This window comes from Pelophylax lessonae (genome assembly GCF_965119305.1).
Source record: "Pelophylax lessonae genome assembly, chromosome: 8".
NCBI classification, from domain to species: domain Eukaryota; kingdom Metazoa; phylum Chordata; class Amphibia; order Anura; family Ranidae; genus Pelophylax; species Pelophylax lessonae.
Window position 1 is genome coordinate 21,198,978 of NC_138775.1, and position 144,179 is coordinate 21,343,156.

General features: G+C 44.5%; 2 protein-coding genes across 2 annotated transcripts; one reads left to right on the forward strand and one right to left on the reverse strand.

Moving 5' to 3' along the window:
- Window positions 1-9,734: 9,734 nt before the first annotated feature.
- LOC309561912 (NUAK family SNF1-like kinase 1) lies at window positions 9,735-71,343 on the forward strand. Its single transcript, XM_082265977.1, has 7 exons — window positions 9,735-10,236; window positions 40,020-40,140; window positions 46,693-46,844; window positions 59,719-59,784; window positions 65,466-65,585; window positions 68,123-68,255; window positions 70,269-71,343. The coding sequence occupies exons 1-7, from the start codon at window positions 9,946-9,948 to the stop codon at window positions 71,231-71,233; spliced, it is 1,848 nt and encodes a 615-aa protein (XP_082122103.1). The 5' UTR covers window positions 9,735-9,945; the 3' UTR covers window positions 71,234-71,343.
- A 33,327-nt stretch (window positions 71,344-104,670) lies between these two features.
- Window positions 104,671-139,278, reverse strand: IHO1 (interactor of HORMAD1 1; the record flags this gene model as incomplete). The annotated part of the gene is made up of 7 exons (XM_082264868.1): window positions 104,671-105,876; window positions 110,825-110,928; window positions 114,136-114,223; window positions 114,306-114,354; window positions 119,993-120,159; window positions 134,662-134,830; window positions 139,223-139,278. The coding sequence occupies 7 exons, from the start codon at window positions 139,276-139,278 to the stop codon at window positions 104,671-104,673; spliced, it is 1,839 nt and encodes a 612-aa protein (XP_082120994.1).
- Between the last annotated feature and the right edge of the window lie 4,901 nt (window positions 139,279-144,179).

The window sequence follows — 144,179 nt, forward strand, 5'->3', positions numbered from 1 at the left end:
AACTTTCATGATATTTGGAATTCCCCATTTAAATCTCGATGAATTCCTTACATTCCGTAGTTGGAGATCCGACTCTTTCCCTGAAGACAGAATCAATCTTCTTGGAGCTACCGGAACATTGATGTTCATTTTGTAAATTCCCAAATAACCTCACAATGTACAGAGGTTTGGCATCGGGCTGCTTCTACCCATCAGCAGACAAATTATTCTTTACTGAAAAATGTTACCATAGACCAGGCATGTCCAACCCGCGGCCCAGAACTGCAGGCAATGCGGCCCAACCGGCCGCGGAACTCCAGACAGTCTCCCGCCCAGGGGCGAATCCAGGAGGGGGGCAATGGGGTAATTACTCCCCCCCTAGAAAATATTAGAGACTCTGCCTCTTGCTCTGGGATGGTGGGTCGCTGAATTGCACCCCCTCCCTGTGTGCCCCCCTTTGACAATTTGATGCAGTGTGCGGCGTATGGTCTGTGCACTCACAGGCTGACCCCCCATCCCTTCAATCTCTGCAGCAATGCTGGCAGAACTCATACGTCTATTTCCCAAAGACAACCTCTGGATATGACGCGGAGCACTCAACTTCTTTGGTCGTCCAAGGCGAGGCCTGTTCTGAGTGGAACCTGTCCTGTTAAACCGCTGTATGGTCTTGGCCACCGTGCTGCAGCTCAGTTTCAGGTTCTTGGCAATCTTCTTATAGCCTAGGCCAGCTTTATGTAGAGCAGCAATTCTTTTTTCAGATCCTCAGAGAGTTCTTTACCATGAGGTGCCATGTTGAACTTCCAGTGACCAGTATGAGAGAGTGAGAGCGATAACACCAAATTTAACACACCTGATCCCCATTCACACCTGAGACCTTGTAACACTAACGAGTCACATGACACCGGGGAGGGAAAATGGCTAATTGGGCCCAATTTGGACATTACTCACTTTTGCTGCCAGCGGTTTAGACATTAATGACTGTGTGTTGAGTTATTTTGAGGGGACAGCAAATTTACACTGTTATACAAGCTGTACACTCACTACTTTACATTGTAGCAAAGTGTCATTTCTTCAGTGTTGTCACAAAACAAGATTATTATTATTATTATATGAGATTTATATAGCGCCAACAGTTTACGCAGCGCTTTACAACTTGAGGGTAGACAGTATAAATACAATACACTTTAATACAGTAGGAATTAGTGATCGACCGATTATTGGCAAAGCCGATATATTGAGAGCCGATATGCACTTTCCCCGATATATCGGAATCGGCTCCTGAGGTGACCGATATTACCGATATTTCGGAAAGTGCTGTACCGGAGTGATGGCTGCAGCTAGAGGCATCACCCCGGTACCGGCGTCCATATCGGTCAGTCGGCTGTCTTGTAATGACAACCGATGTGGCTGAGAAGCTGCTCAGCTGTCATTACAAGGAGCGGGAGGGGACACCCCCCCTCACCCTCCCGCCGCCTTCCTCGGCTCGCCCGGGTCTCCCGTCCCACCGGGAGACCCAGACATGCTACCTGCACGGCTGCCGAAGAGAAGACCCGATCAAAGCCGCATTCGGCTCTGATCGGGTGTCCATGTAAAAAACCCAGAAGTGATGTCATGACATCACTACCAGGTACTCGGCACCAAATTCAAAAAAATGACAGCATTCAAAACAGCCAAACTTGGCGTTTTGAATGCTTTTAAGTGCAGAGGAGGGGTTTGGGGTCTTTAAGAGCCCCCAAGATCCCTCCACAACAGTACCTGTAAAAATAAATAAATAAACTTTTTTTTTTTTTAAATGTCCGAAAATATCAGCAGATATCGGGCAATTACCATATGCGATGACCAAAATATCGGTATTGGCAATAAAAAAACAATATCGATCGATCACTAGTAGGAATCAGAGGGCCTTGCTCATTAGAGCTTACAATCTAAGAGACATTAAAAGATATAATAAAACATTTACCGGCCAGCGGATTGAACAAAAAAAAAAAAAAAAAAAACTGAACCGATTCCCCCATCCGCACATTCAAGGAGGATGGGGACTTCCTCACCACTTTGTGATTGGTGGGGAAGTCTCTCCACCATCAGAATGCACAGATCAGCATTGTAGGCTATAGCCTGCAGTGCTGATCAAGTGGGGAAAATCTAACAGGCTGGATGTACCAAAATTGATCGGTAGATGGACTTCTGTACAACCACGGATGGAAATTCAGCTGGTCCCTGCTGAACCGGACAAATTTTGATCCATTTATGGCCGGCTTATAACTTTAACCACTTCAATACCGGGCACTTTCACCCCCTTCCTGCCCAGGCCAATTTTCAGCTTTCAGTGCTGTCACACTTTGAATGACAATTGCACGGTCATGCAGCATTGTACCCATATGAAATTTTTATCATTTTTTTTCACACAAATAGAGTTTTCTTTTGGTGATAATTAATCCCCGCTGGGTTTTTTATTTCTTAAAAAAAAAAAAAAAAAAAAGTTTTTCTTATTTTTTGTCAGTAAATTTTGAAAAGAAGTAATTTTTCTCCTTCGCTGATGTGCGCTGATGAGGCGGCACTGATGGGCACTGATAGGCTGCACTGATGGGCACTAATGAGGTGGCACTTATGGCCACTGATGAGGCGGCACTAATGGACATTGATAGGCTGCACTAATGGGCACTGATGAGGTGGCACTTATGGGCACTGATGAGGCGGCACTAATGGACACTGATAGGCTGCACTGATGGGCACTGATGAGGTAGCACTTATGGGCACTGATGAGGTGGCACTTATGGGCACTGATGAGGTGGAACTTATGGGCACTGATGAGGAACTTATGGGCACTGATGAGGTGGAGCTTATGGGCACTGATGAGGTGGAACTTATGGGCACTGATGAGGTGGAGCTTATGGGCACTGATGAGGTGGAACTTATGGGCACTGATGAGGTGGAACTTATAAGCACTGATGAGGTGGCACTTATGAGCACTAATGAGGTGGCACTGATTTGGAGGTACTAATATGCCACACTGATGGGCACTGATAGGCGGCACTGATGAACACTGATAGGCAACACTGATGAGCACTGATAGGCGGCACTGAAAGACGGCACTGGCAGGAACTGAGAGGTGGCACAGACGGGCACTGAAAGGGGGCACTGATGGGTACTGTCGGGCGGCGCTGATAGGCACTGATGGGTGGCACTGATGGGCACTGATGGGCGGCACTGATGGGCAGCACTAATGGGCACTGATGATCAGTGCCCTGATTACCTGTCGCAGATCGGCTCTCCTCGCCACATACTCTGACAGTGTGAGGCGAGGAGAGCCGATAAACGGCACGTCCTCATTTACATATGATTGGACACAGCCTATCACATGGGTAAAGAGCCAAGTCATTGGCCCTTTACCAAGATCGGGGTCGCGCCGCGTCCCAGCAACACAGTGCGGCCACCATTGGAGCACAGCGTGCCCCCCACGGACCCGCGAGAGGGGCCGTTCTGGGGTGCCGTCATATGTTGTCCCAGAACGAGAGCCGCACCGCTCCGCCGTCACTTGGTAAGTAGTTAATGAGATTTTAGTGATCGGATTTACATTTCCTAAAACTTTGAGGCGGCAGAGGACAGGTTTGCATACGTTGGTCTGACTCTGGAAGCCCGATCCATAGCGGGAACATCTGTCCTCTGTGGCTACAATGGGCACTTTCTTCTATGGTGAGAATGGGATTTGGAATTCCATTTAAAGCCCCGGGGCTACAGACAGTGTTTAGCACCCAGCTGTGTGACTCAATAGGCACCTCTCTCAGCCTCTCCCTGACTCACCTTTTATCTCTGCGGCCCACAGCTGTCCACATACAGCAGACACGCCGACAGCAACAAAGCTTCACACAAAGGAGAAGAGAAGGAATTTTGCGGTGAAGAAATTCTCCCAATAGGTCCCAGAATTATCCGCAACATTAGCGGGAATTAATTCTCTCCTCCGAGACCTCAATGGTTGTAATTGTTGAAGGCCTTGTTAACAATGGAATGGGGAATTTACACAACGGGGGTCGGAAGCATTTTTTTCCCCCAGAAGCGATGCGGTGACTTCATACTTTGTATACCTTCTTATTGGCTGTGTTTAGGCTGGAAGCACATTTCATTCATTCTGTATGTTATGAAACATTTTGTTCGTCTTGTACATAACATGGTGCATACCAACATTCCGTGTTTGAAGTGAAAACATTCCGTGCACATTTCTGGAGCGTTAGAGGTGAGGAAGGTGTGTGGTGGGCCATAGATGGACAGATTTTCCCCAAAACATCATTTTGTTTTTGCTCATGCCGAATAACAGGACTGTGTGTTCTGCATTGAAATCACTGCAATGTTGTCACCCTGTAGCTGTAAGCCGGCCATTCATGGTTTGAAATTCAGGCCAGTTCAGCAGGGACCGGACACATTTTGATCCATGTATAGGCAGGCTGATTGTCTATCGATCGACTTGTGTACAATCAGCCTGTCGTTTTTTTTTTTTCTGAACGTTTAGTGCCACTGGCTATAGCTATAGCAAACAATACTAATTGTAGCATTGCCCCCTTGGGAGCTGCTGAGATTGGATTCCCCTGGGTTACCCATAGCAACAGTCTGTAAAACTTATCACTTTATCACTTGGCTCAGACAATGAACAGTCCAGGGGATTTGGTTTTTGGGTTTTATTTTAGAACTTGCATGGGAGAAGGGATGAGTGGGATACTCCAACTTGAACTATTCACAATTTCTGAGGACAACTGATTGTAATGTGTGCGGCAAGGCCGCTGCTTCACTTTGCCTTTGAAGTGAAGTAGAAGATATGTTCCTGATTGTATTTCTCTTCAGGGTCCTGATTTGGCACCCCCTTTCTCACTTCCCGTACATGCTAGCCCCATGTCCATTCACTCTCCACTGGAGTGGTCCCCCTTCCTGGGCAGCCCTTTGGCAAGCTTCCCGGTAGTGCTCTGTAACGGGCCCTGGACACTGGAGGCCCTGGGACCACAGAATTGTGAGTACAGGGACTCGTATCAAGAGGCCTGACCTGAGGGGGGCCACCCCATGTGTAGGATAGTCAGTGGACAGGTGTCGGCAATGAAGAGAGAGAGGATACTAGAGAGAGTGTCCTGCAGATAATTGTCGGTTCACAAAACTCATCTTACCAAGAGGAAAGAGACTTAACCCAAGTTCACCCTTAGTGGCAGGGTGATTTAACAGCCTGGCTGTCAGTGGCGGCCCGTCCATTGGGGGCGCAGGGGTGCCGTCCCCCCATCCATGCGTCCGGCCCCCTAATCTACATGCAGGGCGCCGGACACATGGAATCCAATGGGGATTTTTTTTTTTGAAGCACGTGATTAGAGCCAGAGGCTCTAATAGGCTTAAAAAAAGTGTGGGCTCAGGGCGCAGAGCATTCCCCTCCGAGCCCACCCAGTTGTGTGACAATATCGAATGAATATTCGCTGTTGCCACACTGATACTCCTCCTGGCCAATCAGGAAGCAGGTCCTGAGACCTTTTTCCCGATAGGCCGAAAGGAGAAGCCATGCTATTGTCCAAGGAGGAGGGAGGAGACGCAGGGGAAGCCTGACCCACGGAGGAGACTGAGGGGGAAGCCGCCGCCCAGGGTGAGTGAGCCGGCGACCAGGGGGGGGGGGGCGGGGCTGGAACTGGTGTGGTCTGGGGGGGGGGCGGGGGTATGGTGTTGCCTGCTGCCCTATGGAGCACCGGCCCATGGAGCACCAGCCGCCACTGCTGGCTGTACCTGAAGAAAGGAGTCCTCATCCATTGTGAATAGTTAATTTGGAGTATCCCACTATTCCCTTCTCCTATCCCTAATTTATAATAAGCACAAAACAACCAAAATACCCCTGGACTGATTATTGGAGCGAGCCAAGGAAGGATTTGAAACTGTCATTTAGTGTACTGGTAACTCAGGGGGACCCGAAAATGTGAAATCTGACAGTCCTTACGGGGGGGGGGGGGGGGGGGGGGGTCAGTGTTACATTTATTATTGCTCCTATTGCTTTCAATGAGTCAGGACTATTCTGGGCTTTTCCGACAGGACACATTCATTTGTCACGAATCTGGTTAATCCTGAAATGTTGCGGCTAATTGATTGCGTATCCCCGATTCCTGGAAATATCCAAGACATCAGGATCCAGCTCATCCCGTCCTAATACATCTCCCAGATCGAGCTCCATATGTGGCCCAGCCTTGCCGGCCAGGACCGGTGCGATCCGCATATCGTACGGGATGAGTAAGGAGGACGTTGCATAAGGCGACGGAGTCAGAGATATATTTGAACCAGACTGTTTACAGCGAAATAGTTGTGCTCTTGATAACCGGCTGCAATCACACTATCCGGCTCATTACATTTACCATGAATGGAAACTGCTTGGGAATGTCTTCTAATCACAAATATGTCAACCTATTAATCAAGTGTATGGCGACCTCTCTGCGCTCGGTTGCAGCCGATGAAAGTTTGCGGTGTCAAGTTTTATTAGTTTTAATGACTGTGATTTGGTTGGAAAGACATGATATATTACACAGCACTATACTCATGGCCCGTGCTAGACTATTTTGCACCCTGGGAAGGACCAGTTACTTACACTACTCCCCCCCCCCCAAAAAAAAAATAAAATAAAGTAAAATGAATAAAAAAAAAAAAATAGTAGAGAAAATAAAAACAACAAAACATGAAACTGCTAAATAAACAGCAAACTGCTGAAATGGCCAAAAAACCGGCCCCTTCTCCATGCTCCATTCTGTTTGAGGGGGGACTGGGAGAGAGCACAGCGGGGCCGGGAGAGGGGATACGATGGGGATTAGAGAGAGGAAACAGCGGGGCTAGGAGGTCACAGTGGGGCAGCACCAGGGGGTCCGTGCTGGGGGGCATGTGTACTTGGGGGGGGGGGCTGTACTGAAAGGTTAGGCTAGAAAAAGGAAAATCTGTACTAAGGGGATCTGTAAAGAGGGGTTAGGCTGGAGGGAAATCTGTACTGAGGGCATCTTATCTATACTGGAGGATTAAGCTAGAAGGTAGGATCTGTACTTGGGGGGAGAACTAGGAGGGTCTCCACTGAAGGATTAGGCTGGAAGGGGGAACTGTACTGGGAAGGGGGGTGAGTTGTACTGAAAGGTTAGGCTGGAAGGGGGATCGGTACTGGGGGGTCTGTACTTCTGTACTGGGGGGGAGGGTCTGTACTGAAGGCTTAGCCTGAAAGAAGGGGGCAGGTCTGGACTAGGGGTCTGTACTGGGTGGCTAGGCTGGGAGAGGGGCTCTGTACTGGGAAAGGTCTGTACTGAGGGGTTAGGATGGGTGTGGAGGTCTGTACAGAGGTACTGTTTTGGGGAAGGGGTCATATTGGGAGGGGGGAGTCTGTGCTGAATGGTTAGGATGGGGGGGGGGTCTGTGCTGGGGGGCATGTGTACTTAGGGGGGGGGGGACTGTACTGAAAGGTTAGGCTAAAAAAAGGAAAATCTGTACTAAGGGGATCTGTACAGAGGGGTTAGGCTGGAGGGAGATCTGTACTGAGGGCATCTGATCTGTACGGGAGGATTAGGCTAGAAGGTAGGATCTGTACTTGGAGGGAGGACTAGGAGGGTCTCCACTGAAGGATTAGGCTGGAAGGGGGAACTGTACTGGGAAGGAGGGGAGGGGGGGGGGGGTTGTACTGAAAGGTTAGGCTGAAAGGGGGATTGGTACTGGGGGGTCTGTACTTCTGTATTGGGGGGCGAAGGTCTGTATTGAGGTGGTGGGCTAGGAGGGGAAATTCAGGTCCAGGTCCTTTGCAGAGCGGTTTCCTTTCTACATTGTGGGGTCACTTGCCTGGCACCATCACCATTCACAAATTGTCTTGTATTTCTTTAGCGAATACAAGGCATTCTCTGATTGAATGAGGTGGATATCATGACATCGCCATCGTGTGAATGGTGGTGGTGCTGAGGGAGTGACCCCTGTGGTCAGTGTGCAGCAGGGCAGTCACTCGGCACAGGACCTGGAAGATGTAGTGTCCATGACTACTACAGTGATTGTCACCTTCCACGCAGGGCCGGTGCTTCCACTAGGCAAACTAGGCAGCCGCCTAGGGCGCATTGCCACCTAGGGGCGCAGCCATGTCTCCGCACTCTCTCTCCATCATGAATGATCCTTGTGAGCTGAGGGGAGGGGCGGCCGTGGGGGAGGAAGAAGGGGCAGTGGAAGATGCCAGGTGTCTTGGCCAGTGCGGAACTACTAGGCTTTCCACCACTGTTGGGGGGCCCAAAGAGGCAGGAAGTGAGTCCACCAGCGTGCTGCCTGAATGATAATCCTCTTCGGCTGGAGCTGAGCGGCCTTAACCCCGGGCAGGAAGTGACTCTCTGCACTGAGCTGATGGGCAGCCGTTCATTTCCCTGGGTCGGTATTAAGAAGGGAGCTGAGGAGAGCTGAACCTGAGCCGGAGCTCGGCACTGGAGGGCGGAACCTTTACTGGAGCAGAAGCAACGAGGCACCGGAATGGTCTGAGGAGGTTGGTGATGAAGGACATGCGGAGCTCTCTGACTGCTGCTTTTCCTTCCACCAGGAGCCGGTTGGAGCTGTGGTGAGCACTGTGGTCCAGGAGAGGAGTGTCCTGGGAGAAGGAATCAGCAGGATCACTGTGAAGGAGGGCAGAGTGCGGGCCACTCTCTTCATACCGCCCAGTGAGTGTGCCCAGAACAAGGGATCGGGGTCCCTGGTTGTTACATGGAGCATCCCTGGTATGAAAGGGAATCGGGGTCATCAGGTGTGCCATGGGGAATCGGAGTCACCAGGTGTGACATGGGGGATAGGGGTCACCGGGTGTAACAGGGGTTCGGGGTCACCACACCAGGTGAGCCTTGAGGAATTGGGGTCCCTGGGTGTGCCATGGGGGAATGGGGTCCCCAGATGTGACACAGAGAAACATTAGGGTCCCCAGGTGTGATGTGGAGGAACATCAGGGTCTGACATAGAGGAACATTGGGGTCACTGGGTATGACAGCATGACATGGAGGAACACGGGGTCCCTGGGTGTGACATGGAGGAACATTGGGGTCAGTGGATATGACAGCAGTAGATGGAGGAATATTGGGGTACCAGGGTGTGACATGGAGGAATATGGGGGTCACTAGGTATAAGAGCATAACATGGAGGAAGCATCAGATCAGGGTCACTGGGTAAGTTTTTAACCATTTCCCTTTTTTTTTTCTTTTTTTTGGGGGGGGCGCAAGTAACTGGTCTTGCCTAGGGCGTAAAATATTCTAGCACCGGCCCTGCTCCACGGTCCATCATGTATGAGATATGCATGCTTACATTGGTCCAAGCTAGACTAAAATAACTATGCAATAAAGATCATACCTAAAGTTCAGCTTTAAATGAACAATAGTGAGTAAACACAAACCATGTATCATCACCAGCTGCATAACAACCCCCAGCGGCTCAGGTATGGGATGTGTCAGTCACTTTGCAGTCATTAGGCTGTAGCAAAAGCTTTGCCCACTTCCTATGTCTCCTCCTACTCCAACTAGAAGAATGCAAGACCATTCTGCAAACTCAGAACACACAGCAGCTTCACACAGCTGACACACAGCCTCTGCTGCAGGAACATCCAACTCCAACCAGACTATAGGAAAGAAGAAGCAATACAATCCCTAAAAAAAAAGAGAACCGAACAGCAGCTGCAAGAAGATCTGAAGTTGCTGACGAAGGACTCAAAGCATTCAGACTTCAAAACTTGGAAGAAAAGTTTTGGAAAGTTTTAAAGTAGAAGAAGAGGCAGAAGCTCACCAACTTTTGGACAATCTGATATCAGCCAACTTTGCAGGAAGCAGTGCGTTGTATTTTTCGCATATTTATTAATAATATTTTAAGTTATTGAGCTATTTATTTCCTTAATATGCCTTTTTAAAAAAAAAAAAAAAAACAGCCTTGACAAGCTTGGACAATCATTTGAGTAAAGGCTGTACTATCTTATAGACCGACGCCATGACAGGTGTAACGTGCATCAGGGAGGACCGCTCCTGTGACACAGTCATGTTGTCCAGCAAGGTGTCCAAGGGACATTTGGGTCAGAGAAGAGAGGAGGAGAGGTCCCCAACATGGGACAGGACTGACCCTTGCAGAACCCCAGATTACGGGGCGATCAGCAGTTCGGTTCCGGTGAAGAAACATCACCACAAGCACAGCATAAAACACCGGTATCAGCTTTTGGAGACTTTGGGCAGAGGCACCTACGGCAAAGTGAAGAAAGCCATGGACAAGAGTACAGGGATGCTGGTAAGTGTCGGTAATGAGTACTTCTAATGTATAATGTATTGTCACTGTCTTAAAAAATAATAGTTTCCAGTTTAAAAAGATGTCAAGGGATGCTGATGGTGAGCCAGCGAATTGGATGCTGAGAAACTCTGCGGGATGATGGCAGGGTACATCACCCAATCCGCTTACGGTGCTTTTCCACTGCATGGAACCGAACGGTACGGCTCTCAAAAACAGTACCAACTCGATTGTGGTTCCAAGAGGTACCATACCGGTACCATATCCCACAATCCTTTGCATGCAGTCACTACTAGCCACTGATTGGTCAGAGAATCATTGTTATCCCACCCACTTAACTTTAGTACTACTTTAGTGGAAAAGCAAACCATACCGTACCGTACCGAACCGTTCCAACACCGTACCATGCGGTACCAGCAGTGGAAAAGCAAACCGGGCCAAGCAGGGTCGAGTAGAACCGAGCCGGTACTAGCAGTGGAAAAGTGCCATTAAGGGCTCAATCACATCTATGAAAAAAAGTTCTGAAAAAAAGACTTCTGTCTTCTGTTACATTAGCCTTTCTCGAAGGAAAACCCCAGAGGAACCCTTAAAAACTCCTTTCAGGTCTCGGGGAACCTCTGCTAAAGCCAATTCATTCAGTGGGAAAAATGCTACTTACCTTGGGGGTCAGTGGGAACAAGACCCTTTGAACTGGTGGCCAGTGAGAAGAATGCCCGCCTTACAATAATGGTCAGCAGGGCTTTTTTTTCTCAGAGAATAGGTGCAGGAACTCCCACTTTCGGGGTTACCCCTTGTCTCTGCCCCCTACCTACCTCCGAGCACCGTTCCTAGGTTCCACCTTCTACCCACCTCGCAGTACTGTCCCTTTAGAATCAAGTATAATTTGTGGTACTAAGTAATTTGTATGGGATTTGTTAATGATAACAAGAAAAGAGGAAAAATAACAACAACAAAGGACCCCCCCCCAGAAACAGTAGATCCCACAAGCAACAACGGACCAGCCACAACAAAATACCCCCAGACAACAATAGACCCTCAGCAGCAACAACAGATCTCCCCACAGACTGCATCAATAAACCCTCCAGCAGCCATTTACAATAGACGGTTCCCTCAACAGTAGACACCCCCAAGCAACATAAGACCAACCCCAGCAACAATAGACCCCCTCTGTAAAAATAGATCCCTTCCAGAGACAATAGGTCCCCCAGGAGCAACAGTAGACCTCCCCGGCAACAATATACCCCCCGCAAAAATATATCACCTCCAGCAACAATAGATCACCCACCAGCCAGCATAAAAAGACACCCATAGCAAAGCCCAGCACCCCTTGCCATTACATACATTCAGTGCTGGAGGTGCCGGAACTGCGTTCCCCCACGTTCCCGCTGAAAAAAAGGCCTGGTGGTCAGAATGCCACCCTTACACAATGCTAAAAAAAAAAATCATTGGTGTCATGCAACTGGCTCTGCCAAATGGCATTGTCCCCAGAACTATGCAGGCACCACCAAATGGGAGGTCAATAAGCCACAGCACAAGGACCCCTCCTAGCAAAGTCTGGAGGAACCCTAGAGATCCTGGGAATTTTGGTTGAGAATGGCTATGTTATATTGTAACATTATCTAGAGAGCATCAGCGGGAACATAATAGTGAATAGTGCATGCTCCAATGATCTTGGTGACAGATTCCTGTTATACAGCTGGTTAGGCAGAGGCCATGCCAGGTTCAAATATTTGCAGAGACATATTTTTAAAACCTGAAACTTTCCCTACAATTTGGGGACCAACTTTGAAAGTACCGCACATGTTAGTTAGCGCGCTGTTATTTCAGTAATCCCAAAATAAATGCAGTTGTGCAACATAGTCTGTGCAGCTGCAGGGAGTCTTGTGACTCAGCTGTCAAGTCGTGGGCTGCTGATCTAGACACCCGCTCTGTGTCATCACTGCAGGAACAAAAGTGATCGGTGACTATATTGATCCTTGTCACTGAAGCCCGGGGACAAATGTCTCTCGCAGTCTTGCTTTTATTAAAACTCAGAGGTTTGGCCAGAATGGAGGATTTGTCATAACTTGTCACACATGCTTAAAATGCCTAATGTCTGCTACTATTTATTTATTTATTTCAGATACTTATATAGTGCCGTCAATTTACACAGTGCTTTACGTATAGAATACATTCACATCAGTCCCTGCTATAAACATGCATGTGCAAAAGTTGTAGATGAAAGGTAGTTTTTATTTATAAAGCAGCATCTGCAGGAGGGAACAGACTTTGTTAGAAGTATAATGCAATATTTCGAGTTTGATTGTATTCTGCAATGATTTTCTGGTTAATGTAGATAGATGTGGCTGATATAGAAAGCTACCCAAACAAAAAGCATGTTGTTTGCCACAGGGCAACTTTAGCAGGGTTGGCTCTTCCTATAGGGTTCATTGTTCCTACAAGCATCACATTGTCTATTTATATGGTTGCATTGGATGAAAGTAGATATTAGTCCATAGGTCACGACCTATTGACTTGAATTCACTGGTGATATATAGTCTTTGATGCCCCAATGGCTTGAAGCTCAAGCTCTATCCTGCTTGATGCTTTAAATAGGCTTGTTCTTTTGAAGGAAAGCTCCAACCGAGCTGAATCGCCTGCAGACTTCATGCATCTCCTGGGTGCTCTTAGGTCACCTTTCTCCAAGGTTACCCCAATATATAACTCCATAGGCCTTGACCTATTGACTTGAATTCAGTGGTAATGTATAGTCTTCAATTCCCTAATGGTATGAAGCTCAAGCTCCATTCTCATCCCTAGCGCTTGATGCTTATAAGTACAGTAGACTTGTTCTTTTGAAGGGAAGCTCCAATTTGAGCTGAATCGCCTGCAAGCTTCATGCATCTCCTGGGGGCTCTTTGGCCACGTTCCTTGAAGGGTACCCCAAAATTTTAGTCCATAGATCTAGACCATTTGACTTGAGTTCAGTAATGATGTATAGTCCTTAATGCTGCAATGACTTGAAGCACAAGCTCAATTTTCATCCCTGGTGTTTGATTATTATTATTATTATACAGGATTTATATAGTGCCAACAGTTTGCGCAACAAACATTAGGGCAGACGGTACAGTCACAATACAATTCAATTAGGGAGAAATCAGAGGGCCCTGCTCGTTATAGCTTACAATCTAGCTTGATGCTTTTAAATACAATCCCCCTAGTATGTATGATGCATGCATATTCTTAGCCCCAAAGTGCATATCTTTACATTTATCAACATTTAACCTCATTTGCCACATAGTTGCCCAATGAAACAGTGCATTGAGGTCAGCTTGTAAGTTGGAGACATCCTGTAAGGACGGTATTCCACTGCAAAGCTTGGTGTCATCTGCAAAGACTGAAATGGTACCTTTAATCCCAGACCCTATATCATTTATAAAGATATTAAAAAGTAAGGGTCCGAACACTGAACCTTGGGGTACACCACTGATAACCTTAGACCATTCAGAGTAAGAATCATTAACCATTACTCTCTGAATTCTATCTTTTAGCCAATTTTCTGTCCATTTACAAACGTATTAGTCGACGGGTCTTGACCTAATGACTTGAGTTCAGTGTTGACCCCGAAATTTTGGATTAATAACAGGACAGTCCAAGAAGCTGTGACTCACTCATGATGGTTCTGAGGAACAGGGTGGAGATACAAACAGTTACAAGGAAATGCAGTCATTTGTGTCTAAGAGATAAAAATCCATTGAACAATTTGACTCACTTACCTCGTGGGTTTAGTTGCGTTAAGGCAGCCCAATTTGGTTTAAATGGGTTTTCAACCCACAAAAAATGTACCTGTAATATAATAATCCACAAAGCATTCACATATTTGTTGTGGTGCACTATAGTACAGATATGCTTGGTTCCTGTTTATAGGTGCCCCCTCGTAGTGCCATTCAGATTACCAACGCACATATACCATGGGTTGTAATGTGCACTACTGTTAAGAAGCCAGCCCTTATTTTTAGAAACCAAGTGGAGGTGAAAGCAAGGTGCTTGATACCAATCTGTAGTTGATAGGTGCTGGATAGCCTAGGTTCGTCAGTTCTACACAAAATGCCCCCCCCCCCTCCCCTTCCAGGAGATAAGGGTCACTTGGCTTGAGAAGGTTAAGTATTTTTGAGAAAAGGAGAAGAAATGTAATTTATTGTAATTTATTGATTTGCACAGCATGTTTCGTTAGTCAAATAATCCTTCTTCATCAGGGCTTAGCAGTTGTCACAGGAGTCAATAGGCTCAAAGCTGGAGGCTTGGTAAATCAGTCAGAACTAGAAGGATAAATAGTGTTTGTGTGCCTGTGTTAAGACGCCGTGTAGCCTAATTTTTGAATAACCCTAATAAACAGCATTGGAAATTCTTCTCCTTGGTTTCCTTGGCAGACCATGTCTGTCCATTTAGATATAATGATGCTCCAACGTTTCCCATTATGCCCTGATGTATCAATGTCACCATTTAAAGAGACACCTATAACCGGTTTCTAAGACTCTAAACCCTGCACTAAAGGGGATCTGTCACTTTCCGCCTAACCCCCACCCATACTACCCAAAGGCATTCGAAAATGGTCCAATACTGCTTTATTTGATGGGACTGGAAACTGTGAGAATGCAGAAATGCTATGGGCGAAGTCAAGAATGAGCTGGGGCTCGTTGATTAGCAGAAACCTGCAGCCACCAATCAGCAATCTTTATTCATTAATATAAAAACACTGACATTTCAAAATCTGAAACTTAATTGGTTGCTTGGAGTCACTGATTGTTCTTTGCTACTGTGCAAGGGTCTGAATGTCCCAGCATGCTTTGCCAACCAGCGCTGGGGCCAGGGCGTTTTTTTTTTATAGAGAAAAGGTGCACTCCTTGTCTCCGCTGCCTACTAACCTCAGAGCACCATCCTTTGTCTCCCCCCTTTACCCACCCCCCAGTACCATTCCTTTTAGAGAATACAGAACCAAGTATCATTTTGTGGTGCTAGATAATTTGCATGGAGCTTGTTAATAACAAGAAAGGTAGTAAAATAGATACCCTCAGCAACAGTAGACCCCCCCCAGCAACAATAGTCCCCTCTGGCACCAATAGATCTTTCCCAGAAACAATAGACCACCCACCAGTAACCCTAGACCATATTCAGCAACAATAGACCTCCCAGCATCAATAGACCCTCCCAGCAACACTAGATCGTCCTCAGCAACAATAGCCCCCTCTTAGCACCAATAGATTCTCCTAAGCAACAATGGACCCTCAGCAACACTGGATCCTGCCCAGAAACAATATACCCCTTCAGAAACAATAGATCCCACAGCACCCCTTGCAAAATTCATTGTTGGAGGTGCCAGAACTGCGTTCCCACTGAAAGAAAGAAAGAAAAAAAAAACCCAGCTGGGGCATATAGTTCAGTGGCCCTTTTAAAACTCATAGAAAAGTTCTAAAGGCCCCCAAGCCTTAATGAGAATACAGAACAGGAACGATCTCTGCAGAATCCGATTCCCTGCAGACCTCTGTAGAAATTACAAGGTTCAATGATTACAAGCTGAAAAAATCTCCAGAAAAAAAAGGGGGAATGCGATGAGAATGAGAACAATCCAATGCACAGCCTGCTCGGGCCCTGCCAAATAAAATAAACTGTTTGGCTCAGATGTAAATAATAAGACGAGTGATATTCTTTCATTGCCATGCCTTAAAAATAGCTCCATTCCCCCGAGTCGCAGACCGCAGCAGCTGTTTCGTATGTAGAGAGGCTGACTGGAGAGAGAATTCTGTCAACAGAAAAGGTGGTGGACATGTTCAGCATACGCGATGTAGATAGGGATAGAAGAGGGCCTGGCATAGGCCATGGCTGTCACCCCAGCAACGTCAAAACGCTAGTTAGGCATGGCCCCAGAAGACAGGGCTTGCTTGATTTATCTCTCCACAATTGCTTATCCCAACATGCCAAACATAATGGCAGACTATTAATGGACCCTGCATGCCACTCCTGTTTATAATTCCAAACAAGGCACCTTCTCTTCCACCCAGACTGGGAGGTCTGGCAGCAGATTTAAAAGAACCTTCCAGTCAATAAGAAAAATGAGTTTTTGCTGAATTATGCAGTGCATGAAGGTTGACTTCCCATTCTACAAATGATCATTGCTGAGCTTTTAGACTGACCCTCGTTCTTTAATTTGAATCACCTAGAACAGGGGTGGGGAACCTTTTTTCTGCTAAGGGCCATTTGGGTATTTATAAAATCATTCGGGAGCCGTACAAAATTATCAACTTAAAAATGTGCCTGTTATATTTGGTTAAACATTTAATTAACTCACCCCTAATGTGATGGCTGCAACTGCTTCTCTTTGGTGAGGTGTGTGATGTTAGCTGGTATTGATGATGTTGCTACTCGCAACTGGTTTTCCAGGTTTGCGTCGGTTAGTCTGGAGAGCAGTCGACTCTTTGTGGTGGTAAGTTTTGAAAAGAACTGCTGGCGGGTACTGCTGGTGGGTACAGCTGGCTGGTACTGCTGGTGGGTACAGCTGGCTGGTACTGCTGGTGGGTACAGCTGGCTGGTACTTCTGTGAGTACTGCTGGCTCTGGCTGGTACTGCTGGCTCTGGCTGGTACTGCTGGCTCTGGCTGGTACAGCTGTGTGTGCTGCTGGCGGGAAATGCTGGCTAGCAGCGGCGCCTCACTGGAGGAAGAGGCGATGTTTCCTGTATTGGTCACAGGCGGAGTGCATTTGATATCACTCCACCTGTGACTCACTCAGACTGTCAGAACGGAGCCGAAACTATACAGGAAGCATCGGCTCCATTCTGACAGACCAAATGACTTTGAGGGCCGCATACGGCCCCCCCGGCCGTAGGTTCCCCACCCCTGACCTAGAACATGCACCCATATGGAAGAAAAATATATTTCCAATATATTTAGGGAAAAATTTTTAGAAATATATTGAATATGGCCAAAATTGTAGCATGGTATGCAGATGAGACTCATCTAGTGGAAATTTTTATTGGCCGTGCCAACTTCTTGATCAGGCAAGCTCCGTCATTGTGACCATCAGAAGGTCCACCCTGAGGAATGACATGCAGTCATAGCAAGTACATTTAGACGGTAAAATCGCTCAGGTGTGAATGTAGCCTAAGTCAGCAGTCTTCAAACTATGGCCCTCCAGTCGTTTGGGAACTACAATTCCCATCATGCCTAGTCATGTCTGTGAATGTCAGAGTTTTACAATGCCACATGGCATATATAGCTCCGCAACAGCTGGAGGGCCGTAGTTTGAGGATCTCCCTGCCTTAAGTGGTTCTTACACAGAATTTTGTTAAAAAATTGTTGTTTTCCAAACGTTTGTTTGATTATTTAAGAGTTAAAGGGGACGATGGGACAATTGGTTTTGACCAGAGAAAGTGTAAAAAGGACAAGGATTGAAAATCTTTGTTGACTCCAATGGAATAATAAGGCTTACCTGTAGGTACAAATAATATCTCCTAAACCGAAACGTATTTGGAGTGCATGCAGCCGCTCATGCGAGCGGCGCATGCTCTCTGAAGGTCCGGGGGGACCTTCAGTTTTGCTTGCCGGGAGCTTGCCGGAAAATCACTCCCGCGCGCATCGCGGCTCCGGCCAATCACAGCGCCGGAGCCGCCGAACCTGGAAGAGACGGCGAGGGATCATGGCAGCGCCCGCAGCGATGTCCGGGGGTCCGTGTCGGGGCTTCGTTCCAAGGTAAGTAATACATAATGAGCTAGTATGCGACGCATACTAGCTCATTATGCCTTTGTCTTGCAGGTTTTTTTTTTATTTATTTTTTTTGCAGTTTTGGGTTTACAACTGCTTTAGGTATATTATGTTTGTTATTAAAAAAAAAAAAAAAAAGCAAGACTTAACAATCACTTTAATAAAATTCTACAGCTGTAAAGCCAGCTTTAGCAAACTAAATGTCATCCAGGTAAAGTTTAGATCCAATAAATTTGATGGACTATCCATGGATTATTAACGTGGCATTAATTTGCCTGATGACCTATTGCTTTCTGATATTTTCCTGATCTTCCAAATGACACTCAGAACCAATTGCAGCTGTTGTGTTCTTTGGTTCCAGCACCAACTCTCTATAGGCCCACTACAGCCTGACCACACACACTGGAGAATGAAATTGAAGTTGTATAGCACAGAATCATTTGAGAAGAAGTTGTGGAAACTACTAGATCAGGGTTTCTCAACCAGGGTTCCTCCTGAGGTTGCTAGGGGTTCCTTTAGCAATGGGCAATTTCTGCCTCTCAGATAAGTTTACAATGACATCATTGTTTCTTTTATCTATCTGTAAGGGGGTAATTCTTCCCAATGATGACAAGAGTAAAGTGGGGTACAAACTAGTAGAAAATCTGCCGAAAATTCCCATCCGAGGTAAAATCGTACGATTTTCAGTTAGTGTGTACACAACTTTCAGCAGCTGATGCCGACATTTTCAACGAAAAAAAACGGAGGGACAAACACCAAAATTTTTATCGTCCGTCCCCAGATGACCAATTTTTCTTTAATGTGTATGCAGTACGTCCGCGAAAAATCGGATACGAAAGACCGCGCATGATCTGAAGTTGCTGACAAACCGGAAGTCTAGGAACAAATGTCCCAAAAAAAATAAAAAAATCGGACGACAAATTTCGTGAACATTTATGCACTGTCAACTAAAAACTTTTATGAACGCTGAGCTAGAGAGAGAAAAATCTGAGGATATTTCATCCAATTTCCGTCAAGTGTGTACAGGCCTTAAGGAGCATTCTTCCCACTGACTGTTACACTAAAGTGTCATGAGTTGTAGATTTTTTATTTTTAGCCGGGGTTCCAGAGTCACGGTGGCCTTTGTTGTCATATGCTGTGTTTTAAATTTCACAGCACTGCTTATATAGATGTATTTGAATGCAAAATGCAGAAAACGATTGTTTTACTTGCTTCGTCTGCAATGAAAATGAATCGAGTTTCGACCTTCTGCACCCAAAGAAATACAACGCAAAGCAGGTCAAATGCAGCCTCTAACCAGCCTTTCTCATCCTTTTGAGCATAGAGGAACCCTTGAAATAAGTTTCCAGTCTCAGGGAACCCCTGCTAAAAAAGACTATATTTACAACTTATGGTACATTAGTGTGATGGTCAGTGGGAAGAATGCTCCTTACATTGTGGTCACTGGGAAGAATTATCCCCTTACAGATAGCTAAAATGATCAATGGTGTCAGTAGGAACTTATCAGAGACAAAAATTGCACATTGCTTAAGAAAACCCTAGTAGCCTCTGGAGGAACCCTGTTTGAACACCCCCTGCTCTAAACTGTCCTCTCCCCGTTGCATTATTTAAATACTGTAAATGGGATTTGCTGACCTGTGTTTATGTGCACACATATTACAGCATAATAGTAAGTAGTAGTAGTAAACCACCAGAAAAATAAAAAACAATGGGCTCCCCTGCAGGTTTAAGTCATAATGTACTAGTATGCACCTCATACTAGTACATTATGATATACTTACCCATACACAGAGCCCTTCAGCACACCACTGCCAGGGCTCCCAGGAGTTGCCAACTTCACCTGGTCTTCCTTCCGGGTTTGTGGCTCCAGCTGTATGAATGGCCAGGGCCATAATCACCAAGCCACTGCAAGCAAAGCCAACAGAATACTGGGATGTATAAAAAAGGGGATTCACTCCAGAAATAAAGAGATTATTCTCCCGCTCTATAAGACTCTGGTCCGTCCACATCTGGAGTATGCTGTCCAGTTCTGGGCACCGGTCCTCAGGAAGGATGTGCTGGAACTGGAGACAGTCCAGAGAAGGGCAACAAAAATAATTAGGGGAATGGAGGACATCGGCTATGAGGAAAGACTACAAGCACTGAACCTATTCTCTCTGGAGAAGAGACGATTGAGGGGGGATATGATATCAATGTACAAATATTGTACTGGCAACCCTAGCATATGGAAAAACCTATTCAGAGAAAGGAAATACAATAAGACACGTGGCCACTCACTAAAACTAGAGGAAAGGCGGTTTAACCTTAAAATACGCAGGGGGTTCTTCACTGTCAGAGCAGTAAGGATGTGGAATTCTCTTCCGCAAACAGTGGTATCAGCAGGGAGCATCGATAGTTTCAAAAAAACTATTAGATGGGCACCTTAAAGACCACAACATACAGGGGGTATACAATGTACGGTTAACAGTAGACACACACACATCATAGGTTGAACTGGATGGACTGATGTCTTTTTTCAACCTCACTATGTAACTATCACTCCTGCGCATACGCACTGGAGTCTTCGGCTCCGAGTCATGCCGATCTCGGCCAGCGGGAAAACTTAAATGACGGCGGAGGGGCGGAGACGGGGGCAGAGGCAGAGGCGGGCCGTGGCACTCGTCCGACGATAACTCTGGGATTTCCGGAACTGCGAGCCGCGCATGCGCAGTTCCGACCGTGCTGCCGCCGCCGTAGATTTACTGGCACTTTTCTCCTGCTACGGGCATTTACGGGCAGGAGAAAAGTGCCCTGTTTTAAAGGGCTGTCCGTAAATCTACGGGCGGTTGGCAACACTGGCTCCGACACAGACCTCTGAAGGTCTGGCATAGTATGCTGTTTCTTCAGAGTGCATGCGCCAGTGACATCATCAGCTACATAATGTGTGAATATCTCCTAAACAGTGCAAGTTTAGGATATATTCACTGTACCTACAGGTAAGCCTTATAATAGGCTTACCTGTAGGTACAAGTTCAAAAGTGGAGTTTAATTCCACTTTAAAGCAAGCCATTGGAGGAAAGCAGCCAACTTCCAAGCTAACTCACCCTCCATTACCCAATACGAGTCTACTACTCTTTTCAAACCAGCATTAAAATCCCTGAAATAGGGGAATGTAGCCCCGCTAAGTATTGGCTTGTTGGGTCTGTTGGGTTTCTATGAAGAAAAACATACCCTTGGACTTCTAAAAGTTTGGTTTGGTGCTCTTGTTTTTCCATATACCATCCTGTATTCACCACAGTTTCCTCTTTTGTGTCAGTATTCTGCCTAACCAGGGTCACTGAACCCTACAATATGGACTTTCCTTAATATTGATAAAGGAAACCAACTCTGGATCCAGAACCTCCACGCCACACCTTATCAAATACTAGTTTTATCATCCCACTTTCTGCGTCATAGCACAATTACAGTGCTTTCTGGATGGCATCAGCACCTTGGTGATTGATGTCACTTGTTACCTGGAGCTGGGCTGTAAACAAACTGAACAAATGTGTCATGGAAAGACAGACAGGTGGAGAACCTTGCAAAGTTAGCGCATCTTAACTGAGGTAAGAGGCCAATGACCTTGCTGGAATTTCTTGGCTGCTAGTTTTTTTTTTCCTTGGCTAAAGGTCACAGGTATCTGCTAAAGAAAAGCAAGCTCTTAGGATATGCATGCTAATTATGCTCATTAATTAAGGACAAAAATGTTTTTCGTGTAATCCAAATTATTTTGCTAGTATTGGACCCCCATAGGTAATTCAGCAATACAGTGCATAGAACAATGATAGTGAACTCACTGTGGATAGTCACAACACCCAGTCATAAATCATCTCTTGAACTTCAGGCAAACAGCTAAACACACAGTTGAAGTTCATACACTATATAGTCAATTACCTGTGGAAACCTAAACTATCACATACGTATATGAGGTTGTTGGACATCCTATTCCCAAACCATGAGCAGTAATATCGAGCTTTCCACAAAAAAATTCCAAATAGAGCATAGTTGAGGTCAGATACTGAGGTTGAATGAGAAGTTTGGCTCACAATTGGTGTTCCAGTTCATCCCAATGATGTTCAGTATGGTTGAAGTCAGGGCTCTGTGCAGGACATTCAAGTTCCTCCACACCAGACTGGTCAAGCAATGTCTTTATGGAGTTGATTTTGTACACAGGGCACAGTCATGCTCCAACAGAAAAGGGTCTTTACCACACTGTTGCCACAAGGGTGGAAGAGCACAATTGTTTATTATATATTTGTTTACTGTAGTATTAACAGAGGTTTTCACTGGACACACTTGAACTACTTTTTTGGCTATATAGTGAATACTATACTGTGTTACCCATGGGCATCCGCAGGTAGGGGCAAGGGGGGCAAATGCCCCCCCCCCTGGAATCTCAACTTCCCCTTTCAAGTGGTTGTTAAGCCACTTTATACCATCCTGTATGGTCTGTTTAATAATCCTGTGTGCCTGTGTGTCTGTTATTAAAAAATAAGCCGTTCTTTACTAGTTTTCAGAGGGCCAAGACCCGCTCACGTGACCCATCCTCTCTCTCCTCTCCCCATCTGACAGCTGCCTGCAGCAGGCAGGGCCAAGGATTCCTCATTGATGTCAGTCGAGAGGGGAGGAGGAGGGGAGGGTGAGAGGAGGAGAGAGGCGGTGGGTCACGTGAGCGGCAAGTGGCGCTCTGTATTTTTATAAAACACAGACACAGGGGCACACAGGATTAATAAACAGACTGTAGGCAGGATATGACAGTTTAAATTAAACTATAGCAGCAGTAGGAGAGGGTGGCAGGCGCTGACACGGGAGCAGGCAGGCAGGGAGAGAGGGGGGAGAGAGGACAGTGGAGGACGGAGGCACGTAAACTGACCTCAGTGTTAGGGCTCAGCAACCATGATATACCGTGGTCAGGGGAGAACTTAGCCAGGCAGGATCAGCCAGGTATTTTAGGTGATAGAAGGGGCCAAATTACACAGCAAAGCACTGTGCTGTATAACATGCTTTAAGGGAACAAGATCCTTTTTTTTTTTTTTTTCTAGGTTAACAAATGCTTTAAAAATAAATGCTGCTGTTTGCTCTTTAAAAATAAATACCCAAATAAGTAGAATGAATAAGTCCCTCCCCTTCATGACATTGTTGAAAAGGGGCGGAGCATGGGTGACCTTAAAATTATGCCCTCCCCTGAAAAAAGTTCTGCGGACGCCCATGGTGTTACCTGCTAAAGAGTTTGTATTTCTATTCGTCAAGTCCTGAGATTAGCACAATCTCTGCTAGACAGCATAGCCAGCTAGGTGACCTGACTTTTCTCCACTGCAGTTACAGCTAGGTCACCTCCCTGCCCCACAGCCTGTGATTGGACAGTGAAATAGCAGCAACAGTAGCACATTGTACTTATTGCCTTATGCAGGCCATACACGGGTCGAATTCCGAACCAATTTTCTTTCAAAAATCTGAAATTTAGTGCATTTTGTGTCGAATGGTGCCACCACTGATTTCGAAATTCGACCATCCAACCAAGCCTTCATTTTCACCTCATGTTGCTACAGAAAATAATTTTCGTGGCCGGGAATCTTCTTTTCTTTCCAGATCACAGCTCATGCACATTTCTTTTTCGATTACGTTTCTTGCACAATTCCCCCCTCATTGATTACAAGTTTGTTTTTGTTTTTTTCTAATTTCCAACATGCCCGATCACTCAAATTCGATGGCAGCACAGAAATCCACTGTTGCTGTGGCCCATTAATAGTGCGAAATTCTAATGAAAATTCTTAGTTACGATTTTCAAAATAAAATTTTTTTGGAATTCGACCCATTTATCGCCAGCTTTTTTTACGTCTACTAGTGTATATGGACACATTTAGAATGACATGGTCACCCATATTCAGTACAATTTTACAGCCTTTGAACAGAGTAACAAGTCTCTTGCTAGTCATTACTGAATCCCAGGTTCACTGTAAGTACATCTCCTCCCGAGGAGTGTATTTAACATCTGACCATTTAAGCTGTCATTAGCGGCCGCACATTGCGTAGTTGAGTCTGCTAATGACATATGACAGGAACACTGCCATGCGGGAAGCTTAGCCTCTAGACTCAGGAACTGCTGGAACTCATAAAAATGTACCCAATGCACATCCTTTACTAGAGTGACATGCCCCTTTGAATAACAAAGGTCACATATATTCAATCAAGTCTTCTTCAATTAGCGTCAGAAACAGGAAACCCAACCGGACGTGGTGGGTCAGGATGACATCTTTAAATGTACCTTCTGTTCGATTTTGTACTGAATACATTTGGTTTTTACTTTGTCGTTGTGCGGGCAATTCATTTTTTTTTTACTCTCACATGCACTTGGAACTAAAGTCTTGATTCACTATGGTTGATTTCACACTGACAAATCTGCCATTGGTAACCCTTTGTAGAATCACTTTAATACAACTGCACTTAAAGCTGACCTATGGGAATTCGATAAAAGCTACCCTGGCAGTCCCCTTCCAACACCTTCAAGGGTAAACACTTGTTTAGTGTAGGGTTGCAGGGATAGGATATAATACTAACCCCAGTCCTGGCTCCGGCAGGCTCCCTCCACCCATGCGACTGATCCAATGTAGCATCCTATCTAAGGTGCTTCGTGCCCTGGTCTCAAGCTCACCCCCTCACGTACCTCATGGTTAATGACCCAGGTGACCATCATCACCGAAACAGATAGTGATGGAAATCAAAAAATGTTATGGCTGTCACTGGTGTAGTAACAGAAGGGAAATCTTCCAATGGGCTCACCAGTTCTAACACCAGTCAGAAAGAGTCCAGAGATGAGCAACAAAAATGGTTGAAAGACTTCAGGAAATGTATATGTACAGTCTGTAGAAAAGAAGAGAAAGCATGGAACATGACAAACATTACAAGGCTTTCGAGCATCCTGGAATCGAATGTAAAAATTCAGAAATTGACGTGATAAACAAATAACATTTTTTGGGCTTCCCATTTAAATTTGTTGAGCCACTGATGGTACTACCTCATGACCTGACAAATGATTCTTCGGCATTTCGGTATGAAAAAATTCTGACTAAATACTACCTGTGTGGCTAGCTTTAATGATTACATCACTGCCAATATGTTTCCACCATGAGAAATGATAATGCAACATGTTCCTAAGCTATAATGCAAGCGTCCCCAAACTTTTTAAACAAAGTGCCAGTTTACTGTCCTTCAAACTTTAGGGGGGGGGCGCACTGTGGCCATGGGAGAACAAAATGTCCTGGCGTCAGTGGGAGTAAACAATGCTCCATAATTGATATTAGGGGGGTAATAGTGCCCCATCGTTGGTATAAATGGGAGGAATAGTGCCCCATCATTGGTGTCAATGGGAAGATTAGTGCCTCGTCATTGGTGTCAATGGGAGGAATAGTGCCCCATCATTGGTGTCAATGGGAGGATTAGTGCCCCATCATTGGTGTCAATGGGAGGAATAGTGCCCCATCATTGGTGTCAATGGGAGGAATAGTGCCTCGTCATTGGTGTCAATGGGAGGAATAGTGCCCCATCATTGGTGTCAATGGGAGGATTAGTGCTCCATCATTGGTGTCAATGGGAGTAATAGTGCCCCATCATTGGTGTCAATGGGAGGAATAGTGCCCCATCATTGGTGTCAATGGGAAGATTAGTGCCTCGTCATTGGTGTCAAAGGGAGGAATAGTGCCCCATCATTGGTGTCAATGGGAGGATTAGTGCCCCATCATTGGTGTCAATGGGAGGAATAGTGCCCCATCATTGGTATCAATGGGAGGAATAGTGCCCCATCAATGGTGTCAATGGCAGGATTAATGCCCCATCATTGGTGTAAATGGCAGGACTAGTGCCCCATCATTGGTGTCAATGGGAGGATTAGGATTAGTGCATCATTGTTGCTTTCAGTGGCAGGAACTATGCCAGCAACAGTGGGGGGAATAGTGCCCCAAGGGCTGAATAAAAGCGAGCAAAAGGCCACATCCGGCCCCCGGGCCACAGTTTGGAGACCACTGCTATAATGTATGTTAATTACCATAACAACAATGTTTTAACACTGCCAGTGCCCAATTGGGTGACAACCATATCCCCATTTTTAGTACAGGTTTAACAAGGACAGATAGTGAAGGAAAATCTAACCACTGGGGTCCCAGGAAGAATTAGAAACCGAAATCCAAACCCTTCTCCACACTTTTCAAAACCAAAGAATAACATTTTGACTGGAATTGGGCTTTAATAATGCCCATATATGGGCCTATATTTTTCAGAACTGAATCATTTTAAACAGGAAACAAGAAAATGCAGGCTATAGATTCCCACAGCCCTCAACATAAAGCACTGAGATAAATTTAGAAGTCCTATTTCATGAAATAGTCAGCACCAAAATACTCAAATATGTGCAATGTGAAAGAAGATTAGGAGGCGGCATTGCTAAATTTATGGGACATGCCAAAAAAATGTGTCAGACTTTGTTCAGTGTGCTGCTGACTCTCCTCAGCGTGTCCGGGAGCCATGCCCACATGTGGCTGTCGGACTGCTGAGGCATCATTTGAAACCAGATTGCATCAAGGAAGACAGAAGTTGGGTAGTGGGGACATCAAGGCTGAGCTATAGGAAATAGAACACAGGAAGAGTTGTTGCTCAAGACAGGCAATCAGATTCCATGATTTATGGAGAATATACAAACAACATGATGTGCATATCTCAAACAAACCAAATTGCAATGGTACAGTACATCTGGAAAATATTCACAGTTCTTCACTTTTTCCACATTTTTTTATGTTACGGGCTTATTCAAAAATGTATTAAATTCATTCTTTTCCTCAAAATTCTACAAACAATACCCCATAATGACAACATGAAAGAAGTTTGTTTGAAATCTTTGAAAATTTAATAAAAATAAAAAACAAAACAAAAAAATCCCATGTACAGAAGTATCACAGCTTTTGCTTAGTACTTTGGTGAAGCTCCTTTGCACCAATTACAGCCTCAAGTATTTTTGAGTATGATGCTACAAGCTTGGCACACCTATTTTTCTAGTTTCTGCCATTCTTCTTTGCAGGACCTCTCAAGCTTCATTCAGGTTCGATGGGGAGCGTCGGTGAACAGCCATTTTCAGATCTCTCCAGAGATGTTCAATCGGGTTCAAATCTGGGCTCTGGCTGTGCCATGCAGGGATATTCACAGAGTTGTCCCATAGCCACTCCTTTGTTATCTTGGCTGTGTGCTTAGGGTCATTGTCCTGTTGGAAGATGAACCTTCGCCCCAGTCTGAGGTCTAGAGCGCTCTGGAGCAGATTTTCATCAAGAATGTCTTTGTACATTGCTACATTCATCTTTCCCTCGATCCTGACTAGTCTCCCAGTTCCTGCCACTGAAAAAACAGCCCCACAGCATGATGCTGCCACCACCATGCTTCACTGTAGGGATAGTATTGGCCAAGTGATGAACAGTGCCTGGTTTCCTTCAGATATGACGCTTGCCATTCAGGCCAAACAGTTCAATCTTTGTTTCATCAGACCAGAGAATTTTGTTTTTCATGGTCTGAGAGTCATTTAGGTGCCTTTTGGCAAACTTCAGGTGGGTTTTCATGTGCCTTTTACTGAGGAGTGGCTTCCATCTGGCCACTCTACCATACAGGCCTGATTGGTGGAGTGCTGCAGAGATGGTTGTTCTCCTGGAAGCTTCTCCTCTCACCACAGAGAAATGCTAGAGCTCTGTTAGAGCTGGTTCACACTATTACGACTTGCCAGGCGACTTGGTCAGCCTGGCAAGTCGCGCACCGCCGGGTCCATTGAGTAGTACAGGACCGGTTCTAATAGGAGCGACACAAGTCGCTCCGACTTAGAAAAAGGGTCCTGTACTACTTCAGGGCGACCTGGAGGCGACTTGCATAGACATTCATTATATGAAGTCCGTGCAAGTTGCGCCGAAGTCGCGGTGCACGCGACTTCACAGGTCGCCCCCGAAGTCGGAGCGACCTAATGTGAACAGGGGCTTAAAGTGACCACCGGGTTCTTGGTCACCTCCCTGACTAAGGCCCCTCTCCCCCGTTCGCTCAGTTTGGCCGGGCACCCCGCTCTAGGAAGAGTCCTGATGGTTTCAAACTTTTTCCATTTACAGATGATAGAGACCACTGTGTTCATTAGGACCTTCAATGCTGCAGAAATTTTTATGTACCCTTCCCCGGATCTGTGCCTCGATAAAATCCTGTCTCCGAGGTCTACAGGCAATATCTTGGACTTCATGGCTTAGTTTGTGCTCTGACATATACTGTTAACTGTAGGACCTTATATAGACAGGTGTGTGCCTTTCCAAATCGTGTCCAATCAACTGAATTTACCAGAAGCGGACTCCAATCAAGTTGTTGATGATCCGTGGAAATAGGATCCACCTGAGCTCAATTTTTAGTGTCATGGCAAAGACTGTGAATACTTATTTACATGTGATTTTTTTTTTTTGTTTTTTTATTTTTAATAATTTGCAAAAAACATACTTCCTTCATGTTGTCATTGTTGGGTACTGTTTTTAGAATGTTGAAGAAAATAATGAATTTAATCCATTTTGGATAAAGGCTGTAACATAACAAAATGTGGAAAAGTGAAGCACTGTGAATACTTTCCGGATGCACTGTACAGGGACCATTTTGAGGATTTGCTGGTCATTTTCAGAGTATTTACCCATCAGTCGTTACATACAACATAATGGAGAGGTTCCAGTTGCAACCAAAATTTACCCGCCATCACATTTAAAGCTTGACTGTACAAAAGTACCAAATCCCCTGATCGCTCTATTGCTTTTCTCTTCTCTCTAACACATCTGGTTGTGGGTGACCCTTCCCTGTCCTCACATACAATGCAGCGCTCAAAGGAGATACAAAGTTCCAAAACGATCCCCCAGTGAAGATAAAAAACAAAACTCGTGTTGTCAGTTGCCACGCCCCCTGATGATGTCAAGTGTGACGAAACATGTTGGGAGGAGCCTAACCACATGATGCTGGTATGCTGTTGGAGGTCGGACATTTTTTTGGATGAGAAACAGACATACGCTGTTTTCATTATATGCCTTCTATCTTTGGATGTAATGTGAGTACCCTGTGTGCAGAGTTTTTATTATATGTTTAATAAAGCCCTTTCAAGGATGTCTGCGCAATGATATTGTTATTTCATTTTTATCACGAGGAACTACTCTATGTGTTGTGTCCATTCCCCTGGACAAACACTTTTATATGATTGATATCTATGCTACCTGGTTGGATTTGCCTGTTGGTCCGTGACAGATGCCTACTTCTTTTGGTTTACCCTGATTGAACGCTGTTTTCTTTAGACCATCTGGTAAGAGGCTGCATGTTTATACCTTCCTGGTGGTGGATATACTGACAGCACGAGTTTTGTTTTTTATCTTCACTGGGGGATCGTTTTGGAACTTTGTATCTCCTTTGAGCGCGGCTAACTTATTTTGAATTCTTGATTATCCTTCACCAAAAGGACTTTGTGTCTGCTGCTCTTTTGCCCTTCATGGACTCTTCTTATATTTTCTTCTAAATATTTTTTAATATATTTATGTCCTAGCGCAATCTACTCTTGTTTATTATACATACAATGCAGGCCTATTGATCCTGCATTGTATGTGATGACGTCAGCATTTGACCACCGCAAGCTGGAATGCCTATAGTAGAAGCTTCAGGGGTCAAGTTGTGCAGAAGAGGGATGAAGGAATAAGGTAAGTGTCAAGCTGACCATACACGGAGCAAATTTCATCTGTTTCCTGATGAACCAGCTGAAATTCACTCAGTGGGTTGCCAATAAGGAGGAGGCTCCACCTAGGGTATGTTCCTGCCCTGCGCAAGAGCGTCTGAGACTGCTGGGGAGACCTCAAACTCAACCTATCTAAAACCGAGCTCATGATATTTCCTCCCCCATGTTCCATTTCCCCTGATTTCTCTGTCAAAATCAACAGCTCAACTATCAACCCGTCCCCCCCATGCCATGGTCCTAGGAGTAATCCTGGACTCTGAACTACACATCCAGTCACTGTCCAAAGCTTGCCGCCTCAACCTCCGCAACATCTCCAAGATACGCCCCTTCCTAACAAACGACCCCACAGAGCTTCTAAGCAACTCCTTTCTCATTGGCCTTCCTTTAAATAGGCTATCCCCCCTTCAGTCCATTATGAACGCTGCTGCTAGGCTCATCCACCTTACAAACCGCTCTGTGTCTACTACTCCTCTTTGCCAATCTCTCCATTGGCTGCCACTCAACCTACGAATTAAATTCAAGTTACTAACCATAACTTACAAAGCCATCCATAACTTGGCACCCAGCTACATCACTAACCTGGTCTCAAATGCCAACCAAATCCTTCTCTTCGTTCCTCCCAGGACCTCCTGCTCTCTCGCTTCCTTGTCACTTCTTCCCATGCTCGCCTCCAGGACTTCTCCCAAGCCTCTCCCATCCTCTGGAATGCTCTACCCTAATCTGTCCGACTATCTCCTTCTTTGTCCACTTTCAGACGATCCCTGAAAACACATCTCTTCTGAGAAACCTATCTGGCAACCACCTAACAACTGTACTTTTATTTTCTCCATCAGCCCATCCCCCACAGTTATTACCTCTTGTATCGCTTGAGCCTCCCTCTTAGATTGTAAGCTCTACCGAGCAGGGCCCTCTGATTCCTATTGTATTAAAGTGTATTGTATTTGTACTGTCTACCCTTAAGTTGTAAAGCGCTGCGTATCTGTTGGCACTATATAAATCCTGTATAATAATAATCTTTTAACCCCCAGCTTATCTCAACTAGACCTTTCCTTTAATTCATCCAATGCAGATTAGAAAGGTTTAGCTTGTAGAAAGCATTTTTTCTATCAGACACTTTGATAAATGTGGGAGGTCTTTTTTTTTTTTATCACAATTCTCATTATCTTTACATTACCACCTCCACATTTCCTTCTTATTCTAAGACCACAATGTGCTAGGAGGAATTTTAATGACTCCAGACATACCCAACATTCCAGAAGAATTCCCAGTGTACTAGACGGGAAGAATTTTATATATAAAGAAATATTGGAGCCTGAGATTCTCCCGGGGATTGAAAAGAAAACTTTCCTTACTTCCATGGGGGTGAATGAAATGTTCTTTGCAGCTGTGAAGTTCATAAGATTCATGGAATGATCTGTATCAGGAACACAAGGAAGGAAGTGTACTTCATATTACCACCGCCGATCATATAGGGTGGGCCGCAGGCTTACAGGCAAAGCTGACGGCTTTTTGTGACCTGAAACCAACCGAATAAGCAGATAAATTGGTGTTAAATCACACATCCTCTTTATAATGGGAAAGGGTTATCGTTGGCACAAGAGATTAGGAAATAAGAAACTGTTCCACCTAATGATAAAAAGGTCAGATCTGGTCCATCATGACTCACTCCTAGTCACCTCCTATGGGAAGAATGGCCAAAGAAGTTGTGTTTCTATTCTGACATTAACAAGGTTGGTTCTGCAAATCAGGTTCGTAAAATATAATACAATTAGTAGTTTAACTCCCTTAAAACCCCCCCCTTTTTTTCATGCTCCTATCGGTATCCCTGAGTCTCGCTCGGGGTAGATGTGCAGAGCCTGCAGCGGGGGTTCCTTACCTTCTCCTGGCGATCCAGCGATGATCTCCCATTGCTGTGATCGCCGCCGAGATCCCCGTCGCTCGTCCGTCGCTCTGATGACTTCCTGGTTCCGTTCCCTGCAGCAGCAATGGTGCATGGGAGCAGAACTGGGAGGGAAATTCAAATGTTGTACAAAACACACACACATAAAAAGGAGGTGATACAGTGTAATCTGAGAGGATTACACTGTATCACCTTAGTATCAGAAAAATATCAAATATTATAAATTGTAAATTATATTATTAATATATATTATATATATTATAATATTTATATTTTATAATATATTTATATTTTATAATATATATATATATATATTATATATTATATATATTATAAATTATAAATATCAAAAAATTGTACCGTTTTTGGTACATAATTCCTGACATAATCATACCGCCAGGGAGGTTAAAGGTTATATCCAGGCATTACCCCCAAACCTCCTTCTCCCCCTATAAATCACGTCTCTTCTAGTTGTTTCTTTTACTTTGTTCCTGTAAATTATTGGTGTCAATGGTTGCTTATCTGAAATTGTTTATTGCTCAAGGAACCCCTAGAAACCCTAGTCGAGAAACTCTGGTCTAGAGCACGTGGTGCAGTGAGATTTCTTCCCAAAAACAGGCGCCCAGGAGGCCTCCGAGTTGCTTGTCAACTGACCATTGTTGATCAGCTATAAATAAAAAAATCATGTGAATAAGGACTACATCGGTATTTTGTAGGCCAAATGTTTGGAGAACCATTAATAGTTTATAAAGTCAAATGAGTGGATGAGCTTTTAGGAGTTGGGGCAGAAACATTGTTTTCGCCCAGCAAATTAAATTCAAAATACTAACCACAACATAAAAAGCCGTTCACAACTCAGCTACATCACCAATCTTATCTCCAAAAATCACCCAAACCGTCCTCTCCGCTCCTCTCAAGACCTCCTACTCTCAAGCTCCCTTGTCTCCTCCTCTCATGCTAGTCTCCAGGATTTCTCCAGGGCCTCTCCCATCCTCTGGAACGCTACGGCTATCTCCTACTCTAGCTGCTTTCAGGTGATCCCTGAAAACTCATCTCTTCAGGGAAGCCTATCACACCGCCAACTAATCTGCCATCAGCTCATTCCCTACTCTTACCTCTTGTAACACTTGCCCCACCCCATTAGATTGTAAGCTCTTCTGAGCAGGGCCCTCTAAATCCTTTTGTATTTTATTGTATTGTATATGTACTGTCTCCCTCTAATATTGTAAAAAGCTGCGTAAATTGCTGGCGCTATAGAAATCCATAATAATAATAATAATAATATATGCATGTGGAGTGGAATAGAGAATGGTTGGGTTGGGCAGAATTCTGTAGTCCAGCAGGTAGGGCTGACAAACCCTGCTAAGTATTTTAGTCCAGCAAAAGGCTGTCAGTCCAAAAGTAAAGCTGGCCATAGATGGGTAGAATTTTGAATGAAATTCTTGGAAAAGAAGTTTCTAAAAAAAAATTCATTTTTTTAAAATCATTGTTGGGGTCAAATTGATTTTTTTTTTTTAAACCTCAGTGCCAAGAAAAATCCAAGGAGCAGGATGGGAAATTTTTAATGAACTAATACATTTCTATCAGTGTGTGAGGTTTTCATTCGGTAAAGTCCTTTCATTCCAAAATCAAATGTTCAAAGCAAACTAAATCTTTCAAATTTTCTGAGAATTTTCCCAAGACTTTTTCTAAAAATTTGCATTCGAAAATCTATTCATCCGTGGCCAGCTTAAAGCCCCGTACACACGAGTCGAAATTCGGCCGGGAATTTTCGTCCGACGACCGATCTGCCGATTTTCAGCTTGTTAGTATGATGCTTCCGACAACCGACTTCGACTTTTCGGCCGAAAAATCCTGGTGTGCAGGCTATATAATTTTTGTCGACCATCAAAACACGTCCGATTTTCGTCTCATTAGTACAGATTTAGATGGGGAAAAATCTTATGAGCAAGACTAGGCATGCTCAGAGATGAAAGAACACATAGAAAGCAATCCAACACATGACATCACTTCTGAAGTAGAATTCTGTAGTGCGGGGAAATTTGTGTGCAGTCTAGAGCACATTCCAACCAACGGACACCACTCTGGACAAAAGACGGACGACCGGTCGGCGGAAATTAGTTGCGTGTGTACGAGGCTTTAGTTCTTCTTAATGAAATAGCTCCCTTGGTGCTGTTGGGAAAGCAAAGTGTAGGACAATATGTTGTGAAATTGAGCGTAGGGAGGCTGCATGGTTTATGAAACACTAGGCGTTTTCTTTTTGTAATTTTGCAATAAGGAGATAAAATTGCTGAGCTTACAAACATGATTGCCATTGGACCATTTAATGGTTCTAAATTTCCAGTGAATCACTGGATGCACATATTTCTAGAGAAGAGCCAGCACAGACACCTCTGAGCTTCTTATCATGCTCCAGGTTTTATCGCAGACACATTAGTTGGAGGAGGATGTGGTTGAGTCTGCCGGAAGCAGCTGAGCTAAGTGCTGTTAGCAGCCTCCTAGGATAGATAAAAGCTTCCTGATATGCGGAGTACAAGCTGTATGTCCACATAAACATGTCTGAGTCCGAGTACGGTAAATGGCACAAAGAGCGCAGTGCAAGAGTTCACGTAGACCGAAGACAAACAGGATGGCCGTCTATGTTTACTAACTTAGATTTGCTGTCTGAGGAAACTAAAGCTAGCTAGACTCTGGTAAATTTTGTTCAAACATTATTTGTTTTCTAAAAGTTCCTTCAATTTTCTAATGGTTGATGGGGACAAATTGACAATCATTTTTTACCGAAGGTGAAGGATTGAAAACTTTTTTACCTTCTCTGGGAGATAGGCAGAGTTTCGTAGTCCAGAAGACAACACTGCTTGGGATTTTATTGCAACAAAGGCAGCCCAGGAAACAGGAAGTTAAGCCCCGTACACACGCACAGATTGTTGGCCGTAAATTGTCGGCCAACGTCCGATCTGCCGATTGTAGGCTTGTTAGTATGATGCTTCCGACAACCAACTGCGAATTTTCGGCTGAAAAAAAATCTGGTGTGCATGCTATAAAATTTTTGTTGGCCAACAAAGAACGGCTGATTGTTCGTCAGTCAGTACAGATTTCGGCAGACAAAAATCAGATGAGCAAGACTGGGCATGCTCAGAGAAGAAAAAACACACGGAAAGTAAACCAGAACATGATATCACTTCTGAAGTTGGTTTTTGTTGGCCAAGTCTAGAGCACATTTCAACCAACAAACAACACTGGACAAAAGTTGGCCGATCAGTTGGCCAACAATCTGTGTGTGTGTACGGGGCTTTAGGAGCACTCTGGATTTCTGGCAGGTCCATGGGTAGTTTCCTATACTTATATCATATTCTCTTAACCTTAGATATTGAAAACTATACATTCCTTTTAGGCTCCATTCACACCTGAGCGTATCGTTTTCAGACTTTTTTTGGGCTTTTTTCAGGTGTTTTTGGAGCTTTTTTCATGCATGTTTTCGGGACTTTTTCAGGCGTTTTTGAAGTTTTTTTCATGCATGTTTTCGGGACTTTTTCAGGCGTTTTTTTTGGGGGCTTTTTTTCAGGCGTTTTTTGCAGGTGTTTGGAAGCAGGCATTGACATCTAACAAAAAAATGCTTGTAATCTGCCAAAAAAAAAAGAAGCTCATGTACTTTTTTGAGCTTTAGGCTAAGTTCACATGTAGGCGCTTTGGGGCATTTTTGGGGAGTTTTTCTGCTCTAGGATCAGCTCAAAAAATGCCCAACAAGACAAATCGTATTCATTTCAATGGCCCCTGTTCACAACTGAGCGTTTTGAAGTTTTAATCAAAACGCCCAATGCTCAAAAAAGTACACGAGCTTCTTTTTGGGCAGATTACAGGCGTTTTTATTTTTTTCCATTGGTTACTAGTCAACCTAAAAACGCCTGTAAAACGCCTAGAAAACACCTGTAAATAGCAACACCAAGATGTGAACGTAGCCTTAGGCATTTTGCTTCAGGCGACAAAATGCTCAGATGTGAACAGGGGCCGTTAAAATGAATGGGAATTTGCGTGTTCTGTGTTTTGAGACTTCAGAGATGAGCGTTTTTCGAGCTGAAATACGCTCAGGTGTGAACAGGGCCTTAGAAACAATTATTTGTATATTATTTGACAAGACGCCACACTATTTTTATTTTAAGCAAGAAGACTTTCTAAAGCAGGGGTGTCAAACTCAATTTCCATCACGGGGCCGCATCAGTATTATGGTTGGCCTCAAAGGGCCAGTTGCATCTGTAAGACTAGCTTTCCAAAGCACCCTACTCCCCCCCTTACATCAGATGTCAAGAGCCCCCCCCACCCCGCTATCAGAGGTTTAAAGTCCCCCACCTTCTTTTACATCACAGTACACCCCCTTTACCTTGTGCTGCTGCCTGGAAGAAGCTGTGGATGTAGCTGGGAAGCAGAAAGTGCAGGGTCTAGAGGAGGACCAGAGGAGGGCTGGAGTTTGCTGAATGCCAAGACCAGGGGAGGCAGAGACGAGGGGGTGCTGCAGCAGCACAGAATCTGTATGAGGAAGTCTGTCCTCCTCTTTACTGCCAAATGCTGAGACAAGGTTTGGACAGAGACGAGAGGGTTGCCACAGCTGCAGGAGAGGTGCGAGGGCCACATGAAATTGCCTGGAGGGCCACATTCGGCCCGCGGGCCTTGTGTTTGACACATGTGTTCTAAAGGATTGGGGGTGGAGGGGTGGAGCGGGGGGAGGATCCCTGGCTTAAAAATGTTTAAACCAACTGTAATCTGTATATTTATACAGATCTTATTTAGTCTGGATTTCTGGCACCTACTTACGCACTTATTTTGCTATTATAAAATACAAACATAGAATGAGAAACATTGATGTGCACAGAACAATAGGACATACTGTATATACACACATTAAATATATATACAGTATATATATATATATATATATATATACACATGTATATATATACATAAATATGGCAGGGGAACATGTTTACTGTGTTGGGGAGTCTAATCGAAGAAGAAGGAAGTCAATAATCTTTCTTCTTCCCCCTCAGTTCTCCCCCGATTCTGTCTTCTCTCCCCGATTCACCACCTCCAGGCTGGTGAATCTGGGAATGTGAATTCTGGCACAGATCGCCAGTGAAGTGCGGAGTTTGCAGCTTCATAAACTGGCCATTTCTGTGTCAGTCAATGACAGATTCTCCGTGTGCAGAAATGATCAGCAGAAAACATGTTCTCCCCCGATCATCTCTGTTTCATAAACCGATTATGATCCGAGATGAGCTGCGATCAGCAGGATCGCTGCTCATCTCAGTTTCTTAAATGGACACCATAGACCCATTGCCTTGTCTATGCAGGGAACGGTGTTCAGCAAGAGACAGCCGTATGCCTATGGTGTAAATGGGCCCCAATGATGTAAAGTGCACTAGGAACCTCCATGCTAAGATTTTTTTCTGCTGTAATGGCAGTGATGACTTGTGGGACTGACTATTCAATGAGCCCATAAAGCAACTGGTGGTATGGTAGAAAGGTACACTAGAAAGTTACGAAGACAAGACTCAGCATGTTGAAAGCAACATATCTTCATCTCATCAGGGCTACAATATAACATACTGTATACTGTATACCATGTCCATGAAGTACACCTACGGGTGGATGCACACCTCATATAAAGTCCCAAACTTTTCTTTTTAGTCTTTGTCAGACATAGGGACGGAGGCACATCCATGTACGAGCCTCATATAAAGTCCCAAACCATTTATTTTATGCAAATAACATACTGTATAATGCTTACTATTGTAGCCCTGATGGACAGGGTACATATCCCCGGAAAGGAGATGGCTGTCAACTCTTGACAGATCTTTGTAACAAATATAAAATCAGATCTAGACTGGTCTGTATGACTTGGCACTCTTATCCTTTTTATTATAAAATACAAACAGAATGAGGTACATTGATGAGAACTGAAACAATAGGACATAGACCCATTGCCTTGTCTATGCAGGGAATGGTGTTCAGCAAGAAACAGCCATATGCCTATGGTGTAAATGGGCCCCAATGATGTAAAGTGCACTGAGAACCTCCATGCTAAGAATTTTTCTGCTGTAATGGCATTGATGACTTTTGGGACTGACTTTTCAACGAGCCCAAAAAAGCAACTTGTAGTATGGTAGAAAGGTACGAAGACGAGACTCAGCATGTTGAAAGCAAACGCCTTTGCCATATGTCAAAATACTTCTGTTTGTTGCTCAACTGTGTTTTGACAGTGCGTGTTGATCAGTCTTGCACTGTTTACAAGCACCATTTGGCTGGCACGTGATTACGTAATGATGATATAATTAGACCAGGGACAGAATGCTCTGTAAGCTATCCCTATTGATTCTGCAAGGCATCCTTTAGCCTGTCCTCACTGTCCTTTCAGTACATAGCCTATTCACATGACTGGAAAACAGTGTGACCTTGTTGTCTTTTTTATCAAAGCAGCCATATTTGTATCCAAAATGTCCACCCCCCTTTTCCTTTAAATGACAACACTAACTCAGCATTGGGATTAAATGGCCGGTTTGGCCTTTTATTAAACAAAACCATAAAAAACAGAAAAACATAAAACAGTCAAACCAATCCAGATCAAAGAATGGTTGCAGATCCTTGATGATACCATCTTCCACAACTTTGGAGTCTGTGGTACCATTAGGTTAGGTTCTGTCCCTAGCTGCCACCAAAACACCACCTCGAGGACTATCCTAACTGACCACAGACCCCTACCACCTTACACTACCCGGTCAGTCTAGACTGAACTAGACCAACCATAGGACTCCATATCTGAGATGGGTCCCACCATTTTATCGTTCGACACCATGTTTTGGACCCTCGTCAAGGACCCCAACCGCCAACGTCCAACCTCCTTAGCAGAACAACAGAAAATGGCATCACCAGGGTGGGCAGAAGGGACATTTCTTCTAGGATCTCCAGTCTGCAAGTGAAGCCCCTTTACTCTTCCCCTCCAACTACTCTCTCTCCTGCTCCTCCCCATCACCTTGTCTGCTCTGCCAATGAGTTAAGAGTCCTGACCTCTCATATCCCAACAACTAATTTAACCCCCCTACTGCCTAGTTTTCCTTCCACCCTGTCATGTATGCCCTATGCTTATCATTTCCTTCAAGCTCTGGGCATGTCTTTCTAACAACCAATGATGTCATAGGTTGATAGAGAAGACAAGGATGTTACTGCTTGCACCCCTCAATCGGCACTGGGGTTACATTAGCTGCATGAGGGAGAAGAGAAACACTAGAATACCAGTCAGCATTAGCAGGGCCTTTTTTCAGCGGGAACGCAGTTCCGGCACCTCCAGTCTGAATGTATGCTATGGCAAAGGGGTGCTGGGGTCAGTGGGGTGAGCTGAATGGCCTGTTGATGCTGGCTGCTGGGGGATCTATTGTTGCTGGGAAGAATATATTGTTGCTTGAGGGCATTTTGTTGTGGGGGGGCTATTGTTGCAGTGGAGGATTTATTGTTGTTTGGGGGAACTATTGTTGCTGGGGGGCTATTTTTGTTGGGGGGTCTATTGTTGCAGGGGAGGATTTATTGAGGGAGGAGGCGATTGTTGCAGGGGAGGATTTATTGTTGCTGGGGGGCTATTGTTGGGCGTTTGTTGTTGCTGATTGCTGGGGATCTATATGACTGTTTTTTCTATTGTTGCAGGGGAAGATTTATTGTTGCTAGGGGGATCTATTGCTAGGGAGGTCTATTGTTGCTGATTCCAGGGGATCTATTTTACTGTTTTTCTAGTTATTAACAAACTCTATACAAATTACCTAGAACCACAACATGATACTTGGTTCTGTATTCTCTAAAATGGGGGTACTGGTGGGTGGTAGAGGGTGGAACCAAAGGACAGCGCTCAGGGATGGGTAGGGGGTGGAGACAAGGGGTGACTCAGAAAAGGGGAGTACCTGCACCTATTCTTGAAGAAAAAAAGCCCTGAGCATCAGTGTGAAAAGGTGTATTTGCTTCATAAAAATAAATCACCTCCATTGTTGGATGTCCTGCCAGTGCCATTGCATAAAGTAAAACTGCAAGTATAATTTTTTACATATTAGAACAGGATGCTGTGAGATTGTGCAAGATTTTAAAGATTGCCTTGAAAAAAGGTTGAGGAACGCTGGTATAGACACAGTTTTCTGTGTCTGCAAGTCCCTCTAAAAACCATCAAATTCTGAACATTCCAAATTGGGCAAAACAAATACTTGATATCCTAGACGTGAGGAAACGAGAAAGGCCATCGGTACCATCTGGAAAATGCATTTTTTTTTGCCAAAAATGTAGACCTGGATTTTGCAAATGAGCGCAAAATGTCAAGTTAAATATCATATATCTTTCTTTAGGTGGCTGTGAAGTCCATCCAGAAAGACAAGATCACAGATGAACTGGACAGAGTGCACCTTCAGCGGGAGATAGAGATCACGGCGCTGCTGAAACATGAGCACATCATTCAGGTCTTTGAAGGTCAGTGCAAGCCTGGGGGCACATGTCATACATATCATATCATATACACAGGCTTCCCCGGGCACCTGGGAATTCTTCACTCAGTCGGATTAAGTGGCCCCCTTGCATGGAGACAAGTGTCTGCCATAACAGCGAATGACTGACACCAGGCTGGGCTGTCCATGTTTAAGCCAGTTAATGGTTATTAATTACTCTGCAACTGGAATCCCAACCACGACACACATCAAGGAGGTTTACAGCAAAAGCTTGGCTTTACTAGAACAATGTGCACAAAGCAAAGTCAAAGTAGAGAACTACTCATAAACTTGTCCCTTGGGGAAGGGGGGTGTGCCAGAAAAATATACATTTTGGCTGGTAATTTTATCTCTAATTGTGCGTCAGTTTAATATGAGGATTAGAAGAGGAATGCAAAAAAAGTCTACTTTAAATTCTAAAACCATTTTGCTGTATTGTACAGATTCAATGATCAAACATAGAATGATTCCAAATTTTGGGTGGTGGAGACCTGGACTCCAAGCTTGGTGGAGGCCCTGACAGTGGCATCACTAGGGTTGGATTCACATTTTGCTGTAAAATATGGAGTCACCCCCCCACCACCATTGGGCTTTCTCCTGTCTAGCCTGCCAACCCCCCCCCCCCATCAGGCTCTCTCCTGTCTAGCCTTACACCCCCCCCCCCTAGCTAGTTTCGGGTTGGCACGGTCAGATATCACTTCCTACTTGATGGTGTCATCCCTCTGGCAGGTGTCACCCAGGTGCAGTCCGCACCCCCATAGTGATGCCACTGGGTCCCCAATAAAACACCTGATAGTGTAGCAGTTGCCTACTGCCCAATGGAACCCAAAGGGAGAATCAGTTTGTACAATAAGGTTCTATCAAGAGTTAACTGCACAACTGTGCTCGTGTTGGACTAATCCTAGGTGTGCCACATCCCGAGTAAGAATTGCAAAGAAAAATTTCCCCTGGTTGTGGGACTTTTTAGGCACTAGTCTAAAGAAGTTGAATGTAAACAACAAAATATTTAATGAAAATACAATTTATTAGAAAAAAATTACATGGGTTAAAAGAATGGCAAGCTAATACAATACATAAAATCCGCAGGCAGAAAAGTGACCACTAGACCCCAGGGTATAGACCCAACGCGTTTCGAAGTCACAATTATAACTCCTTCTTCAGGGGTAACCTTGGATAGCGGTATATTCTGCTATGTTGATTGGAAATTGTAGGCCTGCCAACATCATATTAAAAACAGGTAATCAGAGTGCTCAAACCATTGACCAGGAAATGCGGATCAGAGGTGTCAGGAGGGATTCTTTGTTAATGATGATCCACAGAGAGAGATCTCAAAGATGTGTGCTATCCAGCCAGCGGCTGGTTGGGGACAGCTGAAACCCAAGAGTTGGAAACTCTTAAGGATGTTTCAGTAGCATCAAAATTCTATGTGGGAAAGGATCATCATCTTCCTGGTGAATGAGCAATGCCGAATTGCTCATTGACCAGGAAGATGATGATGGTTTCAGCTGTCCCCAACCAGCCGCTGGCTGGATAGCACACATCTTTGAGATCTCTCTCTGTGGATCATTAAAAATTAAAAAATCTAAATTTTTTAACATTTTAGGCCAATTTGTTTTCTGCTACATATTTGTGGTAAAAAAAAAAATCGCAATAGGCGTAATTTGATTGGTTTGCGCAAAAGTTATCGCGTCTACTAACTACGGGAAAGATTTATGTCTTTTTTATTGTTTTTTTTTACTAGTAATGGTGGCGATCTGCGATTTTTAGCGGGACTGCGACATTGCGGCGGACAGATCGGACCCCTGACTGACATTTTTGACACCTTTGTGGGGACCAGTGACATTACTACAGTAATCAGTGCTAAAAACATGCACTGTTACTGTACTAATGACACTGGCAGGGAAGGGGGTTAACACTATGGGTGATCAAGGGGTTAAATGTGTACCTAGGGGCGTGTTTCCAACTGTATGGGGGCTGGGCTTTTGGAATGACCATAGAGACCTGTGTTCCTATATAGAAGGATCACAGGCGCTCTGTGATCATTCCAGAGAGAAGAACGGTCAGCTGTGTTTACAACAGCCGACCGTTCTTCTCTCTCAGCGGGGAGCGATCGTGGGTGTCAGGCGGTGTAACGGATCAACCAGCACCCCAAATGGATACCTCCATTGACGGATGCTCCTAGTGCTTCCCGAGGGCTCCAAGCACTCCACCAGACACCATAACCACCTCAGACCCCACGAACCGCCGCAGTTTGGTTGGGGTCTCGCCGTCTCCTACCCACCCTGGACCTACGACAAGGCACCAGGTTCCCGTGGGTGAACCTCTCTTTCCCCAGAGAATGAAGCAGAAACAAGCTCTTACAAGAGCTTAGTGATTATCCAAGGGAGTATGAAGAGCATAGCAATCCCTTGTAGCAGATTCCCCCAATAAGAGACAGGACTCTAGATTGAGGGTCAAATAGAACCCAAACTGTTTATTCAAACACATGCACAAAGAGATATACACTGTGGGACAATCCCCCTTAGCATCCAATCCACAAACATATACATCCCATAATAAGTTTATCTAAAGGCAGACAGAACAGCAATAGAACAATGGAATGCAGGTACTTAACAATAACAAACCCCACCCAACTAGCAAGGGTCTAGGAGACACTCTTGCAATATTTTAACAATCTGAACAGTCAACCGTTTATCTTTATATATTTCCTGAGACATTGCTGACAAATATTACTGTCCCATCTGAAGCAATTCAAACCATTAGGCCCCACACTGGGGCGACGCTACTTTGCCGGGCGACCTCATAGGTTGCGGCGCGCTGCTCGTACCGCGACCTCGGAGCGGCTGGCACGGACTTCATAACATTGAAGTCTATGCAGGTTCGCTCCGGGTCGCCCCAAAGAAGCTCCGGACCCTTTTTCTAAGTCGGAGCGACTTGTGTCGCTCCTATTACAACGGGTCCGCGGCTTCTCTATGGAAGGCGACCTACGGCGACCTGTCAGGTGACCAGGTCGCCTGACAGGTCGCTCCAGTGTGAAAAGGGGCTAAAGTATCTGTTTTTCACTTCCAGTGACGGTGAATACCATCACAGGCGGTAATCGGAGTCGCCTGCCCCATGAATTGGAGTCCCCGCTGCCGAGTAGGGGCAGGAGCCTCCACCGCCGGCGCACGCTCGCCCCCTAGCTGCAGGCGTGCAACCGACGTAGGTCTACGTCGGTTCGCGCAGGAGGGCCAGCCTGCCGCAGTAAATCGGCGGCGGGCGGTCCAGAACTAGTTAAGTGATGATGCCATTGGTTGTTAGGATGCCAGCGTCTAGAAAGTCATAATGGTGCATAATGAAAACCTGTGACTGTGTGTAACTAAATAAATTAATTTACCTGCTGGCTTGTATACAATTTTTGATACATTTGTAGGCTTTTTGCCAAGGCACCCTTGAAGAAATCTCAAGCACCCTGGTTGAAAAAGGCTGGCATAGAGAAGCACAGAGACCCAAATGTAATAATCTTGTTGATTGGGGGGGGGGGGGGGGATGGAAGGAAAAGCAGAAGTGGATTAAACTTCATCTTTAAACCCATGTATACTAATAATATCTATTTTTAGAAATCGCTGAGCTTTTTTTTTAATATTTTGCCTATATAAGCCCTTTTTAGCGTAGTTTAAAAGAAAAATACTGCTTGTGAAATATTATTTACAGCCGCCCTTTGCCTGGATTTGGATGGCAGACGCGGGTCTCATAAACCCGGCTAGGAGGGCCATATAATGAATCCTCTGTAAACTCAGAGTTATAAATGTCAGAGTGAACTTTTAAAAGCCGCAGTCACAATGGTGTCACCTCCCCGGGAACGTGCGCCCGTCACACAGCGCTCTCCTTACAAGACCGAGTTTAAGACCGTGAACAAATTGGAGGCAGCTAAAACAGATTGCGGCGGGGCGGAGGTATAACATTTCATTTCACACTCCGTCACAGGCAAACCAGAATGTCTGGGTGGGGTGCGTCTCCGGATAATTCATTATTAAAGCTTACGCCATATTTTATTAAGAATGTTAAAGGCAAAAAGGTTACTCATTTGTCTTCTGTAATCCTAACGGAAAAAAAAAAAAAACAGTTTCTGCAGATTTTGGATATGCTGAACTACTTGCAGACCATTCGCCGCATATAGCACTGCGCTAGGCTGGCTTGGCTGCGTGAATCGCCGTACCTGTACAGTGGTTCGCAGAAGCGCTCCTGGGGGCGTGTGCGTGCCGCCGGAGGCGCGCTTGCACGCCCAAATACGCAGCGGGGAAGCCGATCCATGGGGCCGTTGTTCTCTCTGGAATGAACACAGAGCACCCATAGGCGTGCGCACAGGGTGTGCCAGGTGTGCTTGGGCACACCCTAATCATCCTATGTGGCGCAGATTCCCCCTGTTTAGACCCTAAAAATATTGTAAAAAAATAATGAAAAAAATAAAACTAAAAAATTATTTAAAAAAAATGAATAAAAAAAAAACGACAGTCACCATCCACTGCCCTACTGACACCAATCTCTGCCCGACTGACTGAAATGTAACCTCTTCCCGTCTGTGTTATAGTCAAAAGACGGCTACAGCTCCCTGCGGAGCGCGCCTAGCTCGTTCTGTGATCAGCGAGTCCATGAGACTTGGCTCATTACAGATTGGAGTAAGGGGCCAATCCCGGCCCCTTACCACATGATCAACTGTCAGCCAATGACAGCTGATCACGTGATGTAAGCAGCAGCTGGCGTCAGCATGAAGAGTAAAAACAGCCAATTGCCGCTGCTGTCAGAGGGATATCGGGCCCGAAGAGGAAAGGAGCATCTGTGTCCACCAGTGCCACCTACCAGTGCCACCTATCAGTGCCCACCAGTGCCACCTATCAGTGCCAATCAGTGTCCCATCATCGGTGCTGCTTATCATTGTCACCTACCAGTGCCTATCATTGCCCATCAGTGCCACCTATCAGTGCCCACAAGTGCCACCTATCAGTGCCACCTATCAGTGCCACCTATCAGTGCCAATCAGTGTCCCATCATCGGTGCTGCTTATTAGTGTCACCTACCAGTGCCTATCATTGCCCATCAGTGCCTCCTATCAGTGCCCACCAGTGCCACCTATCAGTGCCAATCAGTGTCCCATCATCGGTGCTGCTTATCAGTGTCACCTACCAGTGCTTATCATTGCCTATCAGTGCCACCTATCAGTGCCCACCAGTGCCACCTATCAGTGCCAATCAGTGTCCCATCATCGATGCTGCTTATCAGTGTCACCTATCAGTGCCTATCATTGCCAATCAGTGCCACCTATCAGTGCCCACCAGTGCCACCTATCATTGCCCATCAGTGCCCACCAGTGCCACCTATCAGTGCCAATCAGTGTCCCATCATCGGTGCTGCTTATCAGTGTCACCTACCAGTGCCTATCATTGCCCATCAGTGCCACCTATCAGTGCCCACAAGTGCCACCTATCAGTGCCAATCAGTGTCCCATCATCGGTGCTGCTTATCAGTGTCACCCACCAGTGCCTATCATTGCCCATCAGTGCCACCTATCAGTGCCCACAAGAGCCACCTATCAGTGCCAATCAGTGTCCCATCATCGGTGCTGCTTATCAGTGTCACCCACCAGTGCCTATCATTGCCCATCAGTGCCACCTATCAGTGCCCACAAGTGCCACCTATCAGTGCCAATCAGTGTCCCATCATCGGTGCTGCTTATCAGTGTCACCTACCAGTGCCTATCATTGCCCATCAGTGCCACCTATCAGTGCCTATTAGTGCCACCTATTAGTGTCCTTCAGTGCTCATGAGTACCATCTATCAGTGCCACCTACTAGTGTCTTAAGTGCCACCCATCGGTGCCACCCATCAGTGGCACCCATCAGTGCCGCCTTATCAGTGCCCATCAGTGCAACCTATCAGTGCCCATCAGTGCAGCCTATCATTGCCTATCAGGGCCCATCAGTGCCGGCTAATCAGCGCATATCAATGAAGGAGAAAAATGATCTGTTTGCAAACTTTTTATAACAAACTATAAAAACTGTTTTTTTTTTGTTTTTTTCAGAACTGTTGGTCTTTTTTTGTTTGTTCAGTAAAAAATAAAAACCCTTCAGTAGTGGTAAAATACCACCAAAAGAAATTTGTTTGGAAAAAAATGATAAAATGTCATTTGGGTACAGTGTTGCATGATCGCGCAATTGTCATTCAAAGTGCAACAGCGCTGAAAGCTGAGAATTGGCCTGGGCAGGAAGGGGGTTTAAGTGCCCGGTAGGCAAGCGGTTAAATAAAATCCAAAAAATAAAAAATTCAAACCCGCTTTTCACTGTCCTCTGAAAAGTAATTCTCCTAAATTGCTTTTCGGGGGGGGGGGGGGCAGTAAACATTGCCACAAGTGTGAATGGATTGTAGCGGAACAGCCTGCGTTCTCTTTCAATCTTCTGCATACACATAACTGTAGATCAACACTTACAATGAATCGATCGATTTTTCTCTTCCATTTATCTGATACGTTACGCTCTGCCTGTCTCTTTTCTTCGTTCCGCAGTATTTGAGAGCTCAGAGAAAATTATCATCGTCATGGAGTACGCCAGCAATGGAGAGCTCTACGACTTCATCAATAACAAGCACCAGATCCCCGAGAGCGAAGCGCGCCGATTCTTCCGCCAGATTGTGTCCGCGGTGCACTACTGCCATAAGGTAAATAGATTGCCGCAATGACTATTGTTACCGGATTGTAGATATTCTTCTATTGAAAGTGGTACTAAATGATGGGTGATTTTTTTTTACCTTAAAGTGATTGTAAGCCCTTCCGTATACTCAGTGAAGTGACTGACCTGAGGTAATACACAGAGATGAAACAAATCCTCCTACATAAGTTGTACCTGTTTATCTGCAGCCTTCTCTCCCCTACAGCCATTCAAAGTGCAGAGTTTATAAAGCTTGTCTGAGCTGTCAGAAAAAAAAGGAGCAGGGAGCTGAAGTTACATTCTGCAGAACTCAGTGAGGAGAGCTCTGAGAGTTGATTGGAGGGAAGGAACAACCCCCCCCCCCCTCACGCAGCATGAACAGAGCTGAGGTTGTCAATTACAGGCTGTGTGCTGGAGATCCCTCTCCTGTCACCTTTTTTTTTTTGTCTTGGAGTCAGGAAAACTTGTCAGAAGTATTTCATACTGATAGCAGAGGAAGGAGGCAGCAGAGAGAAATGGCACTCAGTGCTCTGGACTGAGACAAGCACACACTATACAGCGGAATGCTTTGTTCATATTTCATGTCTGAGATTTACAATCACTTTAACTACTTCCTGACCACCCGCCGCCTTTTTGCTGCGGCAGGGTGGCTCTCCTGCGCAAACCAACGTAGAGCTACGTCGGTCGCGCGTGGGAAGCTAGGGGGCGAGCGCCCCCACTTGACAGCGGGGAAGCCGATGCACAGGTCAGGCGGCTCCGATTGCCGCCGGCCACCCGCGATCGTTCCCCGCTGAGAGAGAAGAACGGTCAGCTGTTGTAAACACATCTCACCGTTCTTCTCCCTGAAATGATCACAGAGCTCCTGTGATCCTTCTATATAGGATCACATGCCTCTATGATCATTTCACAAGCCCCCCCCCCCACAGTCAGAAACACTCCCCTAGGCTCACATATAACCACTTGATCACCCATAGGGTTAACCCATTCCCTGCCAGTGTCATTATTACAGTAACAGTGCATAATTGTAGCACTGATTACTGTAGTAATGTCCCCCCAAAAGAGTCAAAAATGTCATTCAGGGGTCCGATCTGTCCGCCGCAATGTCGCAGTTTTGCAAAAAATCGCAGATCGCCGCCATTACTAGTAAAAAAAAAAAAAAAACAATAAATATGACATAAATCTTTCCCGTAGTTTGTAGATGCGATAACTTTTGCGCAAACCAATCAAAATACGCTTATTGCAATTTTTTTTAACAAAAATATGTAGCAGAAAACAAATTGCCCTAAAATGTTAAAAAAACTTTGATTTTTAATTTTTTTTTTTTTTTAGGGAATGTTATATAGCAGAATGTGAAAAATATTGTTTTTTTTTTTCAGAATTGTCGCTCTTTTTTGTTTATTGCGTAAAAAATAAAAATCGCACAGGTGATCAAATACCACCGAAAGAAAGCTCTATTGGTGGGAAAAAAAGGACATCGATTTTATTTGGGTACAGCTTCGCATGACCGTGCAATTGTCCGTTAAAGTAACGCAGTGCCAAATCGCAAAATAGGGCCTGGTCATTAAGGGGGCAAATCCTTCCGGTCTTAAAGTGGTTAATGTATCCTGTGCATTAGGCCCTGTTCACACCTGAGCGTTTTTGAGCTCGCCCCCAGCACCGCTCTCACGAATCGATCGATTCGCACAGCCGAGCCTGCCTGCCGCAGTATATATACGACGGGCGGCAAGTGGTTAAGTTCACACGTTGTGAGGCTGATATAATGCACATAAGGCACTAAGTGAGTCTAATTACCACCTTAATCAGCCACAGAACCTTGTGTAATCAATGTGTGTCCTTGTTTAAAGGGATGAGGTGGCAACCCTACTAGAGATGCAGGGATTTTAGTGTTCAGGTGGACTTCTACTTTGAGTCTGCTGCAAAGTATGGAGTTCTGGCCATTCAGCCCCATGTGCTACCCTCCAAGATCGCCAATTAATGAATAAGTAACAAAGTATCCTGTGGATAGTTTGCCAAGGCACACATTGCTAAAGATGACGGCACGCCGTCGGTAAACCTCTAACACGTGCCGAGTCTTTCCTAAATAATAAAAACCATTTCTCTGCTGACCTGTGGTCACCACATCAGCTGCTTTTATGAAATGACCACATCCTTCCATGGGGTCATCTGAGAACACATCCAACCAATGTATGCACTGTTATATTCTTATTCTATATGTTTGCATCTCTTACAGTGCCTTGTTTCTGTTAACATTTTTATATTTTTAACATATAAGCAGGGCTTTTTTTTTTCTCAGAGAATAAGTGCAGGTACCCCCTTTTCCAAGTTACCCCTTGTCTTCACCCCCTCTGAGCATCATCCCTTGTTTTCACCCCCTACCCACCTCTGAGCACCGTCCCTTGTTTCCACCCCCTACCCACCTCCAACCACCGTCCCTTGTTTCCACCCCCTACCCACCTCCGAGCACCGTCCCTTATCTCCACCACCTACCCACCTCCGAGCACCGTCCCTTGTCTCCACCCCCTACCCACCTCCGAGCACCATCCCTTATTTCCACCCCCAACCCACTTCTGAGCATCATCCCTTTTATCTACCCCCTACCCACCTCCGAGCACCGTCCCTTGTTTCCACCCCCTACCCACCTCTGAGCACCATCCCTTGTTTCCACCCTCTACCCACCTCCAAGCACCGTGCCTTGTTTCCACCCCGTACCCACCTCCAAGCACCGTCCCTTGTCTCCACCCCCTACCCACCTCCGAGCACCGTCCCTTGTCTCCACCCCCTACGCACCTCCGAGCACCATCCCTTATTTCCACCCCCTACCCACTTCTGAGCACAGTCCCTTGTTTCTACCCCCTACCCACCTCCAAGCACCATCACTTGCTTCCATTGTTTCCACCCCCTACCCACCTTCCAGCACCATCCCTTGTTTCCACCCCCTACCCACCTCTGAGCACAGTCCCTTATTTCCACCCCCGAGCACCATCCCTTGTTTCCACCCCCTACCCACCTCCGAGCACCGTCCCTTGTTTCCACCCCCTACCCACCTCCGAACACCGTCCCTTGTTTCCACCCATACCAACCTCCAAGCACCGTCCCTTGTTTCCATTGTTTCCACCCCCTACCCACCTTCGAGCACCATCCCTTGTTTCCACCCCCTACCCACCTCTGAGCACAATCCCTTATTTCCACCCCCGAGCACCATCCCTTTTTTCCACCCCCTAACCACCTCCGAGCACCGTCCCTTGTTTCCACCCCCTACCTACCTCCGAGCATTGTCCCTTTTTCCACCCCTACCCACCTCTGAGCACCATCCCTTGTTTCCACCCCCTACCCACCTCCGAGCACCGTCCCTTGGTTCTACCCCCTATCCATGAGCTGATGGATAAAATGGGAGTATGGTTGTTAGGTGTGGGTAGGATAGGCTTCTCTGAAGAGGAGGGTTTTCAGGCAATGTCTAAAAGCTAATAGAGTAGGAGATAATCGGACAGATTGGGGTAAGAATTTCCATAGGATTGGAGAGGCTCTGGAAAAGTTCTGGAGGAGAGTATGGGAGGAGGTGACGAGGTAGCTAGAGAGCAGGAGGTTTTGAGAAGAGCTAAGAGAGCGATTAGGTTGGTATTAGGAGACTAGGCTAGTGATGTAGCTAGGGTCTAAATTGTGGATGGCTTTGTAAGATGTTAGTATTTTGAGATGAATTTGTTGGGTGAGCGGAAGCCAGTGGACGAATTGGCAGAGAGAAGTAGCGATTGGTAAGGTGGATGAGTCTGGCAGCACCATTCATGATGGATTGAAGGGGGGATAGCCTGTGTAGAGGTAAGCCAATGAGAAGGGAATTGCAGGAGTCGAGGCGCGAGATGACCAGGGAGTGAACTAGGAGCTTTGTTGTGTCATTGGCTAGAAAGGGGCGTATTTCGGAGATGTTGCGGAGGTTGAAGCGGCAAGATTTGGACAGTGATTGGATATGGGGCTTGAAGGAGAGTTCAGAGTCCAGGTCTTCACCTAGGACCTTGGAATTCGGGGATGGGCTGATAGTTGTGCCATCAATTTTGACAGAGAAATCATGGGGAATGGAAATTAACATTTTCGGACATATATTTCAAGGGACTTTATGTTGGACTATTTTATGTACCTGGTGGTGTTTTTAACCTTCGTGCTCCTATCACCATTTGTCGCATTATGAAGATAAGGAGCAGGCAAACACATGGCGCGAATCCAAAATGCCTCCAGATCACTATTAAAGGCAATCACCCCAAATAGGAGGGAAACCTTTTGAACCTCAAGGAGTTTTTGAAATATTAAACAGGAAAATGCTGTGTGGCCATCTGATTATAAAAAGATTCCTAGCAGAGATCTGTAATATCCAGAGTGAGCGAGGAAGAGACGCGACTTGGCAGAGGAGGAAGTGTCAAGGCTTAAAATGTAATGTATTTATCCATTGATCAGTGTTTAATATACACAGAAATATCTGGTGTAATGGAACAGACATCCTTTTTAGGACCGCCGGTGGTTTGGAAAGTAAATATTGACCTGTGATTCAGTGGTATAGAATGTACGTATGCGCTGCTTAGGATATTTATACGATATGGCCAGGGTATGAAGTTTATTTCAGGACTCAGCAAGAAAGGAATTTGCAATTGGCTGTCTCCGCAGAGATTAACTCAGCGTCAACGGCGTCTACACCACACTGGTTCTCTTCAGCGATTAAGAAGCTATTTCTCTCAATGATGAGGCAATAGGCACTTGTGGAACGACCAAGAAGAGGTGGCCAGTGTTCAAGACATTGCTTCACTTGTGAATTTAAGTCTCCCAAACCTAAATTCTTAGCAGTCAAAGCAAGTGGAAAATGTCTACTGTGCAATAATACTTTCAAGCAGTTAGCGGTTAACTTACTTGATCAATGGGGCCTCAATTGTGGCACCTAATATCACCAAAAATGCAGCACATGATGTACAGTGTAATGCAGAGACTACGGGTTTGCCTTAGGAGATTATCAAAGACTGGAGACATGCTACAGGGATTGGCAAAGACTGTAGACATGTACCGGGATTGGCAAAGACTATAGACATGTATGGGGATTGTCAAAGGCTGTAGACATGTACGGGGATTGGCAAAGACTGTAGACATGTACGGGCATTGGCAAAGACTGTAGACATGTACGGGGATTGTTAAAGACTATAGACATGTACGGGGATTGGCAAAGACTGTAGACATGTACGGGGATTGTCAAAGACTGTAGACATGTATGGGGATTGTCAAAGACTGTAGACATGTACGGGGATTGTCAAAGACTGTAGACATGTACGGGGATTGTTAAAGACTGTAGACATGTACAGGGATTGGCAAAGACTGTAGACATGTACGGGGATTGGTAAAGACTGTAGACATGTACGGGGATTGGCAAAGACTGTAGACATGTACGGGGATTGTCAAAGACTGTAGACATGTACGGGGATTGTTAAAGACTGTAGACATGTACGGGGATTGTTAAAGACTGTAGACATGTACGGGGATTGGCAAAGACTGTAGACATGTACGGGGATTGGCAAAGACTGTAGACATCTACGGGGATTGTTAAAGACTATAGACATGTACGGGGATTGGCAAAGACTGTAGACATGTATGGGGATTGTCAAAGACTGTAGACATGTACGGGGATTGTCAAAGACTGCAGACATGTATGGGGATTGTCAAAGACTGTAGACATGTACGGGGATTGTCAAAGACTGTAGACATGTACGGGGATTGGCAAAGACTGTAGAAATGTACGGGGATTGGCAAAGACTGTAGACATGTACGGGGATTGGCAAAGACTGTAGACATGTATGGGGATTGTCAGGGTTTAGGGTGTTCGTTTTCTGAAAAGGAGAACTTACACTTTAAGCTTTAACCCAGTTTTTCTCAACTTGGATTCCTGCTGGGGGTGCTAGGGGTTCCTTGGGCAGTGAGCAATGGTGGATTAATATCCCAACCCAACTCCAGTAAAAAATATATTTCTTTTACTTCAGAATACCAGATACTTTTATAGCTGTCTGTGACCCCACATTTTTTTTTTTTTTTTTTTATAAAGCAAAAAAAAACTGTTGTCACAGGGATAGGACAGAACACACTGCAGTACTGACCTCATAATCTCCTTTACTGAGAAAAAGTATTTTGGTGCAGCCTGTGTCCCTAGTAGAGACATTTCCCACCACTCCACCTTTTGACAAGTGAGAGTAATTCTCCCTAATCGGGAGAAAGACAAAAACCTGGGAGAAGGTCAAACACTTCCTCAATCTGCCCAGAACAAAAAAGTTTTGTCTGCATTTGGGCTTCAAACCAAACATGTCTTCCAGCTCTACTATCAAGATGATCACTACCATCTGTCCTCGCCAAGTCTGTGAGGTCCAACCATTAACGCGCTATTTCATGATCCACTTATGATCATTTTAAAGAATAGTAAATGGAAACCAGCCCTAAAAGGAGTTCCAATTTCTTTGGAATTTACTAGAAGTGTGGAACTAGTAAACCTTAGAGAGATAAACGTTGGACTCAGTTGAAGTTAATGGCCCATGTCTAAGGTGGAAAGTTCAAAAGAACAATGGGAAGTCTATTACACGGAGCACGTAGGAATAAAGGAATCTCCTTAGGTTAGAATTTTTGTTGATGGAGCCAGTTTGCGGGATACGATGATTTATGAGATGGTTAAGAATAAAGACTTTATTAGCTGACAGCTCAAAAGATAATTGTGATATGACGGCAGAGGAAGACAATGAAATAAAGGGAAATTTCTTGATGACGACAACCATTCATAGCGTTGAATTTAGCACTGCAGGCAGAACATTTTGGATGTGCCCACAGATCAACTTTAAATTTGCAAGCGATTAGGTCAAAACAGTGAATCCCTCCCTTTACTCCTCTTTCCTCTGTTCGAGCCCCATAGGCTTATAAACCCAGTCTAGATATATATGGCCCATATAAGACTATGGGTATGCTCCAGTTTGGCCAGAATCTAAAAAAAAGGAGACAGCCACCGCTCTAGAACTAGGGCCGGCCATACACGCTTCAAATCTCGACCGGCCAAGATTCAAACCATGTACAGGCAGGCTGAATGTACCAAGTTGATCTATCAATCAATTTGGGTACAACCAGCAAGCTGGATTTACTTGCGGCTGCTATAGCTTCTTCCAACTCCCCCGCCCCTGCTGGGAGAACACAATGTCTCGGCAGGAGGGATTCCAGTGTCAGCACTGTCTATGGCCTGCCTTGGGAAAGTCAACAGCTGTTGGTGAAGGGGGGTTAGGTGTGTGTTGGTTGTTGGGGGGGGGGGGGTATATAAAAGTACAGCTGCACTTTAAGCAACATTACCCAGGATGAGAATTGAGACTTTTGTGGCAGCAAGACTGAAAAGCCATAGTCTACATAGTCTAGTGCAGTGGTGGCAAACCTTGGCACCCCAGATGTTTCGGAACTACGTTTTGCTTGATGCTCAACTACACTGCAGAGTGCATGAGCATCATGGGAAATGTAGTTCCAAAACATCTGAGGTGCCAAGGTTCACCATCACTGGTCTAGTGCAAGGATTCTCAACCTTCTTACCCCAGAAAAAACCCTAAAATAATTTTCTCAGGCAACCCTTAGTACAACCAATTCTTAATGTTTCAATGGCAACAATGTCTTTTAACCACTTTACCACCGGAGGATTTTGCTGTCTTCCGTCCAGGCCACTTTTTGCGATTCGGCGCTGTGCAACTTCAACTGACAATTGCGCGGTCGTGCGACGCCGTACCCAAACGAAATTTATGTCCTTTTTTTCCCACAAACAGAGCTTTCTTTTGGTGGTATTTGATCACCTGTGCGATTTTTACTTTTTGCGCTATAAACAAAAAAAGAGCGTTTATTTTGAAAAAATAACAATATTTTTAACATTTTTTTATATGAAATTCCCCCCAAAAAAGATGTAAAAATCAATTTTTTTAAAAGATTTTGGCCAATTTGTTTTCTGCTACCTATGTTTGGTAAAAAAAATCGCAATAAGCGTATTTTGATTGGTTTGCGCAAAAGTTATTGCGTTTACTAACAAAGGGAAAGATTTCTGTCATTTTTGGTGTTTTTTTTTTAACGCGTAATGGCGGCGATCTGCGATTTTTTTGCGAGACTGCGACATTGCGGCAGACAGATCGGACCCTTGACTGACATTTTTGACACTTTTGGGGGTACCAGTGACATTACTGCAGTAATCAGTGCTATATATATGCACTGTTACTGTAAAATTACACTGGCAGGGAAGGGGTTAATTTTATTGGAGAGGGAGGGGTTAATGTATGCCTGGTGCTTACTGACGTGTAGGGGGGGAGGTGACTGAGTGAGCCAGGGACAGATCGGATGTCCAGCTATGCTGAACAGTCCGATCTGTCACTCCCTGTCACTATGGAGATCCGCCCGCTTGTGTTTACACAGGCGGGCGGATCTCCACACTAGATCCCCGGCGATCGGGGGAAAGAGCAGCGGCGATCGCCGCTGCTCCTCCCCTGGCCCGACTCCCGCTGTGAATGAAAACAGCGGGAGCGAGCCTCCGGCGGCGCGCAAGCGCCGCCCAGAAGGGGGAGTGTCTGACGACGTAGTACTACGTCGTCAGACGATAACGAGCCACTCAGCCGCAGTAATATTACTGTGGGCGGTGGTAAAGCGGTTAAAATTGGCGGTCAGAAGGAAGAATACAACCCTTGAAGTGGTGGTCAAAATGCCACTCAAATAGGCCGCTCCTGGGCAAAGTGACATAGTACTACGTCGCTCACTCAGGAGACTCTAGGGGGCGAGCGCTCGCCGGCGGCGGCGCACATCCACCCCCCCCTTGTCAGCCGGGGAGTTTTTTTGTTTATAGTGCAAAAAATAAAAATCGCACAGGTGATCAAATACCACCCAAAGAAAGCTCTGTTTGTGGGAAAAAAAAGAACATCAATTTTATTTGGGTACATCGTTGCACGACCACACAATTGTCCGTTAAAATCACGCAGTGCCGAATCCCAAAATAGGGCCTGGTCATCGAGCAGCCAAATCCTCCGGGGCTAAAGTGGTTAATATACGTATTTTGTGTGTTGCCTCATCTAAAGTCCCATGACCTGTGTATTTTTTAGAAGAGCAGGGATTTCAAATCCCCGTACCACTAAGCCGTCTGCGTGGGCACTGACAGCTAATCACACATGGAGGTAAGTACAACCGATATAGGGTGGGGGGGGGGGGGGCAGTTGTAGAGTGTTAGTTCATCTTCTTATATATTCTGAAAAGGTACACTAGCAGCTTAACTCCAAGCAACTATAAAAGACCCCCATTTTAGCAGCTTTATATTCATTAACGCATCATCAAATTATTTTTTTTATGCAAGCAAAGTACTTAGTTTTGACAATTTATACTTGGTATCAGCCTATTGCAATCTCCTATATAGCAGAGCTCAGAAGGTAGAGAGGCAACGCAAGGAGCTAGTCCGCCTCTCTGCAGCACTCACATGCCTACAAGGAATATGACGATAAGAGGAGAGAGCAGAGTGATGGAAAGATCAGCTAATCAGTCTACTGCCTCTCCTTTCACTGTCCAATCACAGGCTGGGGGAGGGACAAGACCTGTGAGTGTTGTTTAGTTGCAGCAGAGAAAAAACAGGTCTCCTGCCTAGTGCTGTGTGGCAGAGCTGTGTGAATCTCAGGACTGGACTGACAGAAATACAAATCTTTTGGTAAAATAACTCCTTTAACTACTTACCGACCGCCCTATAACAGTTTTACTGCCACAAGGGTGGGCGCGCAAGATCACATACTGTATATGTACATGATCCTGCGCTTCTGGGTAGCGGGCGCGACTGCGCGCCGCTAGTGGCTTGCTCCTGCTGTGATTCTACACAGCGTGAGCTTATCAATGGGTCCCGCAGACCCGATGTCAGCTGGCACCTGCTGATCGTTCGGCCAGATAGAATGGCAGTCTGCCTATGTAAACAAGACAATTGCCATTCTGTCACTACAGAAGGCATGGATCCTGTGTTCCTGCAAAGCAGTGACATTGATCCTTGCCTTGCACTAGTAAAAGCATCTCTCTACACTACACTAAAACACTGGCTAGGCACACAATTTACCATTTGATCCCCCTGATGGTAAATTGGAGCTCCACCCAAAAGGGGAAGCTCCGCTTGTTTGTTCCTCCCCCCCCCCCGCTGACTTTTAATCCCCCCCCCCAGGCTGGAGTTCCACTTTAACCCCTTCCCAGCCAGTGTCATTAGTACAGTGACAGTGCACATTTTTAGCACCAATCACTGTATTGGTGTCACTGGTCCCCAAAAAGTGTCAGTTTTGTCTGCTGCAATGTCATAGTCCCGCAATAAGTCACTGTTTGCCGCCATCACTAGTAGAAAAATTTTTTTTTATAAAAATTCCATAAATATATCCCATAGTTTGTAGACACGATAACTTTTGTGCAAACCAATCAATATACGGTTAATGGGATTTTTTTTTACCAAAAATATGTAACATAGTACATATTGGCCCAAACTGATGACGAAATTCGATTTTGTCCATTTTTTATTGGATATGTTTTATAGCGGAAAGTAAAAAATAATGTTTTATTTTTCAATATTGTCGGTCGTTTTTTGTTTATAGCGCAAAAAATAAAAACGACAGAGGTGATCAAATACCACCAAAAGAAAGCTCTATTTTTGGGAGGAAGCATTTTTTATTTGGGTACAGCGTCGCACGACTGCGCAATTGTCAGTTAAAGTAAAGCAGTGCGCGAATTGCAAAAACTGGCCTGGTTATGAAGGGGGGGGGGGTAAATCCTCCGGAGGTCAAGTGGTTAGGAGCATTTCGACGTGCCTGGAGCTCCTCTTTTTCTAAATACGTCCCATAGTTTTCCTATTATGTCCTCTCCAGCTTGTGTGTTGTGTTTCTTGTTGAACAATAACAGACGGGGCCATTATCAGGTTTTTTTTTTCTTAATTTGTTCCATATTGATGTTTTACAGACCTCTTGCCTGCCAGCGATAGGCGTCGCTGTCTTGGGAAACATTATGTTAGTTTCCTGGGTAACCTCATGGCGTTGGGCCGCACGTTTATCTCCCATACCATATACTTCTGTAGTTGGGCTTCCTCTCCTTCCAGTCAATACTTTGTTATTTCTGGCGGAGGACACTGGAAATAATAAAAAGCAAGCCTCTAAGGCCGGCAATAAATCACACAGCGAGCGGCGCAGGTTTAGTCTATTAGTAACCGCAAGCGAAAGGAAGCGTTCTTTAGAAAGCGAATATTTAATGCCACAAAACGTGTTCAGCTCTGCGATGTGCCAGCAGCTCTGCGACGTGCCAGCATACAACAATAAGCAATATATGGATTACCTGTGCTACTTTCTGTTGGAGATGTCATATTAGGGTAAAAGACATTAACCACTTAAGGATTGGGCCTATTTCTGACACTTGTTGTTTACAAGCTAAAATCGTTTTTTTTTTTTTTTTTGCTAGAAAACTACTTAGAACCCCCAAACATTTTTTATATATGTATATATATATATATATATATATATATATATATATATATATATATATATATAGATATAGATATAGATATAGATATACTGTATTTTCTGGCATATAAGACTACTTTTGAACCTCAAAAAAAACGCCCAAAAATGGGGGGTCGTCTTATACGCCGAGTATAATATCTCCAAGGTAACCTAAGTATAAGTATTACCGGTAGATGAAAATTAGGGGGGTCATCTTATACGCCGGAAAAAATATATATCTATATATATATATATATATATACATATATTTTTTTAGCAGAGACCCTAGAGAATAAAATGGAGATCGTTGCAATATTTTTTATAACACCGTATTTGCGCATCAGTCTTCCAAACGCAATTTGTTTTGGAAGGAATTCACTTTTTTTAATTAAAAGATAAGAAAACAGTAAAGTTAGCCCAATTGTTTTCTATAATGTGAAAGATAATGTTACGCCGAGTAAATGGATACCCAACATGTCATGCTTTAAAATTGCGCAATTGGAAAATTGCGCACGCACTATTCTTCCCATTGACACCAACAACGTGGCACTATTCTTTCCATTGACACCAATGATGGGGCACTATTCCTCCCACTGACACCAATGATGGGGCACTATTCCTTTTATTGACATTAATGATGGGGCACTATTCTCCCCGCTGACACCAATGATGGGGCACTATTCCCCCCACTGACACCAATGATGGTAAACTTTACCAAGGATGGGGCACTATTCCTCCCACTGACACCAATGATCGGGCACTATTCCCCCCCCCTCTGACACAAATGATGGGGCACTATTCCTTCCACTGACACCAATGATGAGGCACTATTCCCCCCGCTGACACCAATGATGGGGCACTATTCCTCCCATCCGACACCAATGATGGGGCACTATTCCTTCCACTGATACCAATGATGGGGCACTATTCCTCCCACTGATACCAATGATGGGGCACTATTCCTCCCACTGATACCAATGATGGGGTACTATTCCCCCCGCTGACACCAATGATGGGGCACTATTCCTCCCACCGACACCAATGATGGGGCACTATTCCTCCCACTGATACCAATGATGGGGCACTATTCCTCCCACTGATACCAATGATGGGGCACTATTCCTCCCACTGATACCAATGATGGGGCACTATTCCTCCCACTGACACCAATGATGGGGCACTATTCCTCCCACTGACACCAATGATAGGGCACTATTCCCCCCACTGACACCAATGATGGGGCACTATTCCTTCCACTGACACCAATGATGGGGCACTATTCCTCTCACTGACACCAATGATGGGGCATTATTCCTCACACTATTGTTGTGATACAAATTAAACATTTTATTTTTCTGTTCTATTTTTCAGAATGGAATCGTTCACAGGGATATAAAGTTGGAAAATATCCTTCTTGATGAAAACCTGAATGTAAAAGTAAGTGGAAGAATGAAAGAAAACTGGTTCCTGTAGCAGCAAAAGTTGCCTTCTGTTTTCATATTGTCTGCCTGCTCTTGTTTTTGGTTGTAACATGACAAAATGTGGAAAATGTGAAGGGGTGTGAAAACTTTTTTCAAGGCACTGTATCTAAAGCCTAGTAGACACTAATAGAAAAACGAGTGAACAATTGCATTTTTCCGCATCCTCGTCCCATGTTGAAAACAAAAATGCCTAAAATGGAACGAAAATTCTTGGTCAACAAAGGGCAACTTCCCCCCGTACGTAGCGACAGTCTGCGTCTAGCCTATGGTCTTATTTTGTTTTCAATCATGCGTGGACTCGCAAATTCAATTTTGATAGGATGAATACTGTACTAATTAAATGAAAATTGGACGTATGATAACTAATGGGAAAAATTTCCAACAAGTCCCTTAGGAAATATTCTTCTGAACAGTCATTATCGGCTGCTTTAACCACTTAAGGGATTTATATAGCTTGTTTGTTAAGCCAACTGTCAGGTCTAAAGCCCTCCAAACACTTCCACAACCACCATAACATAACTTCCCCTCCACATGCACCCGAGCCATATACAGGCATACCCCGCTTTACGTACACTCACTTTACGTACACTCATGAGTAAGGACACAGCTTGGTCAAATTGACATGGCACTACTCCCATTTTTTAACATTGGCATCTATGGGGAAACTTGGTCTGCTTGACATGGCACTGCTGCCGGTTTTCAACATTGGCGTCTATAGGAAATCTTGGTCGGCTTGGTAAGGCACTGCTCCCTGTCTAACATTGGCATCTATGGGAGATCTTGGTCGGCTTGGTAAGGCACTGCTCCCTGTCTAACATTGGCGTCTATGGGAAATCTTTGTCAGCTTGGTAAGGCACTGCTCCCTGTCTAACATTGGCGTCTATGGGAAATCTTGGGCGGCTTGGTAAGGCACTGCTCCCTGTCTAACATTGGCGTCTATGGGAAATCTTTGTCAGCTTGGTAAGGCACTGCTCCCTGTCTAACATTGGCATCTATGGGAAATCTTGGTCAGTTTGGTAAGGCCCTGCTCCCTGTCTAACATTGGCGTCTATGGGAAATCTTGGTCGGCTTGGTAAGGCACTGCTCCCTGTCTAACATTAGTGTCTATGGGAAATCTTTGTCAGCTTGGTAAGGCACTGCTCCCTGTCTAACATTGGCGTCTATGGGAAATCTTGGTCAGTTTGGTAAGGCCCTGCTCCCTGTCTAACATTGGCGTCTATGGGAAATCTTGGGCGGCTTGGTAAGGCCCTGCTCCCTGTCTAACATTAGTGTCTATGGGAAATCTTTGTCAGCTTGGTAAGGCACTGCTCCCTGTCTAACATTGGCGTCTATGGGAAATCTTGGTCAGCTTGGCATGGCACTGCTCCTGAGCCATAAGTGACAGGGACACCAGACTTAAGGAACACCGAGAGAGGACACAGGACTACAACATATCCTATTTTGTGGTCGGCCAGCTTGCCTAGGTAATCTACCATGTCATAGTCCCAAGTCCCCTTAACATGCTTCCCAAATTTGGTGTCCTTTTCAGTTATGGTTTGGGAGCAGTGCCATGTCAAGCTGACCAAGATTTCCCATAGAGTTAATGTATTTATATGCATTGAGAAACCAGCGAACATCCATTTACTGATCTTTCTTTTGTGCTACTGACCCAAAAGCAACGTGTAAAACCTCAGTCACAGGTCTCCATGTCACTGTCCCAGCCAGTATAGCCAGGAAATAAGCTAATGGAACACAATCTTTGTTTCATTAGCTCCACTGGAGCACAAGAGAGAAAAAAAGTTTAGAAAAAAAAAAGGAAAAAAGTACAAAAAATTAAAGCTACACCGCGACATTTAAACCCCCCCCCCCCCACCACCCACATACATGCACGTACAAAAATAAAAGCACGCATCTAGGGTGCCTACACACAAAAATGTTGATTGTGCTACACATGCTGCCAACTGCTGATAATTCTAGGGACATTATTTACTGTTATCTCTAAAATGATGACCTGTAAGCATTGTCTATGGAAGACCCAATTTTTATGGTTTGACATGTTGGGTATCTGTTTACTCGGTGTAACCTCATTTTTTAGAGTTTGCAAAAACATTAGGTAATATGTTATGTTTGTGTTCCCTAAAATTAAATTTAGTTTATTTTTTACTGAACTTTTGCATGGAACTTCGACTATTTCATTCTTTAGGGCAGTGGTCTCCAAACTGCGGCCCAGGGGCCGTATGTGGCCTTTCGCTTACTTTTATTTGGCCCTTGGGGCAATATTCCTCCCACCGTCAGCAACAGTGGGGGATAATTCCTGCCACTGGCACCAAAAATCAAGCACTATTTTTCGCACTGACACCAATGATGGGGCAATATTCCTCCCAATGATACCAATAATGGGGCACTATTCCTTCCACTGATACCAATGATAGGGCACAATTCCTCCCACTGACACCAATGATGGGACACTATTCCTCCCACTGACACCAATGATGGGGCACTATTCCTCCCACTGATACCAATGATGGGACACTATTCCTCCCACTGACACCAATGATGGGGCACTATTCCTCCCACTGATACCAATGATGGGGCAATATTCCTCCCAATGATACCATCGATGGGGCACTGTTCTTTCCAACTGACACCAATGATGGGGCAATATTTCTCCCACTGATACCAATGATAGGGCACTATTCCTCCCACTGATACCAATGATGGGGCAATATTCCTCCCACTGATACCAATGATAGGGCACTATTCCTCTCACTGATACCAATGATGGGACACTATTCCTCCCACTGACACCAATGATGGGGCACTATTCCTCCCACTGACACCAATGATGGGGCACTATTTCTTCCACTGACCCCAATGATGGGGCACTATTCCTCCCACTGACACCAATGACGGGGCAGTATTACTACCCCTAATGGCAATGATGGGGCACCATTCCTCCCACTGACACCAATGATGGGGCAATATTCCTCCAACTGACACCAATGATGGGGCACTATTCCTCCCACTGACACTAACGATGGGGCAGTATTACTACCCCTAATAGTGATGATGGGGCACCATTCCTCCCACTGACACCAATGATGGGGCACTATTCCTCCCACTGCCCCCAATGATGGGGCACTATTCCTCCCAATTACACCAATGATGGGGCACTGTTCCTCCCACTGACACCAACGATGGGGCATAATTCCTTCCACTGACACCAACAATGGGGTAGTATTACTCCCAATAAAAGCAATGATGGCGCACTATTCCTCCCACTGATACCACCGATGGGGCATAATTCCTTCCACATACTTGGTACTGTTTGCCCTCTTGTTGTAAAGCGCTGAGAAAACTGTTGGTGTTATATAAATCCTGTATATTAATAATAATAATAATAATGATAATGTTTAGGGGTTTTAACTAATCTTCAGGCCAAAAATTTTTTTTTTTAAACGTGTAAAGTAAAAATGTAAAAGGCTCTGGGATGGAAGTGGTAACCTCCAGCATTTGGAACAATACTGACATTTTATTCCTGAGAATTTAGTTTGAGACAATGGTTCCCAGCATGCATCCTATAGACGAGACCTTGCAAGAGACGAGAATGCACATGGGCCTCGAGCTGCACAGCCCCCCCCCCCCCCCCCCCCAACTCCTTAACAACCGTGCACTTTTCTTTTTCCCAGTGATAAATGGTGGGAACAACTTTGCCAAGCCAGAGCCAAGAATTAACCTTTTTTTTTTTTCTTTTTAACATATCAAACAACTCCAGTGCAAATGGGCATAAACAGCTTAAAGACACATTAACGTCTAAAAATAACACAGAGCAGCCATTGACTAACTTCCTGCTGTTCGGAAAGCCTTTTAAGGAAGGTATCACAGGTTTAACATTGTGCAGAGGAATGCCGGGAATGTCTGTGTTTTAGCATTGTACCAGGGAAAGAAAAAGCAGCATTTAATTGGATCCTTCTTCAGTAATTCATCCTATTCCTGACAAATAGCAGGATGTATTAGCATTCCTGGAATTTTCTTTTCTAGGAAACATTTCCAATTCTTTCTGCACTTTGTCTCCTGTTGTTGTTGTTGTGTCGGAGAAGAAATGTATATAGAAGGGGATTACTTACAACTGACCCCCATGTTTAACATCATATTAAAGTGTTACTAAACCCAGGTCTATCTGGTCTCCCCAGGACTCTGCATTCACTATATCTGCTCTCCCCAGAAGCCTGCATTCACTATATCTGGTCTCCCCAGGACTCTGCATTCCCTATATCTGCTCTCCCCAGGAGCCTGCATTCACTATATCTGCTCTCCCCAGGAGCCTGCATTCACTATATCTGCTCTCCCCAGGAGCCTGCATTCACTATATCTGCTCTCCCCAGGAGCCTGCATTCACTATATCTGCTCTCCCCAGGAGCCTGCATTCACGATATCTGCTCTCCCCAGGAGCCTGCAGTCACTATATCTGCTCTCCCCAGGAGCCTGCATTCACTATATCTGCTCTCCCCAGGAGCCTGCATTCACTATATCTGCTCTCCCCAGAAGCCTGCATTCACGATATCTGCTCTCCCCAGGAGCCTGCAGTCACTATATCTGCTCTCCCCAGGAGCCTGCATTCACTATATCTGCTCTCCCCAGGAGCCTGCATTCCCTATATCTGCTCTCCCCAGGAGCCTGCATTCACTATATCTGCTCTCCCCAGGAGCCTGCATTCACTATATCTGGTCTCCCCAGGAGCCTTCATTCACTATATCTGGTCTCCCCAGGAGCCTGCATTCACTATATCTGGTCTCTCCCTCCTTTACCATGCCCGCAGCACTGCATCTCCTGTAGTATGCCCGCAGCCCTGCATCTCCTTTACCTTCTCCTGTACCATGCCTTTACCATCTCCTGTGCCATGACTGTACCATCTTCTGTGCCATGCCTGTACCATCGCCTGTACCATCGCCTGTACCATCTCCTGTAAAACTAATACAAAATGATAGTGTCTTCCAAGCGTATCCACAGAATCATCTTGACCAAAAATGTACAATAAAGTGACATCAATTGGTCATCTAGTATAGACAAAACTTAAATGCCACAGTCAAATATGGACCATTAAAGCCCAACTCTGGACATGGGGTCCCCCCCCTGCATAGGAGGAGCACTAATGCAGACATCCAAAAAAATAATTATGATGGGGATAATTATTTGATGCACATTCTGGTTGCTTTGAATTGCCTCTCAGTTGCTCATGGAATCGTTCGTGAGCGACATCAAGTTGTTTTCCGCAATAACTTTTATGGGGAAGAAGGAACAAACAAAAGCTTGTATACATGAGTCCGTAGGGTGATGTCTTTTTTGAGTAGTGTTCCGTTCTTCAAAAATGCATTTAAACTCCAACCACGATTGGTAACAGGGCTGCTCACAATTCAGCAGTGGTGATGCCGTGCGCGTCCAAACTCCCGTATGCAGCAATTTTGTTCTATTTGATGGAATGAAACATCAAATTGCCCCTTTGAAAACCACAGGTGGCCGTGATCCGTGGTTTCCAGCATAAACATTTGGATCTAGGTGTTATAATATATACTGTATATTAAGAATATATATTTTATTTCTCTTGTACTTTGTTATGTAAAGAAATATTGATTATGTTTGTGTTGTTGTTTTTTTAAGCTTGCAGATTTTGGACTTTCAAACCTCTATCATAAGAGCCAGGTCCTGGAAACATACTGCGGGAGCCCTCTCTATGCTTCTCCAGAAATTGTCAGGGGTCTTCCTTACCACGGCCCAGAGGTAAGAACTTAAAACTTAGTTTTTCTGCTTGCTACTTGCAACATTTTAACTTTTTTTATTCATTTTTGAGGTGTCTTCTCCTGATTACATAAAGGTCATGTAAACCATGAGTGACACATTGGGGTTGATGTAGGCAGGCTCAGTCTATTATCTCCACTGCAGGTGGCGCTCGATCACAACAGCATTGCAGAGGGAGAGGAAGTCAAGAGGAACCTAGTTCCTCTATGGTTTCCTGGGTCACAAGAGGGCAGCTATCCGATTGGATGCTGGTGCCCCATGTGACTCTGGCTGGCCATCTTGGGTCAGGCAGAGGCTGTTTAAAGAGGTTGTAAACCCATTCAAATTTTTTTTTTTTGCAACCTGAAAGAGAAACACATAATGAGCTAGTATGCATCGCATACTAGCTCATTATGAAATACTTAGCTTAGAACGAGCCCCCACCGTGCCGCCCGCTTATCTGTATGACAGGCGACTGAACATGATCAATGTTCAGTCGCCCGTCTTCCGGGATCGCGGCATCCGGCCATCTGACTGGCCGGAGCCGCGGTGACTTCACTCCCGCGCACGCGCGCGGGAGCCGACGGTCACGGCACCGGGCTCTGAAGGAACGGCACCAGCGGCCGTTCCTTCAGAGCGCATGTGCCAGTGATGTCACTGGCTGCATGTAAGGTAAATATCTCCTACACGGTACATGTTTAGGAGATATTTACAGTACCTATAGGTAAGCCTTATCATAGGCTTACCTATAGGTAAAAGTTGCAGAGGAGGGTTTACTTCCTCTTTAAGATCCTGGTTCCCAGTCTTGGCACACATTTCAACTGTGGCTAGAGTAGGGACAGGTCACCCATCTGTCAGGGACTGTGCTTAGCATCAGGGAGAGGTTGCTGAGGAGTAGGGAAAGTGCAGGGACACGCCATCCTTCCTGGAAGCCTCCCTACTTGGGTAAGGATCAGCCAGGCTGCAATCTGCCCCTTGAGATAGATGCTGTTGGCACATCTGAGACCTTTTGCTACTACTCATTGCTGTTATGTCCAGTGAGTGCTCCCAATGGGGCTGCTTTCCCTTTAGGCTTGTTGTATTTTGTTGAACTTCAATTACAATATACTCTATATTGTCAAAAGTATTGGTATGCCTGCCTTTACACGCACATGAACTTTAATGGCATCCCAGTCTCAGTCCATAGGGTCCAATATTGAGTTGGTCCACCCTGTGCAGCTTCTGGGAAGGTTGTCCACAAGGTTTAGGAGTGTGTCTATGGGAATGTTTGACCATTCTTCCAGAAGCGCATTTGTGAGGTCAGGCCTGGCTTGTAGTCTCCGCTCTAATTCATCCTAAAGGTGTTCTAGCGTGTTGAGGTCAGGACTCTGTGCAGGCCAGTCAAGTCCACCCCCATTTCGCTCATCCATGTCTTTATGGACTTTGCTTCAAATATCAAATTTTCTTGATGGTGGATGTCATTCTGAAGGAGTAGGTGTTCCTGGGCAGGTTGTATTTGCAGAAAAGAGATAATGATGGGAGCCTGGCACTCCACAATGTCAAATGTTAAAGAGTCACCTGGATTGTTAATTAAAGGGTATAAGGGGGGTCTTCTGTCCGTGCAGACACAATCCAGTGTAGTTCAGACTGCCATCCTCAGAAAGTGCACATGCTCTGCAAGGTATACAAGAAAGAGAGGGGGTAGGCACCACTAAGTGCAGTATTAAATTAGATGTATTTATTACAAGTGGTTAAAAATACTTACAAGAGTGTAAATTGTCATGGGCACATCTAAAGTTAAAGGGTCTGGCTGTTCCACTGTGTTCCTAAGGACTGGATTGCTCCTAATGCCACTGTAGATGGAAAGCTGGCTGTCCTCTCTGGTGCTTCCGCATTGGGCCAGCATGGAACGCGAGGGCGGAAGTGACGTCACCGGTACGGGGCAGGGAGTCCAGAACACTTGGTCAATGGAGACAGAGAGGCTACGCGCTCGGAGCCGATGGCTCCTTCTGAAGGCCTCCAGAAGGTGACGTCACTTCCGCCCTCGCGTTCCATGCTGGCCCAATGCGGAAGCACCAGTGAGGACAGCCACCCTTCCATCTACAGTGACGTTTGGAGCAATCCAGTCCTTAGGAACACAGTGGAACAGCCAAACCCTTTATCTTCAGACATCTTCATGACAATTTACACTCTTGTAAGTGTTTTTAACCACTTGTAATAAATGCATCTAATTTAATACAGCACTTAGGTTGTATTTGCATACCGACTGCTCTAGATAATGCCCACATGTGATGCTGAGCCTCTATGATTGGAAGAACTGAAATCCAATGAATAAAAAGGGTGGACCAGGGACACCCAGGCTGGGGAGGAAGGAGCTAGAAGATAGCCAGGAAATGAGACGGGCTATATCTGACTTCTAATGCACACTGTGAGAAGCTCACAGTGTGCAGTAAAATCAGAGTAAGTAATTTCAGTACCTGTACAACTGTGCAAATCTGAAGAGAAGGCTAGAGGTAAGCTTTAAGCATGTTTTTCACATTTAGTTGTTCTTATTTCTGCAGGTTGATTGCTGGGCTCTGGGAGTACTTCTCTATGCGCTGATCTATGGAAGTATGCCGTTCGACAACAGCAATTATAAAACATTAGCAGAACAGATCAGTAGTGGCCAGTACAGACAGCCTCCTCATATATCAGGTAAGTGATGAAAATCCACTGCAGATGCTGATTATAGGCATATGTGAAGTCTTTATTAAAGTTATAAATTCTAAATTCAGAACTTAAAATGAAAATGTACTTACCTCTTAATTTATGATGGATGTTAGCATGGCTACATTCATTTTGATATTTTTTTTCTGACACCATGCACACATGAAAACAATGATAGTTCTCTTATCTCTATTGAAAACATTATATTATTTTATTGTGCCCATGCGGTATCTGTATGTTAGTAGAGTTATGGAACAAGATTGTTGAGGGTCATGACACCATGGGGTACTAAAAGGGAGATGGGCAAGGGTAATTTCCAGAAGGGATGGTTGAGGGAGCTAACAGCATGGGGAACCAGAAATGGTGGATGAGGGTATTGGCATCATGGGCTACCAGCAGGGGATGGTTAAAGGTTCTGGCATTATGGGGTACCAGAGGGAATTGGCAAGGGTTAGGGCAGTATGGGGTATCAGAAGGGATGAGTGAAGGTCCTTGCTGGATTTTCAAAAGGAAGGGTCGAGGTTGCTGACAGCATGGGGTAACAGAAGTATTGGCAGACGGTTAGGACAGTACAGGTTACCAGAAGGTATGGGCAAGGGTCCTTGCTGGATTTTCAAAAACAATGGTCGAGGATGCTGACAGCATGGGGTACCAGAAGTGTTGCCTGAGGGTCTTGGCTACATGAAGTACCGGAAGGGGTGGTCGAGGGTCCTGGCATTATGGGATATCAGAGGGAATTGGTGAGGGTTAGGGCAGTATGGGGTACCAGAAGGGATGGGTGAAGGTCGGTACTGGATTTTTAAAAACAATTACCAAGGATGCTGACAGTATGGGGTACCAGAAATGTTAACTGAGGGTTAGGGCAGTATGGGGTACCAGAAGGTATGCGCGAGGGACCTTGCTGGATTTTTAAAAAGAATGATCCAGGATGCTAACAGCATGGGGTACCAGAAGTATTGCCTGAGGGTCTTGGCAGCATGAGGTACCAGAAGGGGTGATCGAGGGTCCTGTTATTATGGGGTACCAGAGGGAATTGGTGATTATTAGGGCAGTATGGGGTATCAGAAGGGATAGGCGAAGGTCCTTGCTGGATTTTCAAAAACAATGGTCGAGGATGCTGACAGCATGGGATACCAGAAGTGATTACTGAGGGTCTTGGCAGCATGAGGTACCATAAGGGGTGGTCGAGGGGGCTGTCAGTATGGGGCACCAGAAGGGATAGGGGAGGGTCCTTGCTAGAGTTTTCAGAAAGAATGGTCGAGGGCGCTGACAGCATTGGATACAAGAAGTGGTGGATGTGTGTTTTGACAGCATGGGGTACCTAAAGGGGTGGGTGAAGGTCCTGGCCTCATGGGTTACCAGAGGGAATTGGCAAGGGTTAGAGCAGTATGGAGTACCAGAAGGGATGGGCAAGAGTCCTTTCTGGATTTTCAGAAAGAATGATCGAGGGTGCTGACAGCATGGGGTACCAGAAATGGTGGGCAAGGGTCTTAGAAGTAACGAGTACTAGAAGAGGTGGGCAAGGGTCCTGGTAGTATGGGGTACCAGAAGTGGTGGGCAAGGGTCTTAGAAGTAACGAGTACTAGAAGGGGTAGGCAAGGGTCTTGGTAGTATGGGGTACCAGAAGTGGTGGGCAAGGGTCTTAGAAGTAACGAGTACTAGAGTGGTGGGCAAGGGTCTTGGTAGTATGGGGTACCAGAAGGGATAGGTTAAGGTTCTAGAAGCATGGATTACCAAGGGGGAATGGGCAGATCTCTTATTAATGGCTTGCACCATGAGATATCTTCACAGCTATACTACCTGTGGAGCTTGGAAGGGGAATGGGTGGAAGATACCCTATATTTCTTATTGGTGGTGGGATAATGCCTGCTTATCCAACTTCTTTCGCACATATGTAGCTTTTTTCATTTTAAAGAAAGCCCGTGGTTGAATTGTTTTCTTTTTTGGCACGTATAATTTTGTAATAAAAAATATTTTATATATATATTTATTTTTTTACAGGAGCCTGTGGACTGATTGACTGGATGCTGACAGTAAATCCAGCCAGGAGAGCGACTATTGAAGATATTGCCAATCACTGGTGGGTTAATTGGGGGTATGACTCCATGGTATGTGACTGCCATCTAGTACCTGAATGCCAATCTCCTCTGCTAGCGCGATACATCGAATGTCAAAACACACCTGGTTTCAAAAGCACAAAAACAGAACAAAGCAGAGTCCATTCCAGAGAAGATGAAGAATATGAAGGCTGCCTGAGAAAGTCCAAAAAAGAAAATGACATCAATCAGTCCCAACAAGAACTCGAAGCTATCGCTTCCAGAAAGAAACCAAAAGGGATCTTGAAGAAAAGGAGCAGCTTTGACAGCTCGTTATTAAACTCCTCCAATTTCTCTGAAAACTTGTCTCCGAATTGCATGGAGCTCAGCCAAGAAGCAAAAACCACATCTGCCTACGAGTCTCACATATCAACGAATGTCGAATGCACTTTCAACAAGCCGAAAAAAGGAATACTAAAAAAAACATATGAAAGGGAATCGGGATATTCCTCTTCCCCGGAGAGGATAACGATCTCAGAATGCCAGAAGGTCTACCATAAAGCAGTCGACGAAAAAGGAAGGTCAGATAGGTACACGAGGAGGAAAAAAGGCATTCTCAAAAAGAACGGACGGTTTTCAACCAGTTTGGATCTACCGGCGGACTGTTCGTCCCTCCGGCTCTCAGACTCCTTGGAAGACCTAATCTTCCCCAATGCAGAGGCTCCAAAGAGCCCTAGCCGGCCATCCAGTGTGATTAGCGATGACAGCTTTCTCTCCAGTGATTCTTTTGACCTGCTAGATATGACTTCTGAAACAAAGTCCCATCTTTTCTCCTACAGCCCGCACACCAGTTTCTACAGTTCCGAGGAAGATGACGCCTTATCGGGCAAGCTTAGGGAGAAACTTTCCAATCAAAACCATAAACTATAACATTTCAGAGAGTACCTTATTGTGGACTGAAACTATGACAAAGAAAGTAGCATTGAATAGACTAATTCAACCACTTCTGTGAAAAGACTGCATTATATTTGTAATTTTATGTCATTTTATGTGTCTGTGGTGTTTTACAATCTCTGGTTTGTAAGAAGCATCATTCTTTGGCAATGGGCCAATAAAGTTGCTTTCAGATAATGGCTGAATTGGGTTTTTTTACCCTCTAACCTAAACTTGTTGGTGGTCCATCAAATAAAATGTAAAGTATTGAAAAGTCTACCTAGTAGTAGCTAGTCACATTCAGCTGGACTTGTTCGGTAACGTTGAAGACCATCCATTCCAAGATACTAACAACAACTTACAAAGCCATCCACAACTCTACCCCCAGCTACATTACTAACCTAGTCTCAAAATACCAACTAAATAGTTCTCTTCATTCCTCCCAAGACCTCCTGCTCTCCCCTTTCACCTTCTCTCATGCTCGCCTCCAGGACTTCTCCAGAGCCTCTCCCATCCTCTGGAACTCCCTACCCCAATCTGTCTGACTATCTTCTACTTTGTCCGATTTCAGACGATCCCTAAAAACTCATCTTTTCAGAGAGGTCTATTCGGCCCCCACCTAACATCTGCACATTTATTTTCTCCATCAGCCCATCCCTCACAGTTATTACCTTTTGTATCTCTTGACCCTCTCTCCTAGATTGCAAGCTCTAACGAGTAGGACTTTCTGATTCCTCCTGTATTGAATTGCATTGTAACTTCACTGTCTGCCCTTATGTTGTAAAGCGCTGCGTAAACTGTTGGCGCTATATTAATCCTAGGACAAAAGGTGCACTCTGTATAAAATTTTCATATAAAACCCCCCCAAGAGTCCACTAGCAGCGCTCACAGTGTATTAACCACATACACCTATATTCTTGTCTCATAAATGTGACAACATTCCAGTGAGAGAACCACCATAATGGATGCTTCACGCATACAGTTCAGGGTTAACCACTTGCCGACCGCCGCAAGTACATATACTGCGGCGGTCAGCCCCTCACAGGCAAAGTGAGGTATGGGTACGTCACTAGCCTGTGAGGCTCTGGGGAGCGAGCGCGCGCCGCTGGAGGCGCACTCCCGGCGGTCACGGACCCCCCCGCGCGTGTGACCGGCGGACCCGATGTCCGCCGGTCACTCGGCGATCGTCGGTGGAGAGGGAGAAAGGCAGGCGGCTGATGTAAACAAGCCGCCTGTCATTCTCCCCTGTGTAGAAACAATGATCCTACGGTTCTACTATGTAGGACCGTTGATCATTGTTCCTACAGCTCAAGCCTCAGCCAATCACAGTTAGAATCACGCCCCTAGGGACACACACAGCCCCTCCCTCTCAAATAAAGTTAACCCCTTCACTGCCAGTGTAATTTTACAGTAACAGTGCATATGTATAGCACTGATTACTGTAGTAATGTCACTGGTAACCCCAAAAGTGTCAAAAATGTCAGTCAAGGGTCCGATCTGTCCACCGCAATGTCGCAGTACCGCAAAAAAAAAATTGCAGATCACCGCCATTACTCGTTAAAAAAAAACAACAAAAATGACAAAAATCTTTCCCTTTGTTAGTAAACGCGATAACTTTCGCGCAAACCAATCAAAATACGCTTTTTGTGATTTTTTTTACCAAACATATGTAGCATAAAACAAATTGGCCGAAAATGTTAAAAAATTTTGATTTTAAATTTTTTTTTGGGGAATTTCATATAAGAAAATGTGAAAAATATTGTTATTTTTGCAAAATTGATGCTCTTTTTTTGTTTATTTATAGCGCGTGATCAAAAAATCGCACAGGTGATCAAATACCACCAAAAGAAAGCTCTGTTTGTGGGAAAAAAAGGACGTCAAATTTGTTTAGGTATAGCGTCGCACGACCGTGCAATTGTCCGTTAAAGTCACACAGTGCCGAATCGCAAAATACCCCCTGGTCAGGAAGCGGGTAAAATCTTTCGGGGCTTAAGTGGTTAAATAGAGCACAGTCCCAATGTTGATCCGTTTAAGTGCATCAAACCACATGCATACATACAGCAGAAAAAAACCTCCACCTCACCGCTGTGCACGCCTTATGGTAATGCACTTACCAGAGGCGGCTTATAATAAAGCCTGTAGTATTAATCCCAGAAGGACAAGATCCTCAAAATGCCCAGATACTGGAACCGATACAATGTCCTCTTCATCACGAATGGACCGCTTTCAGCTCACCAGGATATGCATGGAAGTGAATAGCAAAACACACATAGCGTAATCCTGTTTATATCGTTTATTTCAGTAAAACCCCAAACATACATCCCTTAGGAATTGCACTCACATGTATACAGAAAAGGTAAGTCATGTAGTAAAAGTTACCTGATAACCGACAGTCAATTCCCCGTCTGTACAAAGAAACCGCCAGGTACCTTGGCCGGCTGTCTTCCGGGTATAACGTCAGACGTTATCGGTGACCATGGAAACCGCGTGCTCACCCCCTTACGCGTTTCGTCATCACGGACTTCAACTCAACTGAACTGAACGCGTGAAGCATCCATTATGGTGGTTCTCTCACTGGAATTTTGTCACATTTATGAGACAAGAATATAGGTGTATGTGGTTAATACACTGTGAGCGCCGCTAGTGGACTCTTGGGGGGTTTTTATATGAAACTTTTATACAGAGTGCACCTTTTGTCCTATGTTTGTTATATTTATAGTGGCAGCTTGTAATTTGGAGTAAAAACTTGTTGCACTCTATCATTTTATATATTGATTTTAGCGCTGGGTGAGTAGGATTATACACTGGTATTCATTCTACTCCTTGCTTGCTATATAAATCCTGTATAATAATAATCATCATGAAATGTGTCAAAGCAGATGATGATTGATCCAAGAATATAATTGGATATGTTAAAGTTTGTGTTAACCAACCCCGCTCCCCCCTAGTTCTAATTATATAATCCAATCATTGTGGGCCCATGAAGTCTGGAACAGGTGTCGATTTTTCAAGCTGCACTGGTGGGGTGTGAATTGTCAAAATGCTCTGGTGGAGATTTTAGAATGGCATTTTAAAGTGGAACTACACTGCATCTGAGCACCACAAACTGAAAAAGCTATTTAGTTCATTTTTAATATTAAAAGCAAACTCGCTCATCCATCCATGCTGCTATGCTTAAATTCGGGATAAATCATTTTGGAAAACACCCCCCCCCCCCCCCAGCATTTCTGGCCATGGCCATCTTGAATAAGGGCAGATGATTCATTTAGCATTTACTTCCTGGACTCCTTCTGCCCTTAGCTTAGGCATGAAGACAGGAGGGTGTGCTTAGCTAAGAATGACATAATTTGCCTAGGCAAGAAAACCAGGAAGTAACTGAAGAAATGTAAAAAAAATTAAAACAAGTAAATGTGATATACTTTCCTATCTATTTACTAATGCTAGCAATATGAGGATTAAAAATAGTCAATGTTGAGAGTGAAGTTCCCCTTTAAGTGCTGATTCTAATGGCTGGTATACCGTATGTTCCTGACACTCATTAGAGCTAAAGAAGCTACTTGGAGTAGTAAAATGCCAAAATAAGTCTGGCTGAATGTGACTAACTACTACTAGGTGATCTGGATGAACTACTGGATGAACTATTACTACTATGATCCTGATTAGTGTTCTCCAAACTGTGGCCCGAGGGCCAGATAAAGGCTAGCAAAGGGCACTATTCCTCCCACTGAAACCAACAGTGGGGCATAGTTCTTGCCACTGACACTAATGATGAGGCTTTATTTCTACCACTAGTATCAATAATGCAGCACTATTTCTTCCATTGACACCAATGATGAAGCACTGTTACTCCCACTGACACCAATGATGGGGCACTATTTCTTCCATTGACACCAATGATGGGGCACTATTCCTCCCACTGACACCAATGATGGGGCACTATTCCTTCCACTGACACCAATGATGGGGCACTATTCCTTCCACTGACACCAATGATGGGGCACTGTTCCTCTCACTGACACCAATGATGGGGCACTATTCCTCCCACTGACACCAATGATGGGGCACTATTCCTTCCACTGACACCAATGATGGGGCACTATTCCTTCCACTGACACCAATGATGGAGCACTGTTCCTCTCACTGACACCAATGATGGGGCACTATTTTTCCCACCGACACCAATGTTCGGGCACTATTCCTGCCACTGACACCAATGATGGGGCACTATTCCTCCCACTGACACCAATGATGGGACACTATTCCTCCCACTGACACCAATTATGGGGCACTAGTTCTCATCCTACTGACCACCAACCCTAAGGCCATGTTTATTCCCATTAATGCCGGGCCCAGGACATTTTCTACCCCCACTGGACACAATTCAGCCCCCCTAAAGTCTGAAGAATAGTAAACTGGCCCTTTGTTTAAAAAGTTTGGAGACCCCTGATCTAGATAAATGAGAACCTTCACAGACATACAGAAAAATGTCCTTTACACTGTTAAAATCTGTTACACCAAACCAAGGCTTCTATATGAGTGAAGCAGGGGGCATGATATTTCCTTTAGGTTGGCTGTACAGTAAACCCCCCTCCATTGCGGGGGTTACGTTCCGGACCCAGCAGCGAAAAGTTAAAATCCGCGAAATAGAAAAACCCTATTAAAATGCATTGTAGGCATGTGCTGAAAGCATTGTGACCATATCTGTGCAGTCAACATACTAGCCACCATAGCATCTTAAAGTATATAATTTGCATAAGTCTGTGAATACATTCACAATATCTTCCTATACCGCTACAATACTTTGCATCACCTTTATTACCACCTCCAGGAATTTTTTGATAAGTAGATTTCAGAATCCTATAGCATATATCAGTGCCATCTTAAGAGCATTGAAGGCCCCCGGGCAATGCAGTGCACTAGGGCCCTGCCTACACAATCACCCACGGGAATAAAAATGAAAATTATCACACACACGGACGGGAGTCAGACTCGACTGTCCTGTGTGTGCCTGTTCCTGTGGAGGCAGACCGGCATTCCTGCAGTTGTGGGCTCCCCCTCAATGGCCCAAGGGGCCTGACAGCAGCGGAGGGCCGACAGGTGCTTGCCACCTGCTAAGTTCGGCAGCAGGATACACACGAGTGTCGAGACCAATGCTTGGCTGGGGCTGAGTCCCTGGGCAGGTGGGGCCCCCCGGGCAAGTGGGGCCCCTGGGCAACTGCCCAGCGTGCCCATTCGGTAAGACAGCCCTGGCATATATGGAGAATAAAGCTGGTCTTATTTTAGCTGGTCAGGGTGCACATGTTGCCCCATATTCATAGCCAAAAGTGCCTACAATGGGCACAGGACCCTCAAAACTTGACCATGGGGTAATGGAAGAAAGTGGCCTGGTCTGATGTGGATAGTCAGGTGTGTGTGCGTTGCTTTCCTGGGGAAGAGATGGCACCAGGATGCGGTATGGGAAGAAGTCAAGCTGGTGCAGGCAGTGTGATTAATTTGGGCAATGTTCTGCTGGGAAACCTTGGCTCCTGCCATTCATGTGGATGATAATTTGACACGTACCACCTACCTAAACGTTACTGCTGGCCAAGTACACCCCTTCATGAAATTGGTATTCCTTGATGGCAGTGGCGCCTCTTTCAGCAGGATAATGTGCTCTGCCACACTGCAAATATGGTTTAAGAATGGTTTGCGGAACACAACAAGTTGGAGTTTCTGACCTGGACTCCACTTTCTCCAGATCTCAATCCAATCGAGCATCTCTGGGATCTGCTGGAGAATCAAGTCCAATCCATGGAACCCCCACCTCACAATTTACAGGACTTAAGTCTGAAGGTATGCTGTGGTTTCTGGCTTGGTGCCAGATACCATAGCATACCTTCAGAGGTCTAGTGAAGTCCATAACGCAAAGGGTCAGGGCTGTTTTGGCGGCAAGAGGAGGACCTACCCAATATTAGGTGGGTTATTATTAGGGATCGACCGATTATGATATATCGAGGGCCGATATGGAATTTCATCAATATATCGAAATCGGCTTTTGATTTACCGATATTGCAGATATTTCGGGAAAGTGCTTGTACCGGAGTGATGCCTGCAGCTAGAGTCATCACCCCGGTACCGGTGTCCATAGCCAACGGTCGGCTGTCTTGTAATGATAACCGATGCGGCTGAGAAGCCGCTCGGCTGTCATTCCAAGGAGCTGGAGGGGACGCCCCCCCCGCCTCCTTCTGCGGCTCGCCTGGGTCTCCTGTCCTGCCGGGAGACCCGGGTATTCTAACTTCACCGCCGCCGTCTGACCGAGTCTCCATTTCTTCGAATTTGGCGCCGCCGAGTACCCAGAAGTGATGTCATGACATCACTTTCGGGTACTGGCGGCACCTAATTCAAGATCTTACAGCATTCAAAACAGCCAAACTTGGCGTTTTGAATGCTTTAAGTGCAGAGAAGGGGTTTGTTGTCCTTTAAACCCCAGATCTCTCCACCACAGTACCGGTAGACATTTAAAAAAAAACCAAAAACTTTTTTTTTAATGTCCGAAAATATCGGCAGATATCGGCCGATACTGATGACCAAAATATCAGTATCGGCGGTAAAAAAACGATATCGGTCGATCACTAGTTATTATACGGTTATGGCTGATTGGTCTATATAGTTCACTAGACTTTAAAATAGAGGAACAGGCTTGCTTTATATTATATTGCAGGGCAAACACATCACATGCTACACTTCGAGCTTCACTACACAAAACCAAGAGATTTGTAGTTGAAATAGTATATTTCTTGCTAAGTCGAAGGAAATTGTTTAACAAAATATGGAAATGCCAGTGCATTCCATCCAGGGAGAGAATATAAATAATGGGATTAAGATTCACTTTGTTCTGCCTTCAGACGAAAAGTATAAAACAATGACTCTTTCCGAGGAAGTGAAAAGAAAACAAGTCTACTCGAGCTCGGACTTTATCTCGGCTACAGAAATGGACTGCCACCCATGTTGATATTTTGACGTGATCTCACTTTCAGAAAGGAAAGAAAAAAATATATATTATTTTAAAGAATTTTCTCGTTCCAGTTTTGTGAAAAACTCCAGTGGCCTGGAGGCCAAAGATGATTGAAGATTTTACACCTTGACAGTGCTTCTTCTTGCAACAATAGGTGTTCGGAGGCAGGGCCGGTGCTAGACTATTTTACGCCCTAGGCAAGACCATCTACTTGCGCCCCCCCGCCCCCCAAAAAATAAATAAAAAGGGAAGGGGTTAAAAACTCCTCTATGTCATACCCAGTGACCCTGATCTGATGGCTCCTCTATGTTATGCTGTCATACACAGTGACCCCCATATTCCTCCATGTCACACCTTGGGACCCTAATGTCCCTCTATGCCACACCAAGGGACCCCGATGATCCTCCATGTCACACCAGGGGCACCTGATGTTCCTCCATGTCATACCCAGAGACCCTGATGTTTTCCATGTCACACCTGGGGACCCTGATGTTCCTCCATTGCCACCTGGGGACCTCAGTCCCCCATGGCACACCCAGGGACCCCAATTCCTCATGGCACACCTGCTGACCCCGAAACCCTGTAACACCCGGTGACCCCTATTCCCCATGGCACACCTGGTGACCCTGATTCCCTTTCACACCAGGGAACCTCCATGTCACACCCAGGGACCCTGATCCCCTGTTCTGGGGACACTCACTGGGTGGTATGAAGAGAGTGGCCCACACTCTGCCCTCCTTCACCGTGATCCTGCTGATTCTTTCTCCTAGGACGCTCCTCTTCTGGACCACAGTGCTCACCACAGCTCCAACCGGCTCCTGGTGAAGGGAGAAGCAGCAGTCAGAGAACTCCGCACGTCCCTAATCCCCAACCTCCTCAGACCATTCCGGTGCCTCGTCGTTTCTGCTCCAGTAAAGGTGCTGCCCTGCAGTGCCAAGCTTGGGGTCAGGTTCAGCTCTCCTCCGCTCCCTGCTTAATCCCAACCCAGGGAAATGAACGGCAGCCTACCAGCTCAGTGCAGAGAGTCACTTCCTGCCCAGGGTTTACACCACTCAGCTCCAGCCAAAGAGGATCATCATGCAGGCAGCACTCCTGTGGGCTCCCTTCCTGCCTCTTGGCCCCCCTCCCCCCCCAACAGTGGTGGAAAGCCAGGGCCTGGTAGTTTGGCCACTGCCCCAGACACCTGGCATCTTCCTCTGTCCATTCTTCCTCCCCCACTGCCGCCCCCTCCCCTCAGCTCACAAGGATCATTTATGATGGACAGAGAGTGCCGACTCATGGCTGCGTCCCTAGGTTGCAATGCGCCCTAGGCGGCTGCCTAGTTTGCCTAGTGGAAGCACCGGCCCTGTTCGGAGGCTGCTTAAGCACTTTTCAGCCCATTTGTTGTAAGGTAGCTCTATCTACTTTGTTTAAGAAGTCAGCTCTAAGTAGCCTTTGGAGATACATTTTTAAACTAGTAAAAAAATAAATGAGGTTGAAGGATTATAAGAGGTGCATGGAAGTCAGCCAGCCCCCAGTCTGATGTACTCACCCTCCAGTCTGTCACCAACCAAGTAGACCTGTCTCATGATACAAAGAACAGGGGTTTAGTTGACACACATTTGCAAACGCATGTGTAAGCTGCAGAGCCACTACACGGCACCCTGTTTTATCTGCAGTCCTAACACTTTCTAATTTAGTGTCTCCACACTGGGAGCACATGGCTGCTAATGGATGGATGGGGGAACAGGTAAGAGGGAGACAGCCCAAACCTCCCCCAACCCACCCCCATCCATGACTGGTCTGTTGTCTCAAAAGTTACTAAGTTGTAACGATGGTACAAACTGGAAAGGACCAGCTGAGAAGCATTACACCTCCATCCCCTTGGTGGATGCAGTATAAAGACAGATTGGGATTTGATATATGGGGCATGGCCTGTAAAGCACAATGCCTTTCAATCCTTAATTTCCTATTTGGGACTTTGTGTGAGACAAGCAGGTCATGCTATTGGTCTCCATCCCTGTATATGGAAAAACTAAGGTCAAATCAGACTGCATCCTCCTAAAACGCACGAAAATCGCACGGTGGGACTTTATATGAGGCACCAAGCTGTAGGCCTACAGCATGGTGCCTTGAGCACATGTGATCAAATACCACCAAAAGAAAGCTCTATTTGTGAGAAAAAAAGGACATCAATTTTATTTGGGTACAGCGTCGCACGACCGTGCAATTGTCCGTTAAAGTAGAACATTGCCAAATCGCAAAAAAATTATTCCGGTTCAGAAGTGGTTAAAAAGCAGAGTATACTACCGCTTTAACCTCCCTGTCGGTATTCCCGAGTGTGGCTCGGGGTGGAATTTCAGAGCCATTAGCGGTAACCCTGAGCCACACTCGGGGTACCGCCAGGGAGCATCGCTGGATCCTGGTAGAGGGTATTTACCTTGTCGCCGGGATCCAGCAAAGTGTCACTGCAGCAAACGGCGGCCAGATCTTTCGCCCGATGCTGTGAACCCCCGGCTTACGTCTCCTGCGACGTGACGCTCGCAGGGGGGGGGGTGGAACCGCCGGCAAATTTGAAAAGTAAAACACACAAACACACTGATATATTGTAATCCTATTGGATTACATTACTAAATAAAATAAATTGACATTAGTTTGCCCCCCAGTGCCCTTTCCTGCAGTTTTACTGTACTATATATATATATATATATATATATATATACTTTAACTTATTTATAGTTATTTATTATATTATAATTTATGATTTTGTGTTTCAAACTTTATCATACCCGAGATGTAATAAAGAAGAACGCACAGTAAAAAAAAAAAATCATATGTAAATAGTTGGTTTGGGCTGCTCATTCTTAAGAATTACATGCAAAATAATTATACCGCTTTCAGCACCTAAAATCGGAGACAATCATACCGCCAGGGAGGTTAATATTGGAAAACGTATTTGGGGATTTGTAATACCGTACACAGAAATCCAATCTGTGTCCTCTTCTAAAACGGAATCACTCGGCCTTAGTGATATTATTGGCTGTTATGGAATTGAAAAGCAGTTTTATGTTCCTGAAAATTGTCACATTTCACAAAGTGATGGGTGCCGCCTTTCTGGTTGGGGAATGCGCGCTTCACATACCTCTCCTGCAGGCAGAGCAGCATTTCTACATATCAGGCAGTTAAAGAAGTCCAGAGTGCTGTATACTTTATGACTTTACTGCTGGAATGTGTATATACATATTTGCCATAAGGAAAGATTTAAATATAGTTCTCACTGAGATACATGCAAAGTAACACTGACTTTGTATTCTATATGCACCGAGTACTGCAGGGAAAAGAGCCCCTTGACTTTACTGTGATGTGTTATCTCTCGCCTGTACGTTTCCTAAATGCGTGACATAGTACACAAAAATGTGCGTTTTGCCACGTGTTTCGGAAATCTGCTACGACTGTGGGTCAGGCTTGCGGTCTCATCAGCACCCCAAGAAGGGGAGCATATTGTTGCGTGTTTGTCATGCAACAAAATGCGCTACGATGTGCCAAAACATGCACTAAAAGCGTAACGCCACTTTTGTTGAGAAAAACAACTTTTCCCTCTGGGTGATCTCTGTACATTGCAGGGATTTTAAAAAACTTTGTTGCAGATTCCTACCTTTTGTTATTCAGAAGAAATCATTGTTTGTTCTTCTGTGCCTCTGTGCTGAGTGGGTCTAATGGGAGTGGTTTCATAATTATCTATCAACTGTGGCAACTGCAGGGCACTAATGAGGAAACTGCTGGGCCTGCATCCCTTTAGATGTGTTCCTATTGAGAGTATATCACCAAAAATGACATTTTTGTTGCAGGGGATGCCAGAAATCTGACTTAGTGTATCTTAGTGCAAACTTCTGGGAAAATTGGTGAGCCAATCACACAAGCAGGAAATTATGTTTCTGGGGGTGTGGTCAGTATACATTTTGTGTACAGAACAGCTCCAGGCGGCCATATTGTATTGCATTTTCAGAAAATGACAACAGCTGCAGATTGAAAAGGAAAGGAAATTTTTAATAATATTCAATTACAATATGATTTGTGTCGCAATTGTATAGGCTATATTGTTTTTCTTTTTTTGCTGATTTTTTCCCCACGAAAATGGAGTTACTCTAAAGTGATTCTAAACTATTTCAAATTTCAATGAACAATATGGGAGTATCCGCCCTAAAACATATAAATTGAATAAATAAACACATAAGCAGCTCGCATAAATTTTGTTGATTGCAAAAAAAAACAAATAAATAAAAGTATATATGCAGCGCTAAGAAAATAAAAATATATTAGTCCATAATCATTGAAGAAAAATGAAGAGACGAGATCCCAACGCCAGCTTCAGTGTGAAGAGGCAGCACACCACACCACAGTGCCAACCAGTGGCGGCTGGTGCTCCATGGGTCAGGGGGGCGGCAGACGGACCTGGACCACAGACCACACCAGCTCCAGCCCGCACCGCACACCACACCGACCCCCCCCCCACCCCCACCCCAGTCGCTGGCTCACTCACCCTGTGTTGCCCCTGGACTGACATGTGGAGGCGGCGGCGGCAGCGGCGGCTTCCCCCTCAGTCTCCTCCGTGTCCCCCTTCGTTGGTGGGGCTTCCCCTGCGTCTCCTCCCTCTGCCTCCTCCGCCAATAGGATGGCTTCTCCTTTCAGCCAATCGGGAAATGGGTCTCAGGACCCACTTCCTGATTGGCCAGGAGGAGAATTCGTGTGACAACAGCGAATATTCATTCACAACTGGGTGGGCTCAGGGCGCAGTGCTCTGCGCCCCAAGCCTACCCTTTTTTGAAGCCTATTAGAGCCTCTGGCTCTAATCACGTGCTTAAAAAAATATATATCCCCCATTGGAATCCATGCATCCGGCGCCCTGCATGTAGATTATGGGGCCGGTTGCATGGATAGGGGGGAAGGCGCCACTGCGCCCCTAATAGATGGGCCGCCACTGGTGCCAACCAAATCTCCTTACCAAAGCCAGAGAAGGCAATGAGCATATTGGAATAAACCGTTATCGGCATCAATGGGCAGACTCACATCAACCACTTTCACTGGGCAGGAATCAATTCAAATCTATCTTTCATGCAGACCCCACTGCTGCGCTGGATGTATCCATATGTGAACTCACACACAAAGGTGATGCCACCAGAAAGGGAGGATAAAACGGCACATAGTGAAGGTCCGTAAAAAATATCACAAGGTTTATTGAACTAGTACATACAAAGTTGCTTCAGATAAAAACTACAAAGAGTACATGGAAATCTGCCACGGCTCATAGCGTGCTTGTGTCTCAGCGTCCCACTGACGCGTTTCATCTAATCGGATTTCTTCAGAGGCGTATTTTGAATTTCAGTTTAAAATAGAAATGAAAAGCAAAACATTTTTGTATAGATATAAAATAAATAAATAAACATTATACATACTATTTTCCCCTTATTTTATAAGCGATCACATTTCCTCTGTTCTCAGCTGCATAAGAACTGGGGGGAGGTTCTTCCCCAGTGAGTGGCTGTGTAGGGGAGGGCATGTCAGTAGACGTATGATCATTGGAGGAGAGCACACTGAGTTCCCAGCATAGCTAGAGAACTGATCATGGTGTGCTCTCTTGCTTAGTGTGGTCAGTTTTTAATAGGAAAGCAGGGGTCTAGCAGGAACACCAAAGACTTCACACAAAGGAAGCAGTACAAGGGAACAGGATACTTTCTCATACAAGTACATGGTACAGCAGAAACACATCAGGAATATGAAGTGTTGGGGTAGCAAACACTTTACAAATTGCTCCATGAGCAAAAGGATTCTGGAGCTACTTTGGGAAGTTTGTCGTGCATAGGGCAGCCCATTCATGCGAACACATTTTGGGGAACGGACTCCCCCTTGCCTCAATCCTGGACAAGGAAGGGTGGAAAAGGGGTCACACAATGCCCGGTATAGGAGGCAAGGAGGATCACCGTCTGTGGCCGCTCCGATCACCCCAGACGAGTGCTGACCGGGAAGGGGACACGGACATGATGTTAGACTATGGAGGAAGGAGGACCACAACGAGGCTTGAACCGCTATAAAGCCGCTGGTGGTGAGCGGCATGTGCGGTGACCAAATGCGGGGGAGCGTGAGGAGTGCCTGCTTCTCTTATGGTTGTCCTGACAACTTTTCAATGTTCTATTTACTACACTGTCATCATTCATGACTATTATTGCTGCCATCAGTAATCATCATCGGTGGGTTCATATAGCGCTTATATGTGGTTAACACTTGTGTGACTGATACTATTAAACATCCCTCCTGGTGTGTTTTGTTCCCACACAGCTGCTACTTGACCCCCAGGTGTTCTGCCAATTATCATGGAGAGGGCACTGGTCCTGTCATACTAGCGCCGGATTTATTTGTGTTTTTTAGTGCTACCTAATCAGGCTAAGTCCGAGGCCATATTGGGCAAGGGATATAAAGCTGTGGGGGCGGGCGGTGGGTGTTAACAATAGTGTATTCACAAGAAACAGAACAAACCAGAATTGGATGCAGTGGGCCGGGATGGACCATCATTTTGAGAATAAGTTATTCAAAACAGTAGCATATATAAGAGGATGTATAAAATTAATGGTAAAAGAACTAATATGGCGTACGTGCAGTCCTACGTTGAAAGATCCAGAGATCCCAGGGGTCCTGAGCAGCGCTCGGGGATTCACAGGAGCCACCACAACGATAGATTTTTCCAAATTACCTGTGGGGCTGTATTAAAAGCGGCCCGTGGCAGGACTTTGGCCATGCCTGCCCTAGACATTCTTTGCCTAATCTGATGATTTTACTAGATACTTTTGCTTCGCTTTCCGATCTCCTTGTTAATCCTGCCAAGTCTAAGGCGATGCCAGTGTCTCTCCCAGTCCTATCAAACCAAGCTTTACAACGGTCCTTTCCAATTCAGTGGCTTACTTCTTTGCCATATTTGGGGATCCAATTGTCCCCCACTTATGAAGGACTATATCAGACCAATTTCCCGTTGTTTACAAAATTATCTGAACTTTTGTCCTGGAGTCACTTCCCATTGTCTTGGTTTGGCAGGACTAATGAGGTTAGGATGACTTATCTCCCCAAACTCCTGTATGCTTTTAGGGTATTACTAATTCCCGTTCCTTATTATATACTCCACATCCATCAGCGTAAGATCCTACAATTTATATGAGGTTCCTCTCGACCCAAAATCAATGAACAAATCCCGTTTGCTGGTAAGATTATAGGAGGTGTTTAGGTTCCTAATCTTTATGCCTATTATCTGCCAGCCAATATTGCTTCTATCTCCCATCTCCATAAAACTTACCATTGCCTGCTTTGGGCCCTTTATTGACCTGGTAGATTTGCACCCTATACCTTTGTCTTACCTGCTGTGGCTTTCTCCCTCTTCATGCCCTATATCTTTGTGCCCTACCCTGTCCCACACACTCCGGCTCTGGGATTCTGTTAAGTTTTCCACTGGCCTAGTCCTGTCCCAATTAGCTTTGCTCCTCTTTCTTTTCTGTCCGCTGTTCCCTCCCAGGCTGGATAACCCAGGGCAGTTTTTCTGGTGGACTGAGCATGGATTTACAGACGTTCATTCTTTGCTCACTTCCATCAGAATACTGATGTTCAACACACTTAGATCGTCTCATGAGATCCCATTGCAAGAACATTACCAATACATACAACTTTGTCACTTTAACGTTCTAGGTCCCAGTCATCTCCCTATATTCTCACGTCGTTCGAAAATATTTGTAGGCCCGTCCACACTCTACAGGCCTCATTGATTATTTGATTTATTCTTCAATTATATAATTCAGGAAATCCACTGTGCGATCCTTTCAGCGACATGGGCAAAGTGAGTTAGTTAGGGGTGGTGTTTGCCCAAGAGGATTGCAGATTATGACTATAGCACATTCTAAAATCTCTAGGAATGTCACCACCTTACAAACTTACAAAATTTTATACTGATGATACTATACACCAACCCTTCTGGCCTGCTTTGTTCCTCATTCTCTGGTAGTGTAGCAGGGAATTTCCCTCTGTAGGTTTAGTGTAGTTTTTAGCCAACACTTGTCGGTTCTCATGGTATAGATCTAAATCCAAGAAAGCCAGATGATCTACCAGAGTTGCCACCACCCATGTTGGCTTAATAATATCCCCAAAAGTCAATTTTGTAGACTGAGGCACAATTGTACCAAGATCTCTGATTATGAACAACAGGGAGTAGCTCTCAAGACCAAGTTCTTGGAAAAGGGTTACCCTGGGGATCTCATTGAGCAAGCTTACTCTCAGTACGTTGTGCCTCAGGCTGCAAAAAAGATCAGGCCAAAGGATGACAGTGCACATATGAGATTTACAACACAGTTCCATAATTACCATCGGCAGATGGAACGAGTAGTTAAAAAACATTGGCCGTTGCTGCTCCAGGATCCCCACCTAAAATCACAACTCCCTGTAAAACCTACTTTCTCATATAGGAAGGCTCCTAATATTAAAACTAAGATTGCCCCTAGTAAGCTCAAATCTAAAAAGTTTCTTTCCCCGTCTCTTTCCTTTTTCAACATTACTGGTATGTACCAATGCCGAAAACCGCTATGTTTGACTTGTCAATTTGTCAAACATGGCCAAAAAGATTTTGTTGTCAAGGGGACCAGGTATAGGATAAATGAGTTCCATACCTGCTCCTCTGATTTCGTAGTATATTGCTTGGTTTGCCCGTGTGGTCTGCATTATGTTGGCAGAACCATACGGGCACTGCGAGCACGCTTTGGCCAACACAGACGCTACATCCAAGAAGGTAAGGATAACCATAACGTCCCTAGACATTTTCTTCACCATCATGCCAAGTCGACTAGCGGCTTAAGTGTTTGGGTGATAGAGTCCATTCCAAAAGGTCCCCCGGAAGCAGAGAGGTTCAAGCGACTTTGTCAAAGGGAAACATATTGGATATATGCCCTTAATGTCCTCTCGCCCGGGGGACTTAATGAAGAATTAGACATTAATACCATTCTGTGAGTCATCTACATCTCTCTTTTTATATATTCCTTTTTAGAAAAACTAGTACATTTTTACATTTCTATATTAAAATACTATTTTTAGTGGCACATGGACATTGTTCTATAGTTATTATACTTATTCATTATTTATTCATTATTCTTTTTCAACTTCTATTTATCCTTCCCTCCATCCCAGTCATTTTTACCATCATGGGTAATCTTCTTTATCATTGTATTTTTTGTCTCCTTTATCTTATTTATTTTTATTTTTATTTTCAGTTTTATTTTTATTTTTATTTTTTTGTCTCCATTCTTATTTTTATTCTTATTTTTATTATTACATTTATATTTATTTTTATATTTATCTTTATTTTTATTTTTTTGTTTCCATTTATAGTTTTATTTTTATTTCTTATGTTTTATATTTATTTTTATTTTTTTATTTTTATTGTTTATTTTTATTTTTATTTTTATTCTTATTTTTCATTTCATTATTTTCTTTCTATCATTTATATAATTCATGCACTTTACTAGGGACACTCTATCTACATACATTCACTCTTAGATATGTGTTGTTTTTTAAGTACTTTGCTTTTAAGTAGGTTGCTTTTAAACGATTTTTAGCCTTGTTCCCTTTTTAATCATTATTGTCTGTATATTTAATATCATATGTGTAATGTTATTAGAATTAGAGGCAACTTCCGCTTTGTCGTTTTGCCCTGTTGACATTCGTCATAGTAACTTCCGGTGCATGTCTCTATATAACCCTTATTGTGGATAGTTCTGCTTACGTCTGAAGAAGGAGCCGAGTGCGCATGCTCCGAAACGCGTTACGTCACTTCCGGTCAGCTTGCGGTTCACCGCAGCTTTCCCTCTAACCAGCTCCCTTGTGAAGCTTCCTGGATCGTCATTTCCTGGCTGCGGGACGGTCGGGATATGGAGGATTGAGCCCGGGAAATAGCCACATTATGGAACATGGATTAGAGCAACATTTAATGTGAGTTACTACTTATCGTGTGTCATGTAATAAAGCCTGTTGCTACATTCAGCGGCGCCTGTTTTCTTCTTTTTTGCTGCCAGCGGGATTTCCTGTTTTCTACCTGCCAGAGCTGCCCTGAATTTCAGCAATATCTGTAAAATGTCCGGTCCGCTACAGCCCCTGATCATCTGGCTGCTCCGCATCTGGTGTACACCCCTTTGGCACTAGCGCCCAACACCCTTCTCTCTGGATAGCATGCGCACATCCTCGTGTTTTTACCATCAACATTTAACAATCAAACACCTCTCAGTATATTGCTCCCAGTGACCTCCCCCTTTTCTCCTTCTCTGTTTCCTCTTGACTTACTTCCCTTTCCTCACATTCTTGTTCTTCCTTACTCCTTTCTGGTTTAACAAAGTACCACTCCAGTTGACAGACCTACTTTTGGCCCTGAAAGGTATTGGATAATTAAAGCCTAGAGCTAAATGTCACTGCCTTTTGGCTTGTTACTTACCCTTATTTTCTGGATTGCTCCATCTTAGTTCCTGATAGTACTCTTTGGTTATTACTTGTATTGTATGTGCACATTTTTGACTATGTACGAGTCCAATGGTCCTTTTGTGTGAAATTCTGTTCGCTCTAGAGATGTAACTCTGTTTTGCTGATGAAATTTATATTGTTTATTACTTGACAGCTGGCTTCCCCCCCCCCCCCCCACACACACACAAATAGAGCTTTATTTTAGTGGTATTTAATCACCACTGGGGTTTTTTCATTGATAATTTAAAAATCGAATTTCTTAAAAAACGTAGGCTAATATATACAGTGCCTTGCGAAAGTATTCGGCCCCATTTAACTTTTCGACCTTTTGCCACATTTCAGGCTTCAATTATAAAGATATAAAACTGTAATTTATTGTGAAGAATCAACAACAAGTGGGACACAATCATGAAGTGGAACGGAATTTATTGGATATTTCAAACTTTTTTAACAAATAAAAAACGGAAAAATTGGGAGTGCAAAATGATTCAGCCCCCTTAAGTTAATACTTTGTAGCGCCACCTTTTGCTGCGATTACAGCTGTAAGTAGCTTGGGGTATGTCTCTATCAGTTTTGCACATCGAGAGACTGACATTTTTGCCCATTCCTCCTTGCAAAACAGCTCGAGCTCAGTGAGGTTGGATGGAGAGCGTTTGTGAACAGCAGTTTACAGTTCTTTCCACAGATTCTCGATTGGATTCCGGTCTGGACTTTGACTTGGCCATTCTAACACCTAGATATGTTTATTTGTGAACCATTCCATTGTAGATTTTGCTTTATGTTTTGGATCATTGTCTTGTTGGAAGACAAATCTCCGTCCCAGTCTCAGGTCTTTTGCAGACTCCATCAGGTTTTCTTCCAGAATGGTCCTGTATTTGGCTCCATCCATCTTCCCATCAATTTTAACCATCTTCCCTGTCCCTGCTGAAGAAAAGCAGGCCCAAACCATGATGCTGCCACCACCATGTTTGACAGTGGGGATGGTGTGTTCAGGGTGATGAGCTGTGTTGTTTTTACGCCAAACATAACGTTTTGCATTGTTGCCAAAAAGTTCGATTTTGGTTTCATCTGACCAGAGCACCTTCTTCCACATGTTTGGTGTGTCTCCCAGGTGGCTTGTGGCAAACTTTAAACAACACTTTTTATGGATATCTTTAAGAAATGGCTTTCTTCTTGCCACTCTTCCATGAAGGCCAGATTTGTGCAGTATACGACTGATTGTTGTCCTATGGACAGAGTCTCCCACCTCAGCTGTAGATCTCTGCAGTTCATCCAGAGTGATCATGGGCCTCTTGGCTGCATCTCTGATCAGTCTTCTCCTTGTATGAGCTGAAAGTTAGAAGGGACGGCCAGGTCTTTGTAGATTTGAAGTGGTCTGATACTCCTTCCATTTCAATATTATCGCTTGCACAGTGCTCCTTGGGATGTTTAAAGCTTGGGAAATCTTTTTGTATCCAAATCCGGCTTTAAACTTCTCCACAACAGTATCTCGGACCTGCCTGGTGTGTTCCTTGTTCTTCACGATGCCCTCGGCGCTTTAAACGGACCTCTGAGACTATCACAGTGCAGGTGCATTTATACAGAGACTTGATTACACACAGGTGGATTCTATTTATCATCATTAATCATTTAGGTCAACATTGGATCATTCAGAGATCCTCACTGAACTTCTGGAGAGAGTTTGCTGCACTGAAAGTAAAGGGGCTGAATAATTTTGCACGCCCAATTTTTCAGTTTTTTATTTGTTAACAAAGTTTGAAATATCCAATAAATTTCGTTCCACTTCATGATTGTGTCCCACTTGTTGTTGATTCTTCACAAAAAATTACAGTTTTATATCTTTATGTTTGAAGCTTGAAATGTGGCAAAAGGTAGCAAAGTTCAAGGGAGCCGAATACTTTCGCAAGGCACTGTAAATTCTGCTACATATTTTTGGCAAAAAAATTCCAATAAGCGTATCGTCAGGAAGCTAGTTCAGCTACTACTAGTTCCCATACAGCTAATGCTAATCCTTGTGCAGCTAATGCCAATTCATCTTCAGCTACTTCTCATGCTCATTCACGTGCACCAGCACACAGACAAGCTCAGGCTTATGTCCATTGTGCACTGACACCGTAGGCGCATCTTGGTGCGCCAACGTGCACTAGTGCACACTGGTGCTAAACGGCCTATTTAAAAGAGACCCTGATGGATGCTAGCTGCCGGATGTTCTTTCAGCTTCCCCTGATCCGTGTTCCACTGTTCTTGCCTGTGCTGACTGATCTTCCGTTGCTGACCCGGCTTGTTCTTAACCACTTCTGGACCCCCTTAATGACCAGGCCATTGTTTCCGATACTGTACTGCGTTACTTTAACAGACAATTGTGCGGTCGTGCGACGATGTACCCAAATAAAATTGATGTCCTTTTTTCCCACATATAGAGATTTCTTTTAGTGGTAATTGATCACCTGTGCGATTTTTATTTTTTGCGCTATAAACAAAAACATAGCGACAATTCTGAAAAAAAAAAAACAATATTTTTTACTTTCTGCTATATAAGATTCCCAATAAAAAAAATTAAAAACTACATTTTTTCATCATTTTAGGCCAATTTGTATTCTGCTGCATATTTTTGGTAAAACAAAATCCCAATAAGTGTATATTTATTGGTTTGCGCAAAAGTTATCACGTCTACAAACTAGGGGAAAGATGTATGTCATTTTTATTTATTTTTTACTAGTAATGGCAGCGATAGCGATTTTTAGGAGGACTGCGACATTGTGGCGGACAAATTGGACACCTGATATTTTTTACATTTTTGGGGGAACCAGTGACATTACTACAGTAATCAGTGCTAAAAATATGCACTGTTACTGTACTAATGACACTGTCAGGGAAGGGGTTAACAACAGGCGCGATCAAAGGGTAAATATATCCCTAGGGGGTGCTTTCTAACTGTGTGGGGGATGGGCTTGCTGGATGAACACAGTAACCTGTGCTCCTAAATAAGGGGAACACAGGATCCCTGTGTTCATTACTGACAGAACAGCGGACTGCCGTGTTTACAACGGCAGACCTCGGTTCTGTCTCCACAGGGAGCGATCGCGGGTGCCCGGCAGACATCGCAGGCGCCAGACCCGCTGATTGGATTCACCACTAGCGGTGCCGCGAAGCAATGTACAGGTACGAAGTTTCGCGGGACAGAGCCAACCTGTCGCAGTAAAACTAAGGCGGCTAGTCGGCAAGTGGTTAACCTCTATCTGTAGATCTTGACCTGGGCATGCCTCTAACTATTCTCTGCCTGATCTCCTGGTTCTGACTTCAGCTTGCTACTGGACCTTGGTCTGCCTGCTTCCCTGATACTGATTCAGCCTGTCTCCTGCCCATCCTGCACTCTTACCGTGTATGACCCCGGCTCACTTTGACTATGTCCCTGACTGTGGCAGTCACCTGCTATTAAGCTACCCCCACTTGTGCTTCTTTGAGCCTTGCACCTCTGTCACCACCTCCAGGGGTACTCGGACCAGAGCCGCAAGGGAAGCCCTCTGGTCAACTCGGCCTCCAACCAAGGTACCTGACACGTATATTGATTAGTAATGAATGAATTATCCCGTGCAACAGAAAATTATTGAAAGCTGGAAATGTTATGAAAATGTTGGAGTTGCTGGCACCCCGGCTTCTCCCCCCAAAGGGGAAGTCTGGATGTGTAAATGAGTATGTGGGGTAGGCGCTACTCCCTAAATTGGTCAGTAATTCAATCAATAGTATCAATCAATAATTGTGCGTTTCAATATATAAAGATATCCATAAGCATAAAAACCCCAAAGTGAATACAAAGTGACCAGTGCAAATGTGGATATATATCTTCCACCTAAAAGTGCTGAGAAATATTTGTAAGTGCTGAAAAATGTTGGATGAACAATTACCGTCTTATGTACTTCTATATGGTAATTCATGCAGTTTTAGTTGCTGAGTCCAACTGAATGGTTGCGTAAATATATAAAGTGCCAAGTGGGTAAGTTATCAAATAAATAATCAAATAAATCCACTAATAAATAAATAATAATAAATATATGGTATTTCATGCAGTGTTAGTTGCTGAGTCCAACTGAATGGTTGTGTAAATATATAAAGTGCCAAGTGGGTAAGTAATCAAATAAATAATCCAATAAATCCACTAATAAATAAATAATAATAAATATATGGTAATTCATGCAGTGTTAGTTGCTGAGTCCAACCGAATGGTTGTGTAAATATATAAAGTGCCAAGTGGGTAAGTTATCAAATAAATAATCAAATAAATCCACTAATAAATAAATAATCATAAATATATGGTAATTTATGCAGTGTTAGTTGCTGAGTCCAACTGAATGGTTGTGTAAGCATATAAAGTGCCAAGTGTATAAATAATCAAATGAATCCACTGATAAATAAATAATAATAAATAGTAGATAATAGATAGTGACAGTGCCAAATGTCGAATGTCCACAATAATATGTGCTTGATCCAACAGAAAAAAACGTGCCAGTGATCTTGTTCCAATGCAGACAATTAGATAAATGAATACAAGTGATCCGTGCTTCTCTGTGCTCCTTAGTGCATAGGAGGCTGTGCAGTGCTCTCCCCAAATGGTAATGAACTCACCACATATCCGTCCCCCTACAGGGGTATCAGGCCTTTTATGCAGTAAGGTATCTCTGGCTCCTCCGTGCGTAACTTGCCAGGCTCACATGGAAAGATAATACAAATAGCCCATAGTATAGCAATATAAAATATTTAGAAACAAGCAATATCCACTCACAGTTTAAAAAATGCTGTTCAGTGACACCGCGGATGTCCGGGTCCCATGCGTTCCACAGCCCGTAGCCAAACAACTGGAAGTGACGCAATGACGCTCAAGTCCCAGGGCACTATTCCTCCCACTCACACTAATGATGGGACACTATTCCTTCCACTGACACCAATGATGGGGCACTATTCCTCTGACTGACACCAATGATGGGGCATTATTCCTTCCACTGACACCAATGATGGGGCATTATTCCTTTCACTGACACCAATAATGGGGACACTATTCCTCCCACTGACACCAATGATGGGGCACTATTCCTTGCACTGACACCAATGATGGGGCACTATTCCTCCCACTGACACCAATGATGGGGCATTATTCCTCCCACTGACACCAATGATGGGGCATTATTCTTCCCACTGACACCAATGATGGGGCACTATTCCTTCCACTGGCACCAATAATGGGGCACTATTGTGACACCAATGATGGAGGAAACTATCCCTCCCACTGACACCAATGATGGGGCACTATTCCTCTCATTGACACCAATGATGGGATTCTATCCCTCCCACTGACACCAATGATGGGACACTATTCCTTCCACTGACACCAATGATGGGGCACTATTGTGACACCAATGATGGAGGAAACTATTCCCTACACTGACACCAGTGATGGGGCACTATTCCTGCCACTGACACCAATGATGGGGCACTATTTCTCCCACTGACACCAATGATGAGGCACTATTTTGATTGCAATGACAGTGGAATCTATCCCTCTCACTGACACCAATGATGGGATGTTATTCCTTCCACTGACACCAATAATGGGGCACTATTCCCCCCACTGACACCAATGATGGGACACTATTCCTCCCATTGAAACCAATGATGAGGCACTATTCCTCCCACTGACACCAATGATGGGGCGCTATTACTACTCCCACTGACCATCAAGCCTGAGGCATTGTTTACTCCCAGTGACAGTGGGGCATTTTCTACTCCTAAGGAACCAGCTGAGAATCGAACTGTTAATGGCTAGGCTGAATGTACCAAGTTAGTAGATTGATCAACTTGGGTACAACCAGCCTGCCAGATTCTCTTGCGATTATCGCTAGTAGTTGCTATAGCCGCTAGCAATAATCACTGTCTTCCCCTGCCCATGTATGGCCTGCCTAACGACCAGTCTGACCCCACTAAAGTCTGAAGGACAGTAAACAGGCCCTCTGTTTAGAACGTTTGGAGACCCCTGGTTTAGCTCTAATAGATTTAAAAATAATTCTGCTGCAAGCATGTTTCCTTAGAAAAAAAAAAAAATTATTTTCTGAGTCACATAGAGAAGCTTCTCAGCCTCGCCATTTATATCATGTACACGTAAACACTTAGCTGCTGAAGTGGTAAATTAAAGCTATTTTCAAATGAAAAATAAATTAATGGGTTTTACCATTGGATAATAAGGACTTCTTAGTAAATTGTTTCCTAGACTGAAATAGAACCAGCTAAAGCGTTTTCTACAAATAGCCTTGGCAGCAAAGAAGCAGTAAAATGCAAACAGGATTACACAAAAGGAGCGATTAATACTGTTTGCTGATATACAGCGCATCCGGAAAGTATTCACAGTGCTTCACTTTTTCAACATTTTGTTATGTTACAGCAACCTTTCTCAACCTTTTTAACAATAAATTTCTGGTCTCAGGGAACCCCGGCTAAAAATTAAAAATCTACAAATCATGACACATTAGTGTGACAGTGGGAAGAATGCTCCTTACTCTTGTCATCATTGGGAAGAATTAACCCCCTTACAGATAGGTAAAAGGAACAATAAAGTCAGTGGGAACTTATCTGAGAGGCAGAAATTGCTTAAGGAACCCCTAGCAACCTCAGGAGGAACCCTGGTTGAGAAGCCCTGTGTTACAGCCTCATTCCAATGTAGCACTGCCCCCTAGAGGACTGCTGAGATTTACACTTTCTGGATTCCCCTGGGTTACCCTTAGATACGGATAGCAAACAAACGGCATTGAAAGTCCTTGGCTCAGTCAATAATCATTCCAGGGGATGTTGGTTTTTTGTGTTTTATTGAGAACTTGGATAGGAGAAGGGATGAGTGGGATACTCCAACTATTAACTATTTACAGTCTGAGGGACAGCTTACTGTAGAATGTGGCAAGGCCGCTGCCTCACTTTGCTACTACAGTCAGGTCCATAAATTTTGGGACATCGACACAATTCTAATCTTTTTGGCTCTATACACCACCACAGTGGATTTGAAATTAAACAAACAAGATGTGCTTTAACTGCAGACTTTCAGCTTTAATTTGAGGGTATTTACATTCAAATCAGGTGAACGGTGTAGGAATTACAACAGTTTGTATATGTGCCTCCCACTTTTTAAGGGGCTAAAAGTAATGGGACAGATTAACAATCATAAATCAAACTTTCACTTTTTAATACTTGTTTGCAAATCCTTTGCAGTCAATTACAGCCTGAAGTCTGAAATGCATAGACATCACCAGACGCTGGGTTTCATCCCTGGTGATGCTCTGCCAGGCCTCTATTGCAACTGTCTTCAGTTCCTGCTTGTTCTTGGGGCATTTTCCCTTCAGTTTTGTCTTCAGCAAGTGAAATGCATGCTCAATCGGATTCAGGTCAGGTGATTGACTTGGCCATTGCATAACATTCCACTTCTTTCCCTTAAAAAACTCTTTGGTTGCTTTTGCAGTATGCTTCGGGTCATTGTGAAGCACCGTCCAATGAGTTCTGAAGCATTTGGCTGAATATGAGCAGATAATATTGCCCGAAACACTTCAGAATTCATCCTGCTGCTTTTGTCAGCAGTCACATCATCAATAAATACAAGAGAACCAGTTCCATTGGCAGCCATACATGCCCACGCCATGACACTACCCCCACCATGCTTCACTGATGAGGTGGTATGCTTTAGATCATGAGCAGTTCCTTTCCATACTCTTCTCTTCCCATCACTCTGGTACAAGTTGATCTTGGTCTCATCTGTCCATAGGATGTTGTTCCAGAACTGTGAAGGCTTTTTTAGATGTTGTTTGGCAAACTCTAATCTGGCCTTCCTGTTTTTGAGGCTCACCAATGGTTTACATCTTGTGGTGAACCCTCTGTATTCACTCTGGTGAAGTCTTCTCTTGATTGTTGACTTTGACACACATACACCTACCTCCTGGAGAGTGTTCTTGATCTGGCCAATTGTTGTGAAGGGTGTTTTCTTCACCAGGGAAAGAATTCTTCGGTCATCCACCACAGTTGTTTTCCATGGTCTTCCGGGTCTTTTGGTGTTTCTGAGCTCACCGATGCGTTCTTTCTTTTTAAGGGTGTTCCAAACAGTTGATTTGGCCACACCTAATGTTTTTGCTATCTCTCTGATGGGTTTGTTTTGTTTTTTCAGCCTAATGATGGCTTGCTTCACTGATAGTGACAGCTCTTTGGATCTCATATTGAGAGTTGACAGCAACAGATTACAAATGCAAATAGCACACTTGAAATTAACTCTGGACCTTTTATCTGCTCCTTGTAAATGGCATAACAAGGGAATAACACACACCTGGCCATGGAACAGCTGAGTAGCCAATTGTCCCATTACTTTTGGTCCCTTAACCACTTGCCGACCGCTCACATGGGTACTACTGCGGCAAAGTGGCTCGATTCCATCCAGCGACGTAGACTCCTCCCCTTGTGGGCGGCGCGCGCGCCTTCGGAGGCTCGCTCCCGCTGTATTCAGTCACAGCGGGAGTCGGGCCAGGGGAGGAGCGGCGGTGATCACCGCCGCTCTTCCCCGATCGTCGGGGATCGAGCGTGGAGATCCGCCCGCTTGTGTAAACAAAGCGGGCGGATCTCCTAAGTGACAGGCAGGGTCAGACTGCAGGATTCAGCATAGCTGAACCTGCAATCTGCACCTGTGTCACACAGTCCCCTCCCCCCACACACGTTAGTAAGCACCAGGCATACATTAACCCCTTGATCACCAATAAAAATGAACCCCTTCCCTGCCAGTGTCATTTTTACAGTAACAGTGCATATTTATAGCACTGATTACTGTAGTAATGTCACTGGTACCCCCAAAAGTGTCAAAAATGTCAGTCAAGGGTCCGATCTGTCTGCCGCAATGTCGCAGTCCCACAAAAAAAATTGCAGATCGCCGCTATTACTAGTTAAAAAAAAAAACAATAAAAATGACATAAATTTCCCGTAGTTTGTAGCTGCGATAACTTTTGCGCAAACCAATCAAAATACGCTTATTGCGATTTTTTTTACCAAAAATATGTAGCAGAAAACAAATTGGCCAAAAAAAGTTAAAAAATTTTGATTTTTACATTTTTTTGGGGGAATTTCATATAAAAAAATGTGAAAAATATTATTTTTTCAAAATTGTCGCTCTTTTTTTGTAAATAGCGCAAAAAGTAAATATCGCACAGGTGATTAAATACCACAAAAAGAAAGCTCTGTTTGTGGGTAAAAAAAGGACATAAATTTAATTTGGGTACAGCATTGCACGACCGCGCAATTGTCCGTTAAAATAATGCGCCTGGTCAGGAAGGGGGTAAAATCTTCCGGTCTTAAAGCGGTTAAAAATACGCTCATTGAGAATTTTTTTGTCAAAGACATGTAGCTAAATACATTTTGGCCTAAATATATGACAAAAAATTGAATATATTGGATATTTTTTAACTGTCAAAGTAGAAAAATATTGTTATTTTTTCAAATTGTCGCATTTTTTTATTAATATCGCAAAAAATTAAAAGCGCAGAGGTGATCAAATACCACCAAAAGAAAGCTCTGTTTGTGGGAAAAAAAGGACGTAAATTTCGTTTGGGTACGGCGTTGCATGACCGCGCAATTGTCAGTTAAATTCGCACAGTGCCGAATCGCAAAAAGTGGCCTGGACGTAGGACAGCAAAATCCTCCGGTGGTAAAGTGCTTAAAAAGTGGGAGGCACATATACAAACTGTTGTCATTCCTACATCTTTCACCTGATTTGGATGTAAATACCCTTAAATTAAAGCTAAAAGATTGCATATAAAGCACAACTTGTTCGTTTCATTTCGAATCCAGTGTGGTGGTGTATAGAGCCATAAAGATTAGAATTGTGTTGATGTCCCAATATTTATAGACCTGACTATAAAACAACATATAAAATTGGATAACTATCCAAATTACCAATTAGATAGGAAACTATCTAGGTCTATAATTAACCCCCAAGGGACTCAAAGTTCCCAACCTGCGAATTTATTGAGTTTCATTGCGGGAGATTGCTTGTTTAAGATTGCTTCCTCTCCAGTGTGCTTGCTTCAACTTTATCTATACCACAAAACGTCCAGCCACTGGGATCCCTATTGTGGGCCAGTCTAAAATGGTTAGACAGACTGTGGTGTTTATACCCTTTCTTGATGTTCTAAACATTCTCCCTAAGCCTTACTCTTAATGTCTCATGGTACGTCCCACATACTGAAGCCCACAAGCGCAGGCGAGAAGGTAGGTAACGTGTGTGGTGCCACAGGTGATACATTTCTTGATTTGGTATGAATCACCTTGAGACCAAGATGAAAACTCTGTAGTTTTTCTTTTCCTATTTTTAGAAGTCCTACAAATGACACATTTACCACACCAAAAAAAGCCTACCTGGTCTAAAAATGTGGATGTCTTTTTAGGATTAATCACATTATGAGCCAATCTAGTCTGTAATGTTGGAGGGTAAGTGTATATAAACTGTGGCTTATTTGGCAGGATTCTTTTTAACTCTTCATCCTTTACCAGGAGGGGCCTCCTCATAATCTTTTCAAATTGTTTATATTGATGAGAGAAGCCTGTCATAAAAGCCACCACGTAATCATTATTGATGTTATCCTTCTTTTGAAAAAAAATATCTCTATTCATATTCCTTACCATTTCTTTTGTTCTTTGTAGATTATTGACATTGTAACCTTTCTCCTGGAATCTTTCCATAATGACTGATGCCTGTAATTCATAATCCTCTTCAGTGTCACAGTTCCTTCTAACCCTTATCATTTGACCTTTAGGCTCCGTTCACATGTCAGCGTATGGATCGCGGGCAGTACCGCCGCGGTTCCGCCCGCGATCCGGAGATTATTGCAAATCGCGGGACGCCTGTGCGTTGCCCGTTGATTTGCAATAGCCCCTCAAACGCTGAGCGATGTTGCAGCGATTTCCGCCTGCCGAATCGCGGTAACATAGCGCAAAAAAAAATCGCGGGACGCAATACGCTCCAAAGAAGCTCTTGTTTTTTTTTTGGGCGTAATGCGTCCCGCAATTTTTTTTTGCGCGATGTTACTGCGATTCGGCAGGCGGAAATCGCGGCAACATCGCTCAGCGTTTGGGGGGCTATTGCAAATCAACGGGAAATGCACAGGCGGTTCTGCCCGCGATCCATACGCTGACATGTGAACGGAGCCTTAGGGATGGTACTCAACCATCTGGGATGGTGGCAACTCCCTAAAGGAATATTACCATTCCTGTCCACTTCTTTGAAATATGTACGAGTTTGTAGCCTACCATTATTTTTGTATATAACAAGATCCAGGAAATTGACAGTGTCAAATCCATAAGTCTCAGAGAAGGAGATACCAAATTGGTTATCCTCCATCTCTTTAAGAAACCCACGGAATGATTCCTGTGATTCTGCCCACACAAAGAGAATGTCATCTATGTATCTTTTATAAACTTTGAGTTCTGGGATATGTTTGCTGAAAATAGCCTCATTCTTCCACCGACTCATAAAAAGGTTTGCTACTGGGGGAGCATATTTAGCTCCCATAGCCACTCCCCTCTTTTGTCTAAAATATTTATTTTCATGCCAGAAATAGTTGTGACTCATTACTAAATTAAGGGCCTGTAATATGAATTCTTTCTTTTTGGTTTTGATGTTGGTGGTGTCCAGAGATCAGTTTACCGCCTCCAGCACATGTTGTTGTTTGATGTTAGTGTACAAAGAGTTTACATCAATACTTGCTAAAATGTACTCATCATTGACTTCAATATCTTTTATTAATCTTATAAGATATTGCCTATCCTTGAGGTAGGCCAGACATTGCTGGGCTAATGGTTGTAAAAAACAATCTAAATATTTGTCACGGTGGCGTCCTCGCGGCGGAGTCGCCGCACTCGCCGCTCTCAGAGACCTCTCTAAGGCGGTTCCCTCTCGCCGCCGAGGTCGGCGGCGAGCACGCCGTCGTAGCAAGATGGCAGCTGCCATGCGGACCCGGTGTTCTGCACAGGGAGGAGGTGGAGGTATGGGAAGGATTGGAAGGTCAGGCACTATGGTGCAAATCATGATAGCGCCGGGTCCCTGACTTCCCATTTATAGCCCTTGTGTACCCCACCTACTGGTGGGAGGTAATCGATCATGTGATCCTGGCTCTTTATTTAAACCAAGCACGCCTTCCAGTCATTGCTTGGTTATTTTCCTTGTTCTCGTATACCTGCCTTTTGTCCTGTTTCTCAGCTCGTGTTCCTGGTTCCTGACCCTTGATCTTCTGTTTGACTCTTCCTGCCTGCCACCTGACCTGACTCCGGATCGATCAACTTCTCTTGCCAGCCGCCTGCCCTGACTTCGAATTGACTGACCTCGCTTTCTGCTTCTTCCCATTAAAGGCCTCCGTGTCCCCACTCCCAGGTGCTCCTGATAGTCGTGATTGTAAGGGAGTGCTGTTCTGCTGCAATTGGGTTCCGTCACTGCTGCAAGACCCCAGGAGGGTTGTGACAGTATTCCCCCATTCTGGAGAAAAGGGAATCCACCCCACTAACTATGGGTCTCCCAGGGTGCTTGTTCAAATCTCCTTGTGAATTTTGGGTAATTGGTATATTACTGGTACTCTTAGTTTGTCTGCTTTTAAATATCTGGCCTCCCTCTTATTCAGTATCCCTGCTTGTGATGCCCATTTCAAAAGTTTGATGAGTTTAGCTTTATATGTTTTAGTTGGATTGCCTTTTAGTTCCTCATAAGTCTCTGTATCGCCCACCAGTCTATTCAATTCTTTCAAGTAATCACTTTTATTTAGAATCACCAACCCACCTCCTTTGTCGGCTGATCTAATGACAATTTTTTTCTCTTCTCTAATTCATCCAAACCTTTTTCAATAACTTTTTTCCTCCTAGATGAATAGATCTTTTTTTTCAGATCCTGCTCTACCATAGTTTTGAAGACCTCCGTAAAATGGTTATTGATCAGCTTGGGGTTAAAAACCGACCTATTCCTTAATTGGGTGTGCTGATAAATAGCTGCCTCCTGATCCAATGGCTCAAATAGTTACAAAAATGGGACACTTGAGAAAAAATGCCTTCTAGCGCTGACTTGGCGCTGGCTGAATGCCGACTAAGGCTTACTGGAGCTTGTGAACACTGACTTGCTGTTACTGAACTGAAACTGACGTCTGACACTCCTGTTAGCTCAAAAGTCCTTTGCACTGCTTCCTCCAGTCCTCCCCAACTGAGGTAGTCACTTGTAGTTACTGCTGCAACTCTCAACACTTTTAACACTTCAGGGCTACAACCGATGGCGCCCCCTTTACTCTTCAGTGCTTACACTGGCACCCCCTTTGCTACACTTCCACACCGGCTAGCTAGCTCCCGGATCCCTCTGACCTTCTCCGGGGTGGTCCCCTCTCCTAGGCAGACCCCAGGGGTAGTTTGCAGTACTCTCGACTCAGAATGCTGTCCTGAAACTCTTCCCCAACAGCTCCGCTGATCCTCATCATGCTGGATCCTTCTCTGCAGCTCAGCTCAGCCCGGTATCCCCTCAGAAAAGCCGCCTGGGACACCCAATTCTTCTGACAGGAGGAGAGACAGCCGTCACCTCCCTCCTGGGACTCTGCTTCCAGCCAAAGACGATCTGACATGCGCGCACCACAGACTTATACCCCCCCCCCCCCCAGAATGCTGTGCGGCAGAATCTGCCCCTCCAGGATGGATACAAGCACTGGTGTGCTATTGGCCAGGTTTCCTCCACTGTCCAATGAGAGCCCTCATTTGGATACAGTGGGGAGACTCCCCAGCACAACAGGCACACCTGGGAGCACATGTCAGCCTAGCTGAATAATATGGCCCTCCTGATAAGCAGGCAAGGCCCCACTATAACTTTACCTATCACCTACCTTGGAGGGTGCTACACTCAGATATAAAAAAACATACACATTTTATTTAGACAGCATAATATAAAGCACATGAAGGTGCTATAAAGCATGCCCCTATAGCATGAGAACCCGTAAATTGCCCGACATATACCAGGGTCTGGTGTCTGTGAGTCACAAGGATGAACAACCTCCTGTGGTCGGGCCGGGGTTCTAAGGCAGTGTTTCTAAACTGCGGTCCTCAGGGAACACTAACAGGCCAGGTTTGCAAGAAAACTGAAATACATCACAGGTGATATCATTTGCTGCTCAGTGATTGCAGTACTCCAGTCTGCATCTCCCCAAGGTAATACCTAAAATCTGGCCTGTTAGTGTGCCCTGATGACCGGAGTTGAGAAACACTGTTCTAAGGTGTAGTTTTAATGAATTTTGTGGTTTTAATAAATTTTTCTATTATGCTGTCTAAATAACCTTTTTTTGTTTTTCTGAGTATTGATTATTTCTTTATGGTATTAACAGTGGCTGCCTTCAAAGTCCTATTACAATTAGGGTTCTTTTTTCTTTCTTTTCTTACATATGTTTGACGAGGCTAATGCTGACCATACACTAGCCGAAAAAATGTTAGAAAATCTGTCATTTGGTCCGATCGTTCATTTTTCGTCCAGTTAATATGCACAAATAGAAAATCGTTTTTAACTTTTCAGAGCCGAATAATCGAAGAAACAGTTTGGAAAATTCTGCCGAAACAAACGATAAATTGAAAGGTTAATGTGTTCCTCGGCTGAACTATTTGCACTAGGCATATGTGACAAACTGAAGCAAAAAGGGATTCATTTATGTCCATTGAGCGATTTATCGTTCCAAACTCGGTCATTACATGATGGCACGTTCGTCTGCTCTCACGGCCGAATTTTCATTTTTTCGAAAATGAGTTTGAACGATTTTTCGGCTAGTGTATACCCAGCTTTAGTTGTGTTCTTATATAATTTTTTTTGTCTGTATTTCTTTTTATGTTTGATTATAATGACTGCTAGGCCCCTTTCACACATACGGACCGTTCATTTCATAGCTTCAGTCACGTCAAAATGGATGAAGTATTCATCAGTTTTTCATCAATTTTTCATCCATTTTTCATCCATTTTTTTTTTATCAGTTTTCCATTCGTTTTTCATCAGTTTTTTTTTTTTACTACCAATGCAAAAAAGGAAGAAAAACGGACTGTTTGTCAGTTTACATCCGTTTTTTGTCTGATCCGTTTTTTTAACGAAATAAAGGCTTCTTTCACACGGTCCGCCTCCATAGGCGGATCCGTGCTGCTCAGCGGGGGATTGATACACAGATTCCCACTGAGCAGGCAGGTGACAGCTGATCTCTATGGGGAATCGGATGAGAGCGGACCGCCTGTCCGCTCTCATCCGATCCCATCCGATCCAATCCCCTGGACGGATGGAAAATAGGGTTTCCATCAGTCCGGATTTCACGGACAGGATCGGATGCGGATGGCAGCGGGTGTCAGCAGACATATCACCGCTGACATCCGCTGCCCCATAGTGATGCATGGAGGATCCGATCAGATCCGCCTAAAAAACTGACAGGCGGATCTGATCGGATCGCTCGCTTGAAAGAAACCAAAAAATAGAGCTTTGATCAGTTTAAAAAAACTGATGATGACAGATGCGGATGTAAACTCATATAAATGGATGATCATCCATTTACATCCGTTTTTCCATAGAGATGCATTGATGTCCTTTTTCATCCACCAACGGATGGATGAAAAACGGACAAACGGACAGCATGTGTGAAAGGGGCCTCACACTGCAGTTTTTTCAAGCTGCTGTCTTTTGTAATGTTAAAATTTCAATAAAAATTTTTTACAAAAACAAAAAAGTTGGTGCTATAGAATTCCTGTATAATATTAATAATAATAGTTGTGGACAAAAATTAATAATCTGAGACTATCTTCAACTATTTTTTTTTCCATTTTTAATGCGTGTTTATCAACGGTACATCTAAAATTCAAAAACAAAAGAAACGTTGATGTTTCAATCAGAATCCTCGCTACTCTCGAAAAACAAAGAAATCAAGTCCTGCTGCTGCTGCTGCTTTTGTACGTTGGGATTTGTTGAAGGACTTGCAAACCAGGCCATGTTGTTTCTGCAATCCGTACCATAATACAATGGCTTGCTATCCCATATGCACAGATCGCTGTCTTCTAGATAGTCTTCTGTTTTTGAAACGCTGTCTCTATCCTCATCCCCAGTTTCTTCCTTTGCATGCTGTTGTACTGTTTGCCGGAGACTAAGCATAGTACATTTCAGTCTTTTCTTTTTCTGAGCTTTTCCCAGCGGCCCCAGAATGACAGGTAATGAAGATTCACATCTCTCAGAATAAAGCGTAAAACAATTTTCCGTCTGTCTGACGGAGTTATCCCGTTTGTGAGTGACAGGTTCATTTTTAGATTTATCCTGTGAATTACCAGCTACTGCTCCGGAAATAACTTGAGTAGTATTTTTAATAGAAAAGCCTCTTTTCTTCTTGGAATTTGCTTTACGCTTATTTGCGTTTCCTTTTCTTGAAGTCTGGCTCTTCTTCTTAGACCTGAAGGTAATCAATCTGTTTTCTTTCCCATTGTGTTGCTCTGTGCATTGGTGGAGATGGTCCTGCTCTACTGGGACGTTGTGATGAAATTGCTGCAGGCGACGTACATCTGTAGTGTCGTCCTTACCAAAATGTACTCTTCGACCACCAGTGTTTGATCCTAGATGGCCTTTTGGAGATTCTAAAGCAATGCCAGAGTTCTTGGCGCTGCCGAGAGATTTGGCACTACTACGTGTTGTTACACCACTTAATCTGGTTAGACAAAGATTTTTTCTGTGTTGTGAAGGAAATCCATTGCAAATTCCATCACATGTGTTCTGAACGCTGCTATCTGAAGGATTCGAGACATCTAGACAAGTCCCTGTTGTTTGGAACTGTGATGAGATATGTTCTTCGGTAGGCAGGTTCTGAACGCTTGTGGGAGATGTCTGCGTTGTATTTTCTTTCAAGTGTTGCGCAGGCTTAGAGACGTAATTAAGCTTGTGAATCTGGCTGAGGATTTTATCTTCTGATGACTTTATGGAATCTGACAAGCGTGTTAATTTTTCTGACAGCTCCAGGTGCTTTTCACACTGCTGTGACTTCATAGCATCCACACTCGTCACCAGCAGCTGTACGTTTGATTTTAGATCTGTCAGCTCTGCATCTTTCTGTGGAAGAACAGACCGGTTAGGGCTAAACAGGAACACAAACATTGAAGCACTTGTGTCTGGCCTAAAGAGTCTATCAGGAATTAAAAGACAAGCTGTCATATACTGAGTAATAGGAAAACCAACATCTCAACTTCAGCTCATTTACACAAAGTTAGGTAATATATATATATATATATATATATATATATATATATATATATATATATAAATCCTCCTGTATTGAATTTATTGTAACTGTTTTGTCCTCCCTCATATTGTAAAGCGCTGCGCAAACTATCGGAGCTATATAAATCCTGTATAATAATAATAATAATATATACACATATATATATATATATATATATATATACACATATATATATATACATACATACACATATATATATATATATATATATATATATATATACAGTGGGTACAGAAAGTATTCAGACCCCCTTAAATTTCTCACTCTTTGTAATATTGCAGCCATTTGCTAAAATCATTTAAGTTCATTCTTCTTCCTCATGAATGTACACATAGCACCCCATACTGACAGAAAAACACAGAATTGTTGACATTGTTGCAGATTTATTAAAAAAGAAAAACTGAAATATCACATGGTCCTAAGTATTCAGACCCTTTGCTGTGACACTCATATATTTAACTCAGGTGCTTTCCGTTTCTTCTGATCATCCTTGAGATGGTTCTACACCTTCATTTGAGTCCAGCTGTGTTTGATTATACTGATTGGACTTGGTTAGGAAAGCCACACACCTGTCTATATAAGACCTTCCAGATCACAATGCATGTCAGAGCAAATGAGAATCATGAGGTCAAAGGAACTGCCTGAAGAGCTCAGAGACAGAATTGCAGAATTGTGGCAAGGCACAGATCTGGCCAAGGTTACAAAATTATTTCTGCTGCACTTAAGGTTCCTAAGAGCACAGTGACCTCCATAATCCTCAAATGGAAGACGTTTGGGACGACCAGAACCCTTCCTAGAGCTGGCCGTCCGGCCAAACTAAGCTATCGGGGGAGAAGAGCCTTGGTGAGAGAGGTAAAGAAGAACCCAAAGATCACTGTGGCTGAGCTTCAGAGATGCAGTCAGGAGATGGGAGAAAGTTGTAGAAAGTCAACCATCACTGCAGCCCTCCACCAGTCGGGGCTTTATGGCAGAGTGGCCCGACGGAATCCTCTCCTCAGAGTTTGCTAAAAAAAACACCTGAAGGACTCCAAGATGGTGAGAAATAAGATTCTCTGGTCTGATGAGACCAAAATAGAACTTTTTGGCCTTAATTCTAAGTGGTATGTGTGGAGAAAACCAGGCACTGCTCATCACCTGTCCAATACAGTCCCAACAGTGAAGCATGGTGGTGGCAGCATCATGCTGTGGGGGTGTTTTTCAGCTGCAGGGACAGGACGACTGGTTGCAATCGAGGGAAAGATGAATGCGGCCAAGTACAGGGATATCCTGGACAAAAACCTTCTCCAGAGTGCTCTGGACCTCAGACTGGGCCGAAGGTTTACCTTCCAACAAGACAATGACCCTAAGCACACAGCTAAAATAACGAAGGAGTGGCTTCACAACAACTCTGTGACTGTTCTTGAATGGCCCAGCCAGAGCCCTGACTTAAACCCAATTGAGCATCTCTGGAGAGACCTAAAAATGGCTGTCCACCAACGTTTACCATCCAACCTGACAGAACTGGAGAGGATCTGCAAGGAGGAATGGCAGAGGATCCCCAAATCCAGGTGTGAAAGACTTGTTGCATCTTTCCCAAAAAGACTCCTGGCTGTATTAGATCAAAAGGGGGCTTCTACTAAATACTGAGCAAAGGGTCTGAATACTTAGGACCATGTGATATTTCAGTTTTTCTTTTTTAATAAATCTGCAACAATGTCAACAATTCTGTGTTTTTCTGTCAGTATGGGGTGCTATGTGTACATTCATGAGGAAGAAGAATGAACCTAAATTATTTTAGCAAATGGCTGCAATATAACAAAGAGTGAAAAATTTAAGGGGGTCTGAATACTTTTAGTACCCACTGTATATATATATATATACACATATACCTATATATATATATATATATATATATATATAGCAAATTTCTTCGAGTGCTGTGGTGTGTGATATTACTTGGGTTTTAGTCCCGGGTCACACTTGTGCGATGCGGGAAGGCTGCAAATTCGCAGCCTGTTTCCGCATCGCAAACGCACATCTGGCAGTTCACACTGCCATATGCGATAAGAAGGGGGTGTCAATGAAATGTTAACGACACCCCCAGTTTGATCGCATATCGCAGTGCGATCTGACAGTTCGCACAGGATCGAATCGCACAAGTGTGAGCCACTGTGCGATCCGATCCTGATGCGGCTGAGAAAAAGGGTCATGTGCGACTTTTCTGCGGGTGCAGTGCGAATTTAGCCATACAAAGTGTATGGCTGAATTCGCACCGCACATCCAATCGCATGTAATGAAGGAGCAGTGCGCTCCGATACTACATGCGATCGACGCACAAGCTATAGTGTGAACCGGCACTCAGGATCATAAAATGTGGCTTTTTACAGGTAGTAGGATCAAGGAATGATAAAAATGAGTAAACACAATGGGGTCGATTTATTAAAGCCAATTGGCTCTCCTGCGCGGACCGGCGTAGCTCTACATCAGTGGCGCGAAAGGTGCTGGGGGGCGAGCGCGTGCTGCCGGCGGCGCACTCCTGCCCCCACTAGGCAGCGGAGATGCCGATGCACGGGCCTGGCAGGTGGGATTGCCGCTGGGCAACCATGATCGCTCCCCGCTGTGAGAGAAGGATGGTCAGCTGTTGTAAACACAGCTGACCGTTCTTCTCTCTGAAATTATCACAGAGCGCCTGTGATCCTCCTATATAGGATCACAGGTCTCTGTGATCACTTCACAAGTCTATCCCCCCCACAGTTAGAAAACACTCCCCTAGGCTGACGATTAACCCTTTGATCACCCCAAGGTTAACCCCTTCCCTGCCAGTGTCATTATTACAGTAACAGTGCATATTTTTTAGCACCGATTACTGTAGTAATGTCACTGGTCCCCCCCAAAATTGTAAAAAAATGTCAGTTAGGGGTCCGATCTGTCCGCCGCAATGTCGCAATCCGGCTAAAAATCGCAGATCGCCGCCATTGCTAGTAAAATAAATAAATAAATAAAAATGACATAAATCTTCCCCTAGTTTGTAGATGCGATAAATTTTGCGAAAACCAATCAAAATAAGCTTATTGCAGCAGAATGTAGCAGAATACAAATTGGCCTAAAAGGATGAAAAGATTTGATTTAAAAAATTTTTTGTCGGGAATGTTATATAGCAGAATGTGAAAAATATTGTTTTTTTCCAGAATTGACGCTCTTGTTTTGTTTATAGCGCAAAAAATAAAAATCGCACAGGTGATCAAATACCACCAAAAGAAAGCTCTATTTGTGGGAAAAAAAGGACATCAATTTTATTTGGGTTCAGCGTCGCACGACCGCAAAATTTTCCGTTAAAGTAACGCAGTGCCAAATCGCAAAAAATAGCCTGGTCATTAAGGGGGCAAATCCTTCCGGTCCAGAACTGGTTAAAGGGGAAAACATTTCTGATAATTTTTGAACATATAAAAATGTTGAAAAAAACACAAATTTCACCACATGCTGTTGCGTGCGTCAATGGATGAGTGAGTCCAGTAGCAACGAACTTTGGTCCTCTCACGCAATTTTCTACGTCTTCGGTGCCTCAGCAAAATCAGGAGCATTTCCTCATACATGCTCATGATGGGATCCATAGTGAAAAGACAGAAAATAAGACCGCTGTCTACAAGCACACGGCTCTCTCTACTGCTGCTCTCTCTTCTCTCACAGAATGGCTGAAACAGTTATTCATTTATTCTTTTTTTTTTTGCATTGTGGGCATTTGGGAGGGTCTCCTGAGGGTTATCTTTAAAAACTCTTCTAACATCAAATGCTCATGACTGCTGCTAAACTCACATAAACTTGGTTTGGAAAAGCTATAAAAATGGATGTTTTTTACTGTCGGTTTCCAGCAGGAGCAGACTGGCAACTTTCGGCCCAGGGGGATAGTACAAACGAGAGGCCCAGGGTGCAGCGATTCGGCCCCCTCCCACTTTTCCTAACCCCCCCATCCAACTCTCCTAATCCTCCTGCTGACCCCCATTATAAGCTGAAGCCCTGCTCCAGATACTCCCTAGTTACCCGGTGAATCCAAGTTCCCGACCTGGCCAGCAGGGGGAGGTTGGGGGAGCTGGGACAGCTCAGTTGGGGCTGGCTGGGGGAGGAGAGTCTCCAGTGGGGCATGGAACCGGCCTCTGCCTAGACACAGTTTACACCATCCATGCTGGGGGGGAGTGGGGGAGGCCTACGCTTTGTCCTCGTCTTCAACCCACACTCAGTAGGTCAGCAGCAGGGACTTTTTACTTCTCTTCACCAGGAAAACTTTAGGCATGTTTGTGGCAGAAGGGCAGAAGCGGTGCAGGCTTCTTACGGGGCATCAGAGTGGCCCAGGGGGCAACTCCAGGGCCCAGGGGGGAAAGTGCAGCCTTTTTACTGGGCATCAGAGTTGCTCAAGGGGCAATTCCAGGGCCCAGGGGGAAAGTGCAGCCTTTTTACGGGGCATCAGAGTTGGCCAGGGGGGCAATTGCCCCCCTGCTCCCTGGCCCAGTCCCCCCCTGGTTTCCAGCGTTCAGAAGAGGTTTTCAACTGCCCTGTGTACATGAGCCCTAACACTTCTTGCACCTATTAACAGTGAGGGTGAGAAAAAAGGTTAGACTGGCAATCAGGTTTAGGTCTGCTGTATGTTTAGTGGAGAAAACAGTTATAGTAATATATGCTATTACGTTGTGTATAGCTTATTATTAAAACAGAAACAGTAAGCTTTTCAGTTTAATTTTTTTGAGAACATATGTAAGCACAAACTTTATTTTTACATTAACTTACCAAAAGAATTTTATTTTCTAAGTCCAACAACACTTGTTTGCAACTGCATTTAGTTGAGACCATTTTCTGCATTGACTCGTGGTAAAAAGCAATATTTTCCTGCACTAGAGTAAAAAAATTTTTTTTTTCAAGATCTTAGGTTTCAGCACATTATTTTTTTTAAAGCTATTCACAAAATACCAAGAATTCAATGGCTAGCATCCCAATAATTGTCAACAACAGCAAAAAAGAGAAAAAGCGGGATTTTCAAGACCAATAAAGGAGGGATGATCACAAATTCAAAAAAAAATAAAGTCCTATGGAAGTGCCTGACCAATTATAATACAGTTACTAGGTGGGTAATGTTTAGTTAAAGTGGAGTTCCACCCATTTTAATAAGTTGAGATGTATGCAATCCCCTTTAAATATGCTTTTACCAATGTAAACTATTTATTTATTTATTTTTTGTAAGGAAATACCGTTTTTCTTCTTTATTCCCACATGGAAGAAAAATATATTTAAAATATATTTTTAAAAAAATGCATTTTTTCCACCCAAATATATTGGAAATATATTTGAAATGCTACAATTTTGGCCATATTCAATATATTTCTAAAAAATTTTCCCTAAATATATTGGAAATATATTTTTCTTCCATATGGGTTCATCCGCACTTCCGCGTCCTGCTGCCTATAGGCGATTACGTCACTAGGCCATTCGCAAGGTCTCCTGGGATAGCGGCGTCATGTATCCCAGCAGCCCTTGCGAATCGCCTAGTGACAAAATCTCGCGTTATTTCCAAACCGGCACCAGCTGATCTCAGGGATGTATTGCATTAAGACCGCATTCACACTGAAGCGGCACGACTTGTGCACTACTTCGGGGGCGACCTGTGAAGAAGTCTTTGGCGAAACGCGTTGGCTCTTTGAGGACATACAGACTATACCCAATAGAGACATTGTTGTTGCCAATTTGGTATTTTTGTATCAATGATTCCTCAGGAAATACGTTTTTATATGTAATATATGGTATTCATACGTATCTTTTTTAGCTGTATGATTTAATAAAATTTTGTTATACATCCTTTTTTTTTTCTTTTTAAATTTGTAATCACCCCTCCTTCATTGGCCTTGAAAATCCTGCTTTTTCTCTTTTTGCGGTTGTTATTATTTTAAAGCGCTCTGGTTCAGTTACTAAAAACCAAAAGTCTCCCAAGACTGCACATGAAAATACCTGACTGCTATTTGTGGATTTAGAGGTCAATGCAATTGAGAGGTGTGTGCCTAAAAGAACTGTAAGTATATATTTACTCCACATAACATTATCTTTCATGTTATACAAAAAAATTGGGCTAACTTTAGTTTTTATTTTTTTTAAGTGTATTTCTTCCAAAAATATTGCATTTGAAAGACCACTGCACGAATACAGTTTGACATAAAATATTGTAACGATCGCCATTTTTCTCTAGGGTCTCTGCTTAAAAAAAATACATATAATGTTTGGGGGTCCTAAGTAATTTTCTAACTAAAAATACTGATTTTAACTTGTAAGCAACAAGTGTCCTCTAATCCCCTAATAAGTTTTGTTGCCCTTCTCTGGACTCTCTCCAGCTCCAACACATCCCTCCTGAGGACTGGCGACCAGAACTGGACAGAATACTCCAGATGTGGTCGGACCAGAGTTTTATAAAGTGATAGGATTGTAGTTTTGTCTCTAGAATACATCCCCTTCCTTATACATGCTAATATTTTGCCGGCTTTGGCAGCTGCAGCTTGACATTGCATGCTATTGTTAAGTCTATCTTCTACTAAGACCCCTAGATCTTTCTCCATTTTTGATACCCCCAGAGGTTCCCCCCTAGCGTGTATTTTGCTTTTACGTATGAGTCCCTAAGTGCAATACCTTACACTTCCCCACAATTAACCTCATTTGCCATGTAGTTGCCCACTCTGTTATTTTGTTCAGGTCATTCTGCAAGATGTCTGCTTCCCGATGTGAAGTTATTGCCCTGCTCACTTTTGTGTCATCTGCAAAAACTGAGATCGAGCTCCTGACCCTGTCCTTAACCACTTGCCGTCTGAGTACGGTAGTACTACTGCGGCAAAGTGGTTCGTTATCGTCTGACGACGTAGTATTAACGTCGTCAGACACTCCCCCTTCTGGGCGGCGCTTGCGCGCCTCCGGAGGCTCGCTCCCGCTGTTTTCATTCACAGCGGGAGTCGGGCCAGGGGAGGAGCAGCGGCGATCGCCGCTGCTCTGCCCCGATCGCCGGGGATCTAGTGTGGAGATCTGCCCGCCTGTGTAAACACAAGCGGGCGGATCTCCATAGTGACAGGGAGTGACAGATCGGACTGTTCAGCATAGCTGGACATCCGATCTGTCCATGACTCACTCAGTCACCTCCCCCCCTACACGTCAGTAAGCACCAGGCATACATTAACCCCTCCCTCTCCAATAAAATTAACCCCTTCCCTGCCAGTGTCATTTTTACAGTAACAGTGCATATATATAGCACTGATTACTGCAGTAATGTCACTGGTACCCCCAAAAGTGTCAAAAATGTCAGTCAAGGGTCCGATCTGTCCGCCGCAATGTCGCAGTCCCACAAAAAAAATCGCAGATCGCCGCCATTACGCGTTAAAAAAAAAAACACCAAAAATGAGGTGATCAAATACCACCAAAAGAAAGCTCTGTTTGTGGGAAAAAAAGGACGTAAATTTCGTTTGGGTACGGCGTCGCACGACCGCGCAATTGTCAGTTGAAGTCGCACAGCGCCGAATCGCAAAAAGTGGCCTGGACGGAAGACAGCAAAATCCTCCGGTGGTAAAGTGGTTAATGCTATTTATGAATAAATTGAACAAAATTATACCCAGAACTGAGCCTTGGGGGACCCCACTTACCACCTCAGACCAGTCCGGGTATGCATTATTTACTACCACCATTTGGACACGCCCCTTTAACCAGTTCCGTATCCAAGAGCAAACCTTGTGGTCGATGCCTGTGGACCTTAAATTATAAATAAACCGTTTGTGGGGAACTGTATCAAACACCTTAGTAAAATCCAGGTACACCACATCCACTGGTCTGCCCCTATCTAGCTCACAGCTCACCTCCTCGTAGAATGTTAACCTTTAAAAGAAATGAATTTATAGTAATGGAAACATTCAACTTACACTATTTAGTTATACAACCCTCATTATATGTTACCCTGGGCATTACACTGCTACAGGTCCTCACTGCCCTTCTCTTTTTACTCTTTGAACTGACTGCAGATCTTTGGTGCCCTCTGTTGGATCACAAAGACAACATCACTAATAATGCAGCACACTTACAGGCCTTAGATGTTGCATCCATAGAATCCAAAAGTGACTTGCACTTTAAGTTTGTGTTTTCTTCCACGTGGCTGAGAGACATTTTCAACTGACAAAACAAAGTGAAACAATATTTAAACTGAAATCGCTCATCAGTATATACAACGATACATAGCTCGTCATTTGCTTACCTCCTGTATAGTCTCATGAACCTGGAGGATCAGCTGGTTTAACTGCTCACTAGGTAAAACAAATGCAGTTAAAGTGATTGTTAACCTTCTGACATTTCTTTTCAAAATAACAAACATGGTATACTTACCTGCTCTGTGTAATGGTTTTGCACAGAGCAGCCGCAAACCTCCCTTCTTGGGTCCCCCCGCCGATGCTCCTGGCTTCTCCCCCTCCCTAATGCTTCCCTATGGGGGCACTAATGCAAACTCGCTCCGGAGCCCCGCTGACACAGACAGCAGGGCTCGGACCCACTCCATCGTCATAGGATTTGATTGACAGGAGCCAACGACTCTTGCTGCTATCAATCTGTGCACTGAGGAGGGAGAGAGAGAGAGAGCACACAGCGCTGGATTGAGAGCAGGCTCAGGTATGTATGGGCGGAACCAAGACAAAGAAGGATTTTTACCTTAATGCAGAGAATGCATTAAGGTAAACAAAACCTCTAGTAAATATAATCAAAAATAAAATTCAGTGTAGCGCAGCAGTAAAAAACAGTCCACAAAGTCCCATAAGGATGTGATCACATACACATCCAATTGTGTTTTGAAGTAATCGTGAAATAAAAGTAAAAAAACAAACAAACAAGTGAAGTCCTCTGTGAATATATGCTCATCCACTTCCAAGCAACCCGTGCCTAATCTTCATGCACTGTCATTATCCATCACCTACTGAAGAAGCCCTATCACATGGCAACACGCGTCTAGGGGAGGAGTTGAGCTCGGCGACGTTTTCCGGAGTCACACAGATTTGAGGTAGTGAGCCGGAAAACACATGAAAAACGTGCTTTATTTTATGCTTTTGCTAGTGTACCTTTTTAGGTGGGGTATAATAAGAGAGTTATTACGGTAGTTCACTATGTCTGTCCTTTCTGCCTTAATACATATAATCTATGGGGACCTGTGAGGGTGGGAGCTCATATCCCATCGAGGCAGGGTCGGTGCTACCACTAGGCGAACTAGGCAGCCATCTAGGGCGCACTGCAACCTAGGATGCATTCATGGCCAGTAAAGTAAAGTACAGGAAAAGTAGAGACAACTCTGTATCGTAAACCAACAGCTGGAAACACTGTGCTTCATGCACATAGTTTCCATCCAAAATCTCTGGTACAAAGTATACCGTACTCGCAGTACCTGCGACTTCGACGAATATGCTCAAATGATGAGCAGTTTCGTCTGGAAGCAAACAAACTTAGAAACAGGTTGCGAGCAAGGGGATATACAACCACAACATTACGAAAAGCCTATAACAGGGCATTCCAAAAAACGAGAGAGGAAACTCTCTTTTACAAAAAAGATAAAAATCAAGAGGGAAGGGTACGTATTATCACTCCATACCATCGTCAACATCACTTAGTTCGCAATATCCTACAGCAACATTGGTACCTGCTCAAAAATGACAGCATTTTAAGTAAATATGTGAGCGATTACCCAGAAATTACTTTTAAAAAAGTTAAGTCAATCAGGGATAGAGTCATCAGAAGTCATTTTGATGATAAAAGAGAAAAACCAGTCGAGGATACACCAGGTACATGGCGTTGTGGGAATTGCAAATTTTGCGAATGGATCTACGAAAACCAATCATTATACTTACCTAATGGACAACTTTATTCTATAAAACACTATGTTGACTGTCAAACAATAGGCATAGTATATATTATGTTCTGCAATTGTGGCGCATATTATATAGGAAAAACAAAACGAAATTTCTGGCGCCGTATCAAGGACCACATAGGATATGGAAAAAATAATCTTTTGTCTACACCCATCGGAAGACATCTGGGGGTGTATCACAAAAATAATACAAAAGTAGTAAAATTCGCAGCTTTAGAACGTATATTGGAAAACCCGAGAGGGGGGGAATTCGATAAAATTATATTACAGCGCGAAGCACGTTGGATCTATTTGCTAAAAGCTACAACAAGTCCAGGACTAAATGAGGCATTAAGTTTCAAACCTTTTCTTTGAGGGACTTCTCTAGAAGGGCCCCCCTGAGAAATCAAAACCCCCCCCCCCCCTCATATGTGGAATAATCCTCCTTCACAGATAGAATAAAATAACGATTCAATAAAACAACTTTTCCTAAAATGACTTTTGGGGTGATAAGAGACATATTAATTATGATGCTATCCGATTTCTCTTGTTTCCCTTTTCTCTTCTTTCCTCTCATTGTTTTATTATATGATGTATTTGTAGCAATAACTTTTTCCTTGACTTCCTGTAAAGAGTCCTAGATACAAGCCATATTCATAATGTAAAAATACCTTCTAAAGAATATTAATTCAAATGTTGATATATGATGTATATGCAGTTATAACTAAAAGTATTATATATGCCTCAGAATAAACAAATATGAAATGTTCCCTCAATAGAGTGGATATATAGATTATAATATGCAATAAAAATGCAAATAACAGAATGATAATTTGACCCCTCTCTTCTATGCAGAAGCCGTTGTTATACTGGTCACAGTGATCTCATTTTTTGCATTCTGAGCCATTAAGGACCTATCTGCATTTAGTGACAGGGCGGCGATGACCCACCCTCTTACGAGGTTGTTGGTGAGCGCTCGTCACTTCCGCGGATCATTCCTGGCTTCATTGACGCTTCCGGCGGGTTTTTTTTTTTTCCGCCGAGCGTCATGACCGGATGTAAACAAAGGACGCACTTCCGGTCGCGTCCTAAGGTAAGATACGAAGGCGGGAAAGTGACGCACTTCCGGTGCGCGGAGAGCAACAAACAAACACCAGATCACAATTCATTAGGTAATGATCAGGTATATATGCGACATGCACACACACTCAGGACATGGCGGGATACGAGCAGGATGATGGAGGCTCTTGGCGCAGTAAGTTTTTTGAGCTTTTTAAAACTACCTACCCCAAATCTTGGCAATATATTCAAACTAATTTAGACATGCTTTTCTATTGAAAACGTCTTAGGTCGCCCCCTTTTGAACCAGATGACTATACCTTCTCTATCCCTGGGAACTATATTCACAAGTTATTTCAGCTGTAAATTCTATAATATCATTGCTTTACACTGGAATATACTCTACTATGTAAGTAACAAATATCTATAGGTATATATATATATATACGATATGTATACATTAACATAAGGGATTTAAATCGAGATATATACCTTCTTTTTGTGAATATAATCTACTATTATCTGATTACATCCTAGTGGATATACTACAAGTCTGGGGGGAATTTTTCCATCCAACGTTACAAGACACCTATATCTACTGCTATAAGGGGACTGGGTCCCAATATGGTCTAAGATTAAACAGAAGGATACAAAGGTAATAATGAATCAATTTGGAGATGTATTCATAAGTATAGAACCCTGTGGTTTTATATATTTGTGTTTTTGTCTCTCCACTTCTATTGAATGGATGAGATATGGGAATACTAATATAAATATATACACTATTTCTCTTATTAGACCTTCACGTGATACAACCAATAGCAGCCTCCATATCATTACTCTGATCCCGACCCGAATCCTCGATAGATTCCAGTGTGGGAATTGAGGTAAATATAACATAAATCATTACTAATATTTGAGGATACTGAGATACCCTTTTGAGATTCATATGTTTTTCCTTTGCCCCATATATATAGGTGGCCTACTCCACCAGTTTTTTGGGCCTTTGCTCTCTCCCTCTTCACTTCCCATTTTTTATTACTCTATGATCAATATGATATACTGATACTGATGACCACGGATCACATGGTTTTCTGCATTTTGAGAGGTGTGTTGTTTTTGATTAACAATCTAATACAAGATATGGAAATAAAATGTAACATAAAATGCTTTGTACTAATTGCATGTTTCTGTTTCTACTAAAAGAGATAAATTGTATATTTGCGTCTGAGGTCCAGAAGAAGCTAAGGCGAAACGCGTCGACCTCTTCAGACCACTATCCTAATACTCACAAAGTGTAACTACTACAATATCTGTATATCTAATATTTTGACCTATAGATATGATAAATGTTCTTATTTCAAATAATACATATGTCATTGTATAATTCTGTGTTTTTGAACTTTTGTTCTTTTTAAAAAAACTTTGGTTAAATAAAAGAATATATGTTTTTTATATCTATGGTAGTCTTTTGCCTACTTAATATGTGTCTTTAAAGTCCACCAAATCTCTATCTCCCTGAGCAAACTTGTTTTGTATCACGGAGTTTCTTTTTCTCTAATTAATAGGATTATGGCACACAAGGGTCAGCTCAACCAAAAACCCCCCTCTTTTCCATTCATGGCCAGTGTCACATTCCTCTCCTGTCACCTCCTCATCCCCGGTGGATGTCACCTCTAGAGAGGGGGGCAGTGTGTACAGGAAGGAGGGCAGTGTGTATAGGAAGGGGGGTGTAGGGTTAAAGGGGGCAGTGTGTACAGGAAGGGGGTGTAGGGTTAAAGGGGGGAAGTGTGTATAGGAAAGGGGGTGCAGGGTTAAAGGGGGGTAGTGTGTATAGGAAGGGGGGTGTAGGGTTAAACAGGAGCAGTGTGTATAGGAAGGGGGTGTAGAGTTAAAGGGGGTGTAGGGTTAAAGGGGGCAGTGTGTGCAGGAAGGGGGGTGCAGCTTTAAAGGGGGGCTGTGTGTGCAAGAAGGAGGTGCAGCATTAAAGGGGGGGAGTGTGTGCAGGATGGGGGGGGTAGTGTGTACAGGAAGGGGGATGTAGGGTTAGGGGGAGGGGCGTTATGTGCAGGAAGGGGGGGCAATGTGTACAATTTTGTTTTTTTTTGTTTTTTTTTGGGGGGGGGGTGCAAGTGGCTGGTCTTGTCTTTGTCTAGGGCGCAAAACAGTATCACGTATCTGGGTTGTGAGGAGATAAGCTGTTTTTGATCTGTACAGAGGTGGGTTGCTTGGAAGTAGATAAGCATATATTCACGGAGGACTTCACTTGTTTGTTTTATTACTTTTAATTCACAATTACTTCACAATGCAATTGCATGTGTATGCGATGACATCCTTATGGGACTTTGTGGACTGTTTTTTTTACTGCTGCGCTACACTGAATTTATTTTTTATTATATTTTTATTAGATGTGTTGTGGAATCACTTACATGGTGGCTGGCTGGTCAGCATTGTATTGTTTTGTATATTATTTATTTATGTATTTGTTTTAGTTTCACAGACTAGTTTAGCGCCGGTTCACATTACCGCGACGCTACTTGCAGGGGCGACCTCCGAGATCGCGGTGCGAGCAGCGCGCCGCGACCTCGGAGCGGCCGCCATGGACTTCATAACATTGAAGTCTATGGCGGTCGCCTCCTGGTCGCCCCAAAGAAGCTCCGGACCCTTTTTCTAGGTCGGAGCGACTTGTGTCGCTCCTATTAGAACGGGTCCGCAGCTTCCCTATGGGAGGCGACCTGCGGCGACCTGTGAGGCGACCAGGTCGCCTCACAGGTCGCCCTAGTGTGAACCGGCACTTAAGGTTTGCACTGATTGTTACAAAACTATTCAAGTAAACAAAACCTATAGCCTTTAAAACCACTTTAACTTTGTATGCTGAATTTGCTTTTTTTGTCACCGTTTTTCACTTCCAGAAGGGCACATTTTTGTACTTATCATTACATTTTAGCACAAAGCCATCAGTAAAGAAAAAGACATTTTGTCTATGGAGTACAACCTACCTCTCATATTTTTCTTTGGCCTTTCTCTTGCTTTCTTCAAATTGCTCCATAATGCTTTTACTATTTGCTTTTCCAAATTTCTGGAATGGGCCCCTTTCTTTACCATCAGTGCAGCACAAAGGAGGCTTAGACTGGTATTTCTGAAGAACGCTTGGTTCATTCTGAATAAGCTAGAACGGAAAAAAAAAACAGATCCCCAGACAAAAAATAATAATAATGATATATTAAAAGATAGAATAGAACAAGCAGCTTTTGCTATAATGCTCACAGAGTTGCCCCCCACAGTTCTTTTTTCCACCACTAGATGTCCTCAGACAGCCAGGATCATTCAACCCTCTTACTGTGCTGTCATGGACCCGTCCCCTGCCTGTGACTGGACAATGAAGGAGAAGCAGTGCAGTGATGAGCTCATCTCTCTGTTACTCTCCTCCTATCAACAAGGTTCTTGCAAGCCATGTACTGATTGGCTGCTTCTTCCTCTCCCACTCTAAGCTCTTCTGCACAGCAGCTGGGTACTTGTATTGTTGTAAATGTAACGATGTATTAATGAGTACTGATTTAGTCACTTTGTTGCTTTTTCCTCTCCCACTTTGCGGCACAGGGGCTGCAACACGCTGATACCTTAAGTCCAATTCGGGTACTTATTTTACTTATATTATAAAGAACATTTAAAGAGGTTGCATACTGGAAAAAAACAAACAAACCCTGCAAGACAAAGGCATAATGAGCTAGTATGCATCGCATACTAGCTCATTATGAAATACTTACCTTAGAACAAAGCCCCGACATGGACCCCCAGATACCGCTGTGGGAGCTGATATGTTCCCTCGTCGTCTCTTCCGGGTTCGGCGGCTCCGGTGCTGTGAGTGGCTGGAGCCGCTAACACGTCACTCCCGCTCATGCGCGCGGGAGTCATTTTTAGGCAAGTGGCCGGCATGGAACTCTGAAGGTCCGCCGGAACTTCAGAGCGCATGCGCCGCTAGCGTCAGCGGCTGCATGCAGGGCAAATATCTCCTAAACCGTGCAGGTTTAGGAGATATTAATCATACCTACAGGTAAGCCTTATTATAGGCTTTCCTGTAGGTAAAAGTCACAAAAATCAATATACTACCACTTTAACCACTTCAACACAAGAGCAATATATTTAAATTTTTTGTATACATGTAAAAAAAAAATCAGCATTGTTAGCTACAAAATGTCTGAAACCCCCCCCCCCCCAAGAATATTATATATTTTCTGAATGCAGAGTGTGTGCAAGGCAATAGGGGGTACATTTTTTATTTATTTTTTTAATTTTAATATACTTTTTTTTTTAAATTAACTTTATTGCTATCAAAAATGTCATGTGAATGCATTGGGCAGGTGACAGGTACTCTTTATACTGTAGAAACACAAAGGGTCTATTTAGATCCCAGTGTCTCTCCTGTCCTGCAAAGCATCTAACCAGGCACAGATTGTTAGATGCCTCCCTGACCGTATCAGCCGGAGAATGACAACTTAGAAACCAGAAGTGACAAAATCATTGTTGCTTCTGACTTCATTCAGAGCAGAGGAGATCAAGGAACAGATGTTCCTCAGTCTCCCCTCGCTTGGGATCCTGAAGCCATTTGATGTGGTCCCTGGGCAGCGCTGGCCCATTGTGCTGCCTGGGTCCAAGAATAAAAAGCTGCCCCCCCCCCACGAAAAAAAAAACACACCCACCAAACAGCCCCCACCTCCATTATTTTATATAAATATAAAATTTAGAAAGTATTATATACACCAGTGATGGCGAACCTTGGCACCCCAGATGTTTTGGAACTGCATTTCCCATAATGCTCAACCACATTGCACAGCGCATGAGCGTCATTGGACAATGTAGTTCCAAAACATCTGGGGTGCCAAAGTTCGCCATTACTGATACTGTTACCTTCTTCCATGACTCACCACCAGACCGGTCCACCAAACACCCGCTGTCTGTCCTCAGTCCTCCTGTCACTCCTGTGTCTGCCGCGAGTACCGCCCTAGAAGATCCAGCCTGCCCTGCGTGAGATGGAGTGCGCTGATGTCTGATGTCATTGCGTACACCACAGCCACGTGAGGGACGTTCCCAGAAGGAGACACTCCACCTCCTCATACTCATCAGTTTGCTCTACAGGCGGCAGTATGAGATGATGAAATGCCGCCCGTAACGCACCGCAAACTGATGACACAAAAAAACTGACGAAAAAAAAAATCTTGGGTGTCAATTTGCCGCCCCTCTCAAAGTGCCGCCTGGATCCAATTGACCCAGCAGGACCCATGGTAGGGCCGGCACCTGTCCCTGGCTGCTGTCAAGAGTGGGAGAGCCTGGGAACCACATGGGGGGAGGGGGATACCACTCCGCCCGCACTGTAAAAGTGATTGGGTGCCTATACAGCCGCCCAAACACTTTTACTTTACAGACGAGAGGCGGCTGGGGAAAACGGGTACAAAGCTGATGGCTGCCACTGCTTGTCATCAGCTTGTGCTTAACCCTTTATTCTTTGGACGTACTGCATATGTCCAAAGAGCTGAACTGGTTAACGATGTATCAAAAATACCGAGCTGCAGGGAATCCGGGACACGTGAGACAATTATTTTTTTTTCTCTTTTTTTTTTACAGCAGCCAGAATCTTAATTGCGAGATCCTGGAAATCTCCCACAATCCAGTTTGATCTTTTGAAGGCCAAGTTGACATGGATCATAAAAAATGAACATTTGTCGGCGATTCTACAGGACAGGTTTGCCCTCTTTGAGAAAATCTGGTATCCCTGGATAAAATATCTTTCGTACTCCTCTTGAGATGGGTGAAAACCTATGTTCTGACAGTAGAGGGCGCACTTCTTCTCCTCTATTCTTTACCTTGTTTTTCCACTTCTTTTTCCCTTTTTCTTCATCTCTGTATGCCTTTCTTTTGTTGATTTTCTCCATTGAATGTACTACATTGTACAAAAGCTGACAAGTGTTGCATAGTGTGTCGTAGGAGAAAATATGTTATAGAAAGGTGGCGTGACGCATGCTAAAAACGACTCCCCCGGCAGGGGGGGTGGATCTGCCCCTCTTTTCTCCTGGATGGGGGGGGGGGGGTCAGGTATACACCATCGTTAATAATGTATTGATGTAGCCATATACTTCTCCATACTCAAACTTCTATGGGAGAGGCTACTTAAAGGGATTTGTAAAGTCAGAAAACCTTCTGTGTGCAGCAGCCTCCCTAATGCTTACCTGAGCCCCTTCTTGATCCAGTGATGTTCAGGACTGTCTAAGCCACCCGGGACTCTCCTCCTCATTGGCTAAGACACAGCGCCATTGGCTGTCAATCAAAGCCAGTTAGCCAATGAGGAGAGAGAGGGGGCGGGGCCAAATCATAGCTCCGTGTCGGCTCCATTCACACCTGAGCATATCGTCTCATGTGTTTTTTAGTTTGGGCTTTTTTCAGGCGTTTTTTCTGACTTTTTCAGTTTTTTTTTTGCAGATGTTTGGAGGAAGGCATTGACATCTAAAAAAAACACTTGTAATCTGCCAATAAAGAAGCTCATGTACTTTTTTGAGCTTCATGCATTTTGATTCGGGAGACAAAACGCTCAGATGTGAACAGGGGCCATTGAAATGAATGGGATTTTGCTTGTTGGGCATTTTGAGAATTTAGAGATGAGCGTTTTACGAGCTGAAATACGCTCAGGTGTGAACAGGTCCTAAATGGATACACAGAGCTGCGACTCGGCTCAGGTGCCCCTATAACAAGCTGCTTGCTGTGGGGACGCTCACAGCAAGCAGATGTAGGAGAAAGGGGCCAGGACAGCCGAAGAGGGACCCGAGAAGAGGAGGATCCGGGCTGCTCTGTGCAAAACCAACTACAGGAAGGAGGTAAGTATAACATATTTGTTGTTTTTATTGAAAAAATAAAACGGGACTACTATCTCTTTAAGAGTCGGTTCACACTAAGACGACACGACTCCTTACTACTTCGGGGGCAACTTGTGCATTACCATGCACCACGACTTCGGAGCGACTTGCAGGGACTTCACATAATGGAAGTCTATGCAAGTCGCTCCGAGGTCGCCCCGAAGTAGTACAGGACCCTTTTTCTAAGTTGGAGCGACTCGTGTCGCTCCTATTAGAACGGGTCCTGTAGCGGTCAATGGACCGTGAGGGAGCGCGACTTGTCAGGCTGACAAGTCGCCTGACAAGTCGCGCTAGTGTGGACCGGCTCTTAAGGGTTTCTTTTCGGTTATATAATTATTTATTGAAGCTAAACTACGGATGACCTTAGGATTATTGGATAGTGACTTTGATTATTGTACTATTGTAAGTATGAATGTTTCTGGAGACTGTTATCCGACCATTTCAGCCACATGTTTTCTAGTTGGCTTTTGTACTTCTTTGAAATACTTAATAAAAAGTAATGGAAAGTGGCAGTAAACACTGCTTGGTCATTTGTACCTACTGGTGAGCCTACAGTAAAGCTTAGCTGTAGTTACAGTGAATATCTTCTAAATGTGCACCATTAGGACACGGGTGCCCAACCTTTAAAGAGCGGGGGTCACTTAAGCGGCTTGATATCTGGTCGCGGGCCACAATGAGCGGAGCGGGCAGATGACAGGTCTGTGTCCACTCTGCATATGAAGAGCAGACACGGACACAGCCTGCTCTACTCTATGGGCTCTCCAATCCAATCCACCCAGATGGGAGAGGACGGACCCCCTTAGGTTTTTTTAGTGGATCAGATTGGGGGGTAGGCAGGTTTAAATGGACACAAGTCTGTTTACATCTGCCGCTCCATATAGGTGAATGGAGGGTCCGATTGGGTCTGCCTGAAAAACAGGCAGGCAGACCCGGTCAGACTGATCATATGAAAGTGGCTTAAGGCTGCTTTCACACTGATGTGCTGCGGTTTACCCGCACTGCGGGTGCAGCACAGCGCACCTGTGGCCTTCCTGCGGGTTAGCTGCACTTTGCCATTTTGCCATAGACTTCTATTATATCCTGCAGGTGTGGTGCACTTTCTGAAAGCACACCAAACCCATAGGAAATAACAGAAGTCTATAGCTCAGTGCAGGTAACCCACTGGAAAGCCACAGGTGCATTGCACTGCACCCGCTGCACCTGCAGATCAGTTTGAAAGTAACCAGTGCAGATATGAAGATAACAGATATGCCCATTGTTATTTGATTTTAATTGAAAACTGACCTCAATCTTCACCTCAGGAATCATTCTGCAGGTATTGCCGGCTACTGTTGTCCCAGGCGGAGTGATACCAAATGCACTCCGCCTGGGACAACAACAGCCAAGGATACCTGCAGAATGATTCCTGAAGTGAAGACTAAGGTCAGTTTTCAAATTCTGCAGGTAACGTCGGCTGTTGTTGTCTCAGGCGGCGTGGATTTGGTATTACTCCGCCTGTGACAGGAGCCGGTGCTATACCAGAAGAATTGGCTCTGCTCTCTACTGCAGCCGCATGCTTCCTCTACCGCCGACTCTATTTTTAACACTGATGCTCGGCAATGGCGGGTTGGTAACCGGCGACCTGGGATTGCCAACCTGCAATCCCAAAGCAGGAGGTCGCTAGCCACATCAGAGGGCTCGCCTAGTTTAGGAGATATTTAGCTTTAGCAGCCGGTGATGTCACCAGCGCATGAGCACTGCGCTCTCAATGGACAGCGTGGCATCCATTGAGAGAGCTGTGCCATGGCTGTGACTCCTGCGCATGCTTTGAGGCTCAGTCATTCAAGCAGCTGGAGCCCGCGAACCTGCAAGGAAGACCGGGTGAAGGTAGGGTAAGACAGGGTGCTGCTGGAGAGATCTGTTTTTTAGGTACCGCGTTTTTATATTATGCTAGTATGCTGTGCTCATTGTCTTTTTTTTTTTTTTTAGACTTAACTACCGCTTTAATTTTTGTCTTTTATATCTGTCTAGACTTCAGATTTAAATTAGTATTCACACTGACTTTCACCCATTTACATAACCTAGAGATGTTAGAAATTTGTGGTTCTGATTTTCACTAAATGAAAGCATCATGAAAGAGTTTCGGTTTTAGGGTCAGCCTGTAATGTGTGCCTGTAATTCCCTCTGCAAACTCCAGATGGCACAATGTGGTTGAATATTCGGCAAGATATGCAATCTGAATAGGTTTGTCTTCAAATTAAAATGGAAAATAGTAAATGTGGCGAGGCGATGATATTTGTAAATATTTCATGAATTTAAACATATAAATATTTATTATTGAAAGAAAAGATCACTCCAATGCCAATCAAAGTAATTGTAATATGAAAACAAGAATGGGTATTGAAAAAGAGCAAGTTCCAGCAAGTCTCTATTAAAGAACACTTCCAAAACAACGAGCAACTAAAAAGGCCAAAAACTTGCAGAATTTTTTTTTTTTTTTGGTGCTTACGCATATTACATTAAATTCCCAGAACCATATGTAAAAAATATTTCTATATTTATGTGGTTGTAAACCCTAACATACATACAGTATCTCACAAAAGTGAGTACACCCCTCACATTTTTGTAAATATTTTATTATATCTTTTCATGTGACAACACTGAAGAAATGACACTTTGCTACAATGTAAAGTAGTGAGTGTACAGCTTGTATAACAGTGTAAATTTGCTGTCCCCTCAAAATAACTCAACACACAGCCATTAATGTCTAAACCGCTGGCAACAAAAGTGAGTACACCCCTAAGTGAAAATGTCCAAATTGGGCCCAAAGTGTCAATATTTTGTGTGGCCACCATTATTTTCCAGCACTGCCTTAACCCTCTTGGGCATGGAGTTCACCAGAGCTTCACAGGTTGCCACTGGGGTCCTCTTCCACTCCTCCATGACGACGTCACAGAGCTGGTTGATGTTAGAGACCTTGCGCTCCTCCACCTTCCATTTGAGGAGGCCCCACAGATGCTCAATAGGGTTTAGGTCTGGAGACATGCTTGGTCAGTCCATCACCTTTACCCTCAGCTTCTTTAGCAAGGCAGTGGTCATCTTGGAGGTGTGTTTGGGGTCATTATCATGTTGGAATACTGCCCTGCAGCCCAGTCTCTGTACAGTACATGTTGGCATTCATGGATCCCTCAATGAACTGTAGCTCCCCAGTGCTGGCAGCACTCATGCAACCCCAGACCATGACACTCCCACCACCATGCTTGATTGTAGGTAAGACACACTTGTCTTTGTACTCCTCACCTGGTTGCCGCCACACACGCTTGACACCATCTGAACCAAATAAGTTTATCTTGGTCTCATCAGGCCACAGGAGATGGTTCCAGTAATCCATGTCCTTAGTCTGCTTGTCTTCAGCAAACTGTTTGCAAGATTTCTTGTGCATCATCTTTAGAAGAGGCTTCCTTCTGGGATGACAGCCATGCAGGCCAATTTGATGCAGTGTGTGGCGTATGGTCTGAGCACTGACAGGCTGACCCCCCACACCTTCAACCTCTGCAGCAATGCTGGCAGCACTCATACCTCTATTTCCCAAAGACAACCTCTGGATATGACGCTGAGCACGTTCACTAAACTTCTTTGGTCGACCATGGTGAGGCCTGTTCTGAGTGGAACCTGTACTGTTAAATTGCTGTATGGTCTTGGCCACCGTGCTGCAGCTCAGTTTCAGGGTCTTGGCAATCTTCTTATAGCCTAGGCCATCTTTATTTAGAGCAACAATTCTTTTTTTCAGATCCTTGCCATGAGGTACCATGTTGAGCTTCCAGTGACCAGTATTAGAGAGTGAGAGCGATAACACCAAATTTAACACACCTGCTCCCCATTCACAGCTGAGACCTTGTAACACTAACGAGTCACATGACACCTGGGAGGGAAAATGGCTAATTGGGCCCAATTTGGACATTTTGACTTAGGGGTGTACTCACTTTTGTTGCCAGCGATTTAGACACTAATGGCTGTGTGTTGAGTTATTTTGAGGGGACAGCAAATTTACACTGTTATACAAGCTGTACACCCACTACTTTACATTGTAGCAAAGTGTCATTTCTTCAGCCCCCGTTCACATAGAGGCGACCTGTGAGGTGACCTGGTCGCCTCACAGGTCGCCGCAGGTCGCCTTCCATAGGGAAGCTGCGGACCCGTTCTAATAGGAGCGACACAAGTCGTTCCGACTCAGAAAAAGGGTCCGGAGCTTCTTTGGGGCGACCAGGAGGCGACCGCCATAGACTTCAATGTTATGAAGTCCGTGGCGGCCGCTCCGAGGTCGCGGCGCGCTGCTCGCACCGCGACCTCGGAGGTCGCCACCCGAAGTCGGATCGCCCCTATGTGAACGGGGCCTCAGTGTTGTCACATGAAAAGATAGAATAAAATATTTACAAAAATGTGAGGGGTGTACTCACTTTTGTGAGATACTGTATACCCAGTAGGGTGACTGGCCTCAGGCGATACTCAGAGACTAAACAAATCCTCCTACATAAGTTGTACCTGTTTATCTGCAGTCTCTTCTTCTCTAAATCTGTTCAAAGTCCAGAATTTTAAAGCTTGTCTGAAAGCTCAGAATAAAGGGGACAGAGAGCTGAAATACACCCCTGCAGAGCTCAGTGAGGAGGAGTTCTGAGAGCGGATTGAAGGAAAGGGACACATCCCCCTCCACACAGCACTCAGGGACAGAACTGAGGCTGAAAATCACAGGCTGTGTGCTGGAGATCCCTCCCATCACCTTTTTTTTTCTCTTGGTGTCAGAAGTAATTCATGCTGATAGTATAGGGAAGGAGGCAGCAGACAGAGATGACACTTAGTGCTCTGGATTGAGACAAGCACACACTATACAGGGATATGCTTTGTTTATATTTCATGTCTGAGGTTTACAGCCATTAACAAATCTAAAAACATTCCTAGATCCATTTCTTTCCATGAAGGTAATATGAGATAAAATATTGACATAGACAATCCCTCTCCTTACAGAGACTCACCAGGTGGGTATTAACCCCTATTGCTTAATACATAATGTATAATAATTAGTCCAGAGATCACCTTCATTAATTCATCGCAAATATCTCCTTTCTCATTTGCATTTCACAAGTCAAGCTTTGTCAGGAGAACAAGGAGAGGAAAATCCTTTCATGCAAAGAAAATAGATCTATGAATGTTTTTAGATTTTTATTTTAATAAATATGAAAACAATTTTTATACACGTTTCTGGTCATTTTCTGTAGTAAGTATAACCACCTATAAAAATTAATTTTGCTAGGTTTTTGGCATTTGTAGCTGGTCATTGTGCAGAGGGGCTGTGGTGCTTTAGAAGAGACTTTTTTTGTTCCAAAATTTCTTTTTTGAATTTTCAGGAAATAAAACAATACAAGCAAGTATAATGAACATCATACACACACAGTGTTAAGTTTGGGGGTGCAATTGTAACATCTAACAAGAGATACCTATGGTGGAATAGGAGGGAGCCTTTTGATGATACACTATATTGTCAAAAGTATTGGGACGCCTGATTGTAGGCTTGTTAGTATGATGCTTCCGACAGCCGACAGCGCATTTTCGGCCGAACAGAATCTGTCGTGCAGGCATTAAAATTTTTGTTGGCCAACACCAGAACGGCCGATTCTTCCTCAGTCAGTACAGATTTCGGCCGACAGACAGCCGATTAGCAAGACTGGGCATGCTCAGAAAAGAAAAAAGACAAGGAAAGTTAACCATCACATGACATCACTTCTGCAGTCGGCTGTTGTTGGCCGACAAAATTCCTGTGCAGTCTTTTGCAGTTTTCAACAGACACGACAGCCCTGGACAAAAGACGGCCGATCGTTCGGCCGACGATCAGTACGTGTGTACGGGGCTTTAGTCCATAGGGTTCAATATTGAGTTGGCCCACCCTTTGCAGCTATAACAGCTTCAACTCTTCTGAGAAGGCTGTCCACAAGGTTTAGAAGTGTATCAATGGGAATGTTTGACCATTCCTCCAGGAGGGTGTTTGTGAGGTCAGGTACTGATGTTGGACAAGAAGGCCTGGCTCGCAGAGCGCCAAAGGTGTTCTATCGGGTTGAGGTCAGGACTCTGTGCAGGCCAGACAAAGTTCCTCCACCCCAAACTTGCTCATCCATGTCTTTATGGACCTTGCTTTGTGCACTGGTCCAAATCATTTGGTGGATGGGGGGATTATGGTGGGGGTTTTATTTTTCAGGGGTTGGGCTTGGCCCCTTAGTTCCCGTTAAGAGAACACTTAAGGAATCAGCATACCAAGACATTTTGGAAAATTTTGGACAATTTCATCCTCCCAACTTTGTGGGAACAGTTTGGGGATGGCCCCCTTCCTGTTACAACATGACTGAGCACCAGTGCACAAAGCAAGGTCCATAAATACATGGATGAGCAAGTTTGGGTGGAGCAATGTCTTGGTATGCTGACGCCTCAAGAGTTGTCTTAACTGGAACCAAGCCCAACCCCTGAAAAATAAAACCCACACCATAATCCCCCCTCCACCAAATGATTCAGACCAGTGCACAAAGCAAGGTCCATAAAGACATGGATGAGTGGGTTTGGAGTGGAGGAACCTGACTGGTCCTAACCTCAACCCGATAGAACACCTTTGGTATGAATTAAAGCAGGGACTATGAGCCAGACCTTCTCGTCCACATCAGTGCCTGACCCCACAAATGCGCTTTTGGAAGTATGGTCAAACATTCCCATAGACACACTCCTTAACCTTGTGGACAGCCTTCCCAGAAGAGTTGAAGCTATGGGGAGAAATGTGGTCTGCACGCTCCCGTGCTACATAGACTTACACAGCAGGACTTAGGCCCACCTCGCACTTCCTCTTCACTGCATTTGATTGACAACAGCACGAGCCAATAGCTCCTGCTGCTTCTCGAATGCTGTGAGAAGAGGGAGTAAGTGCAGAATAGATGCAGCTTTGCACAGCGCTGATCTCTTCTTCCCTCTCTTATTCTTCATACAGGGGAAGGGGGGCACAGGGAAATTTAAAACGTTTTTTACCTTAATGCAAACAATGCATTAGGGTAAAAAATGTTTTTAGGTTTAGTAACACTTTAAAGCCATGAGGCAGGTTCCTCCATCTATCTGGGTTTCAGCGTTGTCTGCACAGATTTGTATCCATACAATACAAACAGGGTATACCAGTTGGGTTTGATCTGATATTCCTATAGAAGCATGGGGGAAGAGGGGTATCATTTACTAAAAGAGGAGAGACATCTGCAGTTGGGTCAAGTATTCTGAACTTGCCCCATTAATTGTTCCCACTGAAGGCAGTGGGCCAGTGGTCGTGCACAGGCCTGATAAGGCAGTTGTCATCTCACATCTGCAGTTGATTCAATTGTCAGGATTTTTTTCTCAGCAACCAAATAAAGACCTGTCCTTTAGGCTACATTCACACGGCATTTAGCCACGGTGCGAATCCCATAGGCAGGTATCTACTCATTCCTGCTACTGGCTTTGATGATTGTAAGGATAGCTATGGCCGCCTAGCCCCGTACACTATCATGACAGACTGTTGGCGGCTACAGCTATTTGTGGCTGTTCACACAGCCAGCAATTACCTGCGGTGATCGCAGTTGGACACACTTTGTACGCGTCCAGTAATGATCACCGCAGGTCACCCCTGGCTGTGCGAACAGACATAAATAGCTGCAGGTGTCATTACAGTGTACGGGCTCGGCCGCCGCAGCTATCCTCTCACAGCTGTCAAACCCAGCAGCAGTAATCAGTAGAAACCTGCTGCTGGGATTCACACCGTGGCTAAATGACCATGCAAATGTAGCCTAAAATTTGAAGTTAGCAATTGTTATCAGCTGAAGCAGGCGGCTCCTACTTTTCACAGATGAGGTTGGTGTTATCTCAATACTATGAGGTTGATTTACTAAAGGCAAATATACTGTGCACTGCGATTGCAGTTGCTCTTGATCTGAGGGGAAGCTCTGAAATGAGGGAAAGCTCTGCTGATTTTTATCATCCAATCAAGTGCAAGCAAAAACTGGATTTTTGTTTTACCATAAAATCCTTTTCTCTGATGTCCATTGATGGACACAGCTTCATATCTTCATTGACCGTTGGGTTATGCTGCCCCCTAAAGGAGTAGCACACTAGGCAGAAAAGAATTGAGTACGCCTATAGGGCAGTCCCAGGGGGTATACTCCCACTTCCTGCTATTGGATCTCAGTTATGTAACAAGCAGTGTCAGAAGAATACATAACCCAACTCCACAGAGGGGTGGGTGCTGTGTCTGTCAATGAACATCAGAGAAAAGGATTTTACGGTCCAATCCAGTTTTCTCTTTCGTTCATTGACGGACACAGCTTCATATCTTCATTAACCGTTGGGACGTCCCAAAGCAGTGTCATCATGAAGCACAGCAAAAAGACAGAATTTCCCTAAAAAAGGGCTAAACATAGCCAACCAGGTAACCAGGAGCATAACCAAGAACAACTGGAGCTCACCTACCAGGAAAACAAACACACCCTCAAGAGGCTGTAGCCTCTGCAACAGCGGCCTGCAAAACCTTGCGGCCAAAGGCAGCATCTGAAGATACAAGGACATCCACCTTGTAAAGCTTTGTGAATGTGTGCACAGATGACCTGGTGGCCGCCATGAAAACCTGGACCACTGACGCCTGATGACGGAAGGCCCAGGAGGCACTAAGCGCCCTCGTAGAATGCGCCTTAACAGGGAATGGAGGAACCTGACCTTTAAAGTGAATAGGCCTGCACCACTGTCTGCCTGATCCATCTGGAAATGGTCGCAGCAGATGCGGCCTGCCCCTTACAAGAACCATACATAAGGACAAATAAGGAATCTGATTTGCAAATCTACTCAGTCACCGCCAGGTACACCCTGATGGCTCGAACCACATCCAGGGAATGGATAGGCGGGAAAGGGGAACACCTTAGTCGCCTTGGAAGGTCTGCGGGTACCAAATTGCAACGGAATGGCCAACGTAGCATTAGCTGTGCCCTCCATTGTTAAAGTTTCCCACACTGATACAATCAGTGCCTCCACAAGCGCTTTTTCTTGCGCAGATGTAGTGGAAGAGGACTCAGCCTCACTGTCTAAGCACTCGAAGTGTGTGGGCACAGACCCCGTGGGGTGACTCGCGTCCGCGGCGGCCAAATCAACTTCAGAATCTGAGGATGCAGAGGAAGCAGGTGAAGGCAGAGGGCGCTTTTTACCATGTCTCCTCTGAAGGGCCATATCCACTTTTGACACCAGTGACTGCAGGACTGCCGTCACGGCCGCCAGGGCTGACTGAGGGTCCCGCAGCCTCCAAGAGTGGGTCAGTTGCTCTGGAGCTCCATAGTAACCTGGGGGCCACTAGAAGGGTTTGCACAAAAAAATTGGGAAAACGCTGTAAAAATCAACCAACGCTGTATCGATGGCACTACAGGTCCCAGCGCACCAGGCAGTGCTGCTATAGCAGGAGGAGAAAGTATACACAGCCCAAGGGCTCACCACCACCACTTTAGTAGGGAGAGTGAAAGCGCCAAACTGCTTCCTCCACACCGGTCAGAGAGGAAGAGGAAAAGCTAGAGGCCAACCGCTGAGCACCACTCCTATAGGCTACAAGAAAATGGTCGTCCATAGACTTCAATGGGCAACTACACAAACATGGCCGCCGAGTCAGCTATGGGAAAATGGCGGCGGCGAGCGCGCGGCTCACTAGACCCTAGGAACCCATCAAGTATCTTATCCAGCAAGGGGGGCCTAGCTAGAGATCCCCCTCCAGGGCAATATGACACATAGTAACAGCAAATAGAGCTGCCGCAGCGCTCTCCCACCCCCCTCCAGCCACAGCTTCCACACCCATCAGTACAGCCATCTCAGCCAGGGGGGCTAGGGGGACTGGGGGGGGGGTAGCTAGCACAGGTGAACCCACTAATTAGGAGGGGGTGCCATTAGGGTGGGAAGGGCACAGGAGGGACCAACCAACCCGGGGAGGTGCCCGCATACACCCCAAAATTTCCCTGAGGAGAGGGGGACACTACTCACACACCTCCGCACCACTCCGGGCAGATCACCTCCCCATTTTGGAATGGGGGGAGCTGCGGGCGAGAGGTATACTGCGTCTCAGGCCACGACCCAGTTGTGTGCGTCCTCGTGAGGTGTTTCACTTGCCGGCCAGCCCCTGTCCTGTGGGGCTTTGTCGTGGCCGACCTAGCACAGAGCTGTGGTCTGCACGCCTTCGCTGGCCAGACTGAGGAGACAATAAGGACCTAGGGTATCCAGTGCGGCACCCAGTCCGGGCAGTTGATTGTAGTTCTCACTGGAACAGACTTGATTGTAGAAAGAAAAAACAATAAAAGGAGAAAAGTTCCTTTTAAAAAAGGAAAAAATGCTTGGACCAAAGATCCCAGCAAGGAGCTAGGTCCTTACTCCTGACTAGGCAGAAAAAAAACTGAGATCCTATAGCAGGAGGTGGGAGTATACCACCTGGGACTACCCTAGGGGCGTAGTCAAGCTTTTTTAACAATTATTATATAACTACTCCTAAGGGGAGCAGCATAACCCAACGGTCAATGAAGATATGAAGCTGTGTCTGTCAATGAACAAAAGAGAAAATGTCATTTTTTTTTTTTTTTCCTTGCATTTTATTTAGTATTCTTTGCAAAGTGAAGCTTTTCCTCATTCACTAAGCTCTGGAGCAAGTGCATAGTATATTTACCTTTTAGTAAATCAACCGCTGTGTCCACCATCTTGAATGATTTACTTACCTCCTGCGAGTTTGGATTTGAGTTCTTCTGATAATTTGCTTGTGATTTATAATCCATGGATCCTGGCTGGGAGCTCTCAGGGCAGAACTGTGAACTGAACAGGAACTGTGAATCTGTCAGGCTGGAATGGTCACTGGAAGCGACATTGCGATTTGAAGACTTATAAGCTCTGCAATGACATGCAATATGTCTTACTATAAAGTATTAGCCAGGCATCAACAGACAAAGTTCTCAGACACATGATGCAAGGTAGTTGAGAAGCTTGGTTCAGGTCAGTGAGATCAGCTAAAAACAATCTTATTGGTTTCTACAGGGCAAGAAATAACTTTTAACCACTTCTGGACAGGAAGATTTTCCCCCTTAATGACCAGGCCATATTTTGTGATTCGGCACTGCGTTACTTTAACCTTCCTAGCGGTATTCCCGAGCGTGACTCGGGGTTAGATTTTACAGCCAAAAGCGGCAACCCCGAGCCACACTCGGGGTAGCACTAGGAAGATCGCTGGATTCTGGTAGAGGTTTTACTTACCTTTTCTCCGGGATCCAGCGAAGTATGCGGGCGGTATGCGGTGGCGGAGCTTCCTCCTGATCATCTGCGAGCCCCGGCTTCCACCTCCAGCGACGTGACGTTCGCAGGGGGGTGGAACCGGCGGCAAATTCAAATGTAAAACACACCAAACACACTGATACCATTCAAAATAAAAAAAATTCACATTACATTACCCCCCAGTGCCCTTTCCTGCAGTTTTACTGTACTTTTTATGTATATATATATATATATATATATATATATATATATATATATATACGTAATTCTTGTGAATGAGCAGCCCAAACCAACAGTATATATATATATATATATATGTATATATATATATATATATATATATATATATATATATATATATATATGTATACATAATATATGTATACATACATATATATATATATATATATATAATATATGTATACAGTTGGTTTGGGCTGCTCATTCACAAGAATTACATGCAAAATAATGGTACCGCTTTCAGCACCTAAAATCCAAAAGAATCCTACCATCAGGGAGGTTAACGAACAATTGCACGGTCGTGCGACGCTGTACCCAAATAAAATTGATTTCCTTTTTTCCCACAAATAGAGCTTTCTTTTGGTGGTATTTGATCACCTGTGCGATTTTTATTTTTTGCGCTATAAACAAATGAAGAGCGACAATTCTGAAAAAACAAAACAATATTTTTCACTTTCTGTTATATAACATTGCCAAAAAAAAAATCAAAAATACAATTTTTTTAACATTTTAGGCCAATTTGTTTTCTGCTACATATTTTTGGTAAAAAAAATCGCAATAGGCGTATTTTGATTGGTTTGCGCAAAAGTTATCGCGTCTACTAACTACTGGAAAGATTTATGTAATTTTTGTTGTTTTTTTTTTACTAGTAATGGCGGCGATCTGCAATTTTTAGCGGGACTGCGACATTGCGGCGGACAGTTCGGACCCCTAACTGACATATTTGACACTTTTAGGGGGACCAGTGACATTACTACAGTAATCAGTGCTAGAAATAGGCACTGTTACTGTAATGACACTGGCAGGGAAGGGGTTAATACTGTGGGTGATCAAGGGGTTAAATGTTAGCCTAGGGGAGTAATTCTAACTGTATGGGGGCGCGGCTTGTGAAATTATCACAAAAACCTGTGATCCTATATAGAAGGATCACAGAAGCTCTGTGATCATTCCAGAGAGAAGAACGGTCAGCTCTGTTTACAACAGCTGACCGTTCTTCTCTCTCAGCGGGGAGCGATCGCGGGTGTCAGGTGGCAATCGGAGCCGCCTGCCCCGTGCATCAGAGTCCCCGTTGAGTGGGAGCGGTAGTGTGCTGCCGCCGGCGCGTGCTCACCCCCTAGCTGCAGGCGCGCGAACGACGTAGCCCTACGTCGGTTCGCGCAGGAGGGCCGCCCTGCCGCAGTATATATGCGATGGGTGGTTTGGAACCGGTTAAAGGGCAATTCCAGAAAAGAACATGATAGCTGCTGCTCTATGAAAATGATACTGTACTCAACCTACAGAAAACACCACTGTGTTGTCACAAATCATCCTTTTTATTCAGTTGCCTTTAGGCTACATTCACACCGCGATTTAGACTGGTGAGAATTGTAGCGGCAGGAGTCAGCCGGTGTTTGGTCAGATCAGAGAACGGAAGTAACGTTCCGTGAGCTGACTGATCAAAAATGCTTACATGCATTCCACTGCTAGCATTGCTAATCTGAACACCTGCAGTCAGAAGGCGGCAGTGGACATCTTGTTACACCCAGCCAATCTTTAATTTCAGACTCATTATATAAATAAAGTGAGCATATATATTCTCATATACAGTATTTTGAAACCTGTTAGACAGTTGCAACAAGGCTCATTGTAACTGAAATGTGCAGGTTTACTAATGCATTATCATAGTTAATCTTTATTGCAAGAAGTTCCTTTTTTCTGCCACAAGATGGAGCTTTGTGAACTTGGATTCATCATCAGTTAAAGAGGAAGTAAACCCTCCTCTGCAACTTTTACCTATAGGTAAGCCTATGATAAGGCTTACCTATAGGTACTGTAAATATCTCCTAAACATGTACCGTTTAGGAGATATTTACCTTAAATGCAGCCAGTGACATCACTGGCGCATGCGCTCTGATGGAACGGCCGTTCCTTCAGAGCCCCATGCCGTGACTGTCGGCTCCCGCGCGCATGCGACAGCCGAGCGGCTTCTGAGCCGCATCGGTTGTCATTACAAGACAGCTCACCGTCGGCTTAGGACACCGGTACCGCGGTGATGCCTCTAGCTGCAGGCATCACTCCAGTACAAGCACTTTCCCGAAATATCGGCAATATCGGTCACATCTGGGGCCGATTCCGATATATCGGGAAAAGTGCATATCAGCCCTCGATATATCGGCTTTGCCGATAATCGGTTGATCCCTAGTGTGAAGGTCCCCTTTCAGAACAGGGAGAAGATTGCTTTCATTGACTGGAGGTCCTGCTCTCATCAAGGTTTTAATGAGCGTTCATCTCCACTCCAAGCCGCCATCCCAACATATAATAATAATAATACTGTCTGAGAGGACAAATGCCTCCCCTGCCAACCCTCCCCTGATCTGCCCTATGTGGTAATGCATCTTGGTTAAAGGAAAATCCAAAAGCAAATAATAAATATTGCACAGTAATAAAATGCGTCATGCACTATGCAAGTCAAGCCTAATAGGTGGGAGAATCTGTAGTGAACTCAGAAATACTGAAACCCTGGAACATGGATTAGGTTCAATATTAAAGCGGAGTTCCGGGCAAAACATTTTTTTTAGCTAAAAATACCCCTGGGACATTCAGGGCTAGTGCATTTAAGCAATGCTAGCCTCTGAACTGTCCCCTTTTTTCACTTACCTATAAGAAGAAATACTTACCTTGAAAATGTCTGGTCCAGCGCTGCCATCTCAGGTGTGGGCAGTTGAAGCCGGAGCTTCCCTCTTCGTGTCCTCTTCGGTGACGTTGGAGTCCTACGTCACTTCCTCCTTGCATTGACTCCTGGGAGATGAGCGTCATCAATCCCAGGAGTCAATGCGCCTGCACTGGTGTCGCTCATCACTTCCGGTGCAGGTGCGTCATCCCTGAACAGCTTCTGGGCATGCCCAGAAGCTGTTCAGCAGGGAATGATGCGCCTGCACCGGAAGTGACGAGTGACACCAGTGCAGGCGCATTGACTCCTGGGATTGATGACGCTCATCTCCCAGGAGTCAATGCAAGGAGGAAGTGACGTGGGAGGCCATGTCCGCAGAGGGAGGAAGAGGAAGGAAGGTAAGTATATTTTCATTAAAAACAAGGTAAGTGAAACAAAAAAAATGTAATTATCCAATTCTTTTTCAGGTGTTTTTTTTTTCCTTATTTTTAAAATTTTTTCTTTTTTTTTTACATTACCAGGGGCTGAATCGTTTGGAGCCGATCATATCCAGAGTTTCACCATAGGAAAGAAGTGACAGGGTGGCTGTGTCAGTTTCATTCCGGGACACTGTGTTGTCCCCTAATGAAGGTGCCCAGGACCCCGGACAGACCTGCAAAATGCGGGCAATCCGGGACACGTGGTTACTCCAGTGTATCAGAAGTGACAGTGATCTACTGACACTGCACTTGTTGGAGGGAGGGGGGGGGGGTGGAGGGGCTAAACGCAGGTGATGGCAGGTGTTGGGGCTGATCCCACTGATGCGTTTTTTTCAGGTGTTTTTAAGCTAGCGGACGGTGCAAACTTCATTTTTTGGGTGGAACTCCGCTTTAAGAATAGGTTACTGGTCAGGGACATGGATTCACACGCTACACCAAATATTAACATCCAACTCCTTGATAAGTCCTTCTCTTGTCTAAATGCTTATAGCTGACTCACCCACTAATCTTTGTTTATGTACCATCCGGCTTATGGTTAAAAACCGACAAGTTAAAATCCTTTATTTTAATATTTTTTCCGGGAATTAAACACTATGCGGAGCTGCTAGGAAATAAATTACATTCTTTATACAGAAAACCCCTCACCCTGCTCCTGGAGGAATGCTGAACATGTCTTTGATGTTCCAAACATTGAGATTCATTTTCAACTCTGTAGTAAAAAAAAAAAAAATGACACAAAGCAAAACTGTAAATATATTTGTAAATATACATCGCATCCGCTCATTAGTAATATGGAAATGAGAAGTGTAGGATATTCTCTACTATCAGATAAATGTATGAATAATTATATTTCTATGAGTTAAAGTGTTACTAAAACATGGAGCCTGCATTCACTATATCTGCTCTCCCACAGTACACAGAACATGGAAATTCAATTATTTTAGTAAATATAAACTGCTAAATACTTTTTTTCTTCAGCAGTATATAGCAGTCTTGTGACTTTTATCAGTGTCCCGCCAAGCACTGTTTAAAGCTTGTAGGAGGAATTTTCATTCTCCTCCAAGTGTCCTATGAGGCTGCATGACTCCTGACCCTCTGTCTGGACAGTGCTGATTGGCCCTGTGCCGATCACATGCATTATTCCAAGAAAAAAAAAAAACTTTCTAGCAATACACACCAAACTAGAGGACAGTGGAAGAAGGGGAGGTTCAGGGAAGCCAGTATCAAACAGCCTTTTTACACAATGTGGATAATTAACCCCTTAGGTTCCACAGTGAGTATAACATGCATGCTTTACTGCATATACAGACTTATTTTTACTGTTGTGGGTTTAGTAACACTTTAACCACTTAAGCCCCGGAAAATTTTACCCCCTTCCTGACCAGGGGGTATTTTACGATTCGGCACTGCATGAATTTAACGGACAATTGCGCGGTCGTGCGACGCTGTACCCAAACTAATTTGACGTCCTTTTTTTCCCACAAACAGAGCTTTCTTTTGGTCGTATTTGATCACCTGTGCGATTTTTTGATCATGCGCTATAAACAAAAAAAGAGCAATAATTTTGCAAAAATAACAATATTTTTCACATTTTTTTATATGAAATTCCCCCCAAAAAAAATGTAAAAATCAATTTTTTTTTACATTTTTGGCCAATTTGTTTTCTGCTACCTATGTTTGGTAAAAAAAAATCACAAAAAGCGTATTATGATTGGTTTGTGCAAAAGTTATTGCATTTACTAACTAAGGGAAAGATTTTTGTCATTTTTGTTGTTTTTGTTTTAACGCGTAATGGCGGCGATCTGCGATTTTTTTTGCGGTACTGCGACATTGCAGCGGACAGATCGGACCCTTGACTGACATTTTTGACACTTTTGGGGGTACCAGTGACATTACTGCAGTAATCAGTGCTATACATATGCACTGTTACTGTAAAAATGACACTGGGAGGGAAGGGGTTAACTTTATTGGAGAGGGAGGGGTTAAGTGTGTTCCTAGGGGCGTGTTTCTAACTGTCATTGGATGTGGCTAGTGGTGTAATAGCACAGATCAACGGTCCTACATAGCAGGACCGAGTGATCTGTGCTTTTACACAGGGGAGAGTGACAGGCGGCTTTGTTTACATTAGCACACGCGCCGGCTTCGTCGGGTACGAGCGGGGGCGGGAGTGCGCCTCCGGTGGCGTGCGCTCGCCCCCTATTCGCTCCCAGGCTAGTGACGTACCGGTACGTCACTTTGCCTGGGAGGGGCTGACCGCCACCGTATATAGTCGGGCGGCGGTCGGCAAGTGGTTAAATCAATTAATAATTGTGACCGGAGTCACTTTGGGCGCGGGGTGACCAGGAAACTGGGGGGCACCAGGGATATGGTTTGGATGGCTCCAAATGGGACAGTGATATTCAGGAATGATGTCTCTCTTGAAATATGAAGATTTTAATCCCTGTACATTGTGAGGTCCGTGACCAGGAAGTACAACTCCTAATATGGGCATTCCAGGAAGTTCAATGTGGAGACTGTCTATTGCTTAACGATGTTGCTTTTGTCTGAATAAGTAAATGTGATATTCTTGTCTGAGGTGGCTTTCCATTCACCTATTGTTAAGTGTGCTAATGAACTCACCTGTTGCCTGCTAAGGGATGTATTGACACTGAGAGTAATGTGTATTGGGGGCTCGTTATGTGACCATTGTGTGATGTTGGGGGCTGGATTTGGGTCATTGTTCATGTAGTGACTGCATTACTTCTAACGTGTACATAAAGCGTGTATTCCTTTTCAATAAAGAGTCTGATTCCTGCTTGACCCTCAATACAGAGTCTCGTCTCGTACTTGGGGTGGGGGGGGGGATTATTAGTATGGGTTTCTTGTTCGGCTGAGTGGAGTGTCCGGTAGCTGCCTTTGTGTTCGGGAATGAAATGTCCTAAACGACTGAATATATTCTTGCATTTTGGTGTTTGGTAAAACTGGATCTAGATTTGAACATCTGCAATCAGATGATCCGTAAGGTGAACATTTACTAATAAAGTCTTAGGCTTCAAGTTTGCTCAGCCTGGGGAGTGATCATTATGCTGGGCTCTTCATAAAGAACCACAAACAAATATAAGTTAGAATCACCAGAACACAAGTCAAAATCACCACCTTGCCCCTCTACCTTATCCAATCATAGAACGCTTCAGGAAAAAAAAGGGAACGACTTCCTGTGTTCACAATGCACCAGGCAGGCTGCTCGGAAGAGGACCCGGAAGCTAGTGGAGATCACTGGTGTGGCTGGGTCTACTTCAGTGATTTGTGGCTTCCAAAGGCATCAGCCAGGTATGATTTATACATAGTTACATTGACCCAAGCTGAGCCACTGTAAATATATAAAAATATATCATGCCTGGAATTCATCTTTAAAGTGGAGTTCCACCCTAATTTTATACTTACCTCCATCTTCTCACTCCGGGTCACCTGAAAAAGAAATGGATAATCGCATTTTTTTTTTTTTTTTTTACTTACCTCGTAGCGAAGAAAATATACTTACCTTACTTCCTTCTTCCTCCTTCCTCGGCCGCGGCCCGTCGTCACTTCCTGGCTCTGCAATGATTCCTGGGAGCTGAACGTCATCGCTCCCAGGAATCATTGCGCCTGCACCGGCCCCGACGTCAGTTCCGGGGCGCGCGCGTCATTCCCTTCTAAACAGCTTCTGGGCATGCCCAGAAGCTGTGGAGGGATGACGCGCGCGACCCGGAAGTGACGTCGGGGCCGGCGCAGGGCATCGTGGGACTGAAGAAGGCGGAAGAGGACGCCGAAGAGGATCTCGCTGGCTTCAAGCTGCCCACATCTGAGATGGCAGCGCTGGACAAGACGTTTTCAAGGTAAGTATTTGTCCTAAAAGGTAAGTGCAACCCGGGACAGATCAGAGGCTAGCCATTGTGGAATGCACTAGCCCTGACTGTCCCGGGGGTATTTAAAAAAAAAAAAAAATTCCAGGGTGGAACTCCGCTTTAATCCTTTGTTTTTAAGGACTCATGCACACGGGGCGTTTGAAAAAACAAGCTGCAAAGCCAGTTCTGAGGCCAGAAAAACAGCAGCTGTAAAAACGCGCTTTTAGGAGCGTTTTGCATTGGCTTTTAGCCACATTTAGCAGCGTTAGCGTTTAGCAGCATTTCTCTGCCCTCTTCTATTTTCCACTCCCAAATCCAACTAGTACAGCTTAAAAATTCTTGACGTGGCCTAGCACTGTATACAACGTTTAGGTGCGTTTAGACACATCAGACAATTTTACAGCCTAACGCTGCTGCTCCAGAACGCACTGGCCCTAGTTTTTTTTTTTTTTAAAGCTTGAAAAGGCCTATGCCACTTACAGCTCCTAAAAGCTAGTGTGTACATGAGGCCATAGAATAACATGGAGGGGCGTTTTAAGCTGCAAAAAAAAAAAAACGTCTTACGCTCCTAAAAGCAGCTGTAAAAACGCCCTGTGTGCATGAGGCCTTAAGCTGAATTCCAGGAATTCAGCTCCTTTGTAAAAAGTGAAGGCACACTATGATTTAAGCCCAAGGAGTTGCATGACATCTCCTGAGCTTATCTCCATTGTTTACATCTGACAGTTTTAATGCCGGAAGAAAGTGCTGTATTTTCGGGAGCGCAACACTGATACTTCGGGTCTGAGCATCTTCAAAATTAGAGTCGGTGCAGCTGCTAGGCTTGCCCCTCCCCTCCTCCTGCCCAACCACAGAAGCTTTTGTATTATGTGAACTCAGTGGGGGCTGGTGAATGAAAATTTGGGAGGGGGGGGGGGCTTCAAAACCAACACCCCCCCCCCCGACAGGACAGTCGGCTGGCAATCAAATCTACCACCCCTCCTGGGCAGCCAGCATCCTTACCTGCTCCTTCCCTGAGCGGCTGTGAGTCTCCAGCTGTACGTCTCCTCCCTCTCCCTGGCCAATTGCCAGTAAAGTCGCTTCTCTTTTCAGCCAATCAGGAAAGGGGTCTTACGACCCGCTTCCTGATTGGCTGGGAGCAGAGTCAGTGTGATAATAGCGAATATTAATTGGCTAATGTCATACAACTGGGTGGGCTCAGGGCGCAGTGCTCTGCACCCCAAGCCCACCCTTTTTTGAAGCCTATTAGAGCCTCTGGCTCTAATCATGTGCTTCAAAAAAAAAAAAAATCCCCCATTGGAATCCATGTGTCCGGTGCCCTGCTTGTAGATTAGGGGGCCGGACGAATGGATGGTGGGGGGGGGCAGCGCCCCCAATGGACGGGCCACCACTGTGTGAACTCCTTCGTAAATAAGAAAAGCTTCTGTGAATGGGCAGCAGAGGGGAGGGGCGGGCATAGCTGATCTGTGTCTCTCTTTGTGACAGAGCCATAAACCTGTCAGATATACATACTAGAGATAAGTTCAGGAGATGTCAGGCACCTCCTTGGACTGAACTCATAATGTGTCTGTACTTTTTACAAAGTGGCTGAATTCCTGGAATTGAGCTTTAATAAACAGATTCTAAATAGAGATATGTTTCTTGATGTTTTCTTCTGGCGCTATTTACTTACATTTACTTGGGGTAAGTACTTTAGGGATGGTTTATAAGGCCAAAAAAAGATTCTCCCCAAAAAAAGATAA

Excerpts from the sequence above, each read along its gene's own strand:
- LOC309561912 (XM_082265977.1), top strand. The coding sequence starts at position 9,946 with ATGACAGGTGTAACGTGCATCAGGGAGGACCGCTCCTGTGACACAGTC. Across the intron at positions 10,237-40,019 it reads ACAAGAGTACAGGGATGCTG|GTGGCTGTGAAGTCCATCCA; the intron begins GTAAGTGTCGGT and ends ATCTTTCTTTAG. Across the intron at positions 46,845-59,718 it reads CGGTGCACTACTGCCATAAG|AATGGAATCGTTCACAGGGA; the intron begins GTAAATAGATTG and ends TCTATTTTTCAG.